Source organism: Mytilus edulis, chromosome 13 (assembly GCF_963676685.1).
Source record: "Mytilus edulis chromosome 13, xbMytEdul2.2, whole genome shotgun sequence".
Classification (NCBI taxonomy): domain Eukaryota; kingdom Metazoa; phylum Mollusca; class Bivalvia; order Mytilida; family Mytilidae; genus Mytilus; species Mytilus edulis.
In genome coordinates this window covers 6,377,160-6,521,338 of record NC_092356.1, presented here as the reverse complement: position 1 = coordinate 6,521,338, position 144,179 = coordinate 6,377,160, and the positions used below count along the sequence as shown (strand labels likewise).

At 33.0% G+C, this 144,179-nt stretch overlaps 5 protein-coding genes and 1 long non-coding RNA gene across 7 annotated transcripts; 3 read left to right on the top strand and 3 right to left on the bottom strand.

Moving 5' to 3' along the window:
* Window positions 1-27,337: 27,337 nt before the first annotated feature.
* On the bottom strand, window positions 27,338-45,073 carry LOC139502107 (uncharacterized). 2 transcript variants are annotated; one of them, XM_071291472.1, is made up of 5 exons: window positions 44,835-44,981; window positions 43,902-43,948; window positions 40,683-41,861; window positions 30,083-30,272; window positions 27,338-29,266 (listed from the first exon to the last, which is right to left on the bottom strand). In XM_071291472.1, exons 3-5 carry the CDS (start codon window positions 41,439-41,441, stop codon window positions 27,396-27,398), a joined length of 2,820 nt encoding a protein of 939 aa, XP_071147573.1. In that variant the 5' UTR covers window positions 41,442-41,861; window positions 43,902-43,948; window positions 44,835-44,981; the 3' UTR covers window positions 27,338-27,395. The 2 variants fall into 2 exon arrangements, with proteins under 2 accessions (XP_071147573.1, XP_071147574.1); XM_071291473.1 differs by lacking the exon at window positions 43,902-43,948 and having other exon boundaries at window positions 44,835-45,073.
* A 32,332-nt stretch (window positions 45,074-77,405) lies between these two features.
* LOC139500573 (uncharacterized) lies at window positions 77,406-81,244 on the bottom strand. The gene is made up of 2 exons (XR_011658304.1): window positions 80,809-81,244; window positions 77,406-78,082 (listed from the first exon to the last, which is right to left on the bottom strand). It is a non-coding gene; the product is annotated as an uncharacterized lncRNA (long non-coding RNA).
* A 4,494-nt stretch (window positions 81,245-85,738) lies between these two features.
* On the top strand, window positions 85,739-89,022 carry LOC139501219 (B-box type zinc finger protein ncl-1-like). Its single transcript, XM_071290218.1, has 2 exons — window positions 85,739-85,818; window positions 87,316-89,022. Exon 2 carries the CDS (start codon window positions 87,324-87,326, stop codon window positions 88,989-88,991), a length of 1,668 nt encoding a protein of 555 aa, XP_071146319.1. The 5' UTR covers window positions 85,739-85,818; window positions 87,316-87,323; the 3' UTR covers window positions 88,992-89,022.
* Window positions 89,023-96,372: 7,350 nt separating this feature from the next.
* On the top strand, window positions 96,373-99,952 carry LOC139500888 (uncharacterized). Its single transcript, XM_071289779.1, has 2 exons — window positions 96,373-96,475; window positions 98,230-99,952. The coding sequence occupies exon 2, from the start codon at window positions 98,232-98,234 to the stop codon at window positions 99,921-99,923; it is 1,692 nt and encodes a 563-aa protein (XP_071145880.1). The 5' UTR covers window positions 96,373-96,475; window positions 98,230-98,231; the 3' UTR covers window positions 99,924-99,952.
* Window positions 99,953-103,872: 3,920 nt separating this feature from the next.
* On the bottom strand, window positions 103,873-116,429 carry LOC139501576 (tRNA (cytidine(32)/guanosine(34)-2'-O)-methyltransferase-like). Its single transcript, XM_071290693.1, has 11 exons — window positions 116,340-116,429; window positions 114,275-114,436; window positions 113,646-113,715; window positions 112,981-113,083; window positions 111,772-111,850; window positions 111,066-111,118; window positions 109,439-109,492; window positions 108,010-108,112; window positions 106,182-106,265; window positions 105,409-105,512; window positions 103,873-104,242 (listed from the first exon to the last, which is right to left on the bottom strand). Exons 2-11 carry the CDS (start codon window positions 114,393-114,395, stop codon window positions 103,898-103,900), a joined length of 1,116 nt encoding a protein of 371 aa, XP_071146794.1. The 5' UTR covers window positions 114,396-114,436; window positions 116,340-116,429; the 3' UTR covers window positions 103,873-103,897.
* Window positions 116,430-116,465: 36 nt separating this feature from the next.
* On the top strand, window positions 116,466-141,040 carry LOC139501575 (cleavage stimulation factor subunit 1-like). Its single transcript, XM_071290692.1, has 13 exons — window positions 116,466-116,645; window positions 125,672-125,799; window positions 126,380-126,457; window positions 127,354-127,446; window positions 128,249-128,289; window positions 129,133-129,255; window positions 130,124-130,246; window positions 132,304-132,379; window positions 134,213-134,292; window positions 135,820-135,975; window positions 137,777-137,921; window positions 138,767-138,847; window positions 140,420-141,040. Exons 1-13 carry the CDS (start codon window positions 116,584-116,586, stop codon window positions 140,530-140,532), a joined length of 1,299 nt encoding a protein of 432 aa, XP_071146793.1. The 5' UTR covers window positions 116,466-116,583; the 3' UTR covers window positions 140,533-141,040.
* Window positions 141,041-144,179: the final 3,139 nt, after the last annotated feature.

Here is a 144,179-nt window from a genome sequence, read left to right as displayed (position 1 = left end):
AGGGAAATGGCAGTTATGTGTCAATGGGGTCTTTGGTATGTTAAGGACACAAATAAACACAAATAAAATAGTTTTTGTTATACTAGTTAGCCCTTAAAAACCTCTGCTACCCGCATTGACAAGGAAAGAAAGAGCTAGTTAATATCATGCCGGATAAAGAATAACTCTTTCCGATTCCTGAATGAAACAGATACTACACTGTTAACTAGCAACTGTCATTTTATAACGAAATTATGTATATAACAGCAATTGTTATCAAATAGTTTGTTTTTATGTATGATGTCCATTTGTTTGATGCGTTTGAGCTTTTGATCTAGTATTTGCTTAGGAACCTTTCGTTTTGAATTTTTCTCCGAGTTCAGTATTTTGTGATTTTACTTTTTAGTGTTATTTTTTCACTTCAGTGTTCCTGTTGTTCGTTTGCTTTCCTCTAATAGTTGACGCGTTTCCCTTGGTTTTAGTTTGTAAATCGGATTTGTTTTTTCACAATTGATTTATGATCTTTGATCACCGGTATACTACTGTTTCCTTTATTTTTCTACTATGTATATAGGTCAGTGAAACATACACAAAGTTTTATTCTGTGTGTTTGTAGATGTATCTTTACTTACTGAATAGTTCCAAAAGTTTGATTTTGAATCCACACGGAACCATAAAAAAAAATGGGGTTTAACCGACCCCCAAGCTACCCAAGATTCAGTTATGTCTACCAATGAGGAGTATTCAAACTGCACCCATGCTAAACTATTACATACATTTACAAAAACCGAATATTTTATGTTTGTTCTATTTATCCATATTTTTAAAACAATTTGACATTACTCCATGCTAACTGTTAGAAATTGTAGTCTGTGCAATATTTTTGTAGTCTCTAAGAAAAAAACTAAGATTTTTTTGCAAAATGAGTTCAATAAATAGTCTACAGTGATGTTTAATAAATGAAGATAATAATCGAATTGGGAAGGTTTCATAATTATAAAACGTTCGTATAAATAAATGCTTAACGTAAAGTAACGTATCTTTCTGCATTAATACCAATCAAAGTCCGTGTTTGTTTGTTTAAATGCATTTGGCTTTAATCATGTAATCTCACATGCTTTATCCGGTAACGCGTACTTAAGTCATCGTGTAATGCGTTGGTTATTAATTGCGTTATTCAATTTATTGCTTCCCGAGATCTTTGAATCTGGATATTGCATTCATCTAACTTTGAAACGGTTTATTTTGATTCGTGTTAGGATCACAAAATATTACAAAACAAAAGCATTACAAAATTCAAAATATTCACGCTATCAAATACGTTGTGAATGTATAGTCTATACTTCATCAGTCTCAGCCACCTATTCTCAACAACTCGACACTGGGCTGTAGTATAATGTTCCACTTAAACTGTACCCCTGTTGTGTTCACTTATCGCTACACTGACGAAGCTATATATGGAATGGCGGACCAGTTTATGTTCCATTATGGTTAGTGACATGAAATACTAACACTTGAAAAAGTATGAGGAAATTGTCCGAGGACTATTAATTACATTCCATTGATTATTAGTTATAGTACTATAACCTACAAAAGAGGGGCGAAAGATACTAGCGGGACAGTCAAACTCATAGATTGAAAATAAACTGACAATGCCATGGCTAAAAAAGAAATAGACAAACAGACAAACAATAGTACACATGACACTCAAGACGCAACATAGAAAACTGAAGACCATACAACACGGACCCCACCAAAAACAGGGGATACTTCAAACTACTATTTTTTTAAAATTTATTTTCAACATGAAAGTCTTTCCAGTACATGTTTCCTTTTTGAGTTCATCAAAACGACCAAGTTCTCCTGTTTTACTGTAGTTGAATTGAATCGATAATACAATATTTAGTTCAAGAAAAACTCTCCAGATTTTCTTTACTCCTCATATAGTTAGCATTGAATCTGAGACGATAGCCAAATGCTTTCAGTTTCAAAGACTGCCTTATGTTAGTTTTGTACGATGTTTGTATTTATATACAGGCTAGCTTCGTTGCAGATACATTAAAACATTGCAGTATTAAAACATGAACATCGAAAAAATCTTTTACAATTAGTTACAAATCGTTAACGTACATAGTTGTAGATAATCTCTTTTACACTATTCATCATTCCGTGTTTATACGGCTTGAAGTTATATAAAACGCTCCTTTCTTTTGCGTGTGTGAGTTTCTTTAATATATACAGAGATTACAAAGTCCACATTTTAATTGATTTAAGACGGATGAAAAACATTCCTAGATAAAAACCCAGATGGCTTTCGAAATAAACTTGGATTTCTAAGTCCATTGACGCAGCAAGAAGCCATAATCTTTTCCTGTAATTAGACAAAGAAATTACATATCAGATATCTGTTAACAGTGTGTTATTACGTAAAACAGGAATAACATATCAGAATTCTGTTAGCAGTGTGTTATTACGTAATAACACAAATAGCATATCAGATATCTGCTAACAGTGTGCTATCACCTAATACAGGAATAACATATCAGATATCTGTTAACAGTGTGTTATCACGTAATACAGGAATAACATATCAGAAATCTGTTAAAAGTGTGTTATTATGTAATACAGGAAAAACATATCAGATATCTGTTATCAGTGTGTCATTACGTAATACAGGAATAACATATCATATATATCTGTTAACAGTGTGTTATTACGTAATACAGGAATAACCAATCAAAAATCTGTTAACAGTGTGTTATTACGTTATACAGGAATAACATATCATATATCTGTTAACAGCGTGTTATTACGTAATACAGGAATAACATATCAGATATCTGTTAACAGTGTGTTATCACGTAATACCAGACATGTCACTATGTCACTTGCAATGATTAAGTTCTGGAAATACATTACTGTACTTTAACAACAGAAAGTTAGCCTTAACATCAACGTGATTACTTTTTTAATCTTTTTCTCGTTTTTCTGCAGTTTGTCATTAGTAGAGTAAATAGTTATCAAAGGTACCAGGATTATAATTTAGTACGCCAGACGCGCGTTTCGTCTACATAAGACTCATCAGTGACGCTCATATCAAAATAGTTATAACCCAAACAAATACAAAGTTGAAGAGCATTGACGATCCAAAATTCCAAATAAGTTGTGCCAAATACGGCTAAGGTAATCTATGCCTGGGATAAGAAAATCCTTAGTTTTTCGAAAAATTCAAAAGTTTTGTAAACAGGAAATTTATAAAAATGACCACATAATTGATATTCATGTCAACACCGAAGTGCTGACTACTGGGCTGGTGATACCCTCGGGGACGAAACGTCCACCAGCAGAGGCATCGACCCAGTGGTGTAAATAGTTATCAAAGGTACCAGGATTATAATTTAGTACGCCAGACGCGCGTTTCGTCTACATAAGACTCATCAGTGACGCTCATATCAAAATAGTTATAACCCAAACAAATACAAAGTTGAAGAGCATTGACGATCCAAAATTCCAAATAAGTTGTGCCAAATACGGCTAAGGTAATCTATGCCTGGGATAAGAAAATCCTTAGTTTTTCGAAAAATTCAAAAGTTTTGTAAACAGGAAATTTATAAAAATGACCACATAATTGATATTCATGTCAACACCGAAGTGCTGACTACTGGGCTGGTGATACCCTCGGGGACGAAACGTCCACCAGCAGAGGCATCGACCCAGTGGTGTAAATAGTTATCAAAGGTACCAGGATTATAATTTAGTACGCCAGACGCGCGTTTCGTCTACATAAGACTCATCAGTGACGCTCATATCAAAATAGTTATAACCCAAACAAATACAAAGTTGAAGAGCATTGACGATCCAAAATTCCAAATAAGTTGTGCCAAATACGGCTAAGGTAATCTATGCCTGGGATAAGAAAATCCTTAGTTTTTCGAAAAATTCAAAAGTTTTGTAAACAGGAAATTTATAAAAATGACCACATAATTGATATTCATGTCAACACCGAAGTGCTGACTACTGGGCTGGTGATACCCTCGGGGACGAAACGTCCACCAGCAGAGGCATCGACCCAGTGGTGTAAATAGTTATCAAAGGTACCAGGATTATAATTTAGTACGCCAGACGCGCGTTTCGTCTACATAAGACTCATCAGTGACGCTCATATCTAAATAGTTATAACCCAAACAAATACAAAGTTGAAGAGCATTGACGATCCAAAATTCCAAATAAGTTGTGCCAAATACGGCTAAGGTAATCTATGCCTGGGATAAGTCGTTCAAACATCATTTGTAGCATTGGAGGGTACAATTTACCAATGAACAAATGGCCGCTGGATAACGATTTTGATGTCATCTATTATTATTGTTAATGTGGTACATGTATGATTGACTAGATGCTAAAGGAATTTATAACAAACTAGAAACTTTACCAAAATACTAGTAAATTACCCAAAGATTTACCAATCAACACGAAATTCCCTAAATCAATAAAGAAACGATACATTAAATTGAAAAAAAGGGTACAAGCAATTCAATATCGACCAATAAAGTATCAACGACTGGTATAAGAACCAGAGCTTGGCAGCATACACTCTAATATCAGCAGTTGTTCCCTAGTGTATATTTCATACATCAAGTATGTTATAAAAAGCACATGAAGTCAATTCCATGTCCAAACAAAATAATTAGTTGCAAAAAATTAGATTTTACAGAAAAAAAAATAAAATAATAATTTTATTCCGGATTGAAACAATGAATAATCTAATAGCTTTTCATCCAATAACTAATTAAATGGAATGATTAAATGATAACAGAGCTATAATCATATCAAGCGGTTTAAATAAATACTCGCATGTATCGAATGTAAACTCCATACGTGTGTAAGGAAACAACAGAACATCCTTACCAAAGAAAGGAAAATTACTAAAATTGCCAAAAAAAAAAAGAAAATAACTAAGATGTTCTTGCAAAATGAGTGCAATAAATAGTGAACTGTGAAGTTTAATAAATGAAGATAATAATCGCACTCGGTAAGGTTTCATAATTATAAAACGTTCGTATAACTAAATGCTTAACGTAAAGTATCTTTCTGCATTAATACCAATCAAGTTCCGTGTTTAACTTTTTAAATGCATTTGGCTTTTAATCATGTATTCTCACAAAAATCTGTTTATCCGGGAACGCGTACTTAAGTCATCGTGTAATGCGTTGATTATTAATTACGTTGTTCAATTTATTGCTTCCCGAGATCTTTGAAACTGGATATTGCATTCATCTAACTTTGAAATGGTTTATTTTGATTCGTGTTAAGATCACAAAATATCACAAAACAAAAGCATTACATAATCCCAAATAATCATGCTATCAAATATTGTGTAAATGTTTAGGGTATACTTCATCGGTCTCAACCACTTATTGTAAAAAACACGACACTGTGTTGTAATTTTGAACTTTTTTCATTAGTTTGTTTAGCATGTTTTGCGTTAATATTGATTCACTTATAGGGTCTTTGCATTGAAACTAAACACATTTATTCAAAAACCAGTTGTTGGCATGACACGGGTTATGTTCTTCTCATATATGTTATGATGGTATGATACTAAACCCCTAACGGGAAGGATTGTGCCTGATGTTCATATGATGAAATCATAATCTTTCAGTCAGTTTAATTGAAGTCTGGAGCTGGCATGTCAGTTAACTGCTAGTAGTCTGTTGTTATTTATGTATTATTGTCATTTTGTTTATTTTCTTTGGTTACATCTTCTGACATCAGTCTCGCTACATTGAAGACCTGTTGGTGACCTTCTGCTGTTTTTTTTTCTATGGTCGGGTTGTTGTCTCTTTGGCACATTCCCCATTTCCATTATCAATTTTATTAGTAAGATTTTACACATTTTTGTTTTCTTTATGTTAATATTGTTTTTGTCACAAATTGTATAAATGGGTTTATTTAGCAATAAAAAGTTTGATTTGATTTAGGTATAATGTTCCATTTAAACTGGACCCCTGTTGTGTTCACTTATCGCTACACTTACGAAGCTATATATGGAATGGCGGACCAGTTTATGTTCCATTATGGTTAGTAACATGAAATACTAACACTTGAAAAAGTATGAGGAAATTGTCCGAGGACTATCAATTACATTCCATTGATTTTTAGTTATAGTACAATAACCTACAAAAGAGGGGCGAAAGACACTAGAGGGATAGTCAAACTCATAGATTGAAAATAAACTGACAACGCCACAGCTAAAAAAGAAATAGACAAATAGACAAGTAATAGTACACACGACACTCAAGACACAACATAGAAAACTGAAGACTAAACAACAGGGACCCCACCAAAATCAGGGGATACTTCAAACTACTATCCTTTATTTATTTTCAACATGAAAGTCTTTTCGATATATGTTTCTCTTTTGAGCTGATCAAAACGACCAAGCTCTCCTGTTTTACTGTAGTTGAATTGAATCGATAATCAACTATTTAAGCATGCCCAGTACTTTTTTAACATTTGGATATTTTAAATAATATGGAGGTATGAACTTCCCCTTTAAATCTTTAATTTCACAATTGGTACATATACATATATAGTGGTACACATCCCCAAGACCAGCTTTACAAAGTGGACAAATTCTCTCATTTCGTGGTACATGTCTCGATCTTCCTGTTTCAATGGGAAACTTTGTATCACATACCCTTTATTTATATATATTTACTCTATGACCCCGCCTTAATTTTAACAGATATGGTTCTAAGCAAAACTCTTCTTCAAAGTGTAAATAAAATTACCCCCTTGATGAGTTTTTTTTTTTTAAATCAGAGGACCATTTTTTAATAAACTGGTCATGGAGACGCTGCCGTACATTAATTTTAATATGATTATAATCAACTTGCTCCGGAATATTATATATTTCACAAAAGCCACAGTCATTAAACACATATTTTACATAGTTAAACCATTTTTTTTTTTAGAAATTATAACCTTCATGCTCATGCATGTACCAAAGTAACTTATACAGTTTACCCGATATTTTTTCATCATTTGTTGCAAGCTTGTGCCAAAAACATACCATTTTTAACTTGACCTGCAGTTCAAGTGGACATCTTCAAAGTTCTCCATACACCAAAAAATAAAATCGCCAAAATGCGCTTACAAAACTGTAGATGTAATTTTCAGTATTATTTTTATTTTCAAACCCCCATATTTCCGAGGAATAGGTCAAAATAGGAACCACCAATGCATCAACTAATTTTAACTGTAAATCAATCGGGATATTTTGTATCTTCTTGTAAAGAGCATAAAGTGCTTTTTGAGCTTGTTCTACCAGTTTTTTCGAGCTTGAAAGAAGTTTCCGTTGTAATTAAACAGCAGACCAAGATAAACATATGAATCTTTAATTTCAGTAATTGCATTATATAGTTTAAAAGTAACATTCTTATTAAACTTTCTCTTTGAAAAAATTACAATTTTAGTTTATGATATATTCACAGTGAGTTTCCACTCAAAACAATATTGCTCAAAAACATTCAAGGCCTTTTGTAACCCTTCTGTCGACTCCGCAAAAATAATAGTGTCGTTGGCGTACAGAAGAATAAATAACTTGATATATAAATCAAGATTCTCTGCAAATTTTTCATTCATAAATGTTTGACCTTCCACAGAGTTTTCATCCAGATATTCCTTCAAGTCATTCAGGTAAAAGGCATGGATAAAAGGTGACATTTTTTCTCCCTGTCTTACACCTACTTCACACGGGAAAACATCTATTTTTAGTTCTCCAATTTTAACACAAGACTTAATAATCGTATACATTCTCAATATAACTTTAAACATTTTCCCACCAATGTTATATCTTAAATAATTTTTGCCATAGTCCCACCCTCCACACTGTATCAAAAGCTTTTCTAAAACCTACTAAAATTTCTTTCCCGAACTCAAATATAATCAAATCAAAGCATGCATGACAAACATACTATCTTGGACAGAATACCCCTTACAAAAACCACCCTGGGCATTAGTTATAATCTCGATCTCGTCTGACAGAGCATTAAGTCTTGAATTAAGTATAGAGGTGAACACTTTTCCTAAATTCGATGTTAGACAAATAGCTCGGTACTTATCCAAATTATTTGGATCCCCCTTGTTTTTAATACGGCTTAATGATACCAATAATCCATGAGTTTGGAACGATTCCAGAATCAAACACTAAATTGAATAACTTAGTGTAAATCGGCAAACATTGATTCACCGTGATTTTTATGTATTTATTGACAGTCCTGTCTTCCCCTGGGGTTTTACCATTACATAATTTTTTAACAGCTGACAATATTTCGTCCTCTGTAATTTCCTGATCTAATTTCAATAACCCTCTGACTTTTTTAACTTGTAACCGGAGAACATGTATCTACTCTACAAATTGATATCGTCACCACCGGGATTCGAACCCCGATCACCTGCGTGATAGTCAGTGCGTTAACCCACTGAGCCAAAGCATCGATTCCCTAGCTCAGTTGATTAAGACTGGCTTTATATGTTCTACCTGTACTAAGGAGGGGAATCAACCCCGCTACACTAATCCCCAACCACAAGAGTCATCATATCTTTATTATATGACTCTAAACAACACAAACCCTGGCTATACTCCAGATAACCATCGTGGATTTTTTAGTCGGGCGCAAAATGTAACCTAGAGCATGTATCTACTCTACAAATTTATATTGTCACCACCGGGATTCGAAACCCGGTAGCCATCGTGACAGTCAGTGCGTTAACCCACTGAGCCAAAGAATCGATTCCCTAGCTCAGTTGATTAAGACTGGCTTTATATGTTCTACCTGTACTAAGGAGGGGAAGCAACCCCGCTACATACTATTAACTAAATCCTCATAATCCAATGACTAACCAGATGAAAGTTGATTAACAATAGTACTATTATGGGCGTCATCAATAAAAACTCCTGAAGGAATCAACAGAAAATCACCAACAGAGAAAGGAAAATAAACAATAGGAACGGAAAAAAACGTTCTTGTTTAATAATAATATCGATAACTTCTGTTAATCAAGGTCTAAAAATGGTACACGACGTTGCAAGTAATTTTGGCACGCTCTCACTTCGGCCACAATTGTTTCGTCCTTACTACCGATTGGCCTTATCTGGGAAAGCCGTTTCGGCCATGTTTTTGTTATTGTTGAAAAATTGTGTATATTCTAATACGAAATTTAAGAATCCCAAACTATTCAGAGGCGGATAAGAAAGGACCAGCCCCAACCCTTTCTTGTTGAAAAAATGGTTGATTATATAGGGAATCGTTGAATCATGACTGAAAATGGCCCCCTTTAAGGCAGTTAGTGAGCCCCTACTTATGAAATTGTCTTGAGCCGACACTGCTATTGCTTAAATACAAAAAAGTTATTCAGAGGAAAATAACATTAGAATTCATAGATTGCCGAAAAGCGAAAAGACAGCAATGATTCAGATTTTTCCGGAAATTCCAATCTCAGTCAATTTTGGTTTGCTTGTTAACTTTATAAAACTTGAAAATCTAAAGTGCAAGAGAACGACTATTGTTCATTTCCAATATTGGTGATTAACGTCATGTCAGTAACTTGTGGTGAAATGAGATGCTGGTTATTAATGTTGCGTCAGTAACTTCATTGCAAAATTCACAAAAAGCCATGGTAAATTCAGAATGCTAGCGGTTATAATACAATTAATTAAAGATATTTTTGTAGAACTGCCACTGCTGTTATATTAGAGAGACCGAAATATTGACACAGATTGACAAACATATCTGTCTGTGTCTTACGTAATTGCGCCATTAAATAGAAAGTTTTACTTGTGTGCCAGGGGATAAATTTATTATTCAGCTGCCAATGGACTTAGAAATCCAAAATATTTTTTTTATAAATGCGTATCTTTTTTTAAAACTTAACTGACTTTATCCAAGAATTAACAGAATTTCATAAATCTTGATTTGGTGATTCTTAAATCTAAAAAAAAACAAGGAGAATATAACAAGGGAAATAAAAATGTCCAAATTAAAAAAAGAAAACACAAAAAGAAGATCAAACAGTGCACTAGCCTCTAAACAAAAAAAAAATAAAGATTGTCCATCCTACATTGTATCCACAAAACCCTCAACTCAAACTCAAACGAAACACTCAACACTTACTCAAATGAAACACTCAACACTAACACAACGAACACTCAACCCTAACTCTAACGAAACGCTCAACGATAACTCAAACGGAAACCACTCTAAGAGTAAGCAATTCATAATCTACAACTACAACTAATTGTGTTACTCGTTGAAAAAGAGGATAAAAAGATACCAAAGGGACTTTCAAACTCATCAGTCAAAAATAGACTGACCACGTCATGGCAGAAAATGACAAACACAGACAGACAAACAGTATACAAACACAACATAACAAACTAATGACTGAGCAACACAAACCCCAACAAATGGACGTTAACATTCGGTGAGGTCAATAAAGAGAAAAAGACGACGGGATTGCGGCTACTACATATATCGGTATAAGTAATAACACGCTGCTAACAAATGTAAACAACAAAATCACGCTTTCCGTATACTATAATAATTTAATTTTGGATGTAACGCGTCTTCTGATTGGCTGACGTTATTTTGTTATGAGCCTATAGACATAATTAATTCATGTGACCGTGACGTCATCAACGTTTTTTTATGGTTTTCTACGCTTTAAAATTGAATTTAGAATTAAATTATAAGAAATGACTGTAATATTTTTTCTGCCTATTCGAAATAACATAAAAAATGTGGTGCACACACACTGTTAAATAACCCGCTACGCACGTTATTCAGTGTGCACCAAATTTTTTATGTTATTTCTTCATAGACAGAAAAAATATTACAGTCATTCCTTAAATAAATTGTTTTATATTATATACCCGTATTGCATTTGTTGAAATAAAAAGATGTGATTACACCAGCATTAGGGTGATATTTTCTTCCTATTTTTATAGGAGACAAAACCTGTTATTATGAATAAAAACGGGTGCACCAAAATATAAATACACTCATTTGGGGCTGACGGAAACAATAAAAACTCCATTGCGTCTTAGTTATGACATTCTTATTGTTAAGCTTATCAAGAGTCGTCCAGTTCTTTGAGAAAACTGGATTAAACTTTCTATTGAATAGCATTCTAACAGCCTTAGGAGGAAGTCTTATTAGTAAGTTGGCGACCCTAAGGAAATAAGTTTCCTCCCTTGACAGTACTGGTGCTGATGATGCCGTTTTAAAAGTATTGATTAATAATTTATACACTTTAATATACCTCAATACTATTTTTAAAACATACAAATGTTGTTGTAAATTATAATCTGACTTTAGGTTGAATGAGAGAAAAAAAAACCTCGCCAAAAAAAAAAAAATGAATAAGTAGTCTGTATATATAGTTTCGAGTAGGAGATAAGTACATTTTTATATGGGAGAACACTATATAAGTTTGATTAACATGTGTCTTATCCCTTTTGCAAATTTAAGCAAATAAAATATGTTTAAACTAAACCGTTTAAAGTTCAAGGGTAAGTTGTCCAATTCATATTCTGAACGAGAACATGTGTAAGTAAGAATAAGTGTTCATCCTGTGTACTAACCGTAACGTCTCAGACGGATTTTTTTACATGTTAGTTTCCGAATCGGCTGTTATTAATAGATCTAGAATCACCCCAACATGTCTCTACTGCTAGTTATCGGTAGTTAAGACTAAATAGCATGCACAATTATCGTAATAGTTGAAATAAGTGATCACCATGTAACTATGCGAAATGGGAAGTTTACAATCAGAAAGGTCAAATCATTACGTAAGTCATAGAATATAGTTTGAACACGTCCACCTGTCTTTCATCTTGTAATGGTATTAAAACTTTTGACTTTTCTAAACTTTACACAAGTATTCCACATTCCAAACTAAAAGACAAATTGAAAGAGTTGGTATTGCTTTGTTTCATAAAAAAAGAATGGCCAACGTAGATACAAGTATCTTGTCTTAGGAGGGATAAATCCTACTTTGTAAAGGATCACTCTGATTTAAACAAAATATTCTCTGAAACTGACATTATCAAGATGCTTGATTTCTTGATTGACAACATATTTGTAATGTTCGGAGGACGTGTTTTTCAACAGACTTTCGGCTTTCGAATGGTAACAATTTGTGCCCTCTTTTTGCCGACATGTTTCTGTATTATTATGAGGCTGACTTTATACAGGAATTTCTTCGGAAAAAAGATAAGAAGTTAGCAATATCCTTTAACTCTACTTTCCGCTATATAGATGATGTTCTTTCACTAAATAATTCAAAATTTGGTGACTATGTTGAACTCATCTATCCCATCGAACTAGAGATAAAGGATACAACAGATACAGTTGAGTCGGCCTAATATCTTGACATACATCTAGAAATTGACAATGAGGGTCGGTTGATAACAAAACTTTACGACAAAAGAGATGATTTCAGCTTTCCAACTTTGAACTTTCCATTTTTAAGTAGCAACATTCCAGCAGCACCTGCATACGTTGTATATATCTCCTAATTGATACGATAATCCCGTGCTTGCATTTCCTATCATCCTATCATGATTTTCTTGATAAAGGGTTGCTGCTCACAAGGAAGCTATTAAACCAAGAGTTCCAAGTGATGAAGTTGAAATCATCACTTTGTAAATTTTACGGACGCCATCACGAGTTGGCTGACCGTTATGGAATAACCGTTTCACAAATGATATCGGATATGTTCCTTACGTCGTAACTACAATCCTCTTCCCTTTTATGAATGTGACCTACCAAATTAGACTATTTACCGGATTTGTTATCACATAAGCAACACGACGGGTGCCACATGTGCAGCAGGATCTGCCCATCCTTCCGGAGCACCTGAGATCACCCCAAATTTGTGGTGGGGTTCGTGTTGCTTATTATTTAGTTTTCTATGTTGTGTCATGTGTACTATTGTTTGTCTGTTTGTCTTTTTCATTTTTAGCTATGACGTTGTCAGTTTATTTTCGATTTAAAAGTTTGAATGTCCCTCCGGTATCTTTCGTCCCTCTTTTAGAATACTAAAGATAATGCAGCACTGTAATAGAAGGGCATTGTGTTTTCTGGTATGTGCGTCTGTTTGTCTGTGTGTCTGTCCGTTCGTTCATCGTTCTGGCCCGCTTCAGGTTGACATTTTTGGTCAAGGTAGTTTTTGGTAAAGTTAAGGTCCAATCAACTTGAAACTTACTACACATGTTCCCTATGATATCATCTTTCCAATTTAATGCCAAATTAGAGTTTTGGCCCCAATTTCATGGTTCACTTAACATAGAAAATGATAGATGGATTTGGGTCTCTGTGTACTATGGAATATTGAATCCATAGAAAAATGGATTTGAGACTACCTTAAAGCGACTTGCGATTCTCTAATGTCTACTATTCTGAAGTACCTCAATTGCACTCATGCTTAACTATATTCATTTACAAAAATCAATTAATTATGTTTTGTTTTATTTCCCACTTTTTTTCTAACAATTTGACATGACTCCATGCTAACTGTAAGAGATTGTAGCCGGTGCAATAATATGTAGTTTTTAAGAAAAAACTAAAATATTCGCAGATTATTTGGCAAAAAGGAAGCAATTTTTGGTTAATGTGATGTCAGTTGAGCAATGCCAATAATTGCACTCGGAGATGTTTCGTATAAAACTTTCGTATAGCTAAGTGGTTAACGTAATATATCTTTCAGCATTAATTTCAAGCAAATTCCATGTTTGTCTTTTTAAATGCATTAGGCTTAAAATCATGTAATCTCACAAAAAGCTGATTATCCGGAAAAGTGTTCTTATTGATCGCGTTGTTTAGTTTATTGCTTCCCGAGATCTTTGAAACTGGATATTGCATTCATCTAAGTTTGAAATGGTTTATTTTGGTTCGTATTCGGATCACAAAATATTACAAAACAAAACCATTACATAATTCGAAAAAGTCATGCCATCAAATATTGTGTAAATGTAAATTCCATACTACATCGGTCTCAGCCACTTATAGTATAACACACGACACTGTGTTGTAATTTTGAACTATTCTCATTAGTTTGTTTAGTAAGATAATACATGGTTTTTTTTCTTTATTTTTATGTTGTTTTTGTCACAAATCGTACAAGTTGGTTTATTTGGCAATACAAAGTTTGATTTGATTTGAGTATAATTTTCCATTCAAACTGGACCCCTGTTGTGTTCACTTATGACATTGACGAAGCTAGAGATGGAATGGCGGACCAGTTTATGTTCCGTTATGGTTAGTGACGTGAAATACTAAAACTTGGAAAAGTATGAGGAAATTGTCTCAGGACTATCAATTACATTCCATTGATGATTAAATATAGTGCTATAATCTACAAACTGCTATCCTTTATTTATTTTCAACATGAAAGTCGTACCAATACATGTTTCTCTTTTGAGTTCATCAAAACGAACAGTATAAGTTTATCATGATGTACTGTAGTTGAATTGAATCGATCAAGAAATATTAAGTTCAAGAAAAACTCTCAAAATCTGCGTAACTTTTCATGTTTAGGAATGTATCGGAGACGATAGTCAAATGCTTTCAGTTTCATAGACTGCCTAATGTACTTTTTGTACGATGTTAGTATTTATAAACAAGCTAGCTTTGTTGCAGAGACATTAAAACCTTTGAGTTATTAAAATTAGAACATTGCAATAAATCTTTTACAATTATAGTTACAAATCGTTCACGTTCATAGTTTTAATAATCAATTCTACGCTATTCATCATTCTCTGTTCATATGGCTTCAAGTTATATAAAAGAGGGACGAAAGATACCAAAGGGACAGTCAAACTCATAAATCTAAAACAAACTGACAACGCCATGGCTAAAAATGAAAAAGACAAACAGAAAAACAATAGTACACATGACACAACATAGAAAACTAAAGAATAAACAACACGAACCCCACCAAAAACTAGAGGTGATCTCAGGTGCTCCGGAAGGGTAAGCAGATCCTGCTCAACATGTGGCACCCGTCGTGTTGCTTATGTGATTACAAATCCGGTAAATAGTCTAATTCGGTAGGTCACATTCATGAAAGGGAAGGGGATTGTAGTTACGACGTAAAGAACATATCCGATATCATTTGTGAAACGGTTATTCCATAACGGTCAACCAACTCGTGATGGCGTCCGTAAAATTTACGAAGGGAGGATTTCAACTTCACCATTTGGAACTTTTGGTTTAATAGCTGCCTTGTGAGCAGTAACCCTCTATCAAAAAAATCATGATAGGAAATGCAAGCACGGGAATATCGTATCAATTGGGAGATATATACCCCGTATGCAGGTGCTGCTGGAATGTTGCTACTTAGAAATGGAAAGTTCACAATTGGAAAGCTGAAATCATCTCTTTTGTCGTAAAGTTTTGTTTTCAACCGACCCTCATTGTCAATTTCTAGATGTAAGTCAAGATATGAAGCCGACTTAACTGTATCTGTAGTATCCTTTATCTCCAATTCGATGGGATAGATGCGTTCCACATAGTCACCAAATTGCTTTATTCTTTTGCTTTTTTGACTTTCTTTGATATATACAGGCATTACAAAATCCACATTTTAATTGATTTCAGATGGATGAAAAACATTCATAGAAAAAACCCAGATGGCTTTCAAAATAAATAAGAGACTTAGATTTCTAAGTCCATTGACGCAGCTAAAAGCCATAATTCTTTCCTGTAATTAGACAAAGGAATTACATATCAGATATCTGTTAGCAGTGTGTTATTACGTAGTACCAGCTTGTCACTATGTCACTTGCAATGATTAAGTACTGGAAATACATCACTGTACTCTAACAACAGGAAGTTAGCTTTAACATTAACGTTATTGTTTTTTGAATCTTTTTCTCGTTTCTGCAGTTTATCATTAGTAGAGTAAAGTCGACGAAATATCACTGACTTATACTGGAGGGTTTAATTTACCAGATGTACAAAGGGATCGTAGATAACTATTTTGATGTCATCTATTATTATCGTGAATGTGGTATGATTGCTTAGATGCTAACGGATTTATAACAAACTAGAAACTTTACCAAACATACTAGTAAACTACCCAAAGATTAACTTAACAATACGGAATTCCCTAAATGAAAGACACGTTAAATTTGTAAAAACAAATCAATAATGACCAATAAAGTATCATAGAATTATCTAATAACCAGAGCTTGGCACCATACACTCTAATATAAACGGTTTTACCCCAATTGTTCATCTCATACAGCTAGTATGTCATAAAAAGTACAAGAAGGCAACTTCATATCCAAACAAAGCCAAAAATATTTAATAACAGAAAATTTAATTTTATAAACAAAAATAAAAAAAATCGTTCTATTCCGGCTTGAAACTTTAAATAATCGTATTGCTCTTTATCCGATAACTAATCAGATGGTACGATTGAATAACAATAGTTCTGTCAGTAGCGTTTTCAATAAATACACGCTTGTATCGACTGTAAAACTCCACAAAGAGACAACAGAACATTCCTGACAAAGAAAGGAAAATTAAAAAGTTGACTAGAAAAGTCGTCAGTTCTTGCATAAAAATTATTTCGAAAACTTCTGATAATCGAGGTCTAAAGATGGGATACGACGATGCAAGACGTTTAGGCAACGCTACTTTTTCGGCCGAAGTCGTTACGGCCGCAGTTGTTTCATCCATACTGTACAAGATTGGCCATACCTGGTACAATGGTTTCGGCCATGGTTTTTTCATTGATGAATATTTATTTCAATTTTAAAAATTTAAGAATCCGAAACTAATGCTTTAACTTGAATACAAAAAAGTTATTCAGAGAAAAATGACATCAATCAATGGTTACCGAAAAGCGAAAAGACAAGAATGATTAAGATGTTCCCGGAAAATCTAATCACAGTCAATTATTGGTTTGCTTGTAAACTTTATAAAACTTGAAAGTCTAAAGTGCAAGAGAACAGGTATTGTTCATTTCCTATAATAGTGATTAATGTCATGTCAATAACTTCTGGTAAAATGAGATGCTATTAAGAAATGTTGCACCAGTAACTCCAAGACAGAATTCACAAAAAAGCTTTGGTAAAAACTGAATGCTAGTGGTTATAATACAATTAATTAAGTTATTTTTGTGTAGAACTGCCACTGACTGCTGTTATATCAGAGAGACTGTAATATTGACACAGATTGACAGAAATATCAGTTATTACGTAACCACGTCATTAAAAAGCAAGTTTTACTTGTGTGTCAGTGGATACTTTCATTAAACAACTGTGACATTCAGCTGCCAATGGACTAGAAAATCCTAGTTTATGAATTTCTCAAGCATTAAGTAGTAATTTTTTTATAAATACGTATTTTTAAAAAAATAATGACTTTATCCAAGAAATAAACAGAATTCTTGATTTAGTTATTCTTAAATTTTACAAAAAAAGAAGGAGAATATAGCATAGGAGATAAAAATCTAAACAAATAAATAAAGATTGGCCAGCCTATAAACAAAACACTCAGCTCTCACTCAAACGAAACCCTCAACACTTACTCAAACGAAACACTCAAACCTTACTCAAACGATAACTCAACTCTTACTCAAACGAAACACTCAACACTAACTCAAACGGAAACCACTCTTTAAAAGTAAACAATTTCTAATCTTTAAATACAACAAATTGTATCACTCGTTGAAAAAGAGGATAACAAGATACTAAAGGGACTTTCAAACTCATCAGTTAAATATAGACTGACCACGTCATGGCAGAAAATGACAAACACAGAAAGACAAACAGTATACAAACACAACATAACAAACTAATGACTGAGCAACACAAACCCCAATAAATGGACGTTCACATCCGGTGAGGTCAATAAAGAGAAAAAGACGACGGGATTGCGGCTACTACATATATCTGTATAAGTAATAACACGCTGCTAACAAATGTAAACACCAAAATCACGCTTTCCGTATACTATAATAATTTAATTTTGGATGTAACGCGTCTTCTGATTGGCTGAAGTTATTTTGTTATGAGCCTATAGACATAATTAATTCATGTGACCGTGACGTCATCAACGTTTTTTCATGGTTTTCTACGCTTTAAAATTGAATTTAGAATTAAATTATAAGAAATGACTGTAATATTTTTTCTGCCTATTCGAAATAACATAAAAAATGTGGTGCACACTGTTAAATAACCCGCTACCCACGTTATTCAGTGTACACCAAATTTTTTATGTTATTTCTTCATAGACAGAAAAAATATCACAGTCATTCCTTAAATACATTGTGCTATATTATATACCCGTATTGCATTTGTTGAATTAAAAAGATGTGATTACACCAGCATAAGGGTGATATTTTCTTCCTATTTTTATAGGAGACAAAACCTGTTATTATGAATAAAAACGGGTGCACCAAAACATAAATACACTCATTTGAGGCTGAAGGAAACAATAAAAACTCCATTGCGTCTTAGTTATGACATTCTTATTGTTCAGCTTATCAAGTGTCGTCCAGTTCTTTGAGAAAACTGGATTAAACTCTCTATTGAATAGCATTCTAACAGTCTTATTAGTAAGTCTTATTAGTAAGTTGGCGACCCTAGGGAAATAAGTTTCCTCCCTTGACAGTACTGGTGCTGATGATGCCATTCTAAAAGTATTGATTAATAAGTTATACACTTTAATATACCTGCATACTATTTTCAAAACATACAAATGTTGTTGTAAATTATAATCTGACTTTAGGTTGAATGAGAGAAAAAAAAGTCGCCAAAAAAAAAAAAATGAATAAGTAGTCTGTATATATAGTTTCGAGTAGGAGATAAGTACACTTTTATATGGGAGAACACTATATAAGTTTGATTAACTTGTGTCTCATCCCTTTTGCAAATTTAAGCAAATAAAATATGTTTAAACTAAACCGTTTAACGTTCAAGGGTAAGTTGTCCAATTCATATTCTGAACGAGAACATGTGTAAGCAAGAATAAGTGTACATCCTGTGTACTAACCGTAACGTCTCAGACGGATTTTTTTACATGTTAGTTTCCGAATCGGCTGGTATACAAATTAATAGATCTAGAATCACCCCAACATGTTTCTTTTGCTAGTTATCGGTAGTTAAGACTAAATAACATGCACAATTATCGTAATAGTTGAAATAAGTGATCACCATGTAACTATGCGAAATGGGAAGTTTACAATCAGAAAGGTCAAATCATTACGTAAGTCATAGAATATAGTTTGAACACGTTCACCTGTCTTTCATCTTGTAATGGTATTAACACTTTTGACTTTTCTAAACTTTACACAAGTATTCCACATTCCAAACTAAAAGACAAATTGAAAGAGTTGGTATTGATTTGTTTCATAAAAAAGAATGGCCAACGTAATTACAAGTATCTTGTCTTAGAGGGATAAATCCTACTTTGTAAAGGATCACACTGATTCAAACAAAACATTCTCTGAAACTGACATTATCAAGATGCTTGATTTCTTGATTGACAACATATTTGTAACGTTCGGAGAACGTGTTTTTCAACAGACGGTCGGCTTTCGAATGGTTACAAATTGTGCCCTCTTCTTGCCGACATGTTTCTTTATTATTATGAGGCGGACTTCATACAGGAACTTCTTAGGAAGAAAGATAAGAAGTTAGCAATATCCGTTAACTCTACTTTCCGCTATATAGATAATGTTCTTTCACTAAATAATTCAAAATTTGGTGACTATGTTGAACTCATCTATCCCATCGAACTAGAGATAAAAGATACAACAGACACAGTTGAGTCGGCCTAATATCTTGACTTACATCTAGAAATTGACAATGAGGGTCGGTTAAAAACAAAACTTTACGACAAAAAAGATGATTTCAGCTTTCCAATTGTGAACTTTCCATTTTTAAGTAGCAACATTCCAGCAGCACCTGCATACGGTGTATATATTTCCTAATTGATACGATAATCCCGTGCTTGCATCTCCTATCATGATTTTCTTGATAGAGGGTTGGTGCTCACAAGGAAGCTATTAAACCAAGAGTTCCAAGTGGTGAAGTTGAAATCATCACTTTGTAAATTTTACGGACGCCATCACGAGTTGGTTGACCGTTATGGAATAACCGTTTCACGAATGATATCGGATATGTTCCTTACGTCGTAACTACAATCCTCTTCCCTTTCATGTATGTGATCTACCGAATTAGACTATTTAAAGGATTTGTTATCACATAAGCAACACGACGGGTGCCACATGTGCAGCAGGATCTGCTTACCCTTCCGGAGCACCTGAGATCACCCCAAGTTTGTGGTGGGGTTCGTGTTGCTTATTCTTTAGTTTTCTATGTTGTGTCATGTGTACTATTGTTTGTCTGTTTGTCTTTTTCATTTTTAGCAATGACGTTGTCAGTTTATTTTCGACTTAAAAGTTTGAATGTCCCACTGGTATCTTTTGTCCCTCTTTTAGAATACTAAAGATTATGCAGCACAGTAGTAGAGGGGCATTGTGTTTTCTGGTATGTGCGTCCGTTCGTCCGTTTGTCCGTTCGTTCGTTCATCGGTCTGGCCCGCTTCAGGTTGAAATTTTTGGTCAAGGTAGTTTTTGGTAAAGTTGAGGTCCAATCAACTTGAAACTTACTACACATGTTCCCTATGATATCATCTTTCCAATTTAATGCCAAATTAGAGTTTTGGCCCCAATTTCATGGTCCACTAAACATACAAATGATAGATGGAGTGGGGCCTCCGTGTACTATGGAATATTGAAAGCGACTTGTGATGCTGTAATGTCTACTATTCTGGAGTACCTAAATTGTACTCATGCTTAACTATAATCATTTACAAAAATCGAAAAAAATTATGTTTTGTTTTATTTCCCACTTTTTTTCTAACAATTTGACATGACTCCATGCTAACTGTAAGAGATTGTAGCCGGTGCAATAATATGTAGTTTTTAAGAAAAAACTAAAATATTCGCAGATTATTTGGCAAAAAGGAAGCAATTTTTGGTTAATGTGATGTCAGTTGAGCAATGCCAATAATCGCACTCGGTGATGTTTCGTATAAAACTTTCGTATAGCTAAGTGGTTAACGTAATATATCTTTCAGCATTAATTTCAAGCAAATTCCATGTTTGTCTTTTTAAATGCATTAGGCTTAAAATCATGTAATCTCACAAAAAGCTGATTATCCGGAAAAGTGTTCTTATTGATCGTGTTGTTTAGTTTATTGCTTCCCGAGATCTTTGAAACTGGATATTGCATTCATCTAAGTTTGAAATGGTTTATTTTGGTTCGTATTCGGATCACAAAATATTACAAAACAAAAGCATTACATAATTCGAAATAGCCATGCCATCATAATATTGTGTAAATGTAAATTCCATACTACATCGGTCTAAACAACTTATAGTAAAAACACGACACTGTGTTGTAATTTTGAGCTCTTTTCATTAGTTTGTTTAGTAAGATTATACATGGTTTTTTTTCTTTATTCTTATGTTGTTTTTGTCACAAATCGTATAAGTTGGTTTATTTGGCAATACAAAGTTTGATTTGATTTGAGTATAATTTTCCATTCAAACTGGACCCCTGTTGTGTTCACTTATGACATTGACGAAGCTAGAGATGGAATGGCGGACCAGTTTATGTTCCGTTATGATTAGTGACGTGAAATACTAAAACTTGATGATTGACTATAGTGCTATAATCTACAAACTACTATCCTTTATTTATTTTCAACATGAAAGTCGTACCAATATATGTTTCTCTTTTGAGTTCATCAAAACGAACAGTATAAGTTTATCATGCTGTACTGTAGTTGAATTGAATCGATAAAGAAATATTAAGTTCAAGAAAAACTCTCAAAATCTGCGTAACTTTTCATGTTTAGGAATGTATCGGAGACGATAGTCAAATGCTTTCAGTTTCATAGACTGCCTAATGTACTTTTTGTACGATGTTAGTATTTATAAACAAGCTAGCTTTGTTGCAGAGACATTAAAACCTTTGAGTTATTAAAATAAGAACATTGCAATAAATCTTTTACAATTATAGTTACAAATCGTTCACGTTCATAGTTTTAATAATCAATTCTACGCTATTCATCATTCTCTGTTCATATGGCTTCAAGTTATATAAAAGAGGGACGAAAGATACCAAAGGGACAGTCAAACTCATAAATCTAAAACAAACTGACAACGCCATGGCTAAAAATGAAAAAGACAAACAGAAAAACAATAGTACACATGACACAACATAGAAAACTAAAGAATAAACAACACGAACCCCACCAAAAACTAGAGGTGATCTCAGGTGCTCCGGAAGGGTAAGCAGATCCTGCTCAACATGTGGCACCCGTCGTGTTGCTTATGTGATTACAAATCCGGTAAATAGTCTAATTCGGTAGGTCACATTCATGAAAGGGAAGAGGATTGTAGTTACGACGTAAAGAACATATCCGATATCATTTGTGAAACGGTTATTCCATAACGGTCAACCAACTCGTGATGGCGTCCGTAAAATTTACGAAGGGAGGATTTCAACTTCACCATTTGGAACTCTTGGTTTAATAGCTTCCTTGTGAGCAGTAACCCTCTATCAAAAAAATCATGATAGGAAATGCAAGCACGGGAATATCGTATCAATTGGGAGATATATACCCCGTATGCAGGTGCTGCTGGAATGTTGCTACTTAGAAATGGAAAGTTCACAATTGGAAAGCTGAAATCATCTCTTTTGTCGTAAAGTTTTGTTTTCAACCGACCCTCATTGTCAATTTCTAGATGTAAGTCAAGATATGAAGCCGACTTAACTGTATTTGTAGTATCCTTTATCTCCAATTCGATGGGATAGATGCGTTCCACATAGTCACCAAATTGCTTTATTCTTTTGCTTTTTTGACTTTCTTTGATATATACAGGCATTACAAAATCCACATTTTAATTGATTTCAGATGGATGAAAAACATTCATAGAAAAAACCCAGATGGCTTTCAAAATAAATAAGAGACTTGGATTTCTAAGTCCGTTGACGCAGCTAAAAGTCATAATTCTTTCCTGTAATTAGACAAAGGAATTACATATCAGATATCTGTTAGCAGTGTGTTATTACGTAATACCAGCTTGTCACTATGTCACTTGCAATGATTAAGTTCTGGAAATACATCACTGTACTCTAACAACAGGAAGTTAGCTTTAACATTAACGTTATTGTTTTTTGAATCTTTTTCTCGTTTCTGCAGTTTATCATTAGTAGAGTAAAGTCGACGAAATATCACTGACTTATACTGGAGGGTTTAATTTACCAGATGTACAAAGGGATCGTAGATAACTATTTTGATGTCATCTATTATTATCGTGAATGTGGTATGATTGCTTAGATGCTAACGGGATTTATAACAAACTAGAAACTTTACCAAACATACTAGTAAACTACCCAAAGATTAACTTAACAATACGGAATTCCCTAAATGAAAGACACGTTAAATTTGTAAAAACAAATCAATAATGACCAATAAAGTATCATAGAATTATCTAATAACCAGAGCTTGGCACCATACACTCTAATATAAACGGTTTTACCCCAATTGTTCATCTCATACAGCTAGTATGTCATAAAAAGTACAAGGAGGCAACTTCATATCCAAACAAAGCCAAAAATATTTTATAACAGAAAATTTAATTTTATAAACAAAAATCAAAAGAATCGTTCTATTCCGGCTTGAAACTTTAAATAATCGTATTGCTCTTTATCCGATAACTAATCAGATGGTACGATTGAATAACAATAGTTCTGTCAGTAGCGTTTTCAATAAATACACGCTTGTATCGACTGTAAAACTCTACAAAGAGACAACAGAACATTCCTGCCAAAGAAAGGAAAATTAAAAAGTTGACTAGAAAAGTCGTCAGTTCTTGCATAAAAATTATTTCGAAAACTTCTGATTATCGAGGTCTAAAGATGGGATACGACGATGCAAGACGTTTAGGCAACGCTATTTATTCGGCCGAAGTCGTTACGGCCGCAGTTGTTTCGTCCATACTGTACAAGATTGGCCATACCTGGTACAATGGTTTCGGCCATGGTTTTTTCATTGATGAATATTTATATCAATTTTAAAAATTTAAGAATCCGAAACTAATGCTTTAACTTGAATACAAAAAAGTTATTCAGAGAAAAATGACATCAATCAATGGTTACCGAAAAGCGAAAAGACAAGAATGATTAAGATGTTCCCGGAAAATCTAATCACAGTCAATTATTGGTTTGCTTGTAAACTTTATAAAACTTGAAAGTCTAAAGTGCAAGAGAACAGGTATTGTTCATTTCCTATAATAGTGATTAATGTCATGTCAATAACTTCTGGTAAAATGAAATGCTATTAAGAAATGTTGCACCAGTAACTCCAAGACAGAATTCACAAAAAAGCTTTGGTAAAAACTGAATGCTAGTGGTTATAATACAATTAATTAAGTTATTTTTGTGTAGAACTGCCACTGACTGCTGTTATATCAGAGAGACTGTAATATTGACACAGATTGACAGAAATATCAGTTATTACGTAACCACGTCATTAAAAAGCAAGTTTTACTTGTGTGTCAGTGGATACTTTCATTAAACAACTGTGACATTCAGCTGCCAATGGACTAGAAAATCCTAGTTTATGAATTTCTCAAGCATTAAGTAGTAATTTTTTTATAAATACGTATTTTAAAAAAAATAATGACTTTATCCAAGAAATAAACAGAATTCTTGATTTAGTTATTCTTAAATTTTACAAAAAAAGAAGGAGAATATAGCATAGGAGATAAAAATCTAAACAAATAAATAAAGATTGGCCAGCCTATAAACAAAACACTCAACTCTCACTCAAACGAAACCCTCAACACTTACTAAAACGAAACACTCAAACCTTACTCAAACGATAACTCAACTCTTACTCAAACGAAACACTCAACACTAACTCAAACGGAAACCACTCTTTAAAAGTAAACAATTTCTAATCTTTAAAACAACCAATTGTATCACTCGTTGAAAAAGAGGATAACAAGATACTAAAGGGACTTTCAAACTCATAAGTTAAAAATAGACTGACCACGTCATGGCAGAAAATGACAAACACAGAAAGACAAACAGTATACAAACACAACATAACAAACTAATGACTGAGCAACACAAACCCCAATAAATGGACGTTAACATCCGGTGAGGTCAATAAAGAGAAAAAGACGACGGGATTGAGGCTACTACATATATCTGTATAAGTAATAACACGTTGCTGACAAATGTAAACAACAGCATAACGATTTACTTAGTGTAACTGATGAGTCTGATGTAGACGAAACACGTGTTTGGCGCATTAAATTATAAGCCTGGTACATTTAATAATTATAAGCATGTCGTAATGTTCTATTGTATTGTTTGTTTGTGTATTGGTCTTTCCTAAATGTTCTTCCATTAATTTGTATTGAAGTTCTGTAATGTAATGTTGTCATTTTAGTGTTTTGTTAAACATTGCCATAAAAGCGGGAGGTTTGGCTAGACATAAAATCAGATTCAACCCACGATTTTTCTAAACATGTCCTGTACCAAGTTAGGAAAAGGGCAGTTGTTATCTTATAGTTCGTTTCAGTGTGTGTTGCATTGTTGTTTGGTTGTTTGTAGAACTTTAGCATTTCTGTTGTTTTGTTGTTTTCCTCTTATATTTGATGTGTTTCCCTCAGTTTTAGTTTGAAACCCAGATTTGTTTCTGAATCGATTTATGACTTTCGAACAGCGGTATACTACTGTTGCTTTTATTTTTCCGGATACCTTGCTTAATTGTATAACAATATCTCGATTTGGTATTTAGTGAACGCTTTGGATTTGTCACAAACCTTAAATCAACTAAGTTTTCACAACACTTTTATATTGATCATCAATATTTTAATTAATCTTACATAATAGAAATATTGATAAAATTCTTGAATTCTGTAACATTTTAATCAATTGCATAGTCACAGTTATGTCATAAATCGGTGTAAAAATCTATTGGCAGTTCATTGAATAACCGGTTTTTTTTCAATTCATTTTTTTCACGTTTGGTCAATTATCAAGCTTAGAGTGGTACCCCTCTTATCCAATTGATGATGTTTGAGGGCTATGGTAATTAAAGAATCATTGGAGCAATGAATATACAATCTCTTAATTTGAGGAAGCTCTGTTGTTCCTGAATAAATGTTATCAACATTCATTTAATGGACGGGCTTGATTTAGGCAATTCGCCTTTTTTGTTTTGTCATTAATAGTGTTTTGATTCAATCAAAATGTTGTTTGGTATTTAATCATCATTGCCATTCAAAGCGTTGGCTTTGGGCGTTCTAGATGAAGGTAATTAATGTGGTACCTAACACTTTCACTAAAATTAATTTGGCTCGTTTAATTTTCATAAAATTTTGACAAAGTATTTACTTTGACCCTTTTACAAAAATATAAAAAATTAAAATAATTTGAACCAAGCGTTTTATCAGAAAAATTACACTGGTTATATAGCAGTTTGACAAACACTAGTTTTGATCATTGAGAAGCTTTATATTGCCTTCACGGCGCAACGTAATTAAAACGTTTAGCTGATATTACAGAGTTATCTCCCTGTAGTGTTAGGTACCACCTTAAAGAAAGGAAGTTATGAACGCCCCATATTTTTCAAGGGTTTTTAGAATTCTGGTTTCTCTATTTCTTATGATAGTCTCATTTAACTTTATCATACAAATTTCATTCATAATTATCATCAAAAAGGCATAAATATGTCTTAGTGTCAAAGATAAAGTGTACAGTATAAATCATTATGTTGAAGATAAAGTATAAATATGTGTTTTAAAGATAAAGTATATAGTATATTGCTTAGTGTTGAAGTGATTGCGAGTTCTACATTTTCACTTTTCGCATCACTGTAAATATAACGAAATTTGATGAGACTGTCATACAAAGTAAGAGGTTTAGCGCTATAAAACCAGGTGTAATCCACCATTTTCTACATTTGAAAATGCCTGTACCAAGTCAGGAATATGACTGTTTTTGACCATTCGTTTTTGATGTGTTTTGTCATTTGAATTTTGCCATGATTAGGGACTTTCCGATTTAATTTTCTCCGAGTTCAGTATTTCTGTGATTTTGCTTTTTTTCCGTACTTATTAATGTTTGGGTTTTCCCTCATATTAAGTAATGTCAAAGTTGTCCTGGATTCTTCAATATAAAGAGTTGTTTGAGTATTAGTATTCATAAACCTAAGGAGTTTCATTTACATATCTTCTAACTCGTTTACGATGGTTTATTAACAGAGAACCATTTGATTTCATATTAAAAATATTGTGCCATTTTGTTTTTGTCACAAGAAGACCGGTTCAACATCCATTGTTAAACTTCCTGATAATTCTGTATTTTCTGAGCTTTCAATTTTTGAAGAGTATTCGAGTTCGTTCAAGTGCTTAGATTTATCATCGAAAGATTGTTTATGGATCTTACTCGATTTGATTGTGTCAAAATTTGATTCAAAATCTAAGTCTTCGTCGTACGTTTGCTCTGGAATTGCCGGCCAAGGAGATGATGCATTTGTGTTTGGAGTTGATGTTTTCATATCCCGATTATTGGATTCAAAGAATGAGTCACCAAAATCCTCGTGCAATGTGTTTGAATTTGTATGTGAAGATTTAAATGTTGAAAATAAAGGTCGCTGTCCGCTAATGTTTTCGGAGAAAGATCTTCTTATTACGTCACGTCTTGTTTCTATTGGAACATAATCAAATGGATTATCGCTTTCAACTGTGCTACATGACGCCGGCCTCGATTTTGAAACAATAGCTTGAGTTTTAAAGGACTCATTTTTAAAATCGTCTGCAAAATCAAATGGATTCGATACATTTATAGAATCTCCGAAACTATCGCTAGTCAAACTTGATATACTTCGTTCATACTCAACTGATAATGCTTCTTCGAATCCTTTGTCAGTTTCACGATCAAAAGGTGAATGAGACACCGGTCGTCCGTTTTCAAATCTATAATTCCGTAAATGCCGCCATGTTGGATCGCAACTTGTAAGAGAAACATCGAGTTCATCAGTTTCATTTTTCTTTAAAATTGGTTCTACAATGTCGTTCCAATTATCGTCAGGGAATTTTTGCTCGGAAGGTTCTTGATTACCTGACAATTCACCATTGGATACTGTTTTCCTGCTGTTTAGTTGAAGATCCTCTCCGTCGCAGCCTTCTGCAGGCTCGCGGACATCATTGATCCCGGGAACAAGTTCATTCAATATTGTATCCGTGAAATTCTGTTGATCATTTCCACCATTTTCTAAGGGTAGACTTTTGTTCTGAGCAGTGGCATTTGTTTTAAGTTTTTCGTCTGAGATTTTGTAAATATATATGTCAATTTCCTCTGCACAAACTGTTGTCTGCAAATCTTTTTGTGTTAAATTATCAGGATCTGTGTCTTTTGAATTTAAGGTTCCAGAAGAGTCTTTCGCGTTAATGTTAACAGACGCCCCAGATTGATCTTGTGGTCTGCTGCTGTGTTGCTTAGATGGCACGAAATCTGAATTCATCCTATGATGCTCATGTGCACTAATGTTATTGCTACTTCCGTCCTCGTCACCAACAGTACGATGTCTGGGTAGGCTATCTGTATTGAGATAGTCTGGGTGATAATCACCTGACAGATAGTATAAAGAGTGAACACTTCCGGTCATCCCTTCACTTTGAAGTTTTGTTTCCTGAGGGAGTGGGAGAGAACTACTCTCGGCTGTAAAACTGTCATTTGTGAAAAATGGCGGCAGATGTTTCTTTCTCATTTGTTCTTTCCATTCCTGACGAGAACTACCGGATGAAGATCTCTGTAAATCAGCGGCGCCCATTTTTATATTCAAACCACCACTTCCGGTTCGAATGTGAACAGGCGTCACCACCGCATGGAAAGTTGAGAAATTAGTTTCCTTTTCTATTGTAACCGAATTTGCTTCAGGTGTGTTTTGTGATGAGACAGATTCTGTTCTGCTGTATTCAATTCTTCCATTATTAATCGGATGCAGAACAATTTCTGGCGGGGGCGATGACGTACTTCCGCTAACAATGTCAGTGTTGTTTACATCGTCTGCTGCTGGGACCGTTCGTGTAACATCCGGAACCTCGTGAGCGTTGTTTGTATATCCGTTAATGTCGCGCACTTTTCTGGAGTACGACTGCAACCTACACGACATTGGATCTGAAAATAGTTCAATATTAAAACAAACTGTTATTAATCGTTAAGTATATTTAAAAATGTCAAATATTGATGTAATCTATCATAAATGCTTGACAGGAAAAACAATATACGAACAAAAATAAACTTAAATATAATAAGTCAAAATATTTCCTCTAAATAAACTCATAATATATAGACACCAGGATTAAAATGTTGTACGACAGACGTGCGTTACGTCTACAAAAGATTCATTAGTGTCACTGATATCAAAAGAAGGGAAAAAGGCCAAATAAAGAACGAAGCAGAAGAGCATTAAAAAACAAAACACCTTTTTTTCCGTGTCAATCACACATTCACATGATTTCCCTGCATTGAGCACGTACATTAAAAGGTGGAATGGTATATCAACCTTTGTGTGTCCTCTACCCCACCCCAACCCCTTTTTATAATCTCGATTACTGGAATAACTGTGGTACGTACATTAAAGAACGTTCCCTTAATCAGTTTCCATATGTTATGACATCACAGGCGTCCATACAGATGCATGTAAAAAGACTATATACTTTCATAACAAAGAATCACCGAAATTACTGTAAAACAAGCTCAATGTACAAAATCCGCATATTGATATCACCGTGACCTTCATTTCTATATAATATTACATATATTTTCAAATCATCCTTAGTATCTTACTAAGTAAATGAGATGTATTATTTCGTGCACGCATTTTTCATTTTGAACAAATTAACTATTACCATTTAAATTTAGAAATGTGTATTAAGAGTAATGAAAAAAAAAAATTTCATCATAAAATTGAAAATGGAATGGAGATTATACCTTCTTCTTCCTTTCTTGGTCGTCGTAGAATATGAACCCGCCACGTGAATACCAGAGCGTGTCTGTATCGTCTGCTACAAGACCAAAGCAAGTGAGGGAACAGTAGAGCTTCCATCAGTATTAACCAAAGAATTATTTCCTGTACCAGACCTCTGTTGAATCCTGTCGTTGATTGCATGAATTCTAATATCTGATGAAAACAAGGGTTTTACAAAATTAAACAACAGCAAAAGGTCGAACAAATATCTTACATTGCTTAATAAAGAAACAGAATATACTTAGTGGACATTCAAAACCCATGATTCGTAATGCACTAAAAACGCGGCCGCAATGGCAATACACGAAAGACGTTGAAAAACAAACAATTCCACAAAATACTATATAAGTTATACAACCGAGAAAACTAAATGTAAGTCACCATTGTACATTTGTATAAAAGGTCTATACATGATCTTAAATAATCATTATATTATGTATGCTCAATTTTTCGACTTAAATGCGTGTATGCTACTTTTTCTACTCATACTAGTAACAGCTAATTATCATTAAAAGAAATGGCACTTTCCGAAAGGTTTCCATTATTTCCCAAGTCTCAGCCACTTAAATTACGCTACTGGATCTATATTGATCAAAATCTATCAAACTAGAACTTATCTTTAATTGACATAAATGCAATTATTCTAAATGGTTAACATGTTTATCTCGCGATCGTAGTTGCGTATAACCATTTAAACCTGTGTACACACTTATTTGGTAATTTTCATTTATGAAAATATATTTTGATTCATTTGGTACTGATTCATGCTGAGTTTTTGTTAAATGATGAACAACTAATTGAAGTTTTTAAAAAAGTTATTGTTTCAGTAAAGTTATTCTATTTGCTTTATGTGTTGTCTTTTGAGTTACATCTACAGTTTTGTAAGCGCAGTTTGGGTGTGCGATCATCTACGCCAAATTTTATGGTATATGGGGAACTTGGAAGATTTCCACTTGAACTGCAGATCAAGTTAAAAATGGTATGTTTTTGGCACAAGCTAGCAACAAATGATAAAAAACTATCGGGTAAACTTTATAAGTTACTTTGGTACATGCATGAGCATGAAGGTAGTAATTTTAAGTGGTTTAACTATGTAAAATCTGTGTTCAATGATTGTGGCTTTTGTGAACTATATAATTTTCCGGAGCAAGTTGATTATAATTATATTAAAATTAATGTAAGGCAGCGTCTCCAGGACCAGTTTATTCAAAAATGGTTCTCAGATATAAACAATTCATCAAGGGGGGAGTTTTATCTACACTTTAAAGAAGAGTTTTGCTTGGAAACATATCTGTTAAAATTAAGACGGGGGCATAGAGTAAACATATGTAAATTAAGGGTATGTAATACAAAGTTTCCCATCGAAACAGGAAGATGGAGAAATGTACCACGAAATGATAGGATTTGTCCACTCTGTAAAGCTGGTCTTGGAGATGTATACCACTATATATGTAAATGTACCAACTGTGAAGTTAAGGATTTAAGGGGGAAGTTCATACCTCCATATTATTTAAAATATCCAAATGAAAAAAAAGTACTTGGCATGCTTAAATATAGTAATAGTAATGTGCTGTCTAAGCTGTCAATTTTTATTCAAAAGGTAGAAAAGATGCTTGTCTAATTTAAAACTGTAAGAAACACAAACTTATTTCTGAAGATGTATAATTTAAAAATGTATTCTGTTTGTATTATGAACTATGTTGTAATTAATATTGTGTATATAAATATGCTCCTGTTACGCAGTCTTCTGCGGCTGAGTTTTCTCTAATAAACTAAACTAAACTAAACTTTTTGCGAAGGAATAGTAGTTTTCATATTATTTATTTATATAAAAAATATTTCCCCTAATAAAATCTTCATCTAATTGTAGAAAAATCAAAGTTGTGGAATAAATTTCATCAGAATCACTTGGTAATCTATGCAGAGAACCCTTTTTGAAAAACTGAGAACCCTTTTTGTCTGAAAACACTGTCAAACATACTATCCACACTGATCTGTGTCCACACTTTTAGTAAAATAAATGGTCCGTATTAATATCTTCACTCAAACAGTGAAATTGATTCTTGAAAAAAAACTATACATATAAACTCAAGAAAGTTAAATAAATGATGACTTATCATATTCTAATCTCTCATATACATTTTGGAATGCATTAGAGTATCCTGTTTAACTCTTACAAAACTCTCTCATCATATAATACACATTCAAAGTCTTCAAAATATAAAACTAAACATTCAGGGCATTTCACGAATTTTGAATCGCAAGCTTAACAATTTAACCCCTTTTCCCCATAAAAATTTAAAAAAAGATACACATTAGAACCACTAAGTACAATTTTCTAGACAACCGAAGCGTGAACATTCGCAAACCAGTTGAATTAGCAATTCACACTTACGCTGAAGGCTTAAATCAAATCATTCTCTTGCATGATACGGCTGATAATGTATCCATTACCAGTGCGTTTGGGTGATCATTTTTACAATAAAATTGTCATCCGTCTACAGATAACGTATAGGTTCAAATCAAGCGCATTTGATGAAACACTTTCTCTTAATATTGCCTGAAGCTAAATGTATTATATACCATGTGTATATTGTGTAGCAAGTTGACATTTTTAACATGGCAACTTTAGCGAAGAAAAATTTGAAAACCAAAGACATAACTCTATTTTCAACTTTTTTGGGAAGGGATGAGCAGTAACCCGAATAATACAGTCGTTTTATTCCGCCGAACTACGATTACTTCATTAACCTGGCAAGTAGGAGAGATCGATTACGGGCAAGGACTGAATTTGCCGGGTTAGACGAGCAGCTCAGACATTGCGTACCCCACCCTTTTGATATATTTTGAATACACAATATTAATACCCTATTTATATTATTTGAACAAGATATGCCTACAGCTACCATGCTTACGCTATTTCAAGGAGAGATACTTTTATATATGACAAATATCTGATGTATTTAAGATTGTAATTTTAATCGTATCTGTATACTTATGATTCAATCAGCAACAATTTCATATATTTCATCTTAAATTCTCAATCATATCATATCTCATGAAGCTTAAAATAATTACATATTCCAGCGACTCGTCCCTACCACTTATTACATATAAAGCCCATGAGAGTTCCGAACTCGATTCTAATTCCGAATCAAATAGACTTTGTCTTACTCTTTTAAGGTTACCAGTTTAGTTGGTGCAAACGCGATTGAATTATATACTTGATGGAAAAGAGATTCAACTGTATATACAATGTATGACGATGTAAATGATTATTTGTATGCCCCATTTTGGGCATTATGTTTTCTGGTCTGTTCGTCCGTCCATCCGTTCGTCGTACCGTCAATTCGTCCGTCCGTCTGTCAGTCGTCCGTCTGTCCCGTTTCAGGTTAAAGTTTTTGATCAAGGTAGTTTTTGATGAAGTTGAAGTCCAATCACCTTGAAAATTAGTACACATGTTCCTTATGATATGATCTTTCTGATATTAAAGCCAATTGAGATATTTTACCCCATTTTCGTGGTCCACTGAACATAGAAAATAATAATGCGGATGGGGCATCCGTGTAATTAAGACACATTCTTATTTAAATACTACATGTACGTATGTGTAGATTATCAACGATATTTCTAGAATGGTCTCCTACAAAGGATAAAACGTAAAAGAAAAACAGGGTTTTAATTTCATACCTTAATTTGAATTATTATAAGAGATAGCGTCCAAAAGACGCATCCAAGACATAAAAAGCGAAGACCCAGATCAAAACTTGTTAATGTGTTGTATTTATCTATTCTAGTTGTTTTTTTATTGATCCATATCTAACATTATCTACAAATCTATCCAACAGTCTCGAAACATGTAAAAAAATAAGACAGCCTTTTAGAACATGAAGAAACAGTAAAGTCTTTAATCATCTTCTTCGTATTGAAAAGGGTCAATTACAACTGTTCTGAAATCACGATACTGAGCCTACACAAATATTGCATGTAAATGATGATTGATACTGCATAGTCAGCAAATTTATAAAAAATGTCTATTCCATGTTTTCATTACTTATTCATATTGAAAAGGTGTTGGTATTAGAATAAATCGATTGAATAAACGTGTAGGATATATACTGGTTTACACTTACAAGTCTACGTCTGCTTTTTCAATCTAGCAAAAAACAAATATATTAGAAATAAATGTACAATCAGTCAGTTGACCGATCATAGCGAGGTTTCATACATATTTCATAGCGAGGTTTCATACATATTTCATAGCTTGTCGATTGTTTTTTTCAGCATTGCTGCACATATATGTACTGTGAATCAATATGATCTTCAAGTTCAAATGAATACCATAAGAATTATCAGAAGCGCAAAAACTGCTGGATGAAGGCTTTCTTGCTAGGTTTTATATATGATCCTAGCAACAGTATATCTATTAAAAGTCAGATATACCAATAAGTTATCAAAAACTCTTACGTCGAATAAGCAATGACAACATCATGGCAAACAAAATAACGTCAAAAAGGAAAATCTGAATTACTCAAAAATACTACACATTAGAACTGAACAGAACAGCAGCAATTATTACATACAAAAAGGCAGGGTGAACTTATTTTTTTTCATAAAGGAAGCGTTCGTCTAAGACACCTTAAATGTATTATTCAGACGATTTAACTTTCTTTTCCCTCACTCTGACATATATGTGCTTCAATAAAAAAAAAACCAATACAACTGGATAGATATTAAACGAATTATAAACAAGCGAGTAATTTTGTTATATATGTTGTATATTTATGTTAATGTTTTCAATGTAACGTAACAGTATTAGACGTCTTCTCTGTACTTATATTAATTTTGATGACGAAGACATATTATATATTTTAACCACAATGCATGTCTAATTTCTATTTCGAGTCAAAAAAAATTCCATACGTAATATTTGATTCTCATTTACAGTGACGGTATAAAGTTTCTGGTCCACCGGATGTATCTGTTGAATTCATTGTGAATATGTTCTCGTCCTCAGTATCAAAATGTATGAAATATTAGCCACTGGACATAAACAAAATCATCTATTCAAGACCATCACATTAAGGAATTTTTGCGCTGATTTCGTGTAAAGTGGTTATATATATATAACGTTAAAAAAAAAGATCAAGTATACAACATGGTTCAATGAATCTGGAATAGTTAAGATATCTAAATAAATAGCATTAGTAAAAAAATCTTGACTCATATATAAGTTTTGAAAGTATGAAATATATGTTTATCACCCCGTGCTCAATTAAAGTGATTTTCCATTGTATTTTCATTTTATTTTGGTCCGTTTTTCAAACAGACATATTATGCAACATCATATTTGAACTAAGAAAACCCAATTGTGCTGATTATCGTGTACTAACTCACGTTTCCCTCCCCACAGTATTGAAATCGATCAATTATAGAATTGATGAAACGGGATTTTTTAATAGTTTTATAGCACAGCATTGCTTTGCTTCGTTTATTTAATTACAAAACACAGTAAAAATACTCTTCAATGTCTCCATGTTACGTCACTATAGTAAATTAAAATTGTCAAGAGACCCCATAAATTTTTAAATAGTATACCACTGCATCGTCAACTATATTTATGGTGATATGGGAGAGAGAGTGCTGGTTGATTTAGTTTGAATGTGATTTGAATTTGATTTTGATTAAAATAACCTTATTTCAAATATTTTATTCAATATGTTAAAAATATTCTTCAAAGATACCAGGCTTATAATTTTGTACGCGAGACGTGTGTTTCTCTTTAAAAAAAACCGGCATCAGTGACGATCAAATAAAATATTCAGAAGACCAAAACAAGAACGAAGTTAAATAGCACCGAATACTTAAAATCCGAAAGGTTTAGCCAGATACAGTTACAATAATCTGTTCCTGTGGTTTACAAATTTCCCAATTTACCGCCTGTTTGTAGAATACTTATTCGGTAATCGTGCATTGTTCTACTATGTTTTAGTCTGTAGAATACTTATTCGGTAATCGTGCATTGTTCTACTATGTTTTAGTCGTTCCCGTGTTTTAGGACATTCTAAACATGCGGAAATAATTAATGTGCAAAAAGGTATCTTTTTTGTCTAAAATTCGACAAAGATGGAGTTGCACTTTATGGAAGAATCTATTTTTAGTTTTTTTTAATGACACAATCTAAACAATGATGATGGAAGCAACCTTGACACAAGTAGATATATAATAATAAATTATAACGCATAATCTGTTATAATTACATCTGACAAAACAACTTATCATTTTGTGACTGGTTGAAACTCCAAGTATGAATTTTTAGTGTTTTCATGCATATGCTTTTGTCCTAGACCTGTTAATAATTCGAACCTATACAACATCACATGAATTCAGAGGAGTTCTTAAAAAATTCACCTATAACAATTCATTTCAAGATGCACAAATCTTAAAAGAAATAATTAAAATCTTAAACCCAACAGAGGCGGGTCCAGTCACTTTGAAAAGGGGGTTGATCGGTTCCAAACCCAGGGGTTCTAATCCCCGGTTCCCCTTCTGGATCCACCATTGGCACTTTGCAATAAATAAATTGCTAAGTACATTTATTTTTAAGGTCCCCAACTATGGAAGAGAAATTTTCATCTTAGAGTCATCCAATATTCTTTCAGTATATTTAGTAAAAACAAAGAATTAAAATATAGCTAAGTAATTTAAAGTTGAATTTTGAATATTGGAAAAAAACCAGTATGGGTTATCATATTCTGCTACAGTAAAAGACATAAAACTTTTTCAATATCCATTCAGAAATTCAGATATTGACAACATTATGGAGAATCTCGCTTTCCTTGTCAAATGACCTGAATTACTTCAAACAAACGAAACAAGTTAAACCAATCTAATCGTTACAAATGACATTACATAAATCTAATAAGTCGAGTTCGCGCCATAGATTCAGCAGTTTTCCAATAATAGACAATCATTTGTAAATCATTTGTGCAATGGCAATCAGAAATGGAGTTATAAACGGTAATTTATCTGAACGGAATTTTCTCTCTTGGCATCTCAAGAATGAATGCCTGTTAGTTTTAATCTTAATCGATAAACAATACTGAAAATGAATACGACCATAAAGTGTAAACTTTCGATTATATGGCCTTTGGATTCAATTAGAGATTACTTAACCGCCATTTGCAAAAGATACAAAATCGGCCATATTGGAAACATTAACGATAATTGGCGGTCATTTGTAAACTACCATCTGTTCGTTGCCGTACAATAAAGAAATTGAAAGAGATCATATTTGAATTATTCATGTCTCTTAGGAATAAATCTGTGAAAATTTCTTTTTCTCCATTTATCATAATTTAATCATATAAGGTTGAAGTGCTCTCGATATGACCTTTAAGTTTGCTTTCGAAGACTCTAGAGACGTTCCACAGATAGAAGTCAAAACTTCCGATAACTAGTAAAATATTTTTCAGTGCAGTCCATTAGCTCATCAAATTAATGTACCGTCTGCTCGTAACAAGTTGTAACTTCCGAGTATTTTTCTAATCAAGAAAATGATTTTAAAAAATGCAGGAACTCTTCGCAATATTTTTGAAGCGTCCAACAATTTACTTTACTTTTGAAGAAGATCAAGTTTGCACAAACTAAGGTCTAATAAATGTCGGATATTGAATACAATTTACAAACAGGTTTTTTCACCCGGACTGATATTTATACCGCTGACATCATTTATTCAAAATTTGATTCTAAACATTGGACTGCAGGATAGATTAATAAGCATCTGGACATGGTATCTGTACAAGAATGCCATTATTTCCTATCAAGATTTTTCATTTTGGATAAGCATATTAAACATAAATATATCTATGTTATAAATGCATTGGTCAACAGTAATTTTCTGATAACAACTTTCTATGGATTGTGTTCAAGCAGAATAAAGATAAGAAGACATGGTATAATTGCCAATGAGACAATTAGCTACCAGACTTAAAATGAAGTGGAAGTAAGCAATTATAGGTCATTGTACGACCTTCAACATTGAGAAAAAACAGACAGGTCAAATTGAATCACAATCACATTGCAAATTAAATTTCATAAACCGAAACGAGGCTAATGGTCAACAGATAAGAGATTAAACTACTGTATCCCGCCTATACTTATGCCCTGTCCCATGTCAAGAACACCGCACGATTCATGGTTTACAACTGACAATAACTAGAAAGAATAACTTTGCAGAAGACATTATGAAAATGAATCCAAAATGGAGGACTATGCAGAAATATTAATGTACAAAAGAATGTAGGTAATTAAAAGCTTGTGTACAAAAAAAAAGATCGCGTGATACCTGCGCAAAATAAATAGATAGATACTTTAGACTCTTAAAAAAAGTGTATAGAGAAAAGAATCCATAGCAATAAGGGACGACATCAATGAAGGATAAAAAACTTAATTCATATAATTTTTTCACTGACCCCCCCCCTCCCCCTCCCCCTCCCCCTCTTAACTTAATTTGGGAATTCAAAAATTTGCAGCAATTTTGACCCCCCCCCCCTCTCCAACTATGATGAATTAAGTTTTTTTTTTATCCTTCATTGATTTTTTGATGTCGTCCCTAACAATTAAGGATGAGAAACATTCAATTCAATTCGTTAACAATCCCCGAACATTCCCCCTCTCTGAAAGAAAATCCAATTGTCGCCTCCGTACAGAAATAATGGCGTGAATCATTTTAGTTGATTTTGGATAAAAAGTAAAATACCGAAAATTAAAATCGGTAAGTTCGATTTCAAATGACCTCAGTTCAATTTTTTGTAGGCCGTTAGTTTTCTCGTTTGAATTGTTTTACATTCTAATTTCGGGGCCCTTTAATGCTAACTATGCAGTATGGGTTTTGCTAATTGTTGAAGGCCGTACGGTGACCTATAATTGTTAGTTTCTATATCATTTGGTCTCTTGCGGAGAGTTGTAGTCTCATTGGCAATCATACCACATCTTTTTTTTATATATCAATTCACAATATATTTATCGAATTTAACTGAATGTATTATCATATATAATAAACAATACAATAGTTTGAATAAAAGCAATGTCGTGACACATTTTTTAATCATTGTATGTACAAACAACCTATGCATCAATATGACGACATGTTTTAGTATGTCTATCAATTTACTCAAATGGATGTTTGAATGCTTGGCTGAGCAGTACGTACATAATCAATCTTTTCAAAACGTTGATTAAAAACAACATCTTGACAAATTAAACTAAAATGAATACATGTCCTTCGTGTAAATAGACAGAATGTTACTTAATTGATTCGAGGTCTGTCACTGAAAATGTAAATATTATTTAAATGCTTAAATGTATATAAGACAAATAAAAGATAAACAAAGGCAACAGTAGTATACCGCTGTTCGAAAGTCATAAATCGATTGAAAGACAACAAACTAAAACCGAAGGAAACACACCAAATATGAGAGGAAAACAACGAAACAACAGAAATTCTAAAGTGCAACAAACAACCAAACGATAATGTAACACAAACAGAAACGAAACATAAGATAACAACTGCCATTTTCCTGACTTGGTACAGGACATTTTAGGAAAAATGGTGACAATTAGCAATGAGACAATCAAATATCATAAGAATCGACAATACTCAGGAACGATAAAATAAAGACAAACAGTATGAACGCATATCTGGGCAACTATACTGAGCAACACGAACCCTAACAAAAACAGGGGGCTATTGCAGGTGCTTCTAAATAGTACGTTGGTTCTGCACCACATGTTGCACCTGTCGTGTTGCTTGTGGTATTTTTTTCCGACATCAGACAGTACAATACACCACAAACTCCACTCCTACGATAATGAGACGTGCAAACAAATACACAAAAGAATTCAGTTGCACCCTCCTTTTTAAAGTTTTTACAACACGTGTTTCTGAAACAGCATTTATCAAATATGCTTTTAAGACTAAAAAGTTTTGAAGGCAAAACATATTAATTTATTAAATAGCACAAAACGAAAAGGTCCTTCCTAACAAGGCCGTTTGTTTTTAACAGCATTTCCCGAAGAAGATGCAGACAGGAACCGGATGTTCAGTTGTTGTCGTCGTTGATGTGGTTCATAGCTGTGTCTATTTTTCTCGTTTTTAATAAAGATTAGACCTTTAGGTTTTCTGGTTTGCGTTCAATATCGTAACAGCTACGTAGTGCTACGTAGATTTTGACTATTGAACGTGTTGCTTTATACTAGTTGTTACATAGATATTGACAGCGGCTACGTAGCTGGCTTGCTACGATATTGAACTCAACCCTGCTTGAATGGTTTTACACTAGTCATTTTTGAGGTCCTTTGTAGCTCACTGTTCGATGTGAGCCAAGGCTCTGTTTTGAAGGCCGTACTTTGACCTAAAATGGTTTACTTTTATAAATTGTGACTTGGATGGAGAGTTGTCTAATTGACACTCATACCACACCTTCTTATATCCAAGTACTTGTATGAACTGAATATTGCAGACATCTGTTTCATTCCATCTGACTTAAGTAAGATACTTACAACAAATGGTAGATGATTTCCTATGAAGCAAAATGATATAACGATGCAGAAAAATCTACATAAATCCCAGGTGAAATTCAGCTGATTAAACTTTTCTTGAGTACTGTAAGTCCCTGGTATATCCGATCTTTTATTTGGAAGGTAAAAACGTCCAGCACCATATTTGATATGCGCTGTTCTTTTCATGCATTTTGTTAAGAACGTCACATCACAGATACTAATAATAGCAATACACATACACGTCACCACAAATATAAAGATAAACACGGTGAACCCGATTCCAATATCGCTCGATAAAAACCGACAGGAACCGGCTCCGAAAAATTCGTCCGGAACAGCACCAATGATTGGCAGGAGGCCAATGATCGTTGATAGTATCCATATGATAACCGATATTATTTTAATTCTGTAGGTCAAACCTTTATTCTGATTATTGCATGACGCTTTGAATATTGTCGACCAATGAAAACAAATTGCACTTAAACTCAACATTTGAACTACCCTAAACGTCACAAATGCCCAGACGTAAAACTTGCACAAATATGCGTTCCATTTGAAATATCCAAGTTCTGTGCATGCTGGAATCGGAACAATCAGAATAGCATTCATCGTCATGGCAACCATTAACGATATGACCATGACATCTGATCCATGGTAAAATGGTTTGTAATGACAGACAATAGCGATTGCAGCGACATCTGTTAAAACTGCGATGGGTGACAAAATAATCCATGATAGTCCAAAACCATTGCTTGTCATTTTAATGATACTTTTTAAAATAGTTTACTTTGTACTAGTATGATTGAAAAATCACATTTAACATACACTCAAAATTGATTTTCCAATCTTCAAACTCAACGTTATAATCCATAGTTAAACGAACTAAAAATCACATTTTACGATGACGAGACGATTTGTAAACTTAAAATTCTAAATGATATTCCATTTTTAGGCGAATGTAAAAACAAATTCTTGATACACATCTTTCACACTATCGAAATTAGTTTTAATCTATATTTTTTTCTTACTTCAATCATGTCTTTGTAAAAAAAATTGTTTCAGATAAAATCTCTTTTATAGAAAATAAAATCATTGTTTCCTTTAAACAAAAGAAGCTAGGTTCTCACACATTTACTAAATCATGCCCGTCTTTGTTTCGTGTTTATGTAAAAATAATTTCTGAAAAGAGAAATGAAAATGATTATTCATAATACGTCTTTGTTGTTCATAATTATCATGTATCAAAAATGCAATATAACAATTGTATAAGTGTGAAACGAAGATTGATCTTGCACTTTTCAACAAAAATGAACCCTACTTTTAATTTAAGGCATTTTAAATTAAGCATGACTTTTTTCTCTTATTTTAAATATTTCAACACAACTCTTTGAAGTAATTGTAATGTGCTCTTTACTCTTAATTTAAGAATTGCACCACTGAGTACACATCTTATATTGTATATAGTAAACACAAATTATAATGCATTGCTCTTGTAGCTTTATAAGAAAATTATAAAGGACATTTTGAGAAGGGTCCACGTCGTTGAATTCGAGTTTGTTAGAATTCATGTTGAGTAGGGTTTTCTTTCTAAGAGTATGTAAAGAAGGCTAATTCGGTAGGGTTTGTTGCATGTTTATGGTGTTTGCTTAACGTCCAGTGGCAAGTAATTTGTACTAATTCAGGACAAGAAGAAATTAACAATTAATAGGGGTTGACAGAGATGAAGGAAAAAAAGTACTTAAACTAGGAAATGATGCTACATTGGTTAGGAATAGATATTATTCTTGCAACAGGTACCCGACGGACCTCTCAGGTTCTTGCTGTAAAGGTTCTGAATGTGTTTGGAGCCTGACATCCTAGGATCTATAACGTCCCCATATGACTTGACGACGTTGCTGTCAATTTATTCATCTCAAATTAAAAACAAACGGCCCACTTCAGGACATGTATACGTTTTACTGCCGGTCGGACGAAGACAAAAATTTTGATCATATATCTTTACCACATTTATCCCTTTGGGTCCATTTATTAAGAGCATTTTCTGAAGATTTACTTTATATTGATATGAGTTTCAAATCTTTTACAAAAATATTCTTTAACTGTTTGAAAATTTGATAAAATGAATTATGTCTTAGGTAAATTGATATCGCTTTTTTGTCGTTAAGAAACTCGATAAGTTGTGTAAAGTTGTGTAAATAGTAGTTTTATTAAAGAAGGAAATAATACAGCTAAATAGTTAAAATATTTCCCTAGTGCATTAAATGTATTTTTTTTTATAAAGGGTGTTATAATCGTCGTTTTCAAATGGTTCTATAACCTAAATGGTTGATAAATCGACATAGAAAAAATGTCTCTATAACTGAATGGTCGACTCTGCAAGATGACTGTGTAACAAAATGGTTGACGTATTGGTGGCAACTAAAAAGCTCTAATATAAACTAAAGGGTTGATAAATGAGCTCAGCGATATCTACGTATTCATGAATGGTTGAGAAATTGATGTACATGTACCGAATCGAAATGGATCTATTTTTCTTGTCGGAATGAAGCTTTTGTGAACTTGCGTTTCTATGTTATAAAAATCCGAAATTAGATAAAATGTATCTAATAAATGATGTAAAAGAGTTGGGCTTATTTGAAAGGCTTTATGAATTGAAAGTTTGATAAATTGAGTACAGCGAAATTCGCTGTACAGAAATTGAATGGTTAACAAACTGTTATGCAATCTCATAAAAACTTTTTAGTATGTACAATTCTGTATAATAGTATCTACTCGACAGAGAGTAAACTGGAATCCGCCTATATTCAACTTAGATTATGAACACACGTGTAGTAGTCAGCCTAGAACCAGCTTAAACAGCGAGTAACTGCTAAATGTGTCATATATAAAAAGTGACTCGTTTCGAATTCGTCGCTTGGACATGATGCCATTGTTCAAGATATGAATTTTGAAAAACACAGAAAAGACGTTGTCTTCATTCAAATTTTAAATTTCATTTCAATCTGCAGTTTGAAGGGTCACTCACATTATTTATTGCAAAAATTAAAAAGCAAAAAATGGAAGAAATCACAGCGAGAGCTATGAACTAAAATTGTTGTCGTACATTGTACAAGCCACTAAGCCGTTTTCTAGGAATGAACTGATAATTTTTGTTGGAATGAAGGGCATGTAATATAAGCAATGTTCGCTGTAAAATGTAGAACAGAAAATAGTTCATACCTTTAATAGTAACAAATCATCTTTTGGTTCTCTTCATCAATGATCATCTAAGTTTACAAAACAAAACAAATTCATTTCATTACATACTGTAAATAATTATTTACCTAAATCAATGTTGTTTTAGATTTCACACTTTATTATTGATATATATCATCAATAATTTAGGCATCTACGTAAATTTCACCTGTTCATACGTGTATCTTTCTTTTTAACCTTGATAATTTGCCACCTCAAAACAGAGTCTGTAAATTAATTTACCTGGATCTGTGCAGGTGTTTCTTATTTAAGATAAAGAGGGCGTGGTAGTTTACAATGACAGGGATTTTAGAAAAATATGGTTAAAACAGTGAAAATGAAGTGTAGTTGTTTAAAAACGTTTTTACAAATAACCATACAAATGTATCATGTTTAGTGTGAAAAACAGATGATTCACATTTAAAATCACGATGCGAAGTGTAGCAAGTTTGTAGTTATTTAAATTTACAAACAAAGTTCATTTTAAAAATCAATAACTATAATGTAAAATTGTTGACATTAAATCAATTGTGTAATAAGGTGTAGATTCAATGGATTTCGGTGAAATGAAGCAAAAATGATTATTTGATCTTTACCTCTTGCCGTTAAACTTTAAAAGGTATCGACATTTAAATATAACAGGTGTATAATTACTAGCTAGTAGCAAATTATGTACTCAATAATAAGTTATTTTTTTTACAATTTATATTCAATGAATGACATGTCACGGAAAAATCTTTTTTTTTTAGGTAAATGTATGAATGTGTCCTTAACATGTATTCCCTGTTTCATTTCATTGATAAACCACATGTTAATACAGATGACGATAAAAACTAATATCTCCGTATTAGGCGAACATAAAATCAATAATCAAAGCAAATTACCACCGTTAAAAACTAAATTGCTGTAAAAAATTACCTGATAAGTTCTTATTGAATAAACAAATCCATCGATATTGCAAAGGCTCTACTTCCAACGAGAACGAGATTCTACGCAATAGTCTTGGATTTTACACACCATGTATAACCCATCCGTGATCATGTTTATGACAGTGCAATATTGATCAAACTTCATCGATCGATCTTCCCGCGTTTATTCGAGGTAGTATTTCATTTGCAGTAAATGATTTGCGTCCTTTATGGCGTGTATCGGTGATTAACTATTAAAATGGTAATTAGCTAGAAGTGTGGTCAAAAGTGTTTCCATAGATAATGGCAGTCATCGAACCTGAAATGATTGACGCATGCCTGACCAGTAGCAATATGATGAGATGACCAATATGCCAGTGCTGGTCAGTAACAATAAGACGACTGACACTTGGTCAGTGAGATTGCTTTTGAATAAACAAAAACTGATCATACTTTGATTAAAGTTACGTACGAATAACTAGATAAGCCAGATATACCGTATTATATGAAACTAATATGAGCAATACAAATTTTGTCTGAGTTTGCTGTGATTAAATTGTTATGTTGTCGGTGTTTTAGCAATGTCTTCACTCAGATGACGAGTTGTCAAAGTATATTTGTTTCTTATATTAACAGAAGTTCTCCTGGAAACTTTACTTATGAACAAATGCCATTTTAACAGTTACTGCTCCTCTTGGAACAGATATTCAGATTTCTATATCCTTCATTCCGCTAGGAACAAATACTGTTATATATATGTTAACATTATATTCAAATATTTACTCCATCTGACTGGAATAGATAAGTTTACCTACCGGACTAGACCTTTTACAGGGTTTGAACTAACATGAGTGACATGACGTGTGTCACATGTGGAGCAGAATCTGCTCACCCTTCCGGAGCATATGAGATCACCCTATATTTTTTTTTGGGGGGGGGGGGGGGGGGGGGGGTTTCGTGTTGCTCAATATTAAAGTTTTCTACGTTCTGCTTTGTAAAGTTTCTTTTTAAGCCATGGAATTGTCATTGTATTTTCGACGTATGAGTTTGAATGTCCCTCTGGTATTTTTCACCTCTAGTATGAATGAACTTTTATTTCATGAACGTGTAACTTCCTCTATTGTGGTAAAAGGTATAAACAAATATTGTAATGTTTTTATCAACCATTTTCATTTAAGTATTCTAAGGTTCAAAGTATCTATTATTATTGTACCCGTCATTTTGATGATGTGTTACTTAATTGACAATTAGCAGCCCGCTTCCGGTTTTCAATTATAACTTTTTAAATTCTATATTATAATAGTATACAATTACTGAACCTCACACTGCTAACTAAACGAGACTTACCCATATAAATTCTACAGCTTGGGAAAGGCTTGTTCAATTCAAACAGTCGTAAGTTCACATATATAAAACCCAAATCTAGTATTAAAAATTTAAAAAAAATATATAAGAAAATGTGGGGTACATATCCCAACAACGCAAGTTAAAAATAGATCTCTAATCTAGTACCACAGAACAATATAAATTTAAATGTTAATTTCAAAAACACTTACGGTTTTATATTCCCACAGAAAAATATAAATTTTAATTTTAATTTTAAAAACACTTACGGTTTATAGTTTTTCGGTATTTATGATTTCCATAATTATTAACAAGAGTAGTTTATGCTTAAAATTAAAGTTTTATGTGTAAAATATGTAATTATATACTTCGTTATAGACTTTTCACTTTTCTTTGTGATATCGTCAGAGTGAGGCTTTTTAAGTTAATGAAATTCTTTTGTCTGAGTTTAGAGCTATAGTTCTATACAAACAATTAGTCTGTCAAAAATCTTTTAAAATACAAAAAGTTAATATTTTTACTTTAGGTTAATATTTTCATACATAATAAATTGCTCATTGTAATTAAAATGCGACACTTTTATTTGTCGCCATTTAATTTTATGTTACATTTAGTTTATACCCTTCATGGCGGTTTAATACATTTAGATAGTTATTAGCAATATTGTAAGCTTATCGTTTTTAGTAATTTCTTAGGGACGACATCAAAAGATCGATGTAGGATAAAAAAAACTTAAATCAAATAGTTTGGGGTGGGGGTTAAAATTCTACAAGTTTTGTATATCTAAATCGATTTTTACATATATCCCTATTGGTAAATCAATTTTTCCCAAATTAAGTTCAGAGGGGGGTGGGGGGTTCAGTGAAAAAACTATGTGAATTAAGTTTTTTATCCTACATTGAACTTTTGATGTCGTCCCTTATTGTCATATACATTGTAAGTAAAACATGCAACTTGTTATAAATACAAAAAATAGCAACAAAAGATTAACTGATTTGAATATCTGCCCTTTGTTAGTCTTGTATGTTTTTAGTTTTAGTTTTTATGCCCCACCTACGATAGTAGAGGGGCATTATGTTTTCTGGTCTGTGCGTCCGTTCGTCTGTCCGTCCGTCCGTCTGTCCCGCTTCAGGTTAAAGTTTTTGGTCAAGGTAGTTTTTGATGAAGTTTACGTCCAATCAACATGGAACTTAGTATACATGTGCCCTTTGATCAGATCATTCTAATTTTAATGCCAAATTAGAGAATTTATTCTTCACGGTCCACTAAACATAGAAAATGATAGTGCGAGTGGGGCATCCGTATACTGTGGACACATTCTTGTTTTATATGTTTCGGAGTTTAGTGTGACGTCCATTTTCACTGAACTTGTCACATTTTTGTTTCGGGACCAGCTAAAGACCCATTGGTGGCCGACCGTGTGCATGCTGTTTTCTGCTATTTGGTCGGGATATTGTCTCGCTCTAACACATTCCTTATTTCCATTTTCAAACTAACTAAGATTCCCCCGTCTTAAGCTCTGAAAGACTGTTTTTTTTTGTCACTCACTTGGTTCATATATGAAGGATTAAGCAAGACTTTTAGTTCTTCAGTATCAGAAAGTTTGAAAATAGAGGATTGTCTATTGCGATAGCATTAAAAAGTTTTATACATAGGTAGAGAAACTAAATGATTTACATAATTCTCAGTTTACCTTTAAGGCAGCTGCATATAGAGAGCAATTGAAAAACCAATTCATTACACACTATACCGACCATTACATATAAAAATAAGAAGTTTATTTCATGGCCCGATGCTTATCAATATCTCAGAAATATGAGGTCCAAACCATAAAATTGTCTTTTTCGAACATCGTTTTCGGAAATTGATGGGACACACATCAGAATAGATCAAGAATGGACCTAATGTACCTAAAATAAATCGAATGCATTATCCATATACTTTGATAGACAAATATCTAATTCCTTAATTCTGCAAGGAGTATGTAAAGATGATTTTGAGTGTACAAACATATATGTTGGATGACATGGCAGGGTACATGATGCAAATGTTTAGACATACAAGTTTGTTGGAGTTTGTATCAAAGCGACACTAACCCGACCATAGATCAGACAACAGCCGAAGACCATCAATGGGTCTTCAACGCAGCGAGAAAATCACAATAAACTCCAAAACATATAAATGAATGCATATACGACTAGTGTTGTCATAAGCAAGTGGTATGTTCTTCAACTTATGAATCAATTAACCAGCGACTTTTCTTTCAAAGAATAGATGAAGTTAATTAACACATCATAGATACCAGGATTGAAATCTTGTGCTTGCGCCTGAAATTATTTTTTTTGCTCGTTGTTGATTGCCGTATGGTGATGACCTATAGTAGTTAATTGTTAAAGTCATTTGGTGTATGATGGAGAGTTGTATAATTGGCAATTATACCAAATCTAATTTTCATATGTAGAAAATCATTCATTTGACTGAAAACTTATTGATAGTTCTTCTACAAATATTCTCCTAAAGCTTGAAAAATGCTTCATAATATACGGTTCGAAACTGCTTCATTTATGCCTTACAATAAAACATATCAACCTAATAATATTTTTTTATACTAATTGTAGAACTTAGCCATCTTTTAAATTAACTACAGAAGGGCCATGAACTAAACTCAACATTCATGTTTGCTTCGTGGATGAAATTTAAACTCCCACGTTTTACGGCACAATATAATTATTGTGCAGTCCTGGTCAAGCATTGTGAAGTCATGGTCATGCATTGTGAAGTCCTGGTCTAGCATTGTGAAGTCTTAACAAAGCCCTTCCAATCGACTGAAGATGTGTCCAAACATCCAATGAAGAAAGGAAGTCCTGGTCAAGCATTGTGAAGTCCTGGTCAAGCGTTGTGAAGTTTTAGTCAATCATTGTGAAGTCCTGGTCAAGCATTGTGAAGTCCAAGTCAAGCATTGTGAAGTCTTAGTCAATCATTGTGAAGTCTTAATCAAGCATTGTGAAGTCTTAGTCAATCATTGTGAAGTCTTGGTCAAGCATTGTGAAGTTCTGGTCAAGCATTGTGAAGTCCTGGTCAAGCATTGCAATTGTGAAGTCTTAGTCAATCATTGTGAAGTCTTAATCAAGCATTGTGAAGTCTTAGTCAAGCATTGTGAAGTCTAAGTCAATCATTGTGAAGTCTTAGTCAAGCATTGTGAAGTCTTAGTCAATCATTGTGAAATCCTGGTCAAGCATTGTGAAGTCTTAGTCAAGCATTATGAAGTCTTAGTCAATCATTGTGAAGTCCTGGTCAAGCATTGTGAAGTCTTAGTCAATCATTGTGAAGTCTTAGTCAAGCAATGTGAAGTCTTAGTCAATCATTGTGAAGTCCTGGTCAAGCATTGTGAAATCCTAGTTAAGCATTGTGAAGTCTTAGTCAAGCATTGTGAAGTCCTGGTCAAGCATTGTAAAGTCCTAGTCAAAGCATTGTGAAGTCTTAGTCAAGCATTGTGAAGTCCTGGTCAAGCATTGTGAAGTCCTAGTCAAAGCATTGTGAAGTCTTAGTCAATCATTGTGAAGTCCTGGTCTAGCATTGTGAAGTCTTAGTCAATCATTGTGAAGTCTAAGTCAAGCAATGTTAAGTCTTAGTCAAGCATTGTGAAGTCCTGGTCAAGCATTGCGAAGTCCTGGTCAAGCATTGTGAAATCCTAGTTAAGCATTGTGAAGTCTTAGTCAAGCATTGTGAAGTCCTGGTCAAGTATTGTGAAGTCCTAGTCAAGCATTGTGAAGTCTTAGTCAATCATTGTGAAGTCCTTGTCAAGTATTGTGAAGTCCTAGTCAAGCATTGTGAAGTCTAAGTCAATCATTGTGAAGTCCTGGTCAACATTGTGAAGTCTTAGTCAATCATTGTGAAGTCTTAGTCAAGCAATGTGAAGTCTTAGTCAATCATTGTGAAGTCCTGGTCAAGCATTGTGAAGTCCTGGTCAAGCATTGCAATTGTGAAGTCTTAGTCAATCATTGTGAAGTCCTGGTCAAGCATTGTGAAATCCTAGTTAAGCATTGTGAAGTCTTAGTCAAGCATTGTGAAGTCCTTGTCAAGCATTCTGAAGTCCTATTCAAGCATTGTGAAGTCTTAGTCAATCATTGTGAAGTCCTGGTCAAGCGGTGTGAAGTCTCATGGCGGTTTAAAACATTTCGATAGTTATTAGCATTGCTGCAATATTGTAAGCTTATCGTTTTTAGTAATTTCCTATTGTCACATATACATTGTAAGTAAAACATGCAACTTGTTATAAATACAAAAAATAGCAACAAAAGATTAACTGATTTGAATATCTGCCCTTTGTTAGTTTTGTATGTTTTTAGTTTTAGTTTTTATGCCCCACCTACGATAGTAGAGGGGCATTATGTTTTCTGAGGTCCAAACCATAAAATTGTCTTTTTCGAACATCGTTTTCGGAAATTGATGGGACACACATCAGAATAGATCAAGAATGGACCTAATGTACCTAAAATAAATCGAATGCATTATCCATATACTTTGATAGACAAATATCTAATTCCTTAATTCTGCAAGGAGTATGTAAAGATGATTTTGAGTGTACAAACATATATGTTGGATGACATGGCAGGGTACAAATGTTTAGACATACAAGTTTGTTGGAGTTTGTATCAAAGCGACACTAACCCGACCATAGAGCAGACAACAGCCGAAGGCCACCAATGGGTCTTCAACGCAGCGAGAACATTACAATAAACTCCACCAAAACATATAAATGAATGCATATAAGACTAGCGTTGTCATAAGCAAGTGGTATGTTCGTCAATGTAGGAATCAATTAACTAGCGACTTTTCTTTCAAAGAATAGCTGAAGTTAATTAACACATCATAGATACCAGGATTGAAATCTTGTGCTTGCGCCTGAAATTATTTTTTTTGCTCGTTGTTGATTGCCGTATGGTGATGACCTATAGTAGTTAATTTGTTAAAGTCATTTGGTGTATGATGGAGAGTTGTATAATTGGCAATTATACCAAATCTAATTTTCATATGTAGAAAATCATTCATTTGACTGAAAACTTATTGATAGTTCTTCTACAAATATTCTCCTAAAGCTTGAAAAATGCTTCATAATATACGGTTCGAAACTGCTTCATTTATGCCTTACAATAAAACATATCAACATAATAATATTTTTTTATACTAATTGTAGAACTTAGCCATCTTTTAAATTAACTACAGAAGGGCCATAAACTAAAATCAACATTCATGTTTGCTTCGTGGATAAAATTTAAACTCCCACGTTTTACGGCACAATATAATTATTGTGCAGTCCTGGTCAAGCATTGTGAAGTCATGGTCATGCATTGTGAAGTCCTGGTCTAGCATTGTGAAGTCTTAACAAAGCCCTTCCAATCGACTGAAGATGTGTCCAAACATCCAATGAAGAAAGGAAGTCCTGGTCAAGCATTGTGAAGTCTTAGTCAATCATTGTGAAGTCCTGGTCAAGCATTGTGAAGTCCTAGTCAATCATTGTGAAGTCTTAGTCAATCATTGTGAAATCCTGGTCAAGCATTGCGAAGTTCTGGTCCAGCATTGTGAATTCTTAACAAAGCCCTTCCTATCGACTGAAGATGTGTCCAAACATCCAATGAAGAAAGGAATTCCTGGTCAAGCATTGTGAAGTCCTGGTCAAGCGTTGTGAAGTTTTAGTCAATCATTGTGAAGTCCTGGTCAAGCATTGTGAAGTCCAAGTCAAGCATTGTGAAGTCTTAGTCAATCATTGTGAAGTCTTAATCAAGCATTGTGAAGTCTTAGTCAATCATTGTGAAGTCTTAGTCAATCATTGTGAAGTCTTAGTCAAGCAATGTGAAGTCTTAGTCAATCATTGTGAAGTTCTGGTCAAGCATTGTGAAATCCTAGTTAAGCATTGTAAAGTCTTAGTCAAGCATTGTGAAGTCCTGGTCAAGCATTGTGAAGTCCTAGACAAGCATTGTGAAATCTTAGTCAATCATTGTGCAGTCCTGGTCAAGCATTGTGAAGTCTAAGTCAATCATTGTGAAGTTTAGTCAAGCATTGTGAAGTCTTAGTCAATCATTGTGAAGTCCTGTTCAAGCATTGTGAAGTCTCAGTCAATCATTGTGAAGTCCTGGTCAAGCATTGCAATTGTGAAGTCTTAGTCAATCATTGTGAAGTCCTGGTCAAGCATTGTGAAATCCTAGTTAAGCATTGTGAAGTCTTAGTCAAGCATTGTGAAGTCCTGATCAAGCATTGTGAAGTCTTAGTCAATCATTGTGAAGTCCTGGTCAAGCATTGTGAAGTCTTAGTCAATCTTTGTGAAGTCTTAGTCAAGCAATGTGAAGTCTTAGTCAATCATTGTGAAGTCCTGGTCAAGCATTGTGAAATCCTAGTTAAGCATTGTGAAGTCCTGGTCAAGTATTGTGAAGTCTTAGTCAATCATTGTGAAGTCTTAGTCAAGCAATGTGAAGTCTTAGTCAATCATTGTGAAGTCCTGGTCAAGCATTGTGAAATCCTAGTTAAGCATTGTGAAGTCTTAGTCAATCATTGTGAAGTCCTGGTCAGGCAATGTGAAGTCTTAGTCAATCATTGTGAAGTCTTAGTCAAGCAAAGTGAAGTCTTAGTCAATCATTGTGAAGTCCTGGTCAAGCATTGTGAAGTCCTGGTCAAGCATTGCAATTGTGAAGTCTTAGTCAATCATTGTGAAGTCCTGGTCAAGCATTGTGAAGTCCTGGTCAAGCATTGTGAAGTCTTAGTCAATCATTGTGAAGTCTTAGTCAAGCAATGTGAAGTCTTAGTCAATCATTGTGGAGTCCTGGTCAAGCATTGTGAAATCCTAGTTAAGCATTGTGAAGTCCTGGTCAAGCATTGTGAAGTCTTAGTCAATCATTGTGAAGTCTTAGTCAAGCAATGTGAAGTCTTAGTCAATCATTGTGAAGTCCTGGTCAAGCATTGTGAAATCCTAGTTAAGCATTGTGAAGTCTTAGTCAATCATTGTGAAGTCCTGGTCAAGCAATGTGAAGTCCTGGTCAAGCAATGTGAAGTCCTAGTCAATAATTGTGAAGTCTTAGTCAAGCAAAGTGAAGTCTTAGTCAATCATTGTGAAGTCCTGGTCAAGCATTGTGAAGTCCTGGTCAAGCATTGTGAAGTCCTGGTCAAGCATTGTGAAGTCCTGGTCAAGCATTGCAATTGTGAAGTCTTAGTCAATCATTGTGAAGTCCTGGTCAAGCATTGTGAAGTCCCCGTAACAATCAATACTTTACATCTGGGTCATTAACGATAAAAAAAAGAAGATGTGGTATGATTGCCAATGAGACAACTGTCCACAAGAGACCAAAATGACACAGACATTAACAACTATAGGCCACCGCATTGAGGACTACTCTTCATACACTTCAATTTAAGTTCATGTTTGATATATTTCAGTGAGACGTGGATGTCATTGCGCATGTATACACTCATTGATTGCTCAACACAGTGGCAAATATTTCATGCATTTTCAGGACAATGTAGATATACATGTATATTGTTTCACTAGCTGTATATATTTTCAAAATTAACTAACCAATATGAATGCACATTTAACGATAGCTATGATGTTCTCTATAGGGAAACATTTGAAAAACAGTGGTATTATAGTCTTTTTTTGTATTCTAGACAAAAAAATTTGAACCGAATTTCGATTTCATATCAGATTCTGACATTCAAATGTTATAACAAAATGACAAAATTCATCATAAGTATAGACAGCAACGGTACAATACAGTTATCAAAAGACACTTTCTATTTTCTATTTTTTTTTCACTTTCGTTTTTTTTCTACAAACATCTTGCTATATAAATTTACTTTGTTCTCCCACTGTTTTTGATCCGCTAAGTAGATTTAAATCCCACTTTCTAGTCCAAGGAAGAACTATGGCTCACCATTACTCGTTATATGTAAATCTTTATCGGTGTTTTATCATATTAACTGTTATTACCAATTCTTTTTTTGTAATAAAACTGTCACTGGTGTTGAACTGATAATCGTAACTGGAATTACTACGATCCCAATATGGCATCGGCAGGAATTGGTAAAATCTTTTCAGTGATTTTTCTCAAATGTAGCCTGTTGTTGTCAATTGTTACTCAGCTGCAAGGTCTTTCGATACCTTTACATCACATTTGAATCGTAAAGGTGCACTATAATTGTCTAAGCGCTTAGAAAATTGCAGTCGAAAATTCGATTATCAGTTTAACACCAGTGACTGTATTGATTGTATGTCATTCTGTAGACTTTGATTGAACATTATTGTAAAGGGACATTTAACAAACTAACGGATTTTATAATTTGTCCAGACAAGTAATAAAATAACAACCCAGAGGAAAATATTTTTTTCTTCAGATTTCTAAACTCACTTAAAACATTATCTGGATGGATAATGCTTATGGACCATTAAAACGTGTAGTTTATATAAAAATCTATATGCTATTAACAGCACGAATTCTATTAAAACATTTATCAATTCAACCGTTGGTGAACTATTTTTAACAATACAAATTATCAGTAGACATGTTTTATTACACTGAACTTCCTTCTTACAACCTTTTAAATAAGATTAAACAATTCACAACCGAGATTTATTAAAAACTAAATTGTGACATCATCTCGATGGACAAGTTTTATAAAGCAATAATTACATTAGATGTATGGTTCCTTACAATACGTTATTCTGATTGGCTAACTGCACATCTTTTGTTATTCCTTAAGCAGTTGTATCACTCAATAAAACTTCTCATTCATGATGACACGAGGTCCAACAATAAAGTGCACAGGTAAATAAAATAAAAACTTGATAAAAGGCGCGTTTTCATGATCCTATAGGTAAAAATGTAATTATAAGTATTGAATGCTTTTTTTTGTAACTTTATAGGGTTGTAAAAGCGTTGACCGTGCGCACATTTTAAGTATGAAGCGCTTCCGCGCTTCATACAAAATGTACTTCGGTCAACGCTTTTACACCCCAATAAATTTACAAAAAAGAGCATTCAATTCTTAAATTAAAACATTTACCAAGCCAACTGTTATAAAATACACAAGGTCAACGATCATTAATAAGACGATCGTTTTTGTAATTGTAATTTTGGTAGCAGGAGCGAAGAGGTGTACCTACACTATGACGGGAAAGGGGGTTGATACGTACAGTACTAAAAGGAAGTGCGTATTAAGACTATCGCAGAAACGGAGAGGTATACTTACGATATAACAGGAAAGGGGAGTAAAATTTAACAGTACCACGGGGAAGGGGATAATAACTATGACAATCAAAGTACTGAACATAGGATGACCACAAGTTCTTGTGTATGGTCAAAAGCACTGGTCTAAAAAAAAATCACATTTTTCTTTACCTGAAACTGAGATTAATGTACAGAGATTTATTTTTTCTGAGAAAGTTCGTCTGTGGATGACGAATAAATGACAGGAAATTCAACTTCGCCGTAATACATATTATGTTGTAGTGACACAAATCAGTATACACGGATTTTTTGTTAATATATATTATATTAAAATAACAGTTACATGTATATATGATTTCCATACATTTGTATATCATTTTATTCTACTATTCTACTTAAAATAGTGCAATGCAAGTGCATGGCGGACACTTTTCTGAAAAAATTCTATTTTTCACAAAAGTTTGGATACTAGTTACCATACATATTTCCCCGCAAATTATATTTATACGAACCGGAAGTCCACTTACGATATTGAGAATATTCTGTCAGGTTCCCAGACTATCGGTACGTGTGTATTGATATAATCAATGATTTTTTACTTACATGTATATACATGTATATATTCATATAACTCATATTATAATTAACAAAAATATTTTTATCAGTATTCATTGAAGAGATGTATTTATATCAAACAATAAGGAATGTTATTTTGCACTAGTTTTTGTTCGCGTAGTTATCATGTTTATAGATCAGTTAAAATCCCAAAACTAATTTGCATAATTTATGCATTAATGGAAATTTAGGCGATGGCAATACATCGAAATGACCTCAAGGTCATCGCGATGTAAAAACGGAGAGGTTTATTTGCAAGATGAGATAAACGGGACAGTGAGTGATACTAACAGTGTCATTGGGATAGGAGAAATAATAGTGACTTAGTTATTGTCTTCATTTGTTTTTATGCCCTACCTTTATGCACCACCTTCGATAGTAGAGGGGCATTATATGTTCTAGTCTGTGCGTCGTACCGTTTGTCCGTCCGACCGTCCGCGTGTCCGTCTGTTCGTCCGCCTGTCTCGCTCCAGGTTAAAAATTTCTCAAGGTAGTTTTTGATAAAGCTGAAGTCCAATCAACTTGAAACTTTGTACACTTGTTGCTTATGATATGATCTTTCTAATTTTAAAGCCAAATTAAACTTTTGACCCAATTTCAGGGTCCATTGAACATGGAAAATGATAGTGCGAGTGGGGCATTCGTGTACTATGGACACTTTCTTGTTGTTTTTGTTCTATTTCACAAACTGTAAAGTTTATATGACAATAAAATATTAAATTGAATTAAATTGTTGGAGTAACGGGAATACATATTAACATTATGACCAGAAAGGGAATGATATTTACAGTACCACAGAAATGGAAGGGGATATTCGCTATGACAAAAACGGAAAGCTTTGCATACAAAATAATTGAATAGGGGTATTGAGTACCAATACTTACATTGACAGGAACAGAGAACTTTACTTACAGATCAAATTAATTCGTTCATTGAGTGTTAATTTGCGTTTTTTTTTATTGAGTTTAGCCTTGCAATTGATATTTATAGTGCGTTTTTCTATGTTGTGATGTTATACTATTATTTCAGAAAAGGGAGAAGGTTTGGTACCATTAAAACATTCAATCCCGCTGCAAATGTTTGCTACCTATCGTCAGGAATCTGATGTACAGTATTTGTCTTTTGTGTATGTAGTTCATACTGTACGTGTTTCTCGTTTCTCGTGTTTATATAGATAAGACCGTTGGTTTTCCCGTTTGAATGGTTTTACATTACTAATTTTGGGGTCCTTTATAATAGCTTGCTGTTCGGTGTGAGCCAAGGCTCCGTGAAGAAGGCCGTACTTTGACCTATAATGGTTTACTTTTATATATTGTTCTTTGGATGGAGAGTTGTCTCATTGGCAATCATACCACATCTTCTTTTTTATATTTTTTATATTCAAATAGGGTGATACTGATGTTACTATATATATGGATTGGGGCTTTGACTTAGAAAGAAACGGATAGTTCACTTTCAACATGGGACTCAAATGGGTGTAGCTGATAGTACCATAGGGATTCAAGTTTTAACATTGACAGGAACGGAGAGCTATTTGTACATTATTATAGTGTAATCATTAAAGCTATTATGAGGTAGGAATTCGAGTGGTTGCTATTCTAGAGTTATCCTTCATTGTATAACGTGTGGTCTGACATCCCCCTTTATTATTGAACAATTATTGTTAATTTACTTGTTTAATTCGTCATAATTATACTGCATTGTCTGACTAAATGCCGTTGTGTGTAATGGAGCTTATGATTAGGAAGCTGAAATTTTTATACTAGAATTGAATTTGTTCTAGTATACTCATCTTGGTAAGGGGTCAACAGCGTAGTCATCGCTGGGAACGTCATCGCTGAGAACGTTAGTCCACGGAGAGGACGCTAAGGAAAGATAACTGTGTCTGTATTATATATTTGAAATGTGTCATAGTTATCTCGCTTTAAATTAGTTTCCTAAGATTGACTGATCATAACAAAAACTTTTAACATATTTAAAGTAACTTGCATGAATCGAAAAAGATGTTATGTAATATGAAAATTCAAATATATACTGCGTTTAATTCTTTAAATCTTCATCAAATGCTCTTATTATTATAATAAATATTAGTATAATTGTTATGGTCATTATAATCGTTATTAGGTAACTATAAATCGTACCTAATTCGTATGTGCATTCTTTATTCCGGTAAAAAGAGAAACTGCCAATGTTATCTGTATTCGTTTGCATTCACGAGTACATAATCATAAGAATAATTGTGAATCCCAATATAATTTGTAAAAGTAACTTTTAAAAACGTCCATGGTAAATATATCTGAAAAATCTTATAGTATTTACCTAATATACCTTATATAATGTACAAAAACGACCTGCGCGCTGATCTATTTATTAAAAAAAAAGATCATTAATCATACAGAATAGTCAAAATAAATACGTTTGAAACATTCCTGAGCTTGATTTAAGATTTCAATTTCTACTTACTAATAGAAGGTATACACCTTTACGTCTTAAGCAGAAATTTACTTTGATTATCACTCATTGTTCAAATAAATGTCCATAAGATGTATACTCGCCGAATGTCCTATAAATAGATTTATTGACAGGACGACATTTTTTTTACACATTTTTGCGTAATAAAATCATGTTCATATGAGGGATGCAAATTCAACACCCTAAGTTTTAAATTAACTTTGAAATATCCTGTTATGGCCGCAACTACAAAGTTCTAAGCGTGGGTTTATTCTAATGTCCTTTAAAATTGATAATACGAAAATTGAAAGATAGACAACGTCTTGTGCGTGGATTAACTCTGTTGTCTACTAAAAAGTCAAATAATGGTTTTACAAAGTCCAGCGTTCGATAAATTCGTTATACGGTTAGCTACATCAAACGTCCTAAGAGTATTTTTCCGATAATATAAGTTATATGGTTCGCTACTGACCCCCTACGGATCCATAGAGGGTTAGTAAAACACATTTATAGTTCGAAGAGTTGTTTCTATGCGAAGAAACAAGTGTTTGAATTACCCGATCTACGTAATATACAGCCATTAATTATATTTATATGTTTGGTGTTTATCACGGAGATTTCAGGTATTCGTCCACCAGACAGGAACGAAACAACAGTGAAAACACAATTACCAATACGACAAACTTACTAGTTTAAGGTTAGCGGTCGATAACAGCTGGTGCTAATATTTATGAGGGCAGCAACTTTCGTATAGAAAGTAAAAGAAAAATGTGTGATGCTTGAATTTTGAGTTCGTACAAAAAGGCGAAGACTTAGAGTTTGTCAAAATTCACAATTTTTTTATGATATCGTACCTTCTTTTATGATTAAAAAGTAATTTAAATCGACGATAAGAATGTGTTTATTCATATGTTTTTAAGAAACAACAAAGTATAATCATCAAGCGGGCCATTTTTAACATTCTTTTTAAAAAGACGTTTAATCCTTTAAAATTTCAGTTATATTTTTTTTATGATAGAAACTATAATTTATTTATTCTTACAATTTGTATATATATTTTGTACTATACAAACCCTTGTTTTTACAAAAATAATATAAATGCGAAATACTAAGATTGTTGTAGGCGAGATAACTCGACATATATAACAACGAGGACAAATGTATTTATAGTAGCAAATGATTAATTTCTTTATTGTAAAGAGTTAGTACCGGACCAATCAAATAATGTTTTATTGAACGTGCCAGTCGTGGACGTACTATCCGTTGACTGTCCTGAGCAGGTGGCAGTTAGGTCCGCTGCTGTATGCCCTGAGGTAATCGGTGCCCTGAGGTAATCATGGTAATGCGTCATTGATTAAATACGCACGAAAATATAGTTCTTTTTTAGATAGATCTTAATACCAAATTTTGATGTGACCAAATACCAAAGATGTCAACAAACTTCCCAAATGATTTTATTTTTTGTATTCACCGATCGTTCATTTCGTATGTACGTATAGGGTGGGGATGGCTTGTAAAATTATAAACTTTTTTTTTTTTTTTTTTTTTTATAAAAGTTCAATTAATGATCTGAAGTATTCATTCATGACAGGGTTACCTGAGGTAACCCCAATTATAACAACAAATGCAACCATTAAACTCAAGTCAACTGGGGTAACTTTATATATAATCACATAAACAATACAAATCTATGAAGTCCTACATTCTAAATTAAGAAATTGTGTAATTAAAATATAAATGTATACACTAGCAAAGTATGTACTAAAAATTCTTTCATAACAGGGTAACCTGCGGTAACGCAATCAATAACAGTAAATACAACCTATTTAACTCAAGTTAATTCAGATCACTTTTACATATACATCACATAAACAATATAATTTCAATGAATTCCTACATAACAAAAGAAGAAAGTGGTTTATTACAGCATAACTGCATATACTAGCAAAGTATCTACTAAGTATTTTGTTATGAAAGGGTTACCTCAGGTAACCCATAAAATAGCAACAAGTATTATCCATTGATATCAAGTTAACTAAAGTCGCTTTTCCGATATATCACATAAACAATACACATCTATGAGGCCTACATGTAAAATAAAGAAATTGTTTGATTACAACATAAATGTTTTCACTAGCAAACTATCTAATAAGCATTCTTTATAACATGGGAACCTGAGGTAACCCCAGACATAATTACAAATATAACCCACTTAACTTAACTGAAGTAAACTGAGATCATTTTTACATGTACATCAAATAAACAATACAACTTTCACGAAGTCCTACATTTAAAATAAAGAAGTTTGTTTATTACAATAAATGTAAACACTACCAAAGTATCTACGAAGTATTCATTCATGACAGGGTTACATGAGGTAACCCCAATAATTACAATAAATACAACCCATTCAACTCAAGTTAACTCAGGTTACATTTATATATACCTCGCATACACAATACAAATTTATGAAGTCCTACATTTTAGATTAAGAAATTATGTCATTACAGCATAAATGCATATACCAACAAATTATCTACGAAGTATTCTTTCATAACAGAGATACCTCATGTTATTTCAAAAATAACAACAAATATCCATTCAAATGAAGTTAACTAAAGTCGCCTTTCCTGAATATCATATAAACAATACTTATCTATGAAGTCCAAAATGAAAAAGTAAATGGTTTATTAGAAGTTAAATGTATACTCTGGAAAACTATCTACGACGTATTCTTACGTGACAGGGTTACCTCAGATAACCAAAACAATCACAACAAAGATAACCCATCTAACTCAAGTTCACTCAGGTTACCTTTAAATATATATACATCACATAAACAATACAAATCTATGAAGTCCTACATTTCAAATTAAAAAATTGTGGAATAACAATATGAATGTAAACACTAGCAAAGTATCAATTAAGAATTCTTTCATAGTAGGGTTACCTGAGGTAACCAAAACAATAACAGCAAATACAACCTATTTAACTCAAGTTAATTCAGATCACCTTTACATATACATTACATAAAAGATATAACTTCAAAGAATTCCTACATTAAAAATTAAGAGGTTGGTTTATTACACCATAAATGCATATACTAGCAAAGTATCTACTAAATATTCTGTCATGCACTGTTACCTCAGGTAACTCATTAAATCGAAACAAGTATTATCCATTCATATCAAGTTAACTTAAGTCGCCATTCCAATATATCACATAAACAATACCCATCTATGAAGTCCTATATTTAAAATAAAGAAATTGTTTGATTACAACATAAATGTTTACATTAGCAAACTATCTAAAAAGCATTCTTCATAACATGAGTACCTGAGGTAACCCCAGACATAATTACAAATATAACCCACATAACTGAAGTTAACTGAGGTCACCTTTACATGTGCATCACATAAACAATACAACTTGCATGAAGTCCTACATTTAAAATAAAGAAGATTGTTTATTACAATTAATGCAAACACTACCAAAGTGTCTACGAAGGATTCATTCATAACAGGGTTACCTCAGGTAACCATAACAATAACAACAAAGATAACCCATCTAACTCAAGTTAACTGAGGTCACCTTTAAATATATATGCATCACATAAACCATACAAATCTATGAAGTCCTACCTTTTTAAATTAAGAAATTGTGTAATTAAAATATAAATGTATACACTTACAAGGTATATACTAAGAATTCTTTCATAGCAGGGTTACCTGAGGTAACCAATACAAATACAACAAAAACAACCTATTTAACTCAAGTTAATTCAGATCACCTTTACATATACATGTACATCACATAAACAATATAATTTTTTTTTAATGAATTCCTACATTAAAAATGGAGAAGTTGATTTATTACACCATAAATGGATATACTAGCAAAGTATCTACTAAATATTCTGCCATGACAGGTTACCTCAGGTAACCCATGAAATAGAAACAAGTATTATCCATTCATATCAAGTAAACTTAAGTCGCCTTTCAGAAATATCGCATAAACAATACAGATCTATGAAGTCCTACATTTAAAATAAAGAAATTGTCCGATTACAATATAAATGTTTACACTAGCAAACTATCTCAAAAGCATCTTCATAACATGGGTACCTGAGCTAACCCCAGACATAATTACAAATATAACCCACTTAACTGAAGTAAACTGAGGTCACCTTTACATGTGCATCACATAAACAATACAACTTTCATGAAGTCCAACAGTTAAAATAAAGAAGTTTGTTTATTACAATTAATGTAAACACTAGCAAAGTTTCTACGAAGGATTCATTCATTACAGGGTTACCTCACGTAACCATAACAATAACAACAAAGATAACCCATCTAACTCAAGTTCACTGAGGTCACCTTTTAATATATATACATCACATAAACAATACAAATCTATGAAGTCCTACATTTCAAATAAAAAAATTGTGGAGTTACAATACAAAGCTATACACTAGCAAAGTATCTACTACGAATTCTTTTATAGCAGGGTTACCTGAGGTAACCAATACAATAACAACAATACAACCTATTTAACTCAAGTTAATTCAAATCACCTTTACATATACATCACACAAAGAATATAATTTTAATGAATTCCTACATTTAAAAAGAAGAAGTTGGTCTATTACACCATAAATGGATATACTAGCAAAGTATCTACTAAATATTCTGTTATGACAGGGTTACCTCAGGTAACCCATGAAATAGAAATAAGTATTATCCATTTATATCAAGTAAACTTAAGTCGCCTTTCAGAAATATCACATAAACAATACACATCTATGAAGTCCTACATTTAAAATAAAGAAATTGTCCGATTACAACATAAATGTTTACACTAGCAAACTATCTCAAAAGCATTCTTTATAACATGGGTACCTGAGGTAACCCCAGACACAATTACAAATATAACCCACTTAACTGAAGTAAACTGAGGACACCTTTACATGTGCATTACATAAACAATACAACTTTCATGAAGTCCTACATTTAAAATAAAGAAGTTTGTTTATTACAATTAATGTAAACACTAGCAAAGTTTCTACGAAGGATTCATTCATTACAGGGTTACCTCAGGTAACCATAACAATAATAACAAAGATAACCCATCTAACTCAAGTTCACTGAGGTCACCTTTTAATATATATACATCACATAAACAATACAAATCTATGAAGTCCTACATTTCAAATTAAAGAATTGTGGAGTTACAATGCAAAGCTATACACTAGCAAAGTATCTACTAAGAATTCTTTCATAGCAGGGTTAGCTGAGGTAACTAATACAATAACAACAATACAACCTATTTAACTCAAGTTAATTCAAATCACCTTTACATATACATCACATAAAGAATATAACTTTAATGAATTCCTACATTTAAAAAGAAGAAGTTGGTTTATTACTCCATAAATGGATATACTAGCAAAGTATCTACTAAATATTCTGTCATGACAGGGTTACCTCAAGTAACCCATAAAATAGAAATAAGTATTGTTCTTTCATATCAAGTTAACTTTAGTCGCCTTTCAGAAATATCACATAAACAATACACATCTATGAAGTCCTGCATTTAAAATAAAGAAATTGTCCGATTACAACATAAATGTTTACACTAGCAAACTATCTCAAAAGCATTCTTCATAACATGGGTACCTGAGGTAACCCCAGACATAATTACAAATATAACCCACTTAACTGAAGTTAACTGAGTTCACCTTTACATGTGCATCACATAAACAATACAACTTTCATGAAGTCCTACATTTGAAATAAAGAAGTTTGTTTATTACAATTAATGTAAAGACTAGCAAAGTATCTAAGAAGAATTCATTCATTACAGGGTTACCTGAGAGACAGGGTTACCTCAGGTAACCTAATAATAACAACAAATACAACCCTTTTAACTCAAGTTTACTCAGGTAGCATATATCTATACATCGCATAAACAATACAAATCTATGAAGTTTTACATTTTAAATTAAGAAATTGTGTAATTACAACATCAATGCATATACCAGCAAAGTATCTACGAAGTATTCTTTCATAACAGGGTTACCTCAGGTATGTTGTATTGTACCTCAGGTAACCCCAAAAATAACAGTAAATATAATCAATTCAAATAAAGTTAACTTAAGTTGCCTTTCCTAAATATCATATAAACAATACGCATCTATGAAGTTCAAATTTATAAAAAAAAGTAAATCGTTTATTACAACTTAAATATCTATTCTGGAAAACTATCTACAAAGTATTCTTACATGACAGGATAACCTCGGGTAACCATAACAATAACATCAAATAAAAAATACAAATCTATGAAGTCCTACATTTTTAAATTCAGAAATTGTGTGATTAAAATACAAATGTATACACAAGCATAGTATCTACTAATATTTTTTTCATAACAGGGTTACCTGAGGTAACCCAAGCAATAACAGCATTTACAACCAATTTAACTCAAGTTAATTCAAATCACCTTTACATTTACATCAGATAAACAATATAACTTCAATGAATTCCTACATTGAAAATGAAGAAGTTGTTTTTTTACACCATAAATACATATACTAACAAAGTATCTACTAAGTATTCTGTCATGACAGGGTTACCTCAGGTAACCCGTAAAATAGCTACAGGTATAATCCATTTAAATCGAGTTAAGACAGATCGCATTTTCTAAATATCGCGTAAGCAATTTACATCTGTGAAGTCCTACATGTAAAATAAAGAAATTGTTTGATTACAACATAAATGTTTACACTAGCAAACTATCTAATAAGCATTCTTTCATAACAAGGGTACCTGAGGTAACCCCAAAAATAATTGCAAATATAACCCACTTAACTGAAGTTATTTGAGATCAACTTAACATATATACCCCATAAACAATATAACTTCAATGAAGTCCTACATTCAAAATAAATAAGTTTGTTTATTACAATTAATGTAAAGACTAGCAAAGTATCTACGAAGTATTCATTCATGACAGGGTTACCTCAGGTAACCCCAATTATAACACCAAATACAACCCATTTAACTCAAGTGAACTCGTGTAACATTTACATATAATCGCATACACAATACAAATCTATGAAGTCCTACATTTTAAATTAAGAAATTGTGTAATTACAGCATAAATGCATATACCAGCAAAGTATCTACGAAGTATTCTTTCATAACAGGATTACCTCAGGTAACCCAAAAAAATAACAACAAATATAATCGATTCAAATCAAATTAACATAAGGTTTCAGTCTTGTTATTGACTGCTCCAAAGGCTCACATACAAAACAGCTGATCTCAGAAAAAAAATCATGTTCATATCATGGATGTACCAAAGTGAAATTGTGATTTAATTGAAAAAAGGGGGTCTTGCCACGAAGAATAAAACGTTACGCAATCCTGAAGTCAACTCATTTTTTTCTACTTTCTGTTTGCTATTTTTACTAGACCTCACCACTTCAAGTAAACATGATATCCTTCCACTTTCCTGGAATGATATCCCCAAAAGATGCAAGATTTTTTTTAAAGTCTATATTTATGTTTCCATTCATCATAAACCTATAAACAAACAGAAAAAAATGAGTTCAGAAAAAGAATTCAGTCTACTAAATTATCTGTAAATCTCATTCTTGTCTATCTTTATGAATAACCTGACCATGCACAGTTGTACAGTGGTTCCCTGAGGTAACCTGACCATGCACAAGGAGTTCAATGGTTCCCTGAGGTAACGTGACCATGCACAGTTGTACAGTGGTTCCCTGAGGTAACCTGACCATGCACATTAGTACAATAGTTCCCTGAGGAAACCTACCATGCACAGTAGTACAATTGTTCCTGAAGTAATCTGACCAGGCACGGTAGTGCAATTGTTCCCTGAGGTAACCTGACCATGCACAGAAGTACAATGGTTCCCTGAAGTAATCTGACCATGTACAGTAGTACAGAGGTTCCCTGGGAAAACCTGACCATGCACAGTAGTACAATGGTTCCCTGAGGTAACATGACAATGCACAGTATTACAATGGTTCCCTGAGATAACCTGGCCATGCACAGTAGTACAGTGGTTCCCTGAGGTAACATGACCATGTACAGTAGTGCAATGGTTCCCTGAGGAAACCTGACAATGCACAGTAGTACAATGGTTCCCTCAGGTAACCTGACCATGCACAGTAGTGTAATGGTTCCCTGAGGTAACCTGGCCATGCACAGAAGTACAATGGTTCCCTGCAGAAACCTGACCATGTACAGTAGTACAATGATTCCCTTGGGAAACCTGACCATGCACAGTAGTACAATGGTCACCTGAGGTAACATGACAATGCACAGTAGTACCATGGTTCCCTGAGGTAACCTGACCATGCACAGTAGTACAATGGTTCCCTGGGAAAACCTGACAATGCAAAGAAGCACAATGGTTCCTCGAGGTAACCTGACCATGCACAGAAGCACAATGGTTCTATCGGTAACCTGACCATGCGCAGTAGTACAATGGTTCCCTGAGGTAACATGACCATGTACAGTATTTCAATGGTTCCCTGAAGTAACCTGATCATGCTCAGTAGTGCAATGGTTCTCTGAAGTAACCTGACCATGCAAGGTAGTCCAATGATTCCCTAATTACTTTCCATGCACAGTAGTACAATGGTTCCCTAAAGAAACCTGACCATGCACAGTAGTGCAATGGTTCCCTGAGGTAACCTGGCCATGCACAGTAGTACAAAGATTCCTTGAGGTAAACTCACAATACACAACAGTACAATGGTTTCCTGAGGTACCATGACCATGCATAGTAGAACAACATTTCCCTGAGGAGACTTGAACATGCACAATAGTACAATGGTTCCCTGAGGTTACCTGACAATGCCCAGTTGTATAGTGGTTACCTGGTGTAACATGACCATGCACAGTAGTACAATGATTCCCTGAGGTTACCTACCATGCACAGTAGTACAATGGTTCACTTAAGAAACCTGATCATACACAGTACAATGGTTCCCTGCAGATTAGTATAATGGTTCCCTGGGGTTACCTGACCATGCCCAGTTTTACAGTGGTTCCCTGAGGTAACCTGACCATGCACAGTAGTACACTGGTTCCCCGAGGTAACCTGACCATACACAGTAGTACAATGGTTCCCTGAGGTAACCTGACCATGCACAGTAGTTCAATGGTTCCCTAAGGTAACCTTAAAAAACACAGCGGTACAATGATTCCCTGAGGGACCATGACCATGCACAGTAGAACAATGATTCCCTGAGGAGACTTGACCATGCACAAGAGTACAAAGGTTCCCTGCACAGTAGAACAATGTTTTCCTGAGGTTATCTGACCATGCCCAGTTGTACAGTGGTTCCCTGAGGTAACATGACAATGCACAGTAGTACAATGGTTCCCTGAGGTAACCTGACCATACACAGTAGTACAGTGGTTCCCTGAGGTAACCTGTCCATCCACAGTAGTACAGTGGTTCCCTGAGGTAACATGATCATGTATAGTAGTGCAATGGTTCCCCGAAGAAACCTGACAATGCACAGTAGTACAATGGTTCCCTGAGGTAACCTGACCATGCACAGTAGTACAATGGATCCCTGAGGTAACCAGACCATGCACAGTAGAACAGTGGTTCCTTGAAGTTACCCGATCATGCACAGTAGTACCATGGTTCCCTGAGGTAACCTTACCATGCACAGTAGTACAATGATTCCTTGAGGTAAACATCCAATACACAACAGTACAATGGTTCCCTGAGGTACCATGACCATGCATAGTAGAACAACGTTTCCCTGAGGAGACTTGAACATGCACAATAGTACAATGGTTCCCTGAGGTTGCCTGACAATGACCAGTTGAATAGTGGTTACCTGGTGTAACATGACCATGCACAGGAGTACAATGATTCCCTGAGGTTACCTACCATGAACAGTAGTACAATGGTTCACTTAAGAAACCTGATCATACACAGTACAATGGTTCCCTGCAGATTAGTATAATGGTTCCCTGGGGTTACCTGACCATGCCCAGTTTTACAGTGGTTCCCTGAGGTAACCTGACCATGCACAGTAGTACACTGGTTCCCTGAGGTAACCTGACCATCATAGTAGTACAATGGTTCCCTGAGGTAACCTGACCATGCACAGTAGTTCAATGGTTCCCTGAGGTAACCTTAAAATACACAGCGGTACATTGATTCCCTGAGGGACCATGACCATGCACAGTAGAACAATGATTCCCTGAGGAGACTTGACCATGCACAAGAGTACAAAGGTTCCCTGCACAGTAGTACAATGTTTTCCTGAGGTTATCTGACCATGCCCAGTTGTACAGTGGTTCCCTGAGGTAACCTGACCATGCACAGTAGTTCAATGGTTCCCTGAGGTAACCTTAAAATACACAGCGGTACAATGATTCCATGAGGGACCATGACCATGCACAGTAGAACAATGATTCCCTGAGGAGACTTGACCATGCACAAGAGTACAAAGGTTCCCTGCACAGTAGTACAATGTTTTCCTGAGGTTATCTGACCATGCCCAGTTGTACAGTGGTTCCCTGAGGTAACATGACAATGCACAGAAGTACAATGGTTCCCTGAGGTAACCTGACCATACACAGTAGTACAGTGGTTCCCTGAGGTAACCTGTCCATCCGCAGTAGTACAGTGGTTCCCTGAGGTAACATGACCATGTACAGTAGTGCAATGGTTCCCCGAAGAAACCTGACAATGCACAGTAGTACAATGGTTCCCTGAGGTAACCTGACCATGCACAGTAGTACAATGGATTCATGAGGTAACCAGACCATGCACAGTAGAATAGTGGTTCCTTGAAGTTACCCGATCATGCACAGTAGTACCATGGTTCCCTGAGGTAACCTTACCATGCACAGTAGTACAGTGGTTCCCTGAGATAACCTGGTCATGTATAGTAATTTACAGATGACCTGAGGTAACCTTGTCATGTACAGTAATTTACAGATGACCTGAGGTAACCTGGTCATGTACAGTAATTTACAGATGACCTGAGGTAGCCTGTCCGTGAAAAAAAAGAACATAGATGTAATCTGGACTGACTAAGCTGACGAAGGGAGTTATGAACATTCAATTGTGGTAACCTGAGGTTTGTAGAAAATTAGCGTTTTGCAAAGTTTATCTGTGGTAACATGCAGCTGGTACAATGACCATGAAGTTGTGACCTTAGGTTACCTCAACATATTCTTATATACAGAGGTATTCTGAGGTTACATATTTATATACAGTAGTTAAGAAATGACATTAGTTAACATGTGCACTTGGCCATGTATAGAAATGCAGAAGAGCCCTGAGGAAAACTAAAAAAATAGTGTTTTGTAAAGTTTATACAAATGTGGTAATACAAGTATGTGCAGTTATACAGAGTAACCTCACCATGTACAGCAATACAGAGGTAATATTAGGTAACCTCACAATGTTCAATCATACAGAGGTGACCTGAGGTAACCTCACCATGTGAGCAATCATAGATATGATCTGAGATACAGGAAATACACAGTAATTTAGAGATGACCTAAGGTTATCTGACCATGTACAAAAGTCCACTGGAGATGTGAGGTTTTTCCTTGAAAATATCCAACATCTCTCAAATAAGATTGATAAAGACAATAGCAGGAACTTCTTAGGAAGAAAGAAAAGAAGTTAGCAATATCCTTTAACTCTACTTTCCGCTATATAGATGATGTTCTTTCACTAAACAATTCAAAATTTGGTGACTATGTGGAACGCATCTATCCAAGCGAACTAGAGATAAAGGATACTACAGATACAGTTAAGTCGGCTTCATATCTTGACTTACATCTAGAAATTGACAATGAGGGTCGGTTGAAAACAAAACTTTACGACAAAAGAGATGATTTCAGCTTTCCAATTGTGAACTTTCCATTTCTAAGTAGAAACATTCCAGCAGCACCTGCATACGGGGTATATATCTCCCAATTGATACGATATTCCCGTGCTTGCATTTCCTATCATGATTTTCTTGATAGAGGTTTGCTGCTCACAAGGAAGCTATTAAACCAAGACTTTCAAATGGTGAAGTTGAAATCATCCCTTCGTAAATTTTACGGACGCCATCACGAGTTGGTTGACCGTTATGGAATAACCGTTTCACAAATGATATCGGATATGTTCCTTACGTCGTAACTACAATCCCCTTCCCTTTCATGAATATGACCTACCGAATTAGACTATTTACCGGATTTGTAATCACTTAAGCAACACGACGGGTGCCACATGTGGAGCAGGATCTGCTTACCCTTCCGGAGCACCTGAGATCACCCCTAGTTTTTGGTGGGGTTCGTATTGTTTATTCTTTAGTTTTCTATGTTGTGTCGTGTGTGCTATTGTTTTTCTGTTTGTCTTTTTTATTTTTAGCCATGGCGTTGTCAGTTTGTTTTAGATTTATGAGTTTGACTGTCCCTTTGGTATCTTTCGTCCCTCTTTTTTTAACATGTTAAAAAAGCAGTTATATACTATATAACCTGTGCTTGTAACTACGTTACTTTCAAAGTAATGTCAAATGAAAAAAAAATAGATTACTGTTCGTACTACAATGTTTCTCTTTTTTAATACTGGTGAATAAAATCCTTACAGTGTGTACTGGCTGGTCATCATCGCGTATGATACGATTTTGATACTCATACACAGTTAATGAATATTATGCATGAATATAGATAAGATCAGCACGTGTAGCCATAGACTGAGAGTTGTAGATTTGTAGTGTAAATATATAGATGCCGTTTATAGAATACAAAATTAGATCAGAAACATAGTTATTAAAATTGAGAAAGGAAACGGTGAATATGTCAAAGCGACAACCACCCGACCATAGAGCAGACAACAGCCGAAGGCAACCAAAGGGTCTCCAATGTAGCGAGAATTCCCGCAGCTGTAGGTGTCCTTAAGCTGGCCCCTAAAAATATGCATAATAGTTCAGTGATAATGGACGTCATACTAAACTCCGAATTATAGACAAGAAACTAAAATTTAAAATCATACAAGCCTAACAAAGGCCAGAGGCTCCTGACTTGGGACATGCGCAAAATTGCGGCGGGGTTAAACATGTTTATGAGATCTCAACCCCCCCCCTATACATCTAGCCAGTGTAGAAAAGTAAAAGCATAACAATACGCACATTATAATTCAGTTTAAGAGAAGTCCGAGTCCGATGTCAAAAGATGTAACAAAAGAACATAAATAAAATGACAATAGTACATAAATAACAACAGACTACTAGCAGTTAACTTACATGCCAGCTCCTGACCTCAGTTAAACTGATTGAAAGATTATGTGTTCATCATATGAATATGAGGCACAATCCCTCCCGTTAGGGGTTTAGTATCATACTATCATAAAATATATGAGAAGAACATAACCCGTGTCATGCCAACAACTGTTTTTTAGAAATAGATGTGTTTAGTTCCGATTCAAAGACTCTATCAGTGAATCAATATTAAAGCCAAAATATGCAATCTTTAATGACCTGACAACAGTATCGTAACTATATCCCTTTTTAATAAGTCTATTTAAAGGTTTTGTTAGTTTCTGAGGAGAATACTGACATTTTTGTTCTTTATTTAGAATACTTCCATAAAAAATTGGATGTGAAATATCCGAACGTATAAGATGTCTGCATGTTGAGTTATATTTACGAATTATTTCCTTATACTGATGATAAAATTTAGTAAATGTTTTGACCAGTTTGTGATATCGAAAACCCTGGTGTAATAATTTTTTAGTAATACATAAATTTCTCTAGCTAAAATCTAATACGTTGTTACATACACGAGAGAATCGTACAAGTTGAGATATATAAACACCATAAGATGATGACAAGGGAACGTCACCATCTACAAATGGATAATTTACAATAGGAAATGAAAAAACATCTCTCTTATCAACAATTTTTGTATTAATCTTCCCGTTTATGATATAGATATTAAGATCGAGGAAAGGGCAGTGGTCATTGTTATCATTAGCTTTAATTAAAGTAAGTTCTACAGGATAATTTCTTTAGTATACATACGGAAGTCGTTATTATTGAGAGCCAATATATCATCCAAATATCTAAAAGTATTGTTGAATTTTTGTACCAAATATTGTTTAGATGGGTCTTTGCTAATTTAAGTCATAAATTGTAACTCATAACAATACAAAACAGGTCCGCAATAATTGGTTCACAGTTAGTCCCCATTGGAATTCCAATAACTTGACGATGTACGGAATCTCTAAAAATAACAAAAATGTTATCAAATAAAAATTCAAGCGCATAAATAGTATCAAAGCATGTCCAATTGACATAGTTCTTTTGTTTATTGCTACTAAAAAATGATCGCAAAGAGTTTGAACATATGTACTCGCATTCCGACTTTTTAAATGCCCAGTTAATTAATTAGGGATGTGATTTTTTTCTCAATAAGAATATGAGGCAAAGTGGTATATAGGGTAGAAAAATCAAAACTTTGAACAGATTTAAAATCACCAAAATATGCATGCAATTTATCAAGTACTTCCAACGAGTTTTTGACACTCCAAAAGTAATTAATTCCACTATTTTCAAAGGTCTTATTTGAACAATTTATTATCAGGTTTTTTATTGTACCAAGTGTACTAGTAAGTAAAACAGACAATTTAGTAGTTGAACAATGGACAGTGGCGGGTCCAGGGGTGTTCTAGGTATAGGAACCCTTTTTTTTGGAGATCAATGCATTTGAATGGAAACATATAGTTGGAACCCCCTTCTTGTGTCCTGGATTGGGAACCCCCTTTTTTTTAAATGGATGGATCCGCCGCCGCCCCTCATGCAGTCGGACAAGATGGACTGATTTTCATTAACCTATCTATTAAATGTTATGGTTTTCTACTTATGTTACTTTAAAAGAAGTAACCAAAATCAATATATGCGTAATCTGTCCATATGTAAGTGTCATATATTACCAAACACAATGATAGTCAAAGTTTCAACAGGACATTCACGAAACTTAGGCAGCAATCATTTCATTTTCAGGGGGGGGGGCTATGTTTTTTTTAAAGTTTGTTTCTAATTGTTCTACCACTATATGTAATGCTAAAATTGAAATGAAAGAAAAAAATGTTTTCGACCTGTCTCCAAAATATTGTCTTTCGCCGAAGAAAAAAAATCCATAACCCCCCCCCCCCCCCCCCCCCCCGAAAATCAAAGGTTTGCTGCCTTATGCATGTGTGGATAACTTTTATTCTTTAATAGTTAGTTTAAATAATTATATACAATATATACATTTATTTACATAAGTCTCTATGAAACCAGTTTTTGACAACTATTATTATAAAAGTTTAAATCGCCATTCAAAAAGTGTTTTCTTTTTAATTATTTTAAGTCATTTACGTTTCACTAAATAAAAATCTGTTCACGTTGCACTGATCACAAATAAACCAAATATTTGGATTTTTTTCGTGAATTATTTGTCGTAACTTATTGAAAAAATTGTATGTGTTCCTGTTTTCTCCTATTTTTCGCACATATACTGTCAGTCGAAATAGAAAGTACAATGATGTATTTTTAGTTTATTCTATTTTTAGATCATGTTATTACTACGCATATGGGCACTATTGCCACGATTACCTGAGGGCACCGATTACCTCAGGGCATACAGCAGCGGACCTAACTGCCATCTGCCTGTCCTGATCGGAGATCATTAGGCTGTTGACCACTGTTGCTCATCTTCGCAATCCAAGGGTTACGATCCACTCCCGTTCTCTTCACGAACCACTCCCGTTCTCTTCGCGGGAGTGGATCGTAACCCTAATTGGCTAGCGAAGATGTAAATCCTAGTATCTTTGATAACTAATACATGTAATTACAAATTAAATGTATGCTGTTTGCTGTATTAATGTTCACTAATTGATTTATTTTACTTATTTGGAAAAAAAAGAAATAGAGCTTGTGTGTATTGTTTTAAATCAATCGATCCAAATTGAAATAATACCTTCGTTATACTCAGCGTGAAAACTGAATGATATTTTCAGATTATTTCCCCTGAAATCTCAATTTGGAAAAAAATGATAAAAATGTTGAGTATTTTCATTCTTTATCTGATTCCTTTGTTTTGATTCATTGTATTATAGTACATATAGCTGGTTGGGAAAACAATCTGAAGAAGATATTAGCGGTATGAAAAAATCCAAGACGTTTAAATCCTCAAGAATACCTTTTTGCGAATGTTTAAAATTTAATATAGTTTTTTTTTATTAAACCATGAAACAGGCGATGAAGAAATTAGATGATGATTCACGATGATGAATTACAATATTTGGGATTTTAGCTCCATCAAGGGCATTTGATATATATATAGATTATTACATTGGTACGAGTGGATTATCGGATTTATTCAATCCAGATACTTAAATTATCGATTTTAAAGTCCGAGCCTCGGCGAGAACTTTTAAATTTATAATTTAACTATAGAGTTTGGATAAATCCGATAATCCACGAGTAACTATGTAAAAATCTGTTTCTCTACGGAATAAAAAATATAAATTTTCATTTTTTGTTAAACGAAAATCCCCCTAAAGTGCCTTTCTTTTGAGATCACCGGTAACCACACGTTGATTAATTTTTTTTTAGTCAATGGGTTCGGATAAATTTCAATAGAATTAGAGAAACCAAAGTAGAACACAAAAGCTTATGTGATATATATGTTACCCTACGATAGTATTGCGGCCTTTTTCACAGAAAGATGAACAAAATGTACATGTAGCACTGAATCATAATGACAATGAATATAAGCTGTTTACATTTTCTTGGATTATAAATTAGCCACTGAAGCCTAAAAGTTTCAAGTGACTTAATTTACATTAACAACACGATAGCAGGTGCAACATTTGGATCAGGATCTACTTACCAGATACAATATAGAAAATACAGTTAAGAATAACACATTATTTGGTTAATTTGTGTCATTTTGGTGCTTTCTCTGACGCATACATAGCCCACACAAATGAGGCTCAGGAATAGAGAAAAAGGCGGATTCCTAATTTCTTTATTTTAAAGCAATTTTCAGTGTTTCTTAACTTTTTACGCTTTTTTCTTTTTTTCTTCTAATGATGCCCCATAATTTCTATTCTTAATATTTTAGCACCCTGTTTTTCTTTATTCTTCTTTTCTTGTTTACTCTATTATTGTCCACCCATTTATTCTTTATAATAGTCTAATATGTAGCCCCTTCCAGACACTCATTCAAACTAAAAATTAAGGAGTTAGACCTAGGTTATTGGAATCAACATGTTTGTGTCAGCCATTTTCATAAATATATTCTAAGCTTCTAGGATAGATTATTTTCTATCTGTTTCAAATAAATGCGTAAAAAACTGTGATGAAACTTGGCTTTTACAAACACATTACTGATTTTAAGAGTTATCTCCCTGAACAAAGGTTTACCCCCTAAAAAGATTTTTTTTCTCGTCATCCTTGCAGAATTAAATTTCTTCTATTTCTGAAATTAGAATATGCATGAAATATTTCCCACTGGACCAATTGCAAGCAATCACAATTCCATCAATAATGTTCAACTCCAGAAATTTCGCTTTAAATAATGCAGTCCGCAGTCCAATCAGAAACCTCAACAAATCTAATAAAATATTGATTTCTGATTTAGTTTTACTACTGTAATCAGGGAAATTTTCGCGGTAGTTTTATTTTCGCTATTTTCGCGCTAAGAATTAAAACGCGAAAATAAAACGACCGCGAAAATATCAATGAAAACTCTTTATATGACATTTACTTTTACAAATTATGACTTGGATGGAGAGTTGCCTTATTGGCAGTCATACAACATCTCCTTAAATCTACGCATATGAATAGAATATCTAGAGGACTACTGCATAACTCTGATTTTTTAGACGACACATATATAACACTATTCATGTGTAGTATAACGAAATCAGAGATCGATATTTTAATTAGATTAAAACCTCCACTTGATAAAAGTAAGTAGAAACGCTTACATACAGTATTAAGACGCTTTATAATAACTAAAGTATGGTATTGATGGAAGGGATATTGTTACTTCTGTTAATATCATAAAGTCCTTAAAAAGCAAAAAAGTCTCACCTTCAATTCAGACATTACAATCACATAAATATCTATTTTATTTGAGAGCATGTGGTAGCACAATAAGCAGGCTCGATCCGCAATCTTTATTAGACATTGATAAAAAAGTTCAATAAGCTCAGTTGGGAAAACACAAGTTATCTGACAAGAAGTGATTGCCCGTGACAGGTTTCAATATTGCAGACACATTACAGTATAAAATCATGTGATTCCAGGCCAAATATAGAAATAAGAAGATGTGGTATGAGTGCCGATGAGACAAATCTCAATCCAAGTCAAAATGTGTAAAAAGTAAACCATTATAGGTCACTGAACTATTATCACTAAACTAGTAAACATATTTCTTTAGTGACCAACTGAAGGACGCCTCCGGGTTCGGGAGTTTCTTACTGCATTAAAGACCTGTTGGTCGCCTTCGGCTGTTGTCTGCTCTATGGTCGGGTTGTTGTCTCTTTGACACATTCCCCATTTTTATTCTCAATTTTGTTCAACACGAAGCCTTGGCTCACAACAAACAGCAAGCTATTATGATGACTAGTGCAAAACAATTCACACAGGAAAACCAACGGTCTAACGTATGAGAGAGAGAAAAAACGAGAAAAAGAAAAACGTGAAATGTTTAGTGGGTAAAGTTTAAAGTTAAGAAAAGGAGTGATACCAGTAAGATTTCTTTACACTGAATATATTGACACCACGACCGAATGTTTTAACTACAAAGACAAGCATTGAACCACCTGATACAATTTTAAAACAGCATGTACCAAATAAATCATACTCAATACTGCCACTGTATATAAAACGAATGCAAGAAATTTGAAATTTATTACAACCAAAAGCACAAACTTTCACTGGAAAAGTTCGTTTCTTCATCTTTCATTCTTTTAATCCCCAATCCTTCTATGATAATTAAAAATTATATTCCAGTATTGAAAGATAAAAATTCAAAGTGCTGTTGAGAAATCTTTAAAGTATAATTTTACGACACGACATCATATGGCAAGTTTCAAAACAGCTTCCATCCCGAGAAAGCCCATCTTGATGCAGCGTCATTTTTTATGCTCCCTTCCAAGTGTCGAGTAGCTCTTGTGAAAACTTGATCATTTTCTGCCAGATTTTCGATAATGAATCCCGAGGTACAGTCATCGTCCCATTTGATCTCAGTATCCGAATGGACAGTAAATATGACTCTTCGGTTTTTCACAAGTTGGATGGACACTTCTCCATTACTCCCCGTTTTCCTTTTTCCAAGTACGCAGACAGACCAAGTGAAAGCATATGTTCCGCTACATGGTGCAACAAACATACCGGAAGTGCTATTGTAACCATTGCCGACATTCGTTTCAACATAGTCGTAAACAATAACACTATTATTTCTTAATGCCTCGCTGTCAAATTTTGAATCCTTTATTAGAGCGGTAAATGCGACTCTGTTTGTTTCATTCATAGTCTGTGGAGCAGCGGCATAGACTGTCCTGGTTTCTGAAACTGAAAGAAAAAAAATATAAATCATACGTGTCGAGTTTTGTCTTGAATTTATACGAGAAAGCCCTTAGTTAACTTACTTCCTATTGACAGAGTTTGGCATTTGTATTAAGACTGTAGACATTTTTTCAATTTTTCTTACATTGGTAACCAACTTAAAGACGATGAACAAAAAAAGTTTTTCCATTTGCTTCGGATTTTGCATCTATTGTCATTAATTGATAATCTGTACACGTCCTTTCAAATAGATAAGTGAAGATGTGGTATGAGTGTCAATGAGACAACTCTCCATCCGTGTAACAATTTATAAAAGTAAACCCTTATAGGACAAGGTACGGTCTTCAACACAAAGCCTTGGCAAGCTATAAAGGGCCCCCGATATGACTAGTGTAAAACCATCCAAACGGGAAAACCAACGGTTTAATCTATATAAAAGTGAGAAATAAGAAACACTTATGAACCACATATATAAACAGATTACAACCACTGAAAATCAGAATCCTGACTTAGGACAGGTGCAAACAATTGCAGTGGGATTAAACGTTTTACTGGATAGTACCAAACCTTTTTCCTTTTCTGAATCAATAGTATAACATCACAACATAGAAAGACACACTATAAAATATCGATTGGGAGGCTTAAATCAATCAAAAATTGGCAAAAATGTTTTAAACTTGGTTATAGGATACGTTCACATTTCTGTCATGTTAGTAGAACAAAGCAGACAAGACCGAATTTTTCTGTCCCTTCAATGCATATATTTTCTGGTATATATTTGCTTTTTATTGATTTTGCTATTTTCTATATTGCACAAAAAGAGAAAGAAAATAGCGAAATCAATAAGCATTATAGGTACAGAAGAATTAAGTCTAAAAGCAAACATGCGAAAAGAGCATGTCATTTTTTTTCCATAAAAAAGGCCGTTAGTTTTCTCGTTTGAATTGTTTTACATTGTCTTATTGGGGCCTATTATAGCTGAGTAAGCGGTATGGGCTTTGCTCATTGTTGAAGGCCGTACGGTGACCTATAGTTGTTAATGTCTATGTCATTTTGGTCTGTTGTGGATAGTTGTCTCATTGGCAATCATACCACATCTTCTTTTTATATGTAAGTAATTAGTAATTGATACTTGTCATAGTCTTGAGAAAAAGGAAAGATGTATCATATAACTTTACCTAATACTTGAGAAATATCTTTAATAGTTATGGTATAAAATATACTACATATATAATTATATTTTGACAGATTGCAAATTTACAGGTACGTTGCTGTATCATATATTGACAATGCCTAAGTTTTCTTTTTATTTGTTGAACATCCATCCTGATAGAAGGTACATGGATCTTGCTACATATTACATCAAATTGACCAAGGTTTTATATTTCTACGTTTTGCGTCGCATGCTTATATTTGAAGGGTTTTGATATTTTCATGGCGTTCAAGTCGCAAATAAGCACGTGTTTTGAAAAAGTGACAGATAAAAGAAAATCCAAAAAACCCACAGACATGACCTGAACTGTGGCCAGTAACTTTCCGAGTAGTTTTTTTTTTATATAAGGTACCCGGTGAAAATGCGTATTGATACTATTGTTTTCCTGTACTCGACCTTTCTACCATACAAATACAGATGTTCAGATAACATTGAGTGATTAACGCACATCCTGCTTCTCGTATTAGCCAATCAAATGAAAGGTCATATTTAGATTACTATTACCCCACAGTTCAAGTTGGATCCTTATTGCGGCCCGAGTATTGAGTTCACCCTGAAACAAATTCAACTGATTTGGAAGTAAATATTAAATAAAAACTATACTTTTAAGCGTAAATATAATATTGTAGGATAAAACTCATGTTCGTACATTTACGCATATTGTCTATAAAGAATGAAAGGAGACCTGTGGTATAAACGTAGATGAGACAGAACCATAGCAACAAAAACAACTTCACAACAACAAGAAATTGAGAACTTCAACAATAGACACGTAGCAATACAATGTCAAGCTGTAAATCGACACAATTGCTTGGTTCCGGATCCTCTTATGATTCAATTGTATTAATATGCTTATGCCTAATTTGTGGTTACTATTAAGCTTAACATGAATGGGTTAAATTTCTGTACACTAAGCTACAAGTAGTCATGCGTTAGATAAAAGTTATGAATAAAATGAACTGATAGTGCAAGATTTTCTCGGTGAGTTGTAGCCCCATTTGTGACTTTGGTTTGATTGATCGAGTTGTTGTCTCTTTGACGTATCCCTTCTGCCCATTCTTAATTTTATCAACACTACATATGCTCTCAATTACAAAAAACGGACATGTAAGAAATGATGTATTAAGATTTTACGAGGTTCCTGTGGTTCGACATATCTGGTGAGGTTTAACTAGTATTTAAGACCTATAGATATATAAATAAAACTTATTTTTGGTTTTCTGTAAAGATCGCATTTTCCAACATATCTTTTAATCCTATTTAACAAGATATAAGCTAAACAAGTTTCCTATATCTATTTGAAAACCCAATTCTAAACCCTCTGGAAAAAAGATCAAAACTAAGCACGCGGAAGATAATTTTTTGATATAAATTAATTCTAAAATTCTATAACCGAACAAAATCCGGTAGTTTCAGCAAGTATCAATTAACAAACTTATAAATAGTGTAATTTTAAAAGATTTAAAAAAAACCTCTGAAAAACTGAGAAAAATCTACGGTAACTAGATAAATTTATTACCGTAAACTGTTGTGTTTCTAGCCGAATTCGGTAAATCACTATGACAGTTGTAAACAATCAACCCAGTAGCAAGACAAAACAGAACGTTTGCTATAAATCCAACTGCTAGCCCAAACGCCAGTCCTTTTCGCTGATCTCTCAAATTTGCAAGTCCTTTTAGTTTACACACTTTATCCGGTTTTATATCGGAACGAATTTTGAATTCTGAGCTTTCGTGCTCTGCGTTTTCGACCAGTCGATAGTCCATTGTTCTATTGATATAATATCAGATTGTTTTCACTCGATACAACAGTTTTAGATGTTAACTGGTATAATAACAGAATATATTCACTTGAAACAATAGTTCTAGATGCTAACTGGTATAACATCAGATTAATATATTCACTTGAAATAATAGTTTAAGATGTTATTGTATAACTAAATTTGTTTGAGGGCCGTGTGCTTATTTTAGGATTTGACAGCGATTTAATTTCTGTTTTAATTAATGAGTATTGTATGTCAGGACAAGAAGGGACCATGTATAGGTTAAGTATATCTCTCCGTTAGTACTTATAGTATTAAAGTTACTTTAAGAGAGATTATCAATTAATCTAAATTAAGATACTGAAAGGCAAATGTTCATAATTTTGAAACGTGAATCTTATTGTATGTATTTGAATCGTTAGAGAACAATTAGGCTAATAACAGACATTCTTGTTTCAAGAGATCTCAATCTTTCTTTATGTTCATGCACCTAAAATGCCTATCCTAAAATTATAACTGGCTATTTTGACCATATTGCGGGTTCTCACTACATGCATACAGGGATAAGAACTAAGCAAAATGAAGAAAAAAAAAACACATACCCATCCTATTTTTCTCATTGTAAATTTGTTTAGTAGTTTGCGAGTTATAAAGAAACGACATTTTAATGTTTTATTTCAGTAAGGTCAATTTCAATAAAGTCTAAATCTTTACAGAACTTCTACGTCAGAGTTTATGTTAATCTGTTCTGTCCCAGTACTTAAAATATTTCAATCCTTTATGGGTGGATATAACATACATAAATAAAAAACTAAAATAAAAAGGCAAGGCGTTCATTATCACTGAACTAGTATATATTTGTTTAGGGGCTAGTTGAAGGACGCCCCCGGGTGCGGGAATTTCTCGCTACATTGAAGACCTGTTGGTGACCTTCTGCTGTTGTTTTTTTCTAGGGTCGGGTTGTTGTCTCTTTGGCACATTCCCCATTTCCATTCTCAAGTTTAAGGAATGAGGTTGTTTAATTTTATATATGCATTTTTGTGCTTCTTTGCTTTAAATATTTGTTTGTTTTTTATTGATTAAGACTATAACACAATGATGACTTGTGTACTCATACAATTTTACCTTTTATACCTTTCTGTTTTGTTTCCACATCGTTGTCAATATAATATAATTTGATGCGACTGTCATGCAAGTGAAAGGTTCAGCTATCTATAAAACCAGGTTCAATCCATCACTTTCTACATAAGAAAATGCCTGTAGCAAGTCAGGAATATGACAGTTGTTATCCATTCGTTTATTGCGTTTGAGCTTTTGATTTTGCATTTTGATTAGGGACTTACCGTTTTGAATTTCCCTCAGAGTTCAGTTATTTTGAGATTTTACTTTTCACATTAACACATTTTTACGCATGCTCAAACGCATACCCAACAACAAATATAGACTCAAAAAATTTGGAATATTTCATAATGTGTATTTATACTTTAGCTTCTTACTCAGCTACATATTCAGATTTGCTGTATGTGTTTCATTTGACTCTTAAGGGGGTAGACCTTGGTTCAGGGAGATAACTCTTTAAATCAGTTAAGCGTTTGTAAAAGTCAAGTTCATCAATGTATTTTAAGCATTTACCTGAAACAGATTGAAAATAATCTATGTAACCTAGATGCTTAGAATATGTTTTTGAAAATGGTTGACATAAACGTACTGATGATTTTAAGAGTTATTTCCCTTAACCTAGGTTTACCTCCTTAAATTAAAACACTAGATGAGTTTTCTCTTCAAAACTATTAACTGCCGATCTTTTATGGAGGGAAATTTATGCCCCATTTATGGGCATTATGTTTTCTGATCTGTGCGTCCGTTCGTTCGTTCGTCCGTTCGTCCCGCTTCAGGTAAAAGTTTTTGGTTAAAGTTTTTGATCGCGTTATTTTTTTATGAAGTTGACGTCTAATCAACTTGAAACTTAGTACACATGTTCCCTATGATAAATCTTTCAAATTTTAATGCCAAATTAGAAACGTAATCACATTTTCACGGCCCTCTGAACATATAAAATCTAGTGCGGATGGGACATCCGTGTACTTGGGACACATTCTTGTTCTCAATTTGTTTTGATGAATTGTTTTTTTTTTCTATTTCTTTAGAAAAAAAAATATTTCCTATTAGTATAGGAAAGTGAAAAAATACTTCATTTCAATTTAACAGTAAAATAAATATTGATTTTCAAAAAAGGACCTGCTTTATAAAAGTTTTACTGAAAACTGATATACATTTTGTTTGATTAAAGTTGGGAATCATTATTTACAAAACTAATGCATTTTTGATATACTAAGGCTTTTCTACCTCAGGACTAGATCACCTTAGCTGTATTTGGCAAAACGTTTAGGAATTTTGGTCCCCAATGCTCTTCAACTTCGTTCTTTATTTGTTTTTTTTTTACCCTTTTTTTTCACCTTTTTTTCACCTTTTTTTTTTTAACCTTTTTTACCTTTTTTTTTTTTATAACTTTTTTGGATTCGAGCGTCACTGATCAGTCTTTTGTAGACGAAACGCGCGTCTGGCGTAAAGACCAAGTTTAATCCTGGTATCTATGATGAATTTATTTACATATTTTATTTGAACTTTGATTGATAGATGTCTGATTGGCATTCATACAACATTTTCTTCTTATATATATCCCCAGACCAAACAAAAAAGAAGAAAACGAAAGAACTGTGCCCAATAAACCATGTCACGTCTTGTCTATATATTTAGGATCATAGTCTAACTATACACAGGTTATTGTTTTTTTTGTTATCTTATTGGTTTGGTTCAATCATTAATAAAAGGGAAATAATGAAATAATAATCTTTTAGCAGACAATTTGGTCCAATTTTGTCAAAATAGGATTAAACACATCGCTGATGAATAATTGACTTGAAAGTGCATAATTCGACCTCATTTGATCCGTATTCATTTGCCATTCAATTTGACCCATTAGCTAGAGATTATTGCGTATGTTTTAGTCGTTTTTATCCGTTATTTAAGAGAAAAAGTATGTCTATAGTGAAAATGAAACAAAGGTAAACCCTTCCGTTAACTGAGTCAATCCACACAAAAAAATCATTCTATAAAAGGGGAAAACGACAATTTACTTATTTTCTAACCAAAAACATGAAATCAAAAAGTCCTTAACAATCTAATTGCACGAGTTCGCTCTCTCTTTATATGCATTCTTATGTTGATATCGGGTTATGTGACCGTCGGCAGTCTTATAGGTCATCTTCTAATTAATTAGCTGGCGTCTAGACTAAAACACATGGATTCTTTTATAAATGTTATCGAATACATACATTGTTTTCTGTTCATTTCAGACTTATTATTGTAATATTGTAATTTGGATTTACGTTTTAGTATGTTATAAATAAAATATAAGAATTTGATTCAAAACGGTGAACATGATTTTAACAGCTAGTGCCCATTTAAGGAAGTAGACCTAGGTAAAGAAAATAACTCATAAAATCATCAGTACGCTTGTGTTAACCATTTCATAAATACAATGTATGTTCTAAGCTTCTATGTAACATATTTGGCACAATTTTATGGAACTTTGGATCATCAATGCTCTTCACCTTTGTACTTGTTGGCTTACTTACAATTATCTGAGCGTCACTGATGAGAATTATATAGACGAAACGAGCGTCTGGCGTATTTAAATATAAGCCTGGGACCCCTTGATAACTATTAGCATGTCGAAATGTACTATTTTATTGTTTATTAGGGTATTTCTCTATTCTAAATGTTCTTGCATTTATTTGTACTGTAGTCCTCTCATGTTATGTTATCATTTGAGTGTTATTTTTAACATTGCCATAAAAACTTGTGGTTCGGCTAGCCACAAAACCAGGTTCAATCAACCTTTTTTTTCGTAAAATGTCCTTAACCAAGTCGGAGAAAATGGCAGTTGTTATCGTATAGTTCGTTTCTCTGTGTGTTGCATTGTCGTTTGTTTTTTGTTGCACTGTTTCGTTGTCTCCCTATAATAGTTTATGTGTTTCCTACGGTTTAAGTTTGTAACCCGGATATGTTTCTCTCAATCGATTTATGACTTTCGAACAGCAGTACTAATGTTGCCTTTAATATCATATATTGTTTTCAGTGTAATTCAGGCAAATACTTAAAATACATTACTGATTTAAGGATGTCTGCTGGTCATGTTTTTGAATTCTTGTCATATTTTCGATTTTCTCAGGTTTTATCCATCCAAATGTATTAAATTGTTTTTTACACGCCACCCCACTTTTGTATTCATAAATCTGTTCAATAGATCATTTCAGATTTAGTGTTCCGGCGGCATGAAATCCTTGTTATTTTTTCTTGGTTTAAAGGGTAAAAAACAATTCCAATGTTAACAAATAGTAAAGTCTGAAGAAAACCCTTTTCCCGCCATTTTCTAAATGTCTCGTATTTTGAAAACTACACACGAGACTAATGATTTTATTACTTTATTTTGTTTAAATATCAAAGTTGTTTTCATTTTAAGCAACCACATGAAATCCTTGTTATTTTAAATTAGAGCAGCAGACATCCTTAAAGCGTTATCTCCCTGAACCAAGGTCTGCCCCCTCTAATGTTATTCAAATCATCCCGCGTCAATAACATGACATTGTATAATTATTGATAAAGTCATTGCCACGTGATACATGAGAGATTACAACTGATATTCCACTTTGACCATAGTCCACACACGAAGGCGTTGGATATAAATTTGTTGATCATTAACAGGTAAACCAAACACGCATTAAATTGACATACAATTAATTATTTTATTCAGAAAATTATTTGCATTATAATATTTCTTTTATAAACGAGTCGATAAAACAAGTCCTACTAATCAACTGCATTATTCAATTTCCTTTTCCAAAATATCAAGTTGGGATAGCAGCAAATAATTGTTTAATTTAAGGTTGAAATTCAGATATGAACAAATCTAGAAAGGTATGTCTGTCTCTTTACTCATTAGACTTATTCAATTTCCTTGTCCAAAATATCAAGTTGGGATAGCAGTAAATACATGTTTAATTTAAGGTTGAAATTCAGATATGAACAAATCTAGAAAGGTATGTCTGTCTCTTTACTCATTAGACTTATTCAATTTCCTTGTCCAAAATATCAAGTTGGGATAGCAGTAAATACATGTTTAATTTAAGGTTGAAATTCAGATATGAACAAATCTAGAAAGGTATGTCTGTCTCTTTACTCATTAGACTTATTCAATTTCCTTGTCCAAAATATCAAGTTGGGATAGCAGTAAATACATGTTTAATTTAAGGTTGAAATTCAGATATGAACAAATCTAGAAAGGTATGTCTGTCTCTTTACTCATTAGACTTATTCAATTTCCTTGTCCAAAATATCAAGTTGGGATAGCAGTAAATACATGTTTAATTTAAGGTTGAAATTCAGATATGAACAAATCTAGAAAGGTATGTCTGTCTCTATATAGATATAGGAAGATGTGGTGTGAGTGAAAATGAGACAACTCTCCATACAATTAACAATTTAAAATGTAAACCATTATAGTTTAAAGTACGGCCTTCTCATTAGCCTAACATTTTCGCAGTCTCATATCTTTAGATGGGACAAAATCTTCACACAGGCGATAATGGGAACGTTTTTTTTTTCTGTACCACAGTCCTATCGTAAACGGACTTTGAATACATTTAAAAGTTCCGTAGTTTTTACATATCTATTCCATGTTCCCCCACTTTCTAAATCAACACCAGATGATTAAGCTCAGTCACTTGTTTATCATAAAAACGTGTCAAATATCACTACACAGAGATTTTTTGTTTACACACAACTTTTGAGTCCCTCATTTCGAGGCGCATTAGGGATATTGACACAGATAAAACAATAAATAATAATTGTACCGATTTGTCCTATTTCTGGTTGTGGCATTTGAGTACGAATTAACATAGTGGTTTATCTAATTCTCACTGTCCTAATTATTGCCATGCATATCTCACTTTTGGGAAACAAAGCGTAAGATTAAAGGAATGATTTTGTAAACTTACAGATAAATTTTTGAATTGCAGGTGCTATAAACATGTGTTTTCGAAATAACCTTTGAAATCGGTATTGTTGCTTATAATTTTTACTAACTATTTAAATGTAAGAACTATGCATGGACACATGTTTTCCTATATTTGAAAGAAAATTAGATCGTTACTAGATATATTAATAATCCGAAAGTTACTAAAGCTTCTTTATTTAACGTAGGTGTGGTCATGGCTTCCGTTATATCTTGTGGTCCATGTCTGTATGACGAAACCAATCAGAATGCTAGAAAATGGTGTACCAGTTGTGAAGAGGGTTTATGTGAAGACTGTGAGAAAAATCATAAGAAAACCAAAACTACAAGGGATCATAAACTTATCTCGATTGACGATTATCGAAAGATAGAAGATGTTCCAATCAACATTACTTGCAGCGATCATGACAAGAAATTCGAGTGGTTCTGTAAATCTCACGATAAAGCTCTTTGTGTGACGTGCTTGCCAAGTGAACACAAATCTTGTTCTGATGTCATACCAATAGATGTTGCTGCTACAAATGCTAGACAATCCACGGCTATATCCGACTTGCAGGAGGCAATTGAGTTAATATTTCGAAATATAACACATTGCATCAACAATAGAAATACTGCAACAAAAGATATTGAAAAGGAAGAAAAAGATATTAGGAAGATTATCCAAGATACGAGGAGAAAAATAAATAAGCACTTGGACGCGCTTGAAGAAAAACTAATCCAAACATTGGTAGCAGCATCAGAAACATGCAAATCAAATTGTAATACGTTTACACGAAAGTTCCATTCACAACAGAAAACACTGATCAGGCTAAAAGATCAAGTACTGAAGATGAAAGAGTTTGCATCCGACTTACAAGTATTTCTTGGAACGCGTCAAATTGACCAATTAGTTATGAGTGAAACAGAATCCATCAAAACTGCAGCTAAGTCTATGTACGATTATAAATTCAACCTGGTTCTTAACAGTCATATTCAGAAATTATCAAATGGTTTAGTCAAAGATTTTGGAAAAATTCAAGTAGCTGAACCAACCTCGAATTTAAACATTAAAGAGATAAAAATAGAGCAGGCACAAATACAGCAAAAGATACCATCGAGAAATGTCGCTGACGTAAAACTTGAATTATTAACAAAGGTTAAAATCAAGCGAGAAGGAGATATTCGTATTACAGGTTGTTCTATATTTCCTAATGGACATCTATTGTTTGCGAATTACAATACCACAGAACTATTGGAGTACAATGAAGAAGGTAACTGCATCGGCAGAATTCAAGTTTCTGCTAATCCATATGATATCACAGTGCTAGATTCTGATCGTATTGCAATCACATACGGAAGTAAAAGATTCTTCGAAATTTTTAATTATCACAATAGTTGGGTTGTGAAGATGATAGAGACCGGTGGAAACTGCTGGGGATTAAGTCAGTCAAATGGCAAAATTTACGTCCGACATAATCAAGATATTGGTGTTTTTGACAAAATGGGAAATAAACTATCTACTTTGGCTGCCTCAGGAAAGTTATATATCTCTTCGTCAAAAATCAACATCTTCTGTTCAAACAATTCAAAAAACAATGTATGTTGTTATGACATGAGTGGACAAGAAGTGTGGAAGTTTCACGATGATTATGTACAGCATCCGTTAGGCGTAGCAAATGATTGTTGGGGTAACGTTTTCGTTGTTGGTGGTATGTCTTTTAACCTATTAATTATACAACATGACGGGAAAACCTATAAAAACCTGCTTAATTTGAATAGAAATTCTATCCCGCGTGCGGTATACTATGATAAGGACAAAAACACTCTGCTGTTCTGTGATCAACGCGGTGATAATTGTGCATTGTATAAGATATTGTACCCTTAACTGTTTTCAAATTAAAGATGCAAAAAGCAAATTATCTTCTTTAAAATGATACCACAACTCTAACTGGGCGTTTGACTCAACATTTAAACAGGTTATAACAACAATAGTTAACAGTAATCAGGGGTCGAAATTGGCGCTGGTCCGGTGATCCGAGACCAGTAGAATTTGTGTCGGACCAGTAGATTTTGTCAGCTGGTGGTCCGGCGGACCAGTAGAAATTTTTCGTTAAAATCAATGATTGCATCTCTATCTCGGTTTGTTTACAAAAGAATAAACCTGAGAAATTATTTTTAGGGTATTGGGGGTGCTATTTTTGGAATAAAAAAGAGGAAAGCAGCTGAGGAAAATAAAACTAAACATATGTCATATCTTTAAGTGGTTATCAAATGAATGTCATTTTTGCAGGGCCATTAAATTTTGAGCCGGACCAGTAGATCTAAAGTCCACTGGTCCGGCTGGCCAGTACACTAAAAAGCTTAAATTCGACCCCTGACAGTAATTCACTTTTTTTATTGAAAATATATCAAAACCAGGAGATGTGGAATGATTAAAACAACTTCGAATTAGTAGAGTGACTTTAAAGCCTTAAGCTTTTAAAAGGGTATATGTCACAATCTTCTTCAGATAAATATATTCATAACTTTATATAGACGGAACAAAAAAGCTTGGTATCTTTAATATTTTCTGATTAATTTTAACCAATTAATTGTAGGTGTACATCTGAATGTATTTTATAACACAAAGTAAAAGAGGGACGAAAGATACCAGAGGGACAATCAAACTCATAAATCGAAAACAAACTGACAACACCATGAATAGAAATGAAAAGGACAAACAGACAAACAATAGTACAAATGACACAACATAGAAAACTAAGGAATACACAACACGAACCCCACCGAAAACTAGGGGTGATCTCAGGGTAAGCAGATAAAAATATACTCTTGAAACAAAACAATTTTCCTTTTGGTTATTGCATGCTTGTCTTTCAGTCATTAATGGTCTTAGGAACTTTTTCCGAATGTTTAACGATATCAGGAATTTCTTAAACAATTGTATAGGGAAGTAATAAACAAAACAGATGCTTCCTTTTCAGTTAGTCAGTGCAAGATGTTGTATGATTGCCAATGTGACAACTCTCCACAAGAGGCCAAATGACACAAATTAACATCTATAGTTCCCCATACGGCCTTCAACAATGAGCAAAGCCCATACCGCAAAGTTAGCTATGAAAAGGCCCCGATATGACAAATGTTAAACAATTCAAACGAGAAAACTAACGGCCTGATTTATGTACAAATTAGACGAAAAACAAAAATGTAACATTTCAACAAACGACAACCACTGAATTACATGCTCCTGACTTGGGACGGACACTTGCATACAGAATATGACGGGGTTAAACATGTTAGTGGGATCCCAACCCTCCCTCTAACATGGGACAGAGGTGTAACAGTACAACAAAAGAATGAACTATAAAAATCAGTTGAACAGGTTTATCTCATCAGATGGATACAAATGAAAACACACCTAACAGAAACAGAGTGGACGTGGCCGGGCAATAGTCAAGAATAGCAGGATTCTAATATTTCAGAATTTTAAATCGGAATAGTGGTTGCGAAACTCGACATATTGCCCTTCCTGCATATTTGGCACACTTTAACATTTTCTCAATTAAAACGATTGTCTTTATCATTTAAGGTGGTACTAAATACCTCGACTATAAAAAATTTGGCTGGTTTAATTTTCATTAAATTTAGACAAAGTATTAAAATTAGGGGCAAAAGAAAGATACCGGAGGAAAAGTCAAACTCATAAATCGAAAATAAATTGACAACGACATGGCTTAAAATCAAAAAGACAAACAGACAAATAATAGTACACAAGACACAACATCGACCCTTTGATTTTTGATAAATATAGGAACATTTCAAAAATCTTGAACCACACACTTTATCGGAAAATTTTTATTGGATATGTTTAACAAACACAAAATTTGATCATTGATAAGTGTAGTATTTCCTGAACATTTCTTAACTATAGAATGTTTTTAAAAAGTTACCTCCTTGTAGTGTTATTTACCCCCTTACAGATTGATTTTTCGATCACTGTTTGATTATTTTTACAATTGTAAAGAAGATGTGATCTTGAAAATACTATCTTTATATTATGATCATTCTTGAAAGTTGTACTTTATAAATAAGTTTATTCTACCTATTCCAATTTGGATCCATTGCTGGATTGGTTAATTTAAAAAATTATAAATTGTTAGGATTAGAAGTTATAGAAATAATGACACCAGCAAAATATGGCATACAACCTATTGTTTGATGTGGCACAAATAAGTTTTAAATGGTAAGAATCATTAGTTTATATAGATATTTATGAAACGTCATAAACTTCTCCTAGTATAAGAGATCTAGAGGGACGAAAAATACCAGGAGAACAGTTAAACTCATAAATCGAAAATAAACTGAGAACGCCGGGCTGAAAATAAAAAAAACAAATAGACAAACAGATACAGCATAGAAAACTAAAGAATAAGCAACACGAACCCCACCAAACACTAGGGGTGATCTCAGGTGCTCCGTCTATATTTGAAGATGTTTTATAGATTGTGATGACATTTGAGTGCCCGATCATATCTTATTAGCAAAATCGAAGTTTCAGACAATAATTCATACCCCTTGAGAAATGCAGTTCATACTCCCTAAACCAATAATATAATTGTTCAGGAAATCTTTTATATATTCTGAACCCTTCTTGTGGAACAATTTGCCAATATCGTTACGAAATATTACAAATGTTAACTCTTTTTGATATAAACTAAAAGATCATTTATTGAATTCAACCTGTTCAACATTATCAAATATTGATTGTTTCTTGATGTTTATATATTTTTTTCTTAACATTTTATGCAGTTCTCCTGAACATCATCATTACACTTGACTTTTATACTAATTTATACCATGCATATGTTTGCTTTTGGGTTTCTGACTTTTTCTATGATGAGGGCCCCCGGAATGATTATTAATATAGCTAACTGTGTAGTTCTTATTCACTTTGTTTTACAAAAAAATTGTCATTCTTCTCTCAAGTATAACTTAACAAAATTATTCCATATTTAGTCAGCATCTTGAATGTACTGTGTTGTTACAATTGAGCTCTTATCAAATAGACCTATCAAATTAACATTGCAATATTTAGATTTTTCAATCTGATGAATAAACTTTATGCTTAATTACTTCTGAACTGAGTGACTCCATGTTTAGGTATAAACCTTGCAGTGATGTGTTTTAACTTGCGGGAGCTTTTCATATCTGCATTTGTTCATTTTTTACTTTTGAAAATGCCGGTACCAAGTCAGGAATATGACAGTTGTTGTCCCTTCGTTTGATATGTTTTATTCTATGATTTTGCCATTTGATTAGGGACTTTCCGTTTTAAATTTTCCTTGGAGTTCAGTATTTTTGCGATTTTTACTTTTTCTTATACTTTAAATAACCAATTTTGTATACTAAGCACGAAGATATTGCATATGCTTGCTAGACATTTTTGGAATTTTGAGTCCTCAATGCTCTTCAACTTTGTTCTTGTTTGGCAGTGTAACTTTTTTTTTTATCTTAACGTCACTGATGATTCTTATGTAGACGAAACGCGTGTCTGGCGTATTAAATTATAATCCTGGAACTTTTGATAACTTTTTAGCTTTAATTACATGTTTTTGTTATGCAAAATAAAATTAGCACAAAATTAACAACATCAACAACTTTGCTAAAAATCTACGAGAAGATAAACATGATGAATACATTTATGCCATCAGGGAAACCCTTATGTATTAAATTTTTAACCAAAATAATCTCAGGATTATTGTGGCGTAGTTATGTTCAAATTGGTCAAATACTTTTAGAGGAAAAGTTATTTTGTTAAATTTATCAAACCACATTCACATTGATGTCAGGTGATGGAAGTACTCCTCACACCCTTTCTGACCATGTGAAAAAAACAAATTGAAATTGATTTTAATTAGTCATAACTGGTCAGACGGATGCAACATTTTGATCAGGGTCTGCATACCCTTCCAGAACACATAAGATCTGTGGGGTTTGTGTTGCTCAGTCTTTAGTTTTCCATGCTGTGTTTGTGTACTATTGTGTGTTTTTTTGCCATGGTCATTATGGACATTTATTCAATTTTTCAGTAATATCTTTTATTTTCTAAAATGAAATTAAAATCATTTTCCGTGCTGACTTTAGTAAATAATTGTTATTCTCTTTCAAATTAAGTAGCGACGTTATGATTTCAATTTTGGAATTTGATATTTTTTGCAACATACACTGCCCATACCCTCGAAGATACTTATTGGTCATATTCAGTATATCCCTTACAAATTATTACTCAAAATAAATCAGTAAGAAAAAATCAGTTATGTCTTATAGATTATTAGGTACCAACAATATTTTTCATGCAGAATTGTGGTTTATGGCTATTTTCAGAATCGAGATAATGCAAGTATATATGATAAGTTAAAATTCTTCCTTGAATCTTGAGAAATGGAAACTAATAGTGCATTAAGTTGAGAAAAACACAAAAATAACATATTTTTTTCTCAGACTCAGTATAGACTGTCCCTGTTTAGATATGGTAATTGTTTGTCCGTTCGTAAGTTCACTCTAAATACTCCTTGACATAATGCTTTCATACACAAGGCAGGAATCTGTGTCATTATATTATATTCTAATATGACGTGCTTCTTTCGCTTTGTAAACAACACCGTGATAAAATTCTTGATTTATTTATACTTAGCGCAGACTCCAAGATGTACACAAATGGCTGTTTAAATATGTCTCCCACGTAAATCCACATGTATCGTAACCTATGTGTAAACGGTTGTGGATTTCGCTGTGTTAACAATTACAATTGAACAAAACCCTACAGAACATTAATATTCTGATCCTGACGCATAACAAAAAGAATCTACACATTAGACAACGGAAAAATGGACAATAACAAAATAAATTAAAATTCCGCGAAATTCCAGTAATGATAATGGCGCATTAACGTCATTTCAAAACATGACGTCATACGAAAGAAAACGTCAAAGCTGAAGGTTTTTCTATTGCGTTAACCTTCTAAACTCGGATACAATTGCATTAAAATAAAGTATTGAGGTAGGTTTTGCTTGTTTTCCGTTCTATCGCATTATTCGCACATTTACTGATTTCAGCAAGTCAACATGGCGGCTCCTTGGTTACAACATGTCAACAGTGAATTTGACGGTAGCTTAGGATAAAAAATGTAAATTTAAAATTGCAAATGTTGGGTTTACTGAGAAGTAAAAAAAGTAATCACATTTTATTTTCTAGCGGTAAGTTAAGAAATCATTCATGCAGGTTTATTAGATTTGTTTTACATTTATCGAACAGTGGGTAAAATAGAACAGCCACACACACGGTATACCCATCATCGCTTCAGTTTTTTAATGATCTTCTTTGTCCTATTAGAATCGAAATAATTCATGGAAGCCATAGATTTGTTGTAAATTTACACATGGCCTGGGCCGTGATATTCGTTACATTTATCCCTCGCTAACGCTCAGGATAAAATTCGAATATCATGGCCCAAGCCATGTGTAAATTTCCAACAAATCTATGGCTTCCATGAATTATTTCTTAAATTAACGTGCTATATTGTCAGTTTGATTTGTTCATTTTTACTGTAGTGTTTTGGACATAAACCATTGTATTTAGTATTACAACATTGACATGTAATTCCAAGTCCTCTCAGAAATCTATTATAATTGGTAGAAATGTTTGCCTTCATCTAAAATTGACCATATTGTACGGTTATTTTGATTTGACCATTTGTATAAAAGTTGTTGGTATTCTTACCATATTTGACTTTTGTACCACATACCATAAAAATGAAGAAAAAAAAGTTATGATCTTCTTATCATATGCTTCAATAATGACAAAAAAGAATAGTTTAATACATGTTTATTGATAGTTTAAAGGGGGTTTCAAGTTTAAAATGTAACTATCTAAATTATGCTAGAAACCTTAAAAAATGAATTTGTCGTGTTATTATTTTTGGGGCATTTTACATGATATTTTTTCCTGTTTTCTAATAATTGTTTTGTACCTTACTTCTAAGGGCATATAAACGATGTTAGTTTTACGTTCTTACCTACTTTGTCATGTTTTTCATTGATAACGTACCATTGCTGTGTATTTCCGGACTTTACCGAGTAACGTTGGAATGCCATGCGAAAACGTGATATATTTTTATTATCAGCCTTCTACCGAAAAACCCTTTCGGAAAATATGGATTGATATAAATTTAATGCTATCATCACACTCTCTCTAGATAAAGATATTATCATTATTACCATTAACGAAGGATGACAAAAGCCCTTGACAACATATTTGTATATTGTATCATGAAATTCATAATTAAGAACGGAATAACGTGTGTGCATGTTGAATAGGGTTAATAGTCTTTGACTTCTAAACTTTTGTAGTCTAGCCGTCCATGCAATTTTGTTATCGAGTTGCATACAAATTTTTATATAGTTTTTTGTAAATTCGACTTCATTTCTTATATCTTCAAGTTGTATGAAAGCGTCAATTAAAGTATCAACAAGAATGATTCTATACCTTTTTTCCGCAACTCTACGTTGGCTATTCTTCCAAACTAGTAACTACAAGCAAGCCCCCTTTCCCGAATTTGACCTACAGAATCAAATAAATTACCAAGTTTGTACTAACATTGGCAACACTGCAGGGGCCACATGTAAAGCGAGTTCTACTAAAACTTCTAGAGATCATGTGATCACCACAGTTGTCGATGTGTTCGTATTGCCCAGTCTTTTATTTTGATTTTTTTTTATCTGTTTGTCTGTTTTCCTCTTAAGCCATGGTGTTTCAAATTTTTTTTCCAACTGGTACATCTGAATGTCCATATGGCATTTCCGGTATCTCTTCTACAATGATAACTTGCATGGGAGTTCGATCGATCATGGGTCGGAAGGGTCGGAAATTCCTGTTTAATATAAAATCAAAAAATGATAATAATTAGGAAACAGTTGTCGTTTAAAAATACATTGTTCAACATGTTCAAGTAGTTGTCGTTTTGATACAATGCGGCTAAATTTATTATGATCGGTTGTTTTAAAAGATCTAACATATGACAATAATATCTACAATTTCGCATCCGTTTCTATCATGTTTAAATCAGTTAAACACTCCGTTCTATCTTCAGTATATCGAAGTTTTGTAATCACTATTTTTCTTTCTATATACTTTTTTTACAATACAGTAATTTCCTGTTCTAAAATGTTAATTCAAATTTTCCCGCGTATATAAAATGTCTAATTATCAACAAAGTCATTGACACGTGATAACGGGGAGATTACGAGTCCTACCAACCTTTGATCATAAGTAAACACACGAAGGCGTTGCCCATATATCGTTTTCATTGAACAGGTAACCCAAACTTGCATTCAATTAACATACAGTTATTCATCTGATTCGGAAAAAATCATCTGCATTATAATATATATTTTTATTTATATAAACGAGTCGATAAGGCAAGTCGAAATCATACTATTCAACTTCCTTGTCCCAAATATTCTCAAATACGTAGAAAAGAAATTAAAAATTATTATTACAGATATTGATTGAAAGTTCGAACTCACTAGCATATGTTATCGTAGACGAGTATTTAGAAAAGAAAAAATCTCTAGCAGATGTAATTTAATATTAATAAAGGCGGCTTTTGCTTTTCGTTGCTTTAATTCCCCCTTAGATGAGATTTTATAGAATTTAAAAACAAAAATTGTACATGTTATAGATTATGACCACGAGCAAGAGCAAAATTGTAAATAGAAACGTTTCTTAATTTCGGTATTCAATTGTAGATAAACTTACGTACAGTTATTTTTTTAAACCTTTGCTTAATTTTAATTAGTATCATGACAATTAGAATAGTGACATTGTTTAACATAATGAATCCTTTGTGAAATTTAAGGTTGAAAATCAGAAGTAATCAAATCTTAATTCACAAAGGCTTTCAACTCACTAACAAACTATTTCGCAGTCTTTGATCTTTGTAATAAAACATTCGTCAAAACTTTAATTTTACCGAATTTTGTCCTTTTTTATTGTGTCATTTGAGTGGAGAAACCAGCGATGTCCTTATTTTACTGTGGATCTTGTTGTGCCTATTTTACTTCAGGGAGACCACGTCAGATTACATGAACAAAACTGCTAAAAATATAAAATGTTTTTTGAACTAACTGATGGATGATTGAATCATTGTGAAATGAATTATTTTATTTAATTTAACAAAAACAAAGTATACTTAAAATTTGACAAATAATGGTCTTCTTCTTTTTAAATTTTCATTTGAATCACGGTATTTTTTTTCATACAAGTGAGAGGTTGATCTATAAATGAAACCATGTTTAATCCAACATTTTCTCCATTCGTTTAAAGTGTTTGAACTTTTGATTTTGCCATTTGCTTAGGAGTAGAATAATCATAGATACCAGGATTGAACTTTTGTATTTGCGCCAAACGTTATGTCTAAAAAAAAGTCTAATCAGTATCTCTCGAATAAAAGAAAAATTATAAGGCAAAAAAAAGTACGAAGTTGAGGAACATTGATGACCAAATATTTCTAAAATATTTGCAAAATACAGCTAAGGTAATCTTTCATAAGGTAGAGAATTTTAAGTATATAAAAAAATCAAAGTTTGGTAAACAGTTGAATTATAATTATAACCATATCAATGATAATTATATCAACACAGAATTGCTGACTACTAGGCTGGTGATACCCTCGGGGTATAAAAACTCCACCACCATGGCATCGACCCAGCGGTTGTTGATAAACTCATCAATGCTACCAGGATTAAAATTTTGTATTTTTCTTTCCGTGTAGAATTGTCTTCGGAGTTCGTTATTTCACTTTTTTCTTTTATGCTATTTTCCTGATCTGATAGAAAAATAAGTCAATTTCAGAATTTAAAAAAAAAACACTTCATACATTTCATGTGTTCGACCCGGTTTTCTAGACTTACACCTTCATCAGGAACGCCGACGTTTTCAAATAATGAATTGAAAACCAATATATAACCAAAATTAAACAGCTATGGTCAATTCTTCCTAAGGGAGTTGAGATCTAAGTTTTTTTTCATAGAGGTACACATTCCTAAATTGACTTTTTTTTTATAAAGGTATGGTCATGGCTAGCGTTATATCTTGTGGTCCATGTCTGTACGACGAAACACATCAGAACGCTAGTAAATGGTGCACCAATTGTGAAGAGGGTTTATGTAAAGATTGCGAGAAAACTCATAGGAAAACTAAAACGTCTAGGAACCATAAACTTATCTCGATTGACGATTACCGGAAGATAGAAGACGTTCCAATCTCTCTCGTCTGCAGCGTACATGACAAGAAACTAGAGTGGTTTTGTAAATCTCACGACAAAACTCTTTGTGTGGTATGTTTGCCGACTGAACACGGATCTTGTTCTGATGTCATACCAATAGACGTAGCTGCTGCAAAGTCAAAACAATCCACGGCTATATCCGACTTGCAAGAGGCCATTGAGGTAACATTACGTAATATAACACTTTGCATCAACAATAGAAATACTGCTAGAAAGGATATCGAAAAGCAAGAAAAAGATATCAGGACAATTGTTCGAGTTACGAGAACAAAAATAAATAACTATTTGGACAAGCTGGAAGAAAAATTAATCCAAACATTGGCATCAGCATCAGAAACATGCAATTCAAAATGTAATAACTCTCTACAACAGTTTAATACACAAGAGGTACAGATGATCAAACTAAAAGATCAAGTATTGCAGATGAAAGAGTTTGCATCCGAACTACAAGTATTTCTTGGAACGCGTCAAATAGACAAATTAGTTATGAGTGAAACAGAATCCATAAAAACTGCAGCTGATTCTATATATGATTACAAATTCAGCTTGGTTCTTAACAGTGATATTCAGAAATTATCAAATGCCGTATTTAAAGAGTTTGGAGAAATCCAAGTCGCTGAACATGCCTCAAATTTAGACATAAAAGAACTAAAAATAGAACAGGCTCAAATGCAGCAAAAGGTACGAAATGTACAACCATCGAGAAATGTCGCTGACGTAAAACTACAACTAATAACAAATGTTGGTTTAAGAAAAGAAGGAAAGATGTGTATCACAGGTTGTGCTATATTGCCAAATGGACATCTATTGTTTGCGAATTACAAAAATAAACACAACCTATTGGAGTACTGTGAAGAAGGTAACTACATCGGCAGTATTCAAGTTTCTGCTGCCCCGTATGATATAACAGTGCTAGATTCGGATCGCATTGCAATCTCATACGGCAGAAAAAAATTCTTCGAAATATATAACTATCGAACTAGTCGGTCTGAGAAAACGATAGAGACTGGAGACCGCTGCTGGGGATTAAGTCAGTCAAATGGTAAAATTTATGTCAGACTTGAGCTTAACCAAGTTGCCATGTTTGACATTAAGGAAAATAAAGTATGTACTGTGGCTGCAGCAGGCGAACTTTATATCTCTGTAGCAAAAAACAACTATTTCTGTTCAAGCTATTCAAATCGCAATGTATGTTGTTATGATGTGAATGGACAAGAACTATGGAAGTTTCAAGTTGATTGCTTGCGACATCCGTACGGCCTAGCAACTGATTGCAGTGGGAACGTTTTCGTTGTTGGTCGTATATCTAGAAACTTGATGCTAATACAACATGACAGGAAAACATATAAAAACTTGCTTGACTTCGGAGAAGATTCTGATCCGCGTACGGTATGCTATGAAAAGGACAAAAACCTTCTACTTTACTGCAACGAAGAAGGTGATCATTGTGCATTGTATAAAGTATTGTACCCGTGATTATTTACGAAATCAAAATGGTACAGCAAGTTATCCAGTTTTAAGCGAAACCAAAATTTTCTGTAGGCTTCTGATTAAATAATTATAACTCTCAACTTCATTGTAAAGCATGCCAGTTGATATTTCTTTTGTTATTAACGTTATATAAATAAAAGGTGGTTTGGTAGGATTGTCAACGAGACAGCTCTCCACTTGAGTACACATTACGTTAATGTAAGAAACTTCTTCCTTTTTTCCTTTTTTATACATATGAGTCGGCTTTAAGCACAAATATATGTATATGATTACCATTCTTTGTCACAAGTTTAAAAGCTAGAATCCAAACCAACTATGACATCTGAAAAAAATACTAGAGTATATTATAACAATGGGTATTAGAAGACTTGCACATAATGGTTACGTTTGTGTCTAAATCCTCTAGAAATAAATATATTCTGAAATTAACAAAGCCAAAAATGTATAAAAAATTGAAACAGTTGAAGAGCTATAAGACCAAAGGATATAAAAAAAATATGCAAATCCATCTAGCATGAATGAGCATTGGATCTAAGGTCTGATCGTTTGACTTTATCGAGTATTTCTTACACAATATGTTTAAAGAAATAAATGAAATAACATTTACTGGTATCTATGATGCGTTTATTTACATATTTCTTTCCTTATATAAGTTTTTTTTTATCTGAATAAACTCATCAAAGATACCAGTACTAAATTTTGTATATACGCCAGACGCACGTTTCGTCTATTAAAGACTCATCAGGGACACTCGAATCCAAAAAAAATTAAAAAGGCCAAATAAAGTACGAAGTTGAAGAGCATTGAGGACCGAAATGCCTAAAAGTTGTGCCAAATACAGCTAAGGTAATATATTCCTGTGGTAGAAAAGCATTTGTATTTCAAAAATTCAAAATTTTGTAAACAGTTAATTTATAAATACAACCATATTAATGATAATTCATGTCAGCACAGAAGTGCTGACTACTAAGCATAGATTAATATTATACTGAAAGTGGTGTGCTTTTCAGTGAATCCAAATGATGTGAATGTAAGCAAACATGATAATGTATTTCTATTGCAGAGGTGGATTTAGGGGGGGGGGGCGCCCTTTTGAGAGAAAAAATTGGTTGGTAATATAGGGAATCACTGAAGCTTGATATGAGCGGGTCCCCTCTTAGACAGCCACTTATAAAATTTCTGGGTCCACCACTGTATTAAGCACACTATAAGAAAAAAAGTAAAATAACAGAAATACCGAACTCTGAGGAAAATTCAAAACGGAAGTCCGTAACCAAAAGGCCAAATCAAAAGCTTAAACACATCATACGCATGGATAATAACCGTCATATTCCTGACTTGGTACATACATTATCATATGTAGAAAATGGTGGATTATACCTGGTTTTATAGCTAGCTAAACCTCTCATGTGTATGACAGTCGCATAAAATTTTAGAAATGCATGATTTGAAGCAAGTCTTAAACAAGAATTTGAAAGACATATAATTCGACCATATTGTGTATTACATAAACATTTTTGTTCTGAAATAGTCATTTGGGCATGTCTAGAATAGGATACTGACAATTCAAAATGCTGACTTGTTCCTTTATTCTTATGAGACTGACTTTATACAGGGAGAATGAAACAAAGTAAATAGAGTCCTTTAATTTCATTAATTTCTGTTATATAGATTATGTTCTCCAACTAAATAGTTGACAATTTATTGACTTTGTTGACCGCATCTATCCTATCGACCTTAAGATCAAAGATACATCATACACAGTGTAGTCTGCATCGTATATTAACTTACATCTAGACATAAAAAATGATGATAAGTTGAAGAAAAAAAACTTAATGATGAAATCATAATACAAAACAGAAAAAGTAATCTGTGATTAATGGTAATACACATCAGTATAAGTTTCATAACATTTGGGAGAGGCAAAGTAAGCGTGCATGCAAATTTAAAAGAATTTTTTTAAAATTTATATAAAAAGTAAAATCACAAAAATACTGAACTCAGAAGAAAATCCAATCAGAAAGTCCATAATCACATGGCAAAATCAAACGACAAAACACATCAAAAACGAACAGACAAGAACTGTCATATTCCTGACTTGGTACAGGCATTTTCAAATGTAGACAAGAGGCTGTCACAACGACAGCAAACCGGATTTATTAACATTTATTTGTGTCCTGGCAATATCACAAGAACCATTACTGATGAATGGTGAAAGTGAAAATCGTCAATATCAAATTTGACCTCCATTTTGTCATCAGTATCAACATATTAAAATTTGAAAAGCTTAGATTGAATGGTTCATGAGTAAATGCAATAAAGTGAATGGAAACGCCATTTTACGATCTTTCAGGAACCATTACTCCTGAACGGTAAAAGTCAAAATCGTCATTATTTAACTTGACCTCTATTTTATCATCAGTAACAACATATAAAAATTTCAAAAGCTTTGGTTGAATGGTTCATGAGAAAATGCAGACACGACTGGAAACACCATTTTTCAATCTTTCAAGAACCATAACTCCTGAACGGTAAAAGTCAAAATCGTCATTTTTGAACTTGACCTCCATTTTGTCATCAGTAACAACATATTAAAATTTGGGAAGCTTTGGTAGAACAGTTCATGCGTAAATGCACGGACACGACTGGAAAAACCATTTTTCAATCTTTCAAGAACCATAACTCCTGAACGGTAAAAGTCAAAATCGCCATTATTGTACTTGACCTTCATTTAGTTGTCAGTAACAACATATTAAAATTTTAAAAGCTTTGGTTGAACGGTTCATGAGTTAATGCACGGACAACATTTGATTGCCGCCCAGCCGCCCGCCGTACATCCCCAATAACCGACAATTTTTGTCACAAAAATCTGGTTAAAAAGTGAGGATTTAACCTGGTTTTATAGCGCTAAACCTCTCACTTTGATAACAGTCTCATCAAATTCTGTTATATTTACAATGATGCATGAACTAAACAGACATTATAAATAAAATAGTCAAAATATGGGTACAGCAGTCATCATCATGTAACAATTTTAAAAGGAACAATTTAACAGAACATTTAGTTGTCAGTAACAACATATTAAAATTTTAAAAGCTTTGGTTGAACAGTTCATGAGTTAATGGACGGACAACATTTGATTGCCGCCTTGCCGCCCGCCCGACTGCCCGGCCGCCCGCAGTACATCCCCAAATCAATAACCAACATTTTTGTCACAAAAATCCGGTTAAAAAGTGAGGATTTAACCTGGTTTCATAGCGCTAAACCTCTCACTTTGATAACAGTCTCATCAAATTCTGTTATATTTGCAATAATGCATGAACTAAACAGACATTATAAATAAAATAGTTAAAATATGGATACAGCAGTCATCATCATGTAACAATTTTAAAAGGAACAATTTAACAGAACACAAAAACATCTATCTACAAACACATTCATCAATTTGCGTGTCTGACGTCAGAAAATTTCATACGTCACATATTTTTGTCGTTCTATGTTTATACAAATAATTTTAAAATTTCACATGGGCAATGTTATATCATTTGCTATAGTCATGTCCCTCCAATGGCCCCCATCTGATGGTTTAGATAGCTGATCACTCTTCCTCAGTTTACATGCCTCCTCATAAGGGGGATGAATTGGACTTTGTGTAGGAGGATGATACACATATTCTTTAGCAGGTATAAGACATTACTCATGAAAAGTGAAAGTGAAACCACAAAAATTTTAACTTGATTAGTGGTAATATATAAGCATTGTGTAAAAGTTTGTGTTCATAACATTTGGTTGTTGCAATCAAAAGTTAGAGACTGAAAACCTATTTTTGAATGGAGGGAGGTCGTACAAATGGACAAGAGTATACCTTAATGCCCCATTTATAATATGAATCAATTAAATTCACTCTTATGCAATGTCTGTAATATAGAAAAAGTTTGTCTCAGAAAGATATCTTTATTTTAACCATTGCTGATATTATTTTTATCCATGTTAATATTGTCTGTATTCCTTGTCCTTATGTCATCTCCTGTTATTGTTAAATTATTCAAATCACTACACAGATGATTCTTTGATTCATTGTCTAAACCAATATCAGGAGTCACTCGATTGTCTCTCCCATCACCACTGCCTTTCACCCCTGTAGTGCCTCTGTCATCATTTGCTGCACCAATGTCCCTTGAATAGCCCCCATTTGATGGTTTAGATAGCTGATCACTCTTCCTCAGTTTACATGCCTCCTCATAAGGGGGATGAATTGGACTTTGTGTTGGGGGATGATACACATATTCTTTACCAGGTTCAAGCTGAAAATGTATTTAAATTTGAATGACTATTTGTTTTGCAATGTGAGCATGTGAACTCAAAACTATTAAAAATGAAATATCCATGAAACAAACTAATTTAAATGTTTTTCTCAAAAGCAATACAAAATCAATTCACGGACTTAATAACAGCCAATTCTAAGGACTAGAGCTTAAATGGCTATTTTTATGGCCAAATCGGAGAAGCATTGAAAAAAGAGCAATGGGGAACACTCAGTTAATAATGCACGCAGTGTTCTCCCCAGGCCTTTTTTTTCACCGTGATGCTATAATAATTCCCGCGACGCTATAATTATTCCCGCGACGCTATAATTATTCCCGCGACGCTATAATTAATTTGAAGATGCTATTTTACTTGTCCTCAATTTTGAACTTTCATCTATTATCGATTATGATCATAAAAATTATATCACCTTTAATTGTAATCCCTTTAAGTCGGACACTAAAGGCAATTAAGAGATTAAATAGCTAGTTGTTAATTGCCCTCTGAAACCACATATTTATTTTTGTTTGGCACAAAAGGAAAAAAATAATTCTGTAACTATAAATGAATAAAGAAAACATCAACTGAAACAACTGTTTTTGTGGTTATAGTTTAATTGTATTCTCAGTTATGAATTGAACAATATAAACTAAAACATATAAAGGAAATACAGCATCAACGCGACGTGACAAATGACATTAAAAAAAATACAGTTATTTTTTTTTACAAAAAATGTGATGCTATCCAAAATTTCTGGGGAGAACACTGAATGCACGTAACCAGAGACATAAAATAAATGTGAGACCAAGTGGGTTTAGTAGTCACTCTACTCTAACCGCAGCCTGTCACCATTGGAGTTGTGAGTTTAAATCCCCAACATGGCAGGTGCACTTGAGTACAATCTTTATTGACTAGGATTGTTGATTTTTCATCTGAAGGTCTGTAGTTCACACAAGTTTCCAGATCTTTCACTTTGAACAATCAACACTGTTCTTAATTATCTAGCCATATTTGCCACTTGCAAGCTGACCATAACCAAGTATTGATAGAAATACTGAATACAGTAACAACTCTTCCAAAATAGACCATTGCTACAAAGACTGTTCTAAAATAACATATGAAGTGAATTCAGTTACTGCAATACCAATTTGAAACTATTATATACCTCTAGGGGATATGTACGATCTGAATCAAATCCACTCAGATCTCCACAAGCTAAGAAAGGTACAATTATTCTGTTAGGTCCTTCTAAATTGTTAAAGTCCACATCTGAAAAGTGAAAAAAAGATGACAAAGAAGATACAATGTCCATAGGATACAATGTCCTGTATTCTTGTCTTTCATTTTTGCTAATATGCTTGGTCTATATGCCTGTTTGTGTTTCTTACTTACATATGATGTACATGTGGCTCTGTACTTACCCATCATAGTGTTCTTATGCCATGGTAAATGTTTGTTTTTATATTTGTTTGTTTTTGTACTTTTTAAGATAATAACACAATGTTGACTGCTATATCCCTAATTTTGACATTTTTACCTGTTATGTCTGTTTGTTTTGTTCACTCATCATTGTCAGTATATTGGAATTTGATGCAACTGTCATACAAGTGAGAGGTTTAGCTAGCCATAAAACCAGGTTTAATCAACTGTTTTCTACATATGAAAATGCCTGTACCAAGTCAGGAATATAACTGTTGTCCATTTGTTTGATGTGTTTGAATTTGTCATTTGATTAGTCTTTCCATTCGAATTTTCCTTGGAGTTCAGTTTTTTGTGATTTCACTTTTTATAACATTATTTCATTTAAAGTTTCAGATACATTCCCCATAATGTCTTGCAGTAAATTATCAGCTTGAAAGACTTTTTTCTAAACACTCAAATGTGAACAGTTTTTCTGTGGTAAAAAGAAATACAACAACGTATGCAGTTGCTACTTACCATACTGATGGTCTAGTAATGGATTTGACATGTTGGGTATATAACCCTCTGGTGGACAATAATTCTGACACACAACAAAGGCCTCTGTAAGAAAAAAAACCATACAGAAATCAATCACAACTTCCTAAATATGTTCAATGAATCATATCTGTCAACTTTTGGAGTAACAAATTGTGAGAATTCCCTGTCTCCAGTTCCTTTAAAAATGTATAATGAAGACCTTTCATACATTTTTACAATTAGAACATGTACAGTAAATATATACTTTAGACATCTTAGAATTTGAAATGTTGTAAGCTTAATGATAACAATGACCACTGCCCTTTCCTCGATCTTGATATCTATATCATAAACGGGAAGCTTAATACAAAAATTTATGATAAAAGAGATGATTTTTCATTTCCTATTGTTAATTATCCATTTTTAGATGGTGACGTTCCCTTGTCACCATCTTATGGTGTTTATATATCTCAACTTGTACGATTCGCTCGTGTATGTAACAATGTATTAGATTTTAGCGAGAGAAATTTATGTATTACTGAAAAATTATTACACCAGGGTTTTCGATATCACAAACTGGTCAAAACATTTACTAAATTTTATCACCGGTATAAGGAAATAATTCGTAAATATAACTCAACATGCAGACATCTTATACGTTCAGGTATTTCACATCCAAAATTTTATGGAAATATTCTTTATAAAGCACAAAAATGTCAGTATTCTCCTCAGAAACTAACAAAACCTTTAAATAGACTTATTAAAAGGGGATATAGTTACGATACTGTTGTCAGGTCATTAAAGATTGCATATTTTGGCTTTAACATTGATTCACTGATAGGGTCTTTGCATCGGAACTAAACACATTTATTTCTAAAAAAACAGTTGTTGGCATGACACGGGTTATGTTCTTCTCATATATTTTATGATAGTATGATACTAAACCCCTAACGGGAGGGATTGTACCTGATATTCATATGATGAAGACATAATCTTTTAATCAGTTTAATTGAGGTCTGGAGCTGGCATGTCAGTTAACTGCTAGTAGTCTGTTGTTATTTATGTATTATTGTCATTTTATTTATTTTCTTTTGTTACATCTTTTGACATCAGACTCGGACTTCTCTTGAACTGAATTTTAATGTGCGTATTGTTATTCTTTTACTTTTCTACATTGGCTAGAGGTATAGGGGGAGGGTTGAGATCTCATAAACATGTTTAACCCCGCCGCAATTTTGCGCCTGTCCCAAGTCAGGAGCCTCTGGCCTTTGTTAGTCTTGTATGATTTTAAATTTTAGTTTCTTGTGTATAATTCGGGGTTTAGTATGACGTCCATTATCACTGTACTATTATGCATATTTTAGGGGCCAGCTGAAGGACACCTACGGGTGCGGGAACCCATTGGTTGCCTTCGGCTGTTGTTTGCTCTATGGTCGGGTGGTTGTCGCTTTGACATATTCACCATTTCCTTTCTCAATTTTATTAAAAGTATATATAACTGTAAATTCAGAAAATTTTGCATGCATTTATTATTGGGATTTTGTTATTTTAGACTAAAATGCGATTCTATTTTTTGCGATATTGAGAAAAATCCTGCTCAATTCATATACAAATTTTCAAAATGTGAGCTTAAATTATTGCTATTATAACCTTGTCACATTTTTCACAATAATAAAAACATTGCAATAACTTCTGAATTTACAGTTATTAATTTTATTTGGGGTTAAAGTCAACACATTGAGGTTTCAGGATAATATACTAAAAAGAGTCACATGACTGAGCCTAACCAATCACATGACTTTGGATCACATCCTTAAACTAACCTTACCTATGCTAGAATTTCTGCTACTCCTTGGTTTAAAGATTGAGACCAGCGGAAAGAATATTTTCAGTTGTGAATATAATAATGTGACATCTTTTCCTCTAAAAATCTGTAACAGAAAAGTTCAGAAGATGTTGTATCTTAAAAAAACTCAAAATAAAAACCTTTTGATTTTTTTCAAAAAAACAGAGAATGTGTCCCAAGGACACAGATGGTGCCCCCGCTTGCATACAACATTATAAAGGGACATTATAACTGAAGAACTATTAAAGTGACGCTACCCAAATTTGCACTTGATCTTAGTTTTGTGATAAAAATGTAATGTGTATAGTTTTCATAATGTTTGGTTGGGGCAAACTTAAGAACAGAACAGAAACTAAAAATTTTGTAATTTTTTATTTATAAAGAGGCATTACTTGATAATGGTTATTGTGACCCAACTAAAATTTAACTTGATCCATGTTTTGTGGTAGTAAGCATTGTGTATAAATTTCTGAACATTTGGTTGAAACAACTCAAGTTGGAGAAAGGAAATTAAAAATATTGCTTTTTTTTATTTATAAAGGGCCCTGGGTATAACTCCAGAATGGTTAAAGTGACCCCACCAAAACTCAAACTTGATCTGTATTTTGAAGTCATAAGCATTGTGTTTAATATAAAAAAAGAAGATGTGGTATGATTGACAATGAGACAACTATCCACAAAAGACCAAAATGACACAGACATTAACAACTATAGGTCACCGTACAGCCTTCAACAATGAGCAAAGCCTATACCGCATAGTCAGCTGTAATAGGCCCCAATAAGACAATGTAAAACAATTCAAACGAGAAAACTAACGGCCTTATTTATGTAAAAAAATGAACGAAAAACAAATATGTAACATTTAAACAAACGACAACCACTTAATTACAGGCTCCTGACTTGGGACAGGCACATACATAAATAATGTGACGGGGTTAAACATGTTAGCAGGATCCCAACCCTCCCCCTAACCTGGGACAGTGGTATAACAGTACAACATAAGAACGAACTATAAAAATCAGTTGAAAAAGGCTTAACTCATCAGATGGACAAAAATACAAGTTGACATGGCCGGGTACTTATACATAACTTTTGGTTGAGTCAAACTTAAGTTAGAAAATGGAACTAAAAATATTGCAATTTTTCCATTTGTAAAGGGACATAACTCTAGAACGGTTAGAGTGATGCCACCAAAATTCAAACTTGATCTACATGTATGTTTTGTGGTAATAAGCATTGTGTATAAGTTTCATAACATTTGGTTGAGGCAAACTGAAGTTAGAGAATAGAAACCAATTTTGGGATGTATGTACGTAACTATGTACCACTACGATGGGGGCATAAACAAATATGCATTAACATGATTAATGACTATTTTAATACTTTCTATGGTTTTATGGCTAATTCTCACCTTTGCAACAAAGTTTCCTCCTTTCTTGAGACAATGTGTTGTTATATTTAGAGCCTGAAATAGAATGTAGATCAAGGTAATTATTAAACATACATATATAAAAAATCAGAAATTATTGGGATGTTTTATTAAGGATTATGTACCCTTCTGTTGATTCAATGCTAAACATATGGAAATTTTATAGAAAATCAACAGCCTTTATCCTTGTACTATCATATTTGGCAATTTGATGACTGATAAATATAGGATTATTGCATGCAGTGCTAGCATTGGTTTCCTTAAAACAAGTTTATTAATGTAGTTATTGATTAAAATAAATAAAAATATGGACCAAATCAAACTTTTAGGGTGCGCTCGAAATTTAGTGACTCAGCACAAGTTATTTTGGAATTTACAGGTTGGTTAGAACTTTTTGTAAAAAATAAACACTAGCAAGTGAGTAATTTATGATTCAAATTTTGTAACAAAAATCTCTGTATTAAAAGCTGTGGATTTTCTATAAAAATCTTGGTTCAATTGCCACAAAGTACTCTTTGTCTATTAAATGTAATGAAACAGTAAATAATAATGCTTTCCATCAAGTTTCCCCCCTAGTATATGTACAAAATAGCCTATCTCTATTATTCATCATATCTGTAGTTTTGATACAATTGATGTTTGAAAAATTCGTACAGAAATGGCTACAAAAGGGGTCATAAACCTTAATGCGAAAAAAGCAAAACAGGGTTATGATCACAATATTTAAAACTTGCAATATGAAATTTTTTATTGAAATTAAACAGGATTTTCTCATTATGGCAAAAAATGAAATTTGCATTTTACTCTGAAATGACAAAATCGCTATAATAAATGCAATAATTTATGAATTTACAGTATATATAGACATGTATCAGAATTGACTGACATTGTGGCATAAATCAACAGTGTGGAAAAATACTTCACAGCAGTGAAATGAAATAATAGGAAGAACTGTGATATTTTAAGGTATTGGGTAAATTGCACAATGAAGAAAAATAAGTCTGAAAACACATTACTCACTAAAACCTATTTCTTTAAGCATAAAATTTGTAGTTCTTGGGAAAATGCATAATATTTAAGGACAACAAATGGATTGGATGGAAGTATGGAGAGAAGAACTAATGAATGGAAGGGCAAACAAAGGTAAAAACATTATACCCCCTTAATCTTTTGGTATAACAAATCTACATGTACAAGGTGGGTGGGGGGGGGGGGGGGGTTATACAATTACAATGCACAATAAAAAGGTTGATTGTTGGTGTTTTAACACCTTTTTATTTTGGGAAATTTCATGGCGGTCAGTTTTTATTCCTGGAGGAAGCTGGAGTGCTTGCAGATAACTGACAATCCCAGTCAATTAAGATTGGATTTGAGTGCACCTGCAAGTGCAGGGTTCAAACTCTCAACCTCAGTGTTAACTGGCTAGTGATTACAGTAGTAGTACTACTAGGTCAGTTGGCCACCGAGGCCCCCTACAATAAATTGATATTAGATTATAAGTTTAACATATTTTACTTATCAACTTACACATGTGTTAATTGATTTCTTTCATCCATTTATTTAAGAATTTGCAAACATTTTCAAAGTGTTTTTTTTTTTTTATACTTACTGCTAGTAATAATTGAGCCTGTATATACTCATCTATATCATGTAACCCTGTCACTGAAACAAAAACAAAAATTCAGCTTAATATTTTTTTTCATTTTTTTTCTGATTCAGAAGACTTTATTTATTTTGCATAGATTGACAAAGGGAGGTAACTTAAGCTATCCCTACTGATTTTAACAAGTCAACAGTAGCATCTTGTACATATTTGAAATCACACCCCTCAATATTTGGAATCTTCTGTTGAATTTATTCAAACTAGTAAAATCAGTTTATTCTGTGTAAGTGGATAAGGGGAGATAACTTGAATTATCAACTAAGTTTATATGCCCAAGACATATATAGCACAGGGGACATAAAGTTTTACCCTTGTCTGTCTTTAACGTCCCTAATTTGGTATCATTTTCTAACTTTTTTAATAATACTTGTGGTCATTAGCTTGTATAATTAAAGGGAAAAGAAGCCTAAAAAAAATCATGGATGAGAAAAGCTTCCTTTTAATTTTTTTGACAGGTGAGCCAAACATTTGCCAATTCCAGACTTTGAGCATTGGCTATCATATGGCTTGCCATTTAAAACTCCTTTGCAATATTCAAGTTTTCACATAGTAAAAATTCTAATAATTGCCTCACACATAAATACTATTTGAGCCTCAAAAATACTATATTCATTTTTGTTATCTAAAAACAATGATAAACAGCGCCACCTACCATCAGGAGCTCCATCACAGACCACAAGGTCAGCATAATCACCTTCAAAATGGGATATTATCTTCTGAGCTGTTGATTTCTACAAAACAAAATGATATGAGTTTTAAACATAGATGTGATAAAAAATGTAAATACTCCTGATTACCTCCCATTGACAAGAAACAAATTAAAAAAACTCAGTTAGAAACTAACACTTTAGAAGTATGTTTTAAATCCGTACATTTTTTCTTCAATTATATATGCTTCAACAAGTATAAAACATAGTGGACTGTTAAACAAATGCATGTATATTTTAAGTCACTTCATTTGTCAAGTATGTCCGTATCTTTTTAAAAACAATGTTATAATTATAACAGTTTACTAGAACACACCCGTGATATCGCGGGTCCATGACTGAATTAAAGTATATAACTATGCGTAAGCCTTATTTTAGTATTGGTATTGTCATCTGATAAAGTCGTGCCGATTATAAGATACACAGTTTTCTCTGCTTTCAAATCTTTCTGTTTGAACCTGTCGACCTGGAACTTTTCAATTATTGGTAATATTCAGGTCCTGGAATTGAGTATTTTTTAATCAACAGCATTGTCCAATAAAGTTCAAATGTTTGATTCGCTGTTTTGTGTCATGCCCGCTAACAAATTGAAAACTGTACCTATACGCCTTAGTCCAAATTTTTAGTATTCGTATTGTTATCTTAGAAAGTTTTACTAATTAAAAAACTACAATAGGGAACAATTTGACAATGATTGAATTTAGTTGTGTCGACTTTGTGATTATGACCGGTGTATATAGTAAAATCAAATACACCATTTGGTTGTGCGCCTGTTAGATACGGAACGTACAGATAAGGTAATGGGTAACAGGTGAATATACTTTTGGTATCAGTACCGGATTCAACCCGGAACTTGTTAATTATTGGCAATATTAATTATGTGGAAAACAAAAGGGTCTGGAGTGGTGTAATTTTTAATCTACACAATTGTCCTATTTTAGCTATATATAAAGTTGAATTCTTTGATATGTCGTTTTTACCTGATGCCGGCTGATAAATTGGACCTCGTAATTTTAGTATTATAGATATGTTCTTATCTTTGACTGTGCTTTTTGCTATCTATCAAAACTACTGTGTTTTTTTCCATCTATCCAAACCCTTCCTAATAGTAATATTTTTTTTTATCTGTACATAAATACATCTGCATCCTGTACCTTGGTTATGTCCCCTTGAATTTGAATCACACCAGGGATTGGTGCCATAGCCTGCAGATCTACTGCAACTATCTTAACATTGTCAGGTTTCTCTTTCTCTTCTCTGTAATTTACAAATTATCATAATCAAATAAATATTGATGCATATAATTATATTTAATCCTAAACATCACACTTTTTTTAAAGATGAATTTGAAGATATATTCGACTTAAGCCATTTTTGCTAGCAAAGCATTAAAATATGACCAAAACAAAATCCTTTATGGGTAACTATCAACCTTTACCTCCTTTATATATATATATATATATATATATATGTTTGCTTAAATTGTTAAAATCCCTAAAATCCTTAATGAAGAACAATAAGTTAAGAAAAAATAATTGTTTTCGTCTGTCTGTCATCATGGTCATGTGTCTGCGTGATCATTACATTTTTAACACTATCATTACAACTCTCTTCTATACATTCAGAAAACAAGGCCTTTAACTCTTTATCAGTCCATGCAAATTTTACATGTTATTTTGTTAAGTTCACTTATGGTATAGACACACTTGCATTGTTAAAGACCCTATTTTTTCCTTTTAATTTGTGTTTTTTCACTTTATATTTTGTTGGGTTTCCACAAATTATTAATACCAACATGGACATCCATAAATATACTTGCATTAGCTTCTTTGCCAAAACTTGACTCCAACTTCCTGGAGCAGCACACAAATCTACAACTTTGTTCACACCTAAAACATATATAAATATGTCTAGTTTAATTGGACAGGTGACGATATGTATATAAGTAATAAAACCTGGCTACATTTTTGCACATGTTGAGAGGTAAGATTTGTTCAGATCACTGATCAGATGGGTGTTCAGATGAAAACAAAATTTACTAAAGGCTATCAAGTATGAATAGAACAGATATTGACCATTCTGCAATGAGACAGCAACCCGAAAATAAAATGGTGTAAGATACCATCTCAGGGGTCTTTTTTATTATCTAAAATTACCTGATACATGTATTTCATTCTAAGATTCTTAAAAGGATTCTAAGAATCTGGTAAAAAATGTTTCCCATGGTCATAATAAAATGATTTTTTTTCAAGAGTATTGAGAAGATTCAAAATTTAAAGTTCAGTGTACATGTCTTTAAGTATAATTATATGATGATTATTTAGCAATCTTTTGAGAATAAATTAAAACACTAGTGGGTTGTTTGTGAGGAATTCTCTTTAGTAATTTAATTCAGGTCATTAAAACACCTTTATGAAAAAAAATTTTTTTTTTAGATTTAAATCATACCATTAAATAAACTATAATCTTCATTAATTTGCAGTAGTTTGAAGGCACTCCTAGCTCTCCAACCCTCTTCTTTAGCCAGTCTGTAGTAAACATCCCGTTTGTCTTTGCTTGACCGTCCCATATCTTTGATTTCTAATTTGGTTGTCAATGATTCCTAACCTTCTACAATAAAATACTCTATAAATAATAAATTGAAAAATATATGAGAGTTTTTATCAACAAAATCTTCACAACTTTAGAATGTGCAGAAGCAAATGTATACAGCACAACTTAACATATATTTCTTCTTCTACTAAAATATTTATATTCTCATGAATACAACTTTTTTTAATGGAGTGCTTAATTTCATTTCTTGTGTGATTAGATGGTCAATAATATACAATTATGGCCCGTTCAAAAGGTGAATATCCATAATTGTCAATACGAGAAGGTTATGAGAGTGCAGCCCGAAGTCAAATAACTTTTAAGGGTTGACAATTTGGATAATCATTGATTTTAAGGGGCCACAATTATTTTATTATAACGAACTAAAAGTGAAAAGGCCTTTTTAAACACTTACTATATTTTTTACTATCAAACACAAGCTGACGTTTAAAAATACCTCAGGAAAATACATTTGTGTTCTAGAATTTCTCGAATGTACAACAAAGGTAGAATCTTTTAGTAAAATATTGATGGCCCTGAAAAGGACCGTTACTCTACAAGAGATATCATCGGCTGCTGTCACTCTATTCATTTCCAAAGCCTTATTTTTTCGTCTCTCGATGGGCTGTTGTAGTGTAACATGAATGCTGCCATTTTGTTTATTTATGTCTGTGAAGTCATTTTCATGGGAGATAACTCGAGTGCAAATCTAGACACTCAAAAGGTTATTCGCCGGTGAACTTTAAGGTTATTCACTGCTGGTGTAAATTTTAAGGGTTATTCGTCCTCCTTTGCAATTAAATGAAAATTAACTGAATTATTCCATGTCACGTGATAAGGTGTTATCCAATAGAATTGTTTGTAATATATGTAAGGTATAATAATATTCATGATTACTGTTAACTTTTATTGAGAAAGCTAATTTGGTAGTATTGGGTCTGATGGGTTGTATTTATACTAGCTTTGGTGTAGTTACTAAATATTCTAGTAATCGTTTTGCGTTTGGAATAGTGCACTTAGATTGTATGATTCAATGTGTGAGCTGGTGATATTGCTTTAAATTTCTGCAATATCACTGTGACAAGTTTGGTGACTGTCTAAGGTCTTCAGCATGAATGAAATGCTTTTGATCATCAAGACAATATTATAAATATTTTATTTTGTCAAAATAATTCTTAAAACTCTAAAAAGAAACAGTTTAAAAAATGGTTTAGTCTTTAGAATTTGACTAACTTTGTTGTAAAACAGTAAAATCTTATTATCTTTATCATTTTTGTTTATTCTAAAACTGAAAATACAATAAATCTTAAAATGAGGGGGGATAGGAGGGGTCTTGATCCCGAAATCCCGGACTTGAAAAAACGAAATACCGAGGTCCCGAATTTAAATAAAGCAAATCCCGACACCCCGAAATCCGAAAAAAAGGATTCCCGGATCCCGAAAGGGTCAATCCCGAAATCCCGAGCTTAAACCCCCCCCCGATCCCGGAGTCCCGATAAAGGTTCTATCCCCCCTCTAAAATCTATTTCAAAAAAGCAATTTACAAATTAAACACACGAAGAAATTATTTAAGCAAAACCTCTAACAATGGTGCAATCAAGAAAGCAGACCATCTAGAATTATGACATCTTGAAGGGCTATTATATTTTTTTCTATCAACCTGTTCAATTTGATTTTTGACAGAAAAAAATACATACAACTGTAACTACAAAAAATGTACCTATTACAACTATGATTTTTTTTTAAATGTTGAAATATCCTGTTTACTTATGAGATGAGACTTTTTCTCAGAGCAATTTCAAAATCATATCACACTAAGACAGTCTAAGTATACCATGTGACAAATGCCACAGTAAGAATCAATTCATCAATAATCTAATAATAACATGAATAATGTGGATGTATATAATTTTACAGTTACATTTTTGAGGGTCTGGAAAAACATATCTTGAACAATATTCAAGTTCATTTTGTTTCTTAATCGAGAGACTTTGCACCCGGTCACTAAAGCGCAAAACTAACCCAAATACGGAACTTCTTTAGTTTTATCATAGTTCATGAAGAAAAGTATAGAGAGTATAAACAATACGCACGTTGTACATTTTGTAAGTTTTGCCGGTTTTGTGCGTTCTTCCTGACAAATTATCTAAATAGAAGCTAACACAATGACTGGAGGAGGTTATGCAGAAATAAAGCAACGAGAGCTTATGTACAGACTTATGATCAGGTAAAAATGCTTCTGTTCAGAAATTCCAAATAATGATTTTTGAAAAGCTGAAGTTTTGCTAAGCCTGGCCCTAGATAATTTACGTTGATCTATGGCACATCAGTAACATGCACACATTTGTGTGAGGTTTATACATTTTATCATGCACACATCCTTTACCCCATATTGTCAATTTAAATCATATGTCATTAAAAAAAGGTTTTAAAACAGTTCAGCTACATACATATAAAAATTATATCGCTATTCCCGGCTGACCAAACAATCTGTCCCGCTACAACTATCGATGTCATACAACAATCACTTTTCCATTGTGTCATCAGATAGTTTGTATTATGACGTTAAAACTTTACAGGAACCTCAGAGTTTGCGAAATCTTTTTTCCCCTGGTGGTCCTTGAAGAAAATCCACTGGTTCTCACTATTAACAGTCAGGGGTACTACTTAAACAAGTGATTTCAGAATCACTTCTTCAAGTGATTTTGACTGTGAAATATTAAAAAAAAATCTATAAATAAACACAGACTTTTTAAAATCACTGAAACAAGTAATTTGAGAAGATCACTTCAATAAGTGTTTATAACTTTTTCTTGATATTTTTCTCACAAGCTTTATTTTTTTTTTGGTAAAAAGAAAAGAATTCCATTGAAAAAACAACTATGTACATCTAGAAATTGTCTTTTGCTTGATAAGCCTGTCAGTTTTTACAATTTATTTAAAATATGCATTTTCTGGAATAATTTGTAGATCAGGACATAACCTTGAAGTACATGTATATCATTCTAACTCTAAAGAAAACCAATCAGGTTACCTACATGTAATATTGTTGACCTTTGTCTGATAGTCAGAGTAGTTAATGAATATTTGATCACAGAACAATTCCCAAGGGTACTTTAAAATGCTTTAGCGCACTAACTTACTGCTCAAGCGCACTGGTGAAGTTAATATCCATAGATAAAGGGATAATTGATCTATGTAGGAAAATTATACAAAAGTTTGTGAAAATTCAATGAAATTAGCATTTGAAGATCAAAGGAAACACCAAAATCACTTAAATAGGTGATAACTGAATTTATCAAATCATTGAAATAGGTGATAATGAAATCACTTGTTTAAGTACATCAGTTGTGGATCCAGGGGGGGGGGGGGGTTCCGGGGGTGCGCACCCCCCCTTTATTTTTGCCGATCAATGCATTTGTATCGGGAAATATCATATGTTTTGCACCCCCCCTTTGCCCTGGGTGCCCTGGGTTAGCACCCCCCCTTTCGAAAATTCCTGCATCCGCCCCTGTACATGTAGCACCCCTGACTGATTGATTCTATTGAAAAATACTAAAATTGTGTCAGTCCCACGCAAAATTTTGGGGGTAAAATCCTGAGGACTGACCTTTTTCGCGAACTCTGGAACCTGTGTGATTTCCAGTAATGGCGGACAATTATCGGTAAGGTGTATACATACACCTTATCGCTATTTGTCCACCATTACTGGATATTACACAGGTTCCCGTAAAAATTTGACGTCACAAAACAAAATATCTGACGCCACAATGGAAAAGTGATTGTTGTATGGGTCAAAAGTTCAAGCGGCCGGGTCAGCTGGGATTAGCGATAAGGTGTATTGTTGTAGTGACTTGTGGCCGAATACAGTAATTGGGACTGAGCTATTTTTGAATGGGCTGCCCTTAAAAAGGACTAAGATATCTATAGATATAGAAGAACTGTCTGGCTGAATTGGTTAATAGAATGCTGCCTTTATATCCCAAGATTGAGAGGGAGCAGCAGGACCTTTTACGGAACGTCAGGATCAGGTGTATTTAAGGATTGATTTTTTTCAGGAATCAGGAATTCTTTTTTCGAATTTCCGGATGTTAGGATTTAAATTTTTAAGATTTTATGTTTTTAAGCCTGGGATATCCCCCCTTTCAAGATTTAGATTAAGCAGTGTGAGTATAATCTACAAAAAATCTTCCAAACTGTACTGCTAAAATTACAAACTCAAAAACCTTTGTTAATTTATGTATCTTTCTGCCTCGCAATAATGTTAAAATATACATTGACGCTAGTTTTCATGAATTATTGAGTAAATTTGTGTAAGTTTCTGTATCCTATTGGCATGATTGGTGAAAATAAGACAATCATTGCTTGTACTTATATGCGACAATGGGACAAAGCACTGGAAAAATTCAAAGAGAAACCATTATTTTATAAACGCTTCATTGATGATGGTTTTGGAATTTGGACTCATGGCGAACAAAAACTCAAAGAATTTATGGACTTTGCAAACTCAATAAATGACAAAATAAAGGTGGAACTTAGGTACAACAGCAATCAGATTGAATTCTTAGATACACTTGTGAAAATAAAAAATAGTAAATTAACAACAGACCTTTATACAAAGCCAACTGATAAACATATATATGTTCACAGCAAATCATGCCATCCAAAAAATGTAAAAAAGGCAATTCCTTATGGTTTAGCATTACGATTAAGAAGAATTTGTGAAAATGAAGATGACTATCAAAAACATAGACAAGAACTAAAATTACAACTGCGAAAAAGAGGCTATAATGGAAAATTTATTGAAAACCAACTAAAAAGAGCAGATGACTTAAATAGAAAAGAGTTATTACAGAGAAAAAATAAAATTAAAAAAACATCAGAACGCATACCTCTTGTTGTAACCTTTACTGATTTACTACTTGATATTCATGACATTGTGAAAAAAAGAATTAATATTTTACATAACTGTAACTTGATGAAAGAAATATTTCCAGAACCACCACTAGTAGCTTATCGAAGAGATAGAAACTTAGCAGACATAATTGTACATGGAAAACTAAATAAGATCACCAAAATATGTACTAACTACAACAGCAACAAAACATGTAAAGAAGAATGTGAAGTTTGCGATATTGAAAGACATGAAGAAAAAATTATACTCGGAGATAAAACATTCAACCTCAAAAAGAACATTCATGGATGTCAACTGGTGAACCTTATTTATGGACTTCACTGTGAAAAATGTAACCACTATGTCTATGTTGGAGAAACAGAAAGATCACTCAACGAAAGAATAAAAGAGCATCTAGCAGATATCAGACATGATAGAGATACAGCTGTGGCAGAACATTTTAACCAAGAGGATCATTGTAAAGAGGACATCACAGTTCAGGTTCTGCAACAGATTTACGATAAATCCGCAAATTACAGGAGATATATTGAGGCACAATGGATGCAAAAATTAAATACAATTAGACCATTTGGAATTAACGTTAAAAAGGAATGACTTTAATTGATCAAAACTTATATAATTTAACTTTCATTCATACAAAAGTATTGTGACGTCATGTTATTATGACGTTAGAGTATTATGACGTCATGATGTTTCCAAGGACATTTATCTATAACATCTTTTCAATGTTTGAAAAAAGAAATGTCAGCCATGTAGTTTAGAGGAATAATAAATAACTGAAGAAGGCCAATGGCCGAAACGTCTGAACAATTGGTTTATTTATACAATTATAGAAAATAAGACACACAAGTGAATTTACAGTGATTTTACGGTCATATCTTATACATAATCCCAAACAATCCTCAGCAGTCTACATTATTTTGTGAATGTTCTCTATGAAACCAACAGTGAAATATAACTTTCTATGCATCAAAATATTTACAAATAAGATATGCATATGGGTAGGTCATCATGAGGGGGGTCCTTTGTGTGAACACGATGATATGTAAATACTTACATTTAAAGTTTACATCCAACATGTCCAAGCGAACTATAATGATTTGACGGCAACATTTTCCTGTGAAAACTATCACAACAAATTCATGTGTTTTGCTACCGTGATATTCAAATGTACGGGTTTATCATATTTTGCTTTTATTTTTGCCACAGTGGTTTCTAACTGACTGAGTATAAAATAAAAATATATCATGTATATGGGCAGGAATTCGCTAATGCTACTTTAGTGTGACATTGTAAGAAAAAAATAAAAATCATTATAAGCTTCTAAATTTTTTACAAATTATTGCTACAAATGGTGTCCTTCTATTTGTAACCAAAAAAATCATTTTTAAACTTGCGTCAGTTTGGAACCAAAGCAAATAATGAATTTGGAGCATGTAACATGGACACTTTTTCCAAATTGAGATTAATGATTCCTTAATTTATTCAACATTCAACATCATATATATTGATCACAAAACATTGTCTATCATCAAAACTCTAAAATGTATATTTTCATTTCTTTCAGAAATTTTGTGAAAACAAGTTTCCTCTACTTTTATGTCAATGTTACATGCAATGTTTAAGAGATAAATACAGTAAGAATCATTTTCTTTCTGAACATGTAAAGGCTCTTTTTCATTGTGTTACCCTCACATTAAAAAATTGTATTAATATTTTTGCAATTATCTCATTTCTGTCATAAAATAGTGACTTAAATGTTGCATGTAACGTGGACACAAAAAATATGAATAATGAACCATGCCAGAATTGACCTTAAAAGATATAAAAAGCCTCCAAACAACCATCTGAATGTAAATTATACAATTATACTGCCACATTTCTCATATATGATATTATTTGAATAGTGGTTAATACCAAAACCATTCACCTAAATTTCAGACAGCAGACATATTTTTTTTTAACTATACCAGTAGTTATGTTTGTTCATGGTGGTACACTATGGAAGGCTAAATTAAAAGATATTCAAATGTCAAAATAACCAGAGAGATAAAATTAAGACCAAAGATAGATCAATTGATGAAGGAGTCATCCAAAATTTCCACAACATGAAACATTTTTATATCAGTAAGTAAGCAACCCGGTTTTTTTATGCACAGGGATGAGATTGATAAGAAGACAACCACACAACCATCAGCATCCACAAAGTTTCTCACTCAACAACTAATACTGACAAAGTAAGGGCACAAAATGATTACATGTATCCCTCATTCATGTGACACAGTTACACTTAAAACTAATAGTATGAAAAACCAAGACAAAATATGGACAAATCTACGAGAGGTTGATACAGCTGCATTTATTGAGAATCTTATTTTCAATCGTTTACATAACTTCTATAAAGAACAATTTGGGTTTCATCTTTGAGGTTGTTGTCTGATAGACATATTACCCTATATCTCGTTTTATTTCTGCTGGTTAATCTTACATTTATAATAACTTTTTAAGGTTTAAACAATAAATTTTATTTCAAACATTCAAAACAAGTTTCTTGTTTCTTGTTTTCTGTCTCCAACATCTTCAACTATCTATATGAAAAAAGAAAAAAACAAAACAACAATTAATCTACCCTCAATCAGAACCAAAATCCATGCATAGATTATAAAATTTACAATAATATAGAAACTCTCAAATATCTTGTTTCAATTTTTCAATGCCATTTCATCTTGAAAACTTGTTACCTAAACTACAGGAAGCCACAATTTAAAGGGCCCCATAATGACCAGTGTAAAACAATTCAGAAGAGAAAACCAACACCCATTAGACCATAGTCCTGTTTCAACTTTATTTGGCCTTCTATTACTTTTTTGTTTCATTAGCGTCACTGAATAGTCTTTTGTAAATGAAAAGCGTTTCTGGCCTACAAAATTTCAATTCTGGTATCCATGATGAGTTTATTATTATTATTTTGAAATCAGAAGGAGCCTGAATCTCTTATAATGCAAAATATATTCTGGAATGTCAATTATTGGCATAACAATTAAAAAAAAAAATGTTACAAATTGAATTCCTCATGATTTCTATAATGAGCATCAGTAAATACACATGATACATGTGTTGACTGGTGAATGAAAAGGGATCTAAATAAACAAGATTTTGAAATAACTATCTTCTACACTGCTGTAGAATGGTCAAATTGGAGATCACTAGTATGTCTGCATACACAGTCACCATCATCTGGTTTTCTGACACAGAACTACTATCTGACTGGCTGAAAGGACTGTCACCACCCGACTCACTAATAGGGACCTTATCAGACTGGCTAACACAGACATCATCATCTGCTAGGCTGATAGGGTTATCACCATCTGACAGGCTGAAAGGGATATCACCATCTGACTGACTGACAGGGACATCACCATCTGACTGGCTGACAGGGACATCACCATCTGGCTGGCTGACAGGAACATCACAAATGACTGAATGACAGGAACATCACCAACTGACAGACTAATATGAACATCACCATCTGCCAGGCTGACTAGGACATCACCATCTGTTGGCTGACAGGGACATTACCCTCTGACTGGCTTACAAGAACATCACAGACTGACTGATTGACAGGAACATCACCAACTAACTGATTGACTGATATGTACATCACCATCTTCCAGGCTTACAAGGACATCACCATCTGTCTGGCTGCCAGGGACATCACCATCTGACTGGTTGACAGGGACAGTATCTTTTTGCAGCATCTTTCTGAGAGTTTTCTTCATTACATGTATTGCTGATCATCTTTTTCTTTCTTAGGTTTATATTGCCTGTAGATTTTTTTAATTAAAAATTGCATGTAAATTTTTAAGACTGACACCAATTTTGTTGTCAATGAAGAAAATACACTTCTAAAAAGAATATCTATATTTAGAAATAAAGATGAAGTTTGATGGTGGTAAAATAAGTTAAATTATCAATAATCTCTTTATAGAGCAAAGGAGTAAGTAAATCTTATCAGTTCTGTTCATGCGTGTAACATTGACAGAAAAGTAAAAGGTTGTATGTCAATGTTACATACATGAAGACAGAAGATGAAAGTGGTGTGCTTAATAGTCAACTTTGGAGAAATAATATAATTGCTACCCAGTAATATCTAATTAATCATTTAGGTTATAAAATGTTATATAAATGTCTGACTTTAAGGAAGTAATACCTTTGCATGTAACATAAAAAAATCTTGACACAAAATATTGTTGTCAATGTTACTAACTAGTGTTAAAAGACAAATTAAACAGGAAAACTTGAAAACGCTTTAATTTTGTAAAATAAAAATAAAATAATAGCTCCATATGGCAGTAAGTTTTGTTTACGCATGTAACACTGGCCTGAACATGTAAAAGTCTAAATAATAGACTCTGTCAATGTTACATACACAATTTCTTAATGAAAAAAAAGTTAATTTGGGTTTACTTTATAAATTATTTTTTAAAATAGGTATAATAATAACTTTGAATATTAAAAATTAGATTAACTGTTGATTTCAACACAGTAAAATCTTCTCATGTAACACAAAAAAGACCTGATACAAAAATCGTAGTCCATGTTACTCATAAAGTTATCATAGGAGCATCAAAGAAATTGTGTGATGACAATATTTCAGATGTTAGTAATTTATAAACTCAGATAAACTCATTTTAAAGCTCATAACAGAGGTTTGGAAATCAATGCTTTTAAAACATTATAACTCTGGGTTATGTATGTAACATTGACAGGAACACCAACAAATGATGAGGAAAAATTGCTAGTCAATCAGGAAAAAAATAAACACAAATAATTAAAACTCATTTATTTCTTTAATATCATTTTAATGAAGCAAATTTAAATTTCAACAAGGTTTTATTGATTGAATAATTGTATGCACATTTATTAGGTTGTAGCATGTAACCTGGACGCAGAAGATGTGTCAATGTTACATGCCTTAAGTAAATATTGTAAAGTCTAGAAATCAAGAAAGATCAACAACTTCTCTGTTAAGAATTCAGCATAAATTTACATTTGATTTAATATTATGCACTGGCCAAATATGCTATAAGTGTAATAAAGTAATATTGTTTTTATTCTGGTGTCAATGTTACATTTTATGTTTTCAAATTAAGTGGCTAGTTATCTTTATAATGCTGAGAATGAATACAAGTACTAGTTAATCAAATTGGCAATTAATCTGTGGTTTTTCATGTAAAAAATTAGATTGATAAGGCAAACCGTACAAAAAAAAGCTTTTGCATGTATCATAGACACCTTTCCTTGGTAAATATTTTCGTGTCAATGTTATGTACAGAAATCTCTCCAGCAATAAAATGAATATCGTAGGGTCAAACCTGTTTAAATACAAGATAAACTTAAATTTTTTGACAAAATTGCAAAGCAAGTCACACATCATTATCAAAGAACCTTATTTACACAGAAAGTGCATGTAACACTTCATTGTGAGGTCAAATTAACCTGGTCCCACTCTCTTATCATCTGCTTGATCACTGGTAGATGCCTAGTGTGAAAGATGACAAAGCCACATTTTAATGTAATTGTCAGTGGGTTGAAATGTGAAAAAAATAATTATGGTAATGCTTACTATATAAAGTATACAACTGTTATAAAAAGATGAGTATTATTGGGCAGTATTGACACGAAAATGAAATAAATTTTCTTACCTTCTATATTTTTTAAACTTCAGTTGATTGATAAAAATCATGAAATCCAAATTGTACCCATTGTTGACACCTTTCAAAATTTGCCATGCTGGACCAATAACTTGTTTCCAAAGCTAATCAGCTAATGAAAAGGTGCATGTAACATTTGTTGACGGGAAAAGTTACATGCACTTGTCCATTTTCAAACGTATTTTATTTGCAGCAATAATCGGATTCTGTACAAAATGGGGTTTCTAAATGATAGACGGATCATTTTGCAGTTGATTTTCAACTATTATAGTAGAACAATTCTTCAGGCATATTCTAAATATGACTAGGGGTTTTGCCACTGCAGAAATGTCACACTTTTTGTCTACAGTTTTCAACTACCAGCACATAACAAGTGCTGATTTTTTGTTGATTTTTTGAATTGGATCCATTTTTTTTGCATTTTGCAATAAAGACTAACCCACTTTGATATTTAAACAATGTTTATTCTCCATATTTGCATGATTTCTTTATTTTTTAATTGGATAAACAATATTGACCCTAAAATTTCACTAGCGAATTCCTGCCCATATATATATGAAATGTACATAATGTAGACCATGTAAACAAAGATCTGTAAACTAAATATAAATTTTATAATTTCAGTCAGTTATTCTATGACGGACATCAACAGTTAGCTGTGACATTATCTAACCTTGTAAAGGCTCATCCAGCTTGTCCCCCATCAGACAGACTCTTCACAGTTGTCAAATATGGACTAGATGTGGAAGAAGGTAATGTAATTAAAATCTAAATCTTTAAACATTGTTAAAAGGCTCTAATTTTGACTTCTTGGATCTGTTGTTGTGTACAAGATGGGATTTGGCTTTAAAGTTGATAGATTAGACTGTTGGTTTTCCCGTTCCAATGGTTTCACACTAGTTATTTTTGGGGCCCTTTATACATGTAGCTTACTGTTTGGTGTGAGACAAGGCTTCATGTGGAAGGCCGTACCTTGACGTATAATGGTTTACTTTTATAAATTGTAACATGGATGGAGAGTTTTCTCATTGGCACTCATACCACATCTTCCTGTATCTATATATTGATGTTTTTTAACATCTAAAGAATGTTATCTGTAATAAATTTTGATTCACAAATTTTAAGGGCCAAAAAGTTACCCTTATTATATGTGTACATTCACCATTGCACACCTGTTCTGTTTGAGTAAGTAACATTATTTACTTAGTATTGTGAAGAATTGAAATGGAATTGAATCAAAAAGTTGAGACAATCTCACCAGAGGCAGCTTTCTATGAAACTTATGTGACTGCATAGATTTGATGTCTTATATGTTTGTTTTAATATTTTCAGAAATCACTGGCACCAAACAAAATACTACAGAAAGTACCATCCCAGGAACTGGTATTGATCTGGAGTTTACTACAGATGGTAGGATAACTTCCTTTATCATGTGCATTGGGGGTTGGGGTTTCTCACCAATTGCCAAAAAAATATAGTATCATTAATATTAGAACTGATGGTGCTTGTTTGTTTATTGAGGGTTGTTTAAAAGGAACATTTTCTTAGATGAAAATCTAATGTAAATTTTCATACTTAATAACAGCAAATGTAAATGAAGGAAATTTTTATATGATAAAAAAAAGAAGATTTGGTAGTATTGCCAATGAGACAACTCTCCTCAAGAGACCAAATGGTACAGAAATTAACAGCTATAGCCTTCGACAATGAGCAAAGTTCATACCACATAGTCAGCTATAAAAGTCCCAGAAATGCTAATGTGAAATAATTCAAACAAGAAAAATAACATTCTTATTTATGTACAAAAAATGAATGAAAAAGAAATATAAAACACATAAAATATACGACAATCACTGAATTACAGGCTCTCGATTTGGGACAGACACATACATACAGAATGTGGCCTGGTTAAATCTGTTAGCGGAATAAGGTATTCATGGAACATGTGGAAGTACCACCTACAAACGGGGAAATTACCAATAGACAGTTCAGTGTTCTCCCTAGAAATTTAATTTAGCATCATGGTAAACAGGGAAATTTGAAATACCATCTTGCTTCTAAAAATTATAGCATCACATCTGTAAAAAAATCAATTCAGGTAGCATCACATGACCCTGATGCTAAAAGGCCCTGGGGAGAACACTGGTCACATGAAAGATAATGAAATCCCTGTTATTTTTGAAAACCTCAATACAAATGTTTAATGGCACAAACATAAAAAAATCAAGGTATGAAACTTTTATATTTTATGCATGTACAAACTTCATTATTTTTTTATATTTCATTTTGTTTAATTTGTTTTACAGTTCAGACAATCTCACCAGAGGCAGCTCTCTATGAAACTTGTTATGTAACTGCACACAAAGGACCATGTCGGGCAGCAGCTTTTCATCCTAGTGGTATGTTTATATAAATGTAAAACTTCTTTGTGTGAAAATAAGGAGATGTGGTATGAGACAAGTATCCAACACAGACCAAAATGATGTGGATTAAAACAGTTATACAGCAGTGTATGTGTACATCCTTCAGCAAAGAGCAAAACTCATACATATAATCAGTTAAAAGAGGATCTAACTGACCGCTTGACTTCAAAAATATTGTGGATTCTTTATTTTTCGTAGGATACCCAATGGGTTACGTGGGTACATGTGAACCACAAATTCAAATGTTCAATGAATAACATATTTTAAACTTTTTATACAGAGATTGGTAAAACCACCAAATCAAATATCCACGAATATGCAAGTTTTCAGCAATCCACGAAAATTGTTACCCACGAAAATAAATGAATCCACAGTAGTTATTTTCTGATCAATTCAATTTCATGATTTACACTATAATATAGTTAGAAAATTTAATCAGATTTATACCCCATGTTTCAGTTTGGTTTTGTCTTTTAACCAAATCAACCATTTATCCTTCCTCAACGATATGGTGACCAAGGGAGATAACTCAAACTAAAATTATGTCTTATCAAAACTGCCTTTTCAGAATCTAAAGGACTATGGGTAATCTCATTGTTTATTATTACAGTTAGTACATCAAAATTAAAATAATGTCACGCCATTGGTTGACTTTATATTGTTTAGAACATTTTAAACCATTCATAACGTCTTAGTGTATGCTTTTGAAAATATTACTTAGAATGCATTAGATTCTGAAACGGCGATTTCATTGACAGTAACATTTTGATTTTTTCAGGGAAATTAATTGCAACAGGATCAGAGGATGCATCTATCAAGGTAAAGTCTCCATCATATATCATGTAAATTCTGTGCCACATAATACTGTTGACTCATTATTATTCTTAGATTTTTTAGATATATGTTCACATTTTCTATAAACCATGAAAATTCAATATTCAAAACATTTAAATCCATGAAAATTCATACCCAGGAACTTAAATAAATCCACATTAAATATTCGTTAAGGTAAATCTAACTACAGAAATGTTTTATCAATCATATGTCAAATTAATGTTGAAGTCCTCATCATGATTTGTGGTTTATTAGACCAACCTCTTAAACATGTGAAATGATATTATGTAGTATGACTACCAGTCTCCTCATAAATGACATTTGAACTAATTAAAATCAGATAATCCCAAACAGTAGTTTTCCAATATTTTTTTTTCTAAATTGCATTGGTATGTTGAAGATTAGGTTTGAGTAAATTCTGAAAATAAATAAGGATGTTTTGCCTTTGTTTAGAACTTAAATGGGGTTTTCAATGATTATAGATCTTAAAATAAACATTAATTGATTAATTGATTGTTGGTGTTGGTGTTTAATGCCACTTTCAGCACACTTGGCTGTTCCATGCAGGTTTTATAGGTTAAGGAAGTTCAAACCACTGAACTTCGGCAGAAAAACTGGCAATCATTGTTACAAAAATGTGTTAATTAAAATAAGAGTCACCTGTCACAACCATGCAAGGTTTGAACTCACAACCTTAGTGCTGACAGGCTTGTTATTACCATAGAGGAATAATTTAGACCACTTTACCCTTTGTATGAAGAAAAAATAATATTAAAACTGAAAGGCTGGAGATCAAAGCAATAGGAAAACTCTGTTGTTATTTTTCAGATTTTAGATGTAGAAAGAATGTTGTCAAAAAGTGCCACACCAGCAGAAATCATTGCCATGGAAACACCACAACAAGCTATGGAGAATCACCCAGTCATCAGAACTCTTTATGATCATGCAGATGTTAGTACTTTTAAATGGAAATAACTCTGTACATTTTGTGCATTTGAGGATCTTTTCTGGACAAAAGTATCTTATTCATGCCTTTTGTTAAAGATTTGTATCCCTATAGGCTATAGTTTTTCATTGCCATGATTGTATAATTTGTGTGAGCTCAATTTTTCCTTCTACATACATGCATTGCAATGTTTTTTTCATGGGAATTGACATTTTTTATTATTATTATTTTCTCAGATTTTTGGACTTGTAATAGTAAAAAAACTATAAACAAATAGAAGGTGTGGTGAACACATTTCTCAGTTATATCTTACACACATTTGTTGCACAATTTTTAGATCCATGTTCTATATTAGCCAACTGATGTCATTTTGAAGTATTTCATTTAATAGATGCCATCTTGTAAAAATATGAATATGTGCAGTCTGCACGGTTAGCCACTAGTCCAATTCCCCAGACTAGTAAATATTGATTCGGACTAGTGAAAATTTTCAAAATTTGATAGAGTCATATAGCATGTATAGGGACAAGTTTTGATATTTAGTGTCCGGACTAGTAGATGAAAAAGTTTTTGGCACAGACTGTATGTGGTATGATAACCAATTAGACAACTCTTCATCTATTTATTAAAAAGGATGGAGAAGTTAGCAATTCTAGGTCACCATAACCCCTTTAACAATGAGAGAAATATTTTTCTAACTTGTTTAAAGTTATTTTTGTAGTATTGTTTTTTCTATGAAACCATGGTAACAAAACTATAAATTGACCAAAATAAATAATGAAAAGACCAACATTTAAAACAACTATCAATCAAAAATGACATTGAACAAAAAGCTGAATTATAAATATTCATGTTGCTGATTTATTTTTTCAGGAAGTGACAACATTAGACTTTCACCCTCAGCATCAGATTTTAGCATCAGCAGGCAAAGATTTCAGCATTAGGTTCTTTGAATACTCCAAACCATCTGTAAAAAAGGCATACAAAAGTATACAGGTTTGTAAGAAATTGAGGTCAATAACATTGTTCAAATATTAATAAATGTTGTTTATTCCATATTGGTATTATTTTAGTAGGTTTCTCTATATGAATTGGATTTTGAATAAAAAAGCATATTCACCTGAGAAAGTGTTATTCACCGCGCTAAACGTCACACGCTTTTACATGCAACGTTATGGTAAAATGCTTCATGTGCAATTTGTTTTGGTATATGTTTGTCATTAAATACATTTCCTTCTCCCGGAATATGGAATAAAACAATTACTGTCTTTTGTTTCGGTAAATATGGGGTTTAATTGACTTTTGAAAAACTGATATTCACTTCGGCCATCGGCCTCAGTGAATATCATTTTTTCAAAAGTCAATAAAACCGCATACTTACCTCATCAAAAGACAGTAATTGTTTTATTCCGTAGAAATTTCTGTACTAACAATAAACAAGGAGTAATAAATAGAATGGTTGTTTAACTTTTCTCCACATATATATTAACTGTAATATATAACAAAAAATGTCTCTGGTAAATTACATACACAGTTTTGTGTTGTGAATTTTGTAGTTTTTACCAAAATTGATGAAGTCAGAGATTATTTTCCAATAATTAAATGAAAAATATTATAAGGTGTTAAAAGTTCCAAGATTTCAATGAATAATTTTCTTAAGATTTTGAATAAATTCCAATTGCACCAGATTTGATTTTTGCTTCACTCCATTTATGAAGAGTTAGTTTTTATGACAGTTATGCTATGAAAATAAGAAAAGGAAGGATTGATAATGCATACCTGCCAACTTTCACGATTTAGGCGTGTATTACACGATTTTGACCCTTTGTCACGATTGCACGATAGTGATTGTGAAAAACCCTCTAAAACACGATTTTGTGAAAATCTACACGAAAAATATGATGGTTCCCGATTTTGAACTGTGTCCAAGGAAGACATTCGTGTTCAGCCAATCAAATTCTCTGTTTCTCATGACAAATTAATCAGCCAATCAAAAACGTTTTCTATCAAGATAATTCTAACATCCTAGATTTTGAACTTGTGTTGATTTCCTCTGTTTTTTAAAATCGTAAACATGGCAAATGGTTTTTCACCTGCAAGGAGGTTCTTACACAGAATAAGAATAAAAGCATGGTTGATTGACAAACTTCAATGATGCAGTACTACCATAAAGACAATAAATAGTAGTTTATTCACTAATTTATTGATATTTCACTTGCTGTAACAAATGATATGTATTCAATTAAAATACCAAATCATTTAATGTACTATTCTTTATTTTTCACATGGAAAAAACAAAAAAACCACCTGAGGAATCCCTTAAATGAGGGACTTCCCTTATTCAAGGGGTCATTTTACTTCTGTGAAAAATAAAAATGAAAAATGTAGATTTTTATTTAACTTAAAAATGGGAAATTCTGACATTATATTTAGAACTACTTTTCTAAATGTAGGGTCCAATTATTTTGAAAAATAAAGAAGATATACATGATATATTAGGCCATGAACATACCATAATACTTGGACATGTGTTGACCATATTATACCAGATAGATCATAAGATGTATAATTCTTTGGGAAAAGTTACTTCAAATAATATGAATATCACTCAGAAAATGTGCTCATTTTTACTTAAAAAGTGGTTTTTAATGTCCTTACATTGAGGGGATACCCCTAGGTGTTGTTCCCAACCTGATAAAGGTCTATCTTTGTGCATAATTTTAAATTGGAAAAGTCAACAATTATTTAATATCCTTACACATGAAATTAATTCCTGGTCTTGCAGCTACATGTTCATCTTTTCTACTGATATATAATAACTAGAATCATGCAAATAAACTTTAGAAAAAGGCATGTAAGCTCATCTTACAAATATGACACTTTTTCTAGACCACAAAACAGCACATGCAAAATAGTCATCGCAAAGAATTGTAACCTTTGAAATTGTTGTCGCGCACTAAAACCCCCATGGGCACTTTCAAAACTTGGCAGGTATGTAATGACCAATGGTTATATCCTAACTAGTTTGAATATTTATTGAATTTATTTTTCAGGAAGCAACAGAAGTACGTTGTATATCATTTCATCCTTCAGGGGACTATATCTTAGTGGGCACTCAGCATCCAACATGTAAGTAATTTGGCTCTCCTCAAACAAATATCATTTCATCCTTCAGCAGACTATATCTTCATGGATACTCAACATCTGATGTGAACATGTAAGTTTTTTGGCTCTCCTCCAACAAATATCATTTCATCCTTCAGGGGACTATATTATAGTTGGCACTCAGCATCCAACATGTAAGTTATTAGGCTCTCCTCCAACCAATATCATTTCATCCTTCAGGGGAATTTATCTTATTGGGCACTCAGCATCCAACATGTAAGTTATTTGGCTCTCCTCCAACCAATATCATTTTATCATTCAGGGAACTATATCCTAGTGGGCGCTCAACATCTGACGTAAGATATTTGGCTCTCCTCCAAATGATATCACTGGGCGGGCCAATACTTCAAGAAATTGATGATACTGTACAATATCAGGGCTCACGCTACCAGGCGACTTGGGCAAAGAAGTCACTTTCCTGGCCGTCACTTTGCTTTCCCCGACCCCCAAAAGCGTAAACAAGTCGCCCTGTTGTTTACCATACTCGCTTTCAGTTGCTTCCGTCATCGGGCATTGTCAATTTTTACCAAGTTGATGAAACATCAATTTTTTATTCATATTTGAAGAAATTCCGACAGAAATGATTCATTTTCTTACGAAAAGAGGTTGAAGCATTGTCTTTGCAGTGTGTAGCAGGTTACTTAATGTATAAGTACAACTTTTTATCACTTCGTGCACTTCCGCAAGTTCTGGTGCTTGTGACTCGAAAACTTACATCAACCTAACTTTCGGCTGCAAAATAAGTTTGTTACTTCATTTAAACGTGATAAAAGTTGCCTCCAGTAAATGTTTAATCCATTTATTGCAATAAAAACATTATGTTCCTTTCCAAATAACCTGTCAAACATCGTTTATTTTTGTAAATTTTCTTGCATTCGTCCGCCATTGACCGTTTTCTAAACTACGAATTGGAACCGAACCAGCTATGACCGAAATCCGTATTTTTACAATAATTACTATGGACGCATGGATGGAACAGCTGACAGAAGAATATTGATCCCAAAAGGAAAAATTACACATTCCACACGCATTAACAGACTTTTGGTTACATCTAATTGATTGGTGTATACAATTCCCTATAATTTATATGGATTGTTTCAAAATCATGATGAAAGTTGCTTAACTCTGAGACTATTATACTAATATCAATATATTATGGCCCAGCTTATCTTTGTATATCTTTTGATAAGAAACACTAAATTTCATACACAAGATAGTTTTTAACATGTTTAATGAAATTGTAATTGATATATTATAATTTCTTTAACTTTTTTAAAATAATAAAATATTTGTTTAGTGCTAGATATTAAGTTGGTAGTTTCTCACAAGAACCTTAGTAAAACTTAAACAACTTTTAATTTGAAATGTTACTTTAATTGTATACTCAGATATGAAAAGAACAATATAAAAAGAACATTATTTACATATGACCCTTTATACTATAGTAAAATCCAAACATTGTAGCACACCGCACGAATGAGCACTTCTCTTTCAAATCTGACCACTTCTACCTATCAGTTTCAAAAAGAGAAGTCACTTCTCCCTATAATTCTGAAGTTATGTGAGCCCTGAATATAGGGGAATATGATTCTTTAGACTCATTTTACACAAAATAGTAAAGAAATATTGTAGTTTCATTTAATTATTGCTAAATATGTACTTTTTATTCAGATTAACATAAAGAGTCATTTTTTTATGTCACTGGGTTCATATTGATTCTAATAGTCACAGTTGGGCCATTTTGACCAAGTACTACATGAATGTAATGAAAATAACAATTTACTTTTGTCCTTTCAGTACGACTTTACGATGTGAACACATTCCAATGTTTCGTAGCCAGAGATCCCAGTCATCAACACAAAGGACCAATTACATGTGTAAGTTTGGTCCATAAGGAATTTAAGAATTTATAATTAGAGATGTAAATAAGGGCTGTTAAAAAAATAAATGTATGGGGGGTCAGAAGGCACTTTTTGTTTCACCCCAATATGCATACATTTTTAATTAGACATTTCCTTAAAATGTTCAAACAATATAGCCACCACCAATCAAATTTTAGTAAAAGTGCCTTCTGACCCCCTATACAATTAATTCTGGAAAAGCCCTAATCAATTGGTGTTTTTCTTCAAAGGTATAGTTTGTAAAAATAAAGAAATGTGGTTTGATTGCAAATGAGACAAAGATCCAAAAGAAACCAAAGTTTGTGGATGTTGGCAGCTATATGTCACCCACAGTCCCTTACATTAGGCAAAACCAAAACTGAATAGTAATAAAATTGAGAATGGAAATGGGGAATGTGCCAAAGAGACAACAACCCGACCATAGAAAAAAACAACAGCAGAAGGTCACCAACAGGTCTTCAATGTAGCGAGAAATTCCCGCACCCGGAGGCGTCCTTCAACTGGCCCCTAAACAAATTTATACTAGTTCAGTGATAATGAACGCCATACTAATTTCCAAATTGTACACAAGAAACTAAAATTAAAATAATACAAGACTAACAAAGGCCAGAAGCTCCTGACTTGGGACAGGGGCAAAAATGCGGCGGGGTTAAACATGTTTGTGAGATCTCAACCCTCCCCTATACCTCTAGCCAATGTAGAAAAGTAAACGTAAGCTTGAAAGGGTCCAAGATTGACAAAATGTGCAACAATCATTGACACAGTCTCCAGACCTGAAATATACACAAACAGTACAATTACTGTTATCAGCTCTGTATAAAATCCTTACTGAAATATCTGCCCATATTTTTATTCGCCACAGTATTAAGATTGAAAATATCAAGCGTAACACTGGTAATTTTAAGGGGTATATGATTATTTGCTGTTCTTTCATCAAAGAATTAGTTTTACATTATCAAGCTTCATTTGAACTTCTATTTGTTTCATGATCATTTATTTTACATGTAATACCGGTTTTTAATAGTTACGCTCTTTGTATTACAGGATCATGTCCTGCTGATGTATAGTTTGTACTAAAATTACTATAAATGTTTATATCATTTATTTTCATGGGTACCAATTTTCGTGGACTGAGGAAAACTTGCATTTTCATGGAGATTTAATTAAGTGGTTTTGGCAAAGTCTGAATTTAGTGGTTTTGGCAAAGTCTGCATATAATCCTTTAGGAAATTTTCAGTTCTTGTACATTGAAATTCATGTTTTCCCTGCACACATGAAATCCATGAAAATTGGTATACAACAAATATTAATGAATCAACAGTATTGTACAAAAAATGTATTCAGAAAAAAATCAATTCTATGGCCTTACTTTGCATGTTATATGATGCTGTCTTTTTATACCCCCGCTTTAAAAAAGGGGGGTATACTGTTTTACCTCTGTCTGTCCTTCTTACTTTGCATGTTATATGATGCTGTCTTTTTATCTCTGTATTATCTTTTCAGGCAAAATGGAGTCCAAATGCTAACATGTATGTGACCTCTTCTAAAGATGGAGATATAAAAGTTTGGGATGGCGTAGGAAATGTGGTCATTAATACATTTACAAAGGCACATGATGGCAACGAAGTGTGTTCAGTTATGTTCTCAAGAAATGGAAAGGTACGGTATATTTACAAAGGCACATGATGGCAATTAAGTTTGTTCAATAATGTTTTCAAAAAATGGAAAAGTACTCTTAAATTTAATTTTAAGGGCTCTGGCTTAATTAATCTTCATGTTCTCAGACACTTTGCTCGTCAGCTAAAAACCCGCCACTGTTATCTTTGAACCAAATGAATAGAATGTATAAACAAATCTTCTTTTTCAAATTGAACAGCTTTCAAACTAGTCGAAGAAAATCATGGGTCAATATAACATAAATTCTAAAAAAATGATTAATTACCCATTTTTAAATTCATTGTCATTGTTAAGTTAACAAATAACTGATCTTAATAACTGAAAATGAAAATAACACTTTTAATATTTCTTATAATATCAACAGCTGGACTTACTTTTCTCAGCAGGAACATAAAAAAGATGTCAGAGCTAAATTCATATGTCAATGATATGAGATAAATTTTGTCTTAGTTATCTCCCTTTGTCCATGTACCATAAGACAACTAATTCAGGTTGACAAAACCTTTTGTTTCTACTCTTAATGTTTTAAATTAAATTATTTAAAAACATGTATCTTTATTCCTCACTAATTATATAATTCAGTATATATATACAGTTATTGGACAAAAGTGAGTTCCCAGTCAAAAATAGTCCTATCATTTCAACTAAAATCGATATTTTTCAAAAAAATATTACCAAGTAACTGTCTGAACGATTTTTATCAAATAGATATCAAAAGATGTAGAAATGTCTGAAGTTTTATTATATAAAATATTTCTTGAAAAGTTTGCTATCATTCTAACCAAATTAAATCGTGAAAATTTGCATTTGTGATCAGATGATGAAAACAAAAATCACGAAAATTATGGCCAAATAAACAATAAAACTTCAGACATATCTCATCTTTTGATACTTATATTATAAATATCCCTAATAGAGCATTTGCATTATTCACGTATCAGGATACGTGCACGGATCGACGTACACGTATCGAACAGATTTGTTTACAATAATGATTTTACCCTGATCTCAATTAAAATTAAATGCAGTATAAAATATTTTCATCGGGACCAACTTGACTGAATTTATCCTTTCCTCATATACGTGTTAAACGATAAGTCGATACGGATACGCCAGCAAATACTTGATTAATGCGAATGCTCTAATAGTAATACAGTTACTTGGTAATATTTTTCTGAAAAATATCGATTTTAGTTGAAATAATAGGACAGTGAGCACTCACTTTTGTCCCATGAGTGTATATATTTTAATATATTTTAGTTTGTATTTAAATATTTAGGTTTGTATTTATATATTTCAGTTTGTATTTAAATATTTAAGTTTGTATTTATATATTTCAGTTTGTATTTAAATATTTCAGTTTGTATTTATATATTTCAGTTTGTATTTAAGTATTTCAGTTTGTATTTAAATATTTCTTTCAGTTTGTATTTAAATATTTCTTTCAGTTTGTAGTTATATATTTCAGTTTTTATTTATATACATGTATTGTAGTTTGTATTTATATATTTCAGTTTGTATTTATAATTTATGTATTTTAATTTGTTTTTATATTTCAGTATGTTATTATATTTTTCAACATGTGTTTCCTTGCTTTAAAAAAGGCCTTAAAAGGGGGTATACTGTTTTACCTCTGTCCAGCCATGCATCCATCTGTCAGTGATGTGTTTTCAGATTCATCACTCAACAACTTCCTGTTTACAGTCAAGTTTTTGGGTGGGGGTATCATCAGTAAGCAGTAGCTTGCAGTTTCAATTGTTTAATATGTGTTTATATATTTCAGTATGTGTTATCTAGTGGGAAGGATTCTCTGGTTAAGTTATGGGAACTGTCTACCAATAGATGTCTGATTATGTACACAGGAGCGGGGGCCACAGGGAAACAGGAACACAGAACACAGGCTGTATTTAACCATACAGAGGATTACAGTATGTCATAGCTTTTTATTTCAATTTTCAATCCTGACAAATCTGTTCGTTTACGTTTTTCAACAGTAAAATGTGCTGTTAAATGAGTTACCTGGCATAGAAAATAGATATGTAAGACCACCTTACCCTATATGAGAGGTATTGACCTGACCATTACAATAGTAATAACTATTTATATTAAATACTTTTAAAAAGGCATTAAACAGAGTACAAAACCACATGTACACTCATTGTTAACCATAGAAATTCTAATTAAGTACACAAATGGCATATATAGTTATAAACTAGGTCCTTTTGTGCTTAAAATTCCCCATGGAGATTTTGAAAAATTGCCCTGTATGGCATAAACTTTTTATCAGTTTTTAGAACATGGATAAAATTTGAAGTTGAGAAATAAAACTGGTATTGTAGTTTGGCTTTATCTCAGAAAAAAGATACAATATCGTTTGTGATACTGTAATCATCACAATCAAAAACAGATGATAATTTAGACTGACAAGAAATCTATTTCTGGTTAACTTCACAACAGTATATGACATGAGTTTATAGGATGTTGTAAAACTCAATTCATACTTTAATGTTATTAGGAATTTTGCCAGAATAAAAGATTTACTTCGCATTTGTCAAATCAATAGTTCTGTAATTGCTTCAAGAAAATTTAATTATTGAATGGTGTGTAATTTTTTTAGCTATGATTTGTTGTGAAATTGGTCAATTAATCCTTATTTGAAAGTATGGCTAGAAATGGGGCCATGTTAGGACCTTATCTAACCTACTTCTTCTTTCTGTAAAAGGTTTACTTATATTTAGTGTGTTATTGTAAAGGGTATTGATATTTTTTTCAGTTTTATTCCCTGATGAAAAGACCACAAGTTTGTGTTGCTGGGATTCTAGAAACGCTGAAAGACAAAGACTGTTAGCATTAGGTATGAACAAAAAATACAATATTTAAAAGCTCCATGTTTAATCTTAGTTATCTACAAATTATATTAAACAGACAGTTTGTATCATTATTCCATAATTGTAATGTAAAAGTGCTTGATATAACAGATTACTTGAAAATCAGATTACAATTACAGATTTTCATTGAAAAAAATTTAATTTCCAATCATCATAATTTGATTGTAAATTTAAAATGACAAGTTATCACTAAACTAATCAGGAAAGCATTTAAAATTTACAATAAGTACATGCCGATGAAAATTTAAACGATTATGTAAAATTACTTGACAACTGCATTTTAAATGTTGAATTGTTCGCATGTCGTGGAAATTAGAAAAGCAAATACTGATTCCACCACTGCATCAAGTCTCCACTCAAAACTGTTTGATTTCAAAATTTAAAATATGAGACTTACTGTGTGAGCAAAGGCTCTGTGTTGAAGGCCGTACCTTGACCTATAATGATTTACTTCTACAAATTGTTACTTGGATGGAGAATTGTCTCATTGGCACTCATACCACATCTTTTTAGCTCTCCTGGCCCAAAGGGCCAAGTGAGCTTTTCTCATCACTTGGCGTCTGGCGTCGTCCGGAGTCTGTCGTCCATCGTCAATAACTTTTACCAAAATCTTCTCCTCTGAAACTACTGGGCAAAATTTAACAAAATATGGCCACAATCATCATTGGGGTATCTAGTTTGGAAAATTGTGTCTGATGACCCGGCTAACCAACCAAGATGGCCACCATGACTAAAAATAGAACATATGGGGTAGAATGTAGATTTTGGCTTATAACTCTGAAACCAAAGCATTTAGAGCAAATCTGACTGAAGTACAATTGATTATCAAGTCAATATCTATCTGCCCTGAAATTTTCAGATGAATTGGATAACTAGTTATTGGGTTGCTGCCCCTGAATTGGTAATTTTAAAGAAATTTTGTCGTTTTGGGTTATTATCTTGAATACTATTATAGATAGAGATAAACTGTAAACAGCAATAATGTTCTTCAAAGTAAGATCTACAAATAAGTCAAGATGACCCAAATTGTCAGTTGATCCCTTAAGGAGTTATTGCCCTTTATAGTCAATTTTTAACAATTTTCATTAATTTGGTAAATTTTTGTAAATTTTTACAAAACAATTTCCTCTGTTACTAATGGGGAAAGTTCATTATAGATCGAGATAATTGTAAGCAGCAAGAACTTTCAGTAAAGTAAGAACTTCAAACACATCACCATCACCAAAACACAATTTTTGTCATTAATCCATCTGTGTCCTTTGTTTAATATGAACATAGACCACGGTGAGCGACACAGGCTCTTAAGAGCCTCTAGTTTTATGAAGTCATAAAAGGAATTTCTGGATAAATCAATAAAATTTGACATCATAATTGAATTTTGACCAATCGTTTGCCGAGAACAAAGATTTCTCTAGGGCTGAGAAATAGTTTTTTTCACACAGATCTAGGAAGACTTTTCCCACACAGATCATAAATGTGAAAATAGCTTGAAAATTAGAGAAAAAAACATCTAACATAAATGATATATTATATTACAGGGCATAACGGTGCAGTAAGATACATTGCTCATTCTCCAACAGGACCAGCCTTCATCACATGTAGTGAGGATTTCAGAGCTAGATTCTGGTACAGAAAAGCTGATTCAGACTGATAGATTATAGGTTTTTTCTTCAATTGTTATTTTTTTATGTGAATGAATGATAATCATAATTGTGCACATCTGGTTATCAACATACATGTACATAATAATATAAGTGCAGCACCTCCATTAGTTGGCAATTTTTTTTGTTTTACAAGTTTACAAGAAAGAATTTGTTTTGTCTATTTTCCATTACCTTAGATCTGTTAATGTTATGATTTTAAAGATGGTGAAATTATTTTGGGGAATAACAAATTTTATAATATTTCATCTTTTGTATCTCTTTTATCATTTTAAACATGTGATGAAGTCCTTAAATTTGAACTATAAGGTCGCAGCTTTGAGGATTTTAGTTACATCTGGAGTATTTAAGAAAAGTGCAACACCTTTGATTTGGGTTACCAATTCTACCATGGTGTATTACTGAATCTACATATATGTAAATCATATTTCAATGGTAAAATTGTATATTTGGATAGTTTAATGTCTTGTAGATGGCTAAATAAAAACTGTACAAACATTTACACTTATTAATTCACAAGGTTTTGTTAAAGCCACTTATCATTTACACACAAAAAATTATGTGATTAAACATAACCACATACAAAGAACTTCTATACGAAAACTGACTTTATTATGATTATTCAAACGTACCAGAACACCACTGCCGGCACTTGGTTACTGTAATGACAATGGTCGTCAGAATAACGACCAAGACTACTGCACTTACAAAAAAGAATTTCATGTATGGTTCGCAGATTTCTGAAGAAATAAAGGAGAATAAATATGGTAGTTTAATACATGCATGTTATTTGTAGGTCAGACAAACTTAATTACGTTACGAAATGAAGTTACTTAAAAATGATAAATTTAAGATATAGGCGATTATGAATAAACAAATTCGTTAAAAATATCACAAACTATCTGGGTAAATATAGTGTTGATAATTATCTTCCTAATTACTAAGTATTAAAAAGTAAAAATCACAAAATTTAAAATACTGAACTCTGAGTAAAATTCAAAACGGAAAGTCCCTAATTAAAGGACAAAATCAAATAACAAAGACCTTAAATGAATGGAAAACAACTGTCATATTCCTGACTTGGTACAGGCATTTTCAAATGTAGCAAATGGTGGATTGAATCTGGTTGTATAGCTCTAAACCTTTAATTTTTCCCTATTTGGCACAACTTTTTGGGAATTTTTGGTCCTCAATGCTCTTCAACTTTGTACTTGTTTGGCTTTACAACTATTTTAATCTGAGCATCACTGATGAGTCTTATGTAGACGAAACGCGCTTCTGACGTATTATAATCCTGGTACCTTTGATATCTACTTTCACTTTTATGACAGTCGCATCACATTTCATTATAATTACAACGATGCGTGAACAAAACAGACATAATAGGTAAAATTGTCAAAATATGGGTACATCACTATGTCACAATCTCACAACAAACAAATAAAAGTAAATAAACAAAAATACCGAACTCAAAGGAAAATTAAAAACGGAAAGTCCTTTATCGAATGGAAAATAAAAAACTCAAACACATGAAACGAATGGAAAAAAATGTCATATTCCTGACTTGGTACTGACGCGTCGTTAATATGTTAATACTCACAAAAACAAAGTACCAAATCTGAGGTAGTATTTCAACATTTTAGTATGTCTTTTAACTTTCTGTCGAAATGTTATACAGATTCCAACTAATCTTAAATTACAAGTTCGCATGAACCGATCACTCTTGTTGTTATATATTAAATAATTTTTTTACTACATTTCGTGCTGCCGAATAGCAGAATACACTTTCTAAAAATAAGCTTCAACATATTTTACAAATGTTTTGTAAATTTAGTTGAAATATAGTATGTTGACCAAAGGTTGTCGTGATTTTTACCCGAACAAATGAGAAATTAATCTTACTATTCTTAAACCAACATCTATTCAAATCAGTCAAATTTTTAAAAACCTGTTTCAATGAAATGTCGTCAAATACAATATCCAGTTTACCAACAAAATTTGTTATTCTGCAAGTGTAGGAGTTATTGTAAAATTCCTTAGGAAAAGTAAGATCTGCAACAAAACCATTCACCATTTGCGAGCTATTGTTAAACTGCAAATAAATATTTCTCTTTGACAGAGAGGACTTGAATCCGTCGGTTACTAATTCATTGTTTTTCAACCACAAAACATATTCTGGCTGAGGCAGTGAGTAAAATAGCAAGGACAGTTTTATAAGTCCATCCATCGATGTTACAATTTTCTGACTTAACACTGGCTTGTCTAAAAAAAAAAATAGATGTTAAATAATCAAATCTGATTAACAATGTCTACTTCTTTTAAAGAGCAAAAAAGCAAACAAATCGATATTTATGGGACATTTCATCAGTAGTCAAAAAAATAAAATAGAATATAACCTGGTTTTTGATCGAGTTGTGTTTCGTTTTCTATGTTGTATTTTCTATTCTTTTCTATTGTCTGTCTTTATATTGTTTTTGTTGAGCCTGCGACTTTAGTCACAGAAAGCTCGACATAGGGATAGTGATCCGGCGGCGGCGTTAGCTAACTTCTTAAATGCTTTATATTTTAAAGGGTGGAATACTTTAATGCTTCATACTTTGTTTATAGATGCCTCATGTTACGAAGTTTCTGTCAGTCACATGTCCAATGTCCATGACCTCATTTTCATGGTTCAGTGTCTACTTGAAAAAAAGTTTAGAATTTTTGTAATGTTAAATTCTCTCTTATTATAAGTAATAGGATAACTATATTTGGTATGTGCGTACCTTGCAAGATCCTCATGCCCATCAGACAGTTTTCACTTGACCTTGTCCTCATTTCATGGATCAGTGAACAAGGTTAAGTTTTGGTGGTCAAGTCCATATCTCAGATACTATAAGCAATAGGTTTTGTATATTCGGTGTTTGGAAGAACTGTAAGGTGTACATGTTTCACTGGTAGGTGTCATCTGACCTTGACCTCATTTTCATGATTCAGTGGTTATACTTAAGATTTTGTGTTTTGGTTTGTTTTTCTTATTCTGTATGCAATAAGTCTACTATATTTGGTTTATGGAATGATTGTAAGGTGTACATGTCCAACTGGCAGGTGTCATCTGACCTTGACCTCATTTTTATGGTTCAGTGGTTATAGTTAGGCTTTTGTGTTTTGGTCTGTTTTTCGTATACTGTATGCAATAGGTCTACTATATTTGGTGTACGGAATGATTGTAAGGTGTACATGTCTAGCTGGAAGGTGTCATCTGACCTTGACCTCATTTTCATGGTTCAGAGGTCAAAGTTAAGTTTTTGAGTTTTGGTCTTTTTTTTAATACTATATGGTCAATTAATTATTTGGTGTATGGAAATATTGTATGATCTAAATGTCAGTCGCTCAGGTTTTATTTGAACTTGACCTCATTTTCACAGTTCATTGGTCAATGTTTAGTTTTCTTGATCAATGTTAAGTTTATCTGACAGTTGTAATAAAACTTTATATTTAGGACTATCAAAATAATATCAATAATAAGTAAAGAAGGCGAGACATTTCAGTGTGTGCACTCTTCTTTATTGTTTGCCATGGGGTTGTAAGTTTTTCATCTACTTATGACTTTTGATATATCCCTTTCGTATATTCCGCCACTATCTAATAAGTTAAT

Excerpts from the sequence above, each read along its gene's own strand:
- LOC139502107 (XM_071291473.1), bottom strand. The coding sequence starts at position 41,441 with ATGACAAGCAATGGTTTTGGACTATCATGGATTATTTTGTCACCCATC. Across the intron at positions 30,273-40,682 it reads GAAATCATCTACCATTTGTT|ATATTAGAATTCATGCAATC; the intron begins GTAAGTATCTTA and ends TGTTTTCATCAG. Across the intron at positions 29,267-30,082 it reads ACCAAGAAAGGAAGAAGAAG|ATCCAATGTCGTGTAGGTTG; the intron begins GTATAATCTCCA and ends AACTATTTTCAG.
- LOC139501219 (XM_071290218.1), top strand. The coding sequence starts at position 87,324 with ATGGCTTCCGTTATATCTTGTGGTCCATGTCTGTATGACGAAACCAAT.
- LOC139500888 (XM_071289779.1), top strand. The coding sequence starts at position 98,232 with ATGGTCATGGCTAGCGTTATATCTTGTGGTCCATGTCTGTACGACGAA.
- LOC139501576 (XM_071290693.1), bottom strand. The coding sequence starts at position 114,395 with ATGGGACGGTCAAGCAAAGACAAACGGGATGTTTACTACAGACTGGCT. Across the intron at positions 106,266-108,009 it reads TAGCAGAAATTCTAGCATAG|AGGCCTTTGTTGTGTGTCAG; the intron begins GTAAGGTTAGTT and ends TTTTTCTTACAG. Across the intron at positions 105,513-106,181 it reads ATTACTAGACCATCAGTATG|ATGTGGACTTTAACAATTTA; the intron begins GTAAGTAGCAAC and ends TTCACTTTTCAG.
- LOC139501575 (XM_071290692.1), top strand. The coding sequence starts at position 116,584 with ATGACTGGAGGAGGTTATGCAGAAATAAAGCAACGAGAGCTTATGTAC. Across the intron at positions 116,646-125,671 it reads ATGTACAGACTTATGATCAG|TCAGTTATTCTATGACGGAC; the intron begins GTAAAAATGCTT and ends TTATAATTTCAG. Across the intron at positions 138,848-140,419 it reads ACAAAGACTGTTAGCATTAG|GGCATAACGGTGCAGTAAGA; the intron begins GTATGAACAAAA and ends ATTATATTACAG.